Source organism: Dama dama, chromosome 10 (assembly GCF_033118175.1).
Source record: "Dama dama isolate Ldn47 chromosome 10, ASM3311817v1, whole genome shotgun sequence".
NCBI classification, from domain to species: Eukaryota; Metazoa; Chordata; class Mammalia; order Artiodactyla; family Cervidae; genus Dama; species Dama dama.
Window position 1 is genome coordinate 5,399,334 of NC_083690.1, and position 106,645 is coordinate 5,505,978.

General features: G+C 55.3%; 3 protein-coding genes across 6 annotated transcripts; 2 read left to right on the plus strand and 1 right to left on the minus strand.

The window, feature by feature from the left end:
* The first annotated feature begins 12,317 nt into the window (after window positions 1–12,317).
* On the plus strand, window positions 12,318–55,585 carry C10H16orf96 (chromosome 10 C16orf96 homolog). The gene is made up of 19 exons (XM_061153888.1): window positions 12,318–12,740; window positions 22,030–22,134; window positions 23,301–23,381; window positions 23,595–23,681; window positions 23,791–23,958; window positions 24,044–24,411; window positions 24,519–25,216; window positions 29,425–29,510; window positions 29,819–29,929; window positions 34,349–34,423; window positions 36,059–36,223; window positions 39,277–39,395; window positions 40,106–40,168; window positions 41,516–41,608; window positions 42,619–42,799; window positions 42,903–43,005; window positions 46,752–46,832; window positions 47,663–47,876; window positions 49,396–55,585. Exons 1-19 carry the CDS (start codon window positions 12,318–12,320, stop codon window positions 49,409–49,411), a joined length of 3,237 nt encoding a protein of 1,078 aa, XP_061009871.1. The 3' UTR covers window positions 49,412–55,585.
* A 123-nt stretch (window positions 55,586–55,708) lies between these two features.
* On the minus strand, window positions 55,709–60,593 carry UBALD1 (UBA like domain containing 1). The gene is made up of 3 exons (XM_061152752.1): window positions 60,366–60,593; window positions 57,039–57,101; window positions 55,709–56,761 (listed from the first exon to the last, which is right to left on the minus strand). The coding sequence occupies exons 1-3, from the start codon at window positions 60,483–60,485 to the stop codon at window positions 56,408–56,410; spliced, it is 537 nt and encodes a 178-aa protein (XP_061008735.1). The 5' UTR covers window positions 60,486–60,593; the 3' UTR covers window positions 55,709–56,407.
* A 5,407-nt stretch (window positions 60,594–66,000) lies between these two features.
* MGRN1 (mahogunin ring finger 1) lies at window positions 66,001–102,109 on the plus strand. Of its 4 annotated transcripts, XM_061152755.1 has the most exons (18): window positions 66,002–66,185; window positions 78,931–79,049; window positions 80,434–80,522; window positions 81,055–81,201; window positions 82,199–82,316; window positions 86,220–86,286; window positions 86,700–86,749; window positions 88,315–88,362; window positions 89,622–89,690; window positions 90,276–90,435; window positions 92,148–92,257; window positions 94,300–94,365; window positions 95,788–96,026; window positions 96,571–96,670; window positions 96,878–96,923; window positions 97,793–97,891; window positions 99,279–99,323; window positions 100,615–102,109. In XM_061152755.1, exons 1-17 carry the CDS (start codon window positions 66,098–66,100, stop codon window positions 99,317–99,319), a joined length of 1,656 nt encoding a protein of 551 aa, XP_061008738.1. In that variant the 5' UTR covers window positions 66,002–66,097; the 3' UTR covers window positions 99,320–99,323; window positions 100,615–102,109. The 4 variants fall into 4 exon arrangements, with proteins under 4 accessions (XP_061008739.1, XP_061008737.1, XP_061008738.1 ...); XM_061152756.1 differs by lacking the exon at window positions 94,300–94,365 and having other exon boundaries at window positions 66,001–66,185; XM_061152753.1 differs by lacking the exon at window positions 99,279–99,323.
* The last annotated feature ends 4,536 nt before the right edge of the window (window positions 102,110–106,645 follow it).

A 106,645-nucleotide genomic window follows, 5' to 3' on the forward strand; every position in this document is an offset into this window, starting at 1 on the left:
AGCCTGGTAGGCTACAGTCCATGGGGTCACAAAGAGTCGGATACAACTGAGCGACTTCACTTTATTTTTAGTCCTGATTTTACCCTAACTGGGGCAGCTGGGGTCCTAAAGGAAATCAGTCCTAAATATTCATCAGAAGGATGATTCGGAAGCTGAGACTCCAATACTTTGGCCACCTCTTGCAAATAACTGACTCATTTGAAAAGACCCTGATGCTGGGAAAGATTGAAGGCAGGAGGAAAAAGGGACAACAGAGGATGAGATGGTTGGATGGCATCACCGACTCGATGGACATGAGTTTGAGTAAGCTCCGGGAGTTGGTGATGGACAGGGAAGCCTGGCGTGCTGCAATCCATGGGGTTGCAAAGAGTTGGACACGACTGAGTGACTGAACTGAACTGAACTGGGGCAGCTGGAGTGCCTCAGGGCCAGCACGCCTTCGGCCACGGGTGCCTTTCAGCCCCTGCCATTAGGTCATCCTCCCTCTAGATGAACTGCTGTCGACCTTCAACTGGGCGGCCCATGGGATTCCAGATAACCTTCCTGTTTGCTTCCCAGGTTGTGCAGAAAAGAGCCCATAGTGGGGAAAATCAGAGCGCCTCCATCCTCTCTAAACTAGCGCCCTCTGCTGGCAGAACAATGACACACGTGGGGAAGTGGCTTCGTCTGTGGCCTGTCTTTCCTGACTTGGAGCCTGCATTATAGAACAAGGGGGCCAGGGTAGTGTTTGGCCTTCTTTGTTTAGTTTTCTTAGGCCAGAGCTAAAATTGGGCCCGATTCTGACATTGAGACCCAAAGGAAAGGTGCACATCTTAAGTATTGAGCTTGATGCATTTTCACAAACCTCACTCAAGACACAGAGCGTGACCTCTTCTCCCCAGCAGCCTTCCTGTGCCCTCGTCCACTCACTGTCACCCCGCAGGAGGAAGCCACCAGCCCAGCTTCTATGAATAAATTCATCTTGCCTGTTTTTTTATCTTCTGTTACAGGTTGGAGGCAACTGGAGTGAACTGAGTACAGCTGTGTAACGCTCCAGGTAACGAGAGGGTTTGGCTCGTTGGAGCAGAGCCTGAACCCCTGTGGGTGCCTCTCCCCTCCCACAGTCCTCAGCTTCCTCCTTACCACCCCGCCTCCACCCCCCAGGCTGATGCATGCTGGCTTGAAAGCCTCAAACACAGTCTTGTGATCATTTCGAGAGATGCAACGAACAGCACTGAGTATTTTCTTGGCGCCAGGTATCACGCTAAGCTCTTTTGGCCATAGCACACGGCTTGTGGGATCTTAGTTTCCTGACTAAGGATCAAACCTGGGCCCCCTGCCTTGGAAGCTCAGAGTCTTTTATTTTTTAAGACGTATTTATTTTTTTGGTAAATTTTTTGGCTGTGGTGGGTCTTCGTGCACAAAATTTCTCCACTTTTGGTGAATGGGGGCTACAGTTGGTTGTGGTGCTCAGGCTTCTCTTGTCATGGAGCATGGGCTCTAGGCGTGCAGGCTGCAGCTTCCAGGCTCTAGAGCGCTGGCTGAGTAGTTGTGGCCCACTGGTTTTGTTGCTCCAGGCTGTGTGGGTTCTTCCCAGACCAGGGATAGAACTGATGTCCCTTGCATTGCAAGGTGGATTCTTAGCCACCAGACCACCGGGGAAGTCCCCAGGCTAAGCTCTTTACGCACATTCCTCCCTCCATCCTCACAAGGATCCTGTGCGAGTTTACCTAAGTTGAGCAGAGAGGTGGTGTGCTCAGAGTTTTGGAGCCAGTGGCTCGTAGAGCCAGCTCCTATGGCTCTAGGCTGATTCCCCAGCACCCTTGCTGCCCTCCACAGGTAATGAGAGCCAGCACGAAGGGGCGAGAGAGGAAGCCGTCAGACGCAGGCCCACGCTTTGCACGGGACAGGAAGGGAACCCGCCACCCCTGTGGGATCCACACTGTTGGGTGATCGGTTTCTTTGAGTTGTTGCAGGTTCCCAGACCTTTGACACAGAAAAGAGCAGGGTGCGGTACAATGCGTTTCCACAAACTAAGCCCGCTAATGGGCCCTGCTTCCAGCGACCTGACTTGTGCTCCCTTCCAAGCACAAGGTCACCCTGGGGTCACCACGCTCCTGATTTCTAGCAGCAAAGATTAGCTTTCTTCCTTTCTGTAATTTTTATAGAAATGGATTCATGTAGTGTGAGCTCTTGACTATGGCTTCTGTGGCTCAGTCTTGCACCTGTGAGTCACACAGCTCTCAGTGTTCACTCTCACAGTCGTGTGATAGTCCATTGTGTGAATGGACCAAAGTTCGTTTTGCTGCTTGTGGGCGTCCAGGTAATTCCCAGGTGGGAATGTCTGGCTGTTCTGACAGTGCTGTCACAAGCTTTCTAGTGCATGGCATGAGTATAATTCTGTCAGGTGCCCAGTAAGGGGGTGGCTGGGCCATAGGGTGCCCCTTTGTTCAGCTTTGTAGATCCTGGGACAAGGTTTCCCAAAATTCTTCTGCTAACTTATATTCCACCAGAGCACCAGGATTCTGCTGGTCATATCCTTGAGAGTACTTGGTATTGCCAGACCTTCCAATCTAAATGATTCTAAATGGACACATGAATGATTTCAATGTTAATATCTATTTTGTTACATTTCTGTCATTTATATGGCCCATGAGAGTTAACAGATCTTTTTCACATGTCACCCCCTTTGCACCTGTCATCCAATTTAGCAAGCACCCACCTGTCTACTCTGGTTGTGGGTGTGCATGTGTGCAGAGTCGTGTCCGACTCTTTGCCACCCCGTGGACTATATCCCATCAGGCTCCTCTGTCCATGGAATTTTCCAGACAAGAATATAGAGCAAATTGCCATTTCCTCCTCCGGGGATCTTCCCGACCCAGGGATCAAACCCGTATCTCTTATGTCTCTTGAATTGGCAGGCAAACTCTTTACCACTAGTGCTTTGGGCCTCAGTTTCTTTATCTGTCGAATAGCTAGCTGGTCATTTGTCGAAAACCATGCCAACCATTTAATAAATACCATTTGATTCCTTTAGTAATCCTTCTTTTATATTGCCATTCCACTGCCCACCCCCAACCCCATCCACTGGACAGATGAAGAAACCAAGGCTCACACCCAGAGGGAAATTAAAGGCTTGCCCAAGTTCACCCGGCCATCTGACGCCATGCTTCATCCCCTGTGCTGATCCCAGGCTAGGACACAGAGCAGGCCCTGGTGCGAGGAAGTGACTGCTCATTTTTATGACTAAGGAAGCTCACAGGGCAGATCTAGAATTCAGTCCCCTGATTTCCAGTCTTCTGATCCAGTGGCTCCTCTATCAGACTGTGTTCCAGTCCCTCTCCTCAAGGGTTTGATCTCTGGCAATGCAGAGAATTGGGAGAGCAAGAATAGAAGCCTTAAGAAGATAGCAGCAAATTACTGATGCTTGATTAAACGGGACAGGAGCTGGTTTTACTAGAAGGAAGAAATGGCAACCCACTCCAGTACTCTTGCCTGGAGAATCCCATGGACGGAGGAGCCTGGTAGGCTACAGACTAAGCGGTCGCTAAGAGTCAGACGCGACTGAGCAACTTCAGTTTCTTTTCTTTTCTGGTTTCAGTTTCTTTTCAGTTTCAGTTTCTTTTCTGGTGTTTGGAGTCCGCCTGCCAATGCAGGGGACAAAGGTTTGATCCCTGGCCCAAGAAGATCCCACAGGCTGCAGAGCAACTAAGCCATGCGCCAAAGCTACTGAGCCCTCACGCCGGAACTAGAGAGTCTGCGCTGCTTGAAAGATCCTGCATGACACAACAAACAGCCCAAGTGCCCCAACTAAGACCCGCTGCAGCCAAATAAATAAATAAAATAAAATATAAAAGAAGACATACAGACGGCCAACATGTACGTGGAAAGATGCTCAACATCCCTAATTGTTGTTCAGTCGCCAAGTCCTGTCCGACTCTCTGCAACCCCATGAACAGCACGCCAAGCTTCCCTGTCCTTCACTATCTCCCTGAGTTTGCTCATTAGGGAAATACAAAGTCAAAACCCCAATGAGATATTACCTCTCATGTATTAGAATGGCTGGGCTTCCCAAGTGGCTCTAGTGGTTAAAAAAAAACAAAAAAAAAAAAACCCACCTGCCAATGCAGGAGACACAGGAGATGCAGTTTCGATCCCTGGGTTGGGAAGATCCCCTGGAGGGAGAGCGTGGCAACCCACTCCAGTATTCTTGCCCGGAGAATCCCATGGACAGAGGAGCCTGGCGGCCTGCAGTCCATGGGCTCGAAAAGAGTCAGGATGACTGAAGCGACTCAGCAGCAGCAGCATTAGAATGGTTATAATCAGAAAAGCAGAAAACGGCACGTTGTGGTGTGGATGCAGAGAAATCGGAACCTTTGTGAATTGCTGCTGGGGATGTAAGATGATGCAACACAGTATGGCAGTTCCTCAAAAAGCTAACCATGCAATTACTGTATGATTCAGCACCTTCATTTTTGGGTACATACCGAAGAGAACTGAAAGCAGAAACTTGAACAGGTATTTCAAATACACCTATGTTCACAGCAGCATTATTCACTATAGCCAAAATATGGAAACAGCCCAAGTGTCCATTGTCCATCAAGGGATGGGTGGATTAGCATCAAGGGCTGGGTGGCTTACACATACAGTGGAATATTATTCAGCCTTAAGAAGGAAGGAGGGTGTTCCCTAGTGGCTCCGTGGTAAAGAATCCACCTGCCAATGCAGGAGATACAGGTTTGATCCCTGATCCAAGAAGACCCCAAACGCCACAGAGCAGCTCAGCCTGTGTGCCACAACTATTGAGCCCGTGTTCTAGAGCCCTTGAGTCACAACTTCAGGGCCCATGTGCCTCAACTGCTGAAGCCTGCGGGTCCTAGAGCCCATGCTCCACAACAAGAGAAGCCACTCCAATGAGAAGCCTGCGTCCCACAGCGACAGAGAGCAGCCCCTGCTCACCGCAACTAGAGAAAAGCTTGTGAAGCAACGAAGACCCAGCACAGCCAGAAATTCATTCATTCATTCATTTTAAAAAAAGAAGGAAGGAAATTCTGACACATGCTACCGTCTGGATAAACCTTGAGGACTTTATGCTCAGTGAAATACGCCAGTGACAAAAGAACAAATACTGTATGAAGTACCTCGATTCCTCAAACTGACAGAGACAGAAAGTAAAAGGATAGTTGCCAGGGCCTGGAGGAGAAAGGATGAGGAGTTACTTGATTGTTTACTGGGGATAGAGTTACATTTGGGAGGACAAGAAAAGTTCTAGAGATGGATGATGGTAATGATGGTCACACGACAGTGTGAAGGTACTTAATGTCACTGAAAGTGAAAGTCGTTCAGTCGTGTTGGACTCTTTGCGACCCCATGGATGATACAGTCCATGGAATTCTCCAGGCAAGAATACTGGAGTGCATAGCCGTTCCCTTCTCCAGGGGGTCTTCCCAACCCAAGGATTGAACCCAGGTCTCCCACATTGCAGGCGGATTCTTTACCAGCTGAGCCACCAGGGAACTGTGCACTTAAAATGCTAAGTTTAATGTTGTATGTATTTTATCACAATTGAAAAAAAAAAGAAAAAATTAATGTGCTGTAATCAGAGAACAGAGAGAACTGCTATGTGTAGAGGCCAAAGAGGTGGGGGAGAATTCCCTGGTGGTTTAGTGATTAGGACTAACCACGCTTCTACTGCAGGGGGCACAGGTTCGATCCCTGGTGGGGGAACTGAGATCCCTCATGCCACATGGTGTGGCAAAAAAGCAAAGAGCCTTGAATCCAGCCTTGAACCCTGTAGACGAGTGGTCCCCAGCCTTTTTAGCACCAGGGACCAGTTTCATGGAAGACAATTTTTCCATTGAAGGGGTAGTAGGTCAGGGATGGTTTGGGGCTGATTCAAGCACATTACATTTATTTTACACTTTATTTCTGTCATTATTACTTCAGCTCCACCTCAGATCATCAGGAGTGAGATCCTGGAGGTCGAGGGGACCATGTCAAGTACTTTTGGTCTTTGTCATAAGCACAAGACCACAGGGCTGGCCATGGACAAGGAGGGAAGTGGATGGAATTGGGAGGTATTTAGGAAGGAAAGTCAGTAAGGTTGATGAAGGACATGATGTGGATGACTAGCGCGGTGTGGGGGGATGGCATCTAGAAGGTCTCTGGGCTTCTCCCTCAAGTCCCTGGAAACCTCTGTCTGAAGTCTTGTTAAGAGAGCTGGACAGTGCCTTATCCAAATCCCAGTGTACGAATGTACACTTATATTTTATGTTCCCCAAGAAGATATGTGGACCCTGCAGCCCCTACTCCCCGATGGACATGCTCTCCTGCATCAGGGGCATCATGAGACCCAGCAAGTATAGGCTCAGATTGGCTGTAGCCTCCCCTAGACACCCAGCTGCCCCTCCCCACCAAGTTCAATTTGAAGTTTTCTTATGTTCAGCCAGCCTCACAAATGAGCACTTCAGACCAGTTGGAGTTTCTTAGTTGCAAGCAACAGAAACTGACTCACATTACTTAAGCAGAAAAAGATTTGATTGTAAGGTCCCCATCACTTATGAACCTATGTTCCTGGCTGGGAACCCAGCTCAAATGAGAACCAGGAAGCTGGGCCTGGCCAAGATGCCACCCCAGACCGCCTGGCGAGGGAGCTTAGCCTGCCATTACCCGGTGACCCAGCCATGGGACCTTCACCTACAGTGCAGTGTCCCTAAACAAAACCCCTTTCCCTGTCCATTGGCCCTTCATCCTGGTGAGATAAGGAGGAGATGAGAAAGCTGAGGCTTGGGGAGGCAGGTGGCCTGCCTGAGATCAGGTATCCACCCAACATGGTTAGGAGGCGCGGAGTCACTGCAATCCCAGAGACCATCCCAGATCAGTGCTTAGCCTGCAGCTTCCTGTGGGTTAGGCCAGAGCCGATTTACATTGAAAGAGGTGTTTTAAAACATTGGGATCACGGACTTCCGTGGTGGTCCAGTGGGAAAGAATCTGCCTGCCAATGCAGGGGACATGGGTTCAATCCCTGGTCCAAGAAGATTCCACATGCTGAGGGGCAACTAAGCCCGTGCGCCGCAACTACTGAAGCCTCCAGCACCTACAGCCTGTGCTCCACAGGCAGTGAGAAGCCAAGGCATAGCAACTAGAGAAAGCCTGTGGGCCGCAATGAACACCCAGTGCAACAAAAAATAAAAAAATAAGTAAATATTAAATAAAATATTGGTCTCAAAATTCAGGACCAGAGACAGCAGTTGCCTTGTTGATTTTTCACATCTAACTACAAAGGAGACCTCCGTGGGTGGAGTGGAATCTCCAGTGCTTTTTTTTCTTTTGCTGCACCCTGCAACTTGCAGGATCTCAGTTCCTTTACCAGGGACTGGACCTGGGCCATGGCAGTGGAAACCCTGAATCCTATTCACTAGGCCACCAGGGAACTCCCAGACCTTCAGCTTCTGAGCAGGGGGCAACTCGTCTGCACCTGTCCTGAGATCCCCACCTTCCCCCCACCCCTAATAAGCAGAATGTCCAGATACCTGGCAGCCAGAAGGTGCAGACGTTCACCACAAGCTCCAATCCTCCACCAGTGACCCAAGTCTTTCCTCCTTTGGGTTCTTCCCAGAGCAAGAGCAGAAAGGACTGTTATAGATAAGACTAGTTACCATTATCTGTTTATCCAGTGAGAAAAATGGCTTGTCTGGGCGAAGCAGAAGAACGAAACTTTACAGAACTGATTTAATCATCGACCTCAATTTATTTGGGAGGAAAAAAAATGTTCCTGTTTGATTCCAATCATATTGATTGGCTTCTGGCTCCGACCAGCCACTCAGAGAATGTCTCAGCGACAAGTCTGAACCGAAATTGTCTGAGTTAGGGTTCTGCCACCAACTCTGAGTGGTGCCAGCTCAGAGCCGCTGTGCGCTGACCAAAGGGTAGTGTGCCTCTCGGGTAGGGTCCCTGGGGACCGCAGACCCTCCAGGAAGCTGAGCGCACCCTGTGAAGTGGCCTCTTCCCCACCAGCAGCCACGTCTTTGAGTCTCTCATTTTTTAAACAAAAGTTATATTTTCAGACCAAAAATGACATGATTTTTTAAAAAACTTTATTGACGTATAGTTGATGTACAGTGTTGTGTTGATTTCTGCAGTACAGCAAAGCGACTCAGTTACACATATGCACAGTGTTCTTTTCCATATTCTTTTCCGTTATGGTTTATCACAGGATATCGAATATAGTTCCCTGTGCTATACAGTAGGACTTGTTTATCCATCCTACACATAGTAGTTTGCATCTGCTAATCCCAAACGCCCAGTCCTCCCCTTCCCACCACCCCCTTTGACAGCCACCAGTCTGTTCTCTGTGTCTGTGAGTCTGTTTCTGTTTTGTCAGTAAATTCAGTTGTGTCATATTTTAGATTCCACAAATGAATGATATCATCTGGTATTTATCTTTAAGTCACTTCACTTAGTATGATAATCTCTAGGTCCAGCCATGTTGCTGCAAATGGCATTATTTCATTCTTTTTGGGCTGAGTAATATTCCATTGTATATATGTACCTCAACGTGTTCATCCATCCATCAATAGACATTTAGGCTGTTTCCTTGTCTTGACTATTGTGAATAGTGTTGCTATGAGCATAGGGGTGCATGTATCTTTTCAAATTATAGTTTTGTCCAGATATATGCCCAGGAGCGGGATTGCTGGATCATTTGGCAACTTTTATTTTTCATTTTTTGAGTAACCTCCGTACTGTTTGCCAAGTGGCTGTATCAGCTTACATTCCCACCAGCAGTGTTTGAGAGTTCTATTTTCTCCACACCCTTTTCGGCATTTATTATTTGTAGACTTTTTGATATTGGCCATTTTGACCAGTGTGGTACCTCATTGTGGTTTTAATTTACAATTTTCTAATAATTAGCAATGTTGAGCCTAGTTCATTGTGCCTAGTGGACATTTTATGTCTTATTTGGAAAAATGTCTATTTAGGTATTCTGCCCATTTTTCAACTGGTTTGTTTTTTTGTTCTTGAGTTGTGTGAGCTGTTTGTATATTTTGGAAATGAAGCCCTTGTTGGTTGCATCATTTGCAAATATTTTCTCCCAGTCCATAGGTTGTCTTTTCCTTCTGTTTATGGTTTCCTTTGCTGTGCAAAGTTTGTAAGTTTGATTAGCTCCCATTTGTATATTTTTGTTTTTATTTCTATTGCCTTGGGAGACTGACCTAAGAAAACATTGCTGTGATTTATGTCAGAGAATGTTTTGCCTGTGTTCTCTTCTAGGAATTTTATGGTGAATGACACGATTTTTATTTTATTTTTAACATTCATTATTTATTTGGCTGTGCCAGGTCTTAGTTGCAGCACGCAGGGTCTTTGATCTCCGCTGTGGCTTGCAGGATCTTTAGTTATAGTATGGGAGTTCTAATTATGGCAGGTGAACTCTTAGGTGGGCTTGTCTGGCAGGGAATTGAGGACCCTCAGATTGAGGGTGGGCTGGAGTGCAGCTGATCTGGCTCAAGGGGGATCTAGCAGGGTGAGGGGGTGCTTTCCTGCTGGGTGGGAGTACTTCTGATGAGAGCAGGGGAAACCAAGGAGCCTGTGAGACCAGGGATGTCAAGGTCGGTAGCACCTGAACTGTTAGTCTATGGGGAGTTCCCTGGCGGTCCAGTGGTTAGGAATCGGTGCTTTCACTGACATGGCCCAGGTTCCATCCCTGGTTGGAGGACTGAGATCCCATCAGCTGCACACATGGCCAAATTAAATAGAAATCTTGGTCTCACCTCATAGTGGGGACCCCTGGGGCATCTCACAGGAAGGCTAAGGCAGAAGGACTTGTTCTGGGACTCGCCCCTTGTCGGGCAATGTGGGGAGTCTTATCATGCGGTTGGGGTGGGCTGGTGCAGTTGGGAAGCAGGGAGTTCTGTGACTGGTGTTTTAACCAGTCTTATCTCGAAGGCTGGAGGAACGAAGCCAGTCTAATGGTCTAACTGGTCAAGAGGCGGTCACTCGGCTCAGCCAGGACAGGGGCCATGTAGTTGTTACTGAGCCCAAGCTCTTTCTGCTCACCACACAACAGGCCAGTAAATCAGGAGCTGAGTTGTTGGAACAAGGAATGGTGACTTAAATTGGAAACCTCGCAGACAGAGAGCCTTCCCAGGCGGTGCCAGTGGTATAGAACCTGCCTGCCAATGCAGGAGACATCAGAGACACGGGTTTGATCCCTGGGTTGCAAAGATGCTGGAGGAGGGCATGGCAACCCGCTCCAGTGTTCTTGCCTTAGAGAATCCCATGGACAGAGGAGCCTGATGGGCTACGGCCCCTAGGGTTGCAGTGTTGGACACAGCTGAGCAAATGAGCACATGCAGCAGACTGGTGTCTCAAAAACCCCGTCTTCCCTCAGTGGAAATCCGGCTCCTGTTATATATGGGAGGGAGCGGGGCCCACTGCGGCACCAACCAGTGGTGAGCAGGACCACTAATGGTTGCTGGTAAACCATATTGAGTGCTGAATATCGAGTAGCTTACTTGGGGGAGGGGCCCACTGCGGCACCAACCAATGGCTGAGCAGGGCTGCTGAGGTGGCTCGTGCCTGGTGGGTGTTACACCCTGAGCAGGAAGGTCCAGGTCTGAAGAAGTACCAGCCAGATACCGTGGTGGCCACTCGGAGGCAGCTGAACCCACCGTTCCTGGGACCTCCATCTGAGGCTGCAGGCGCCGTGGGCTCAGCCCGCTGCTGGCTTCAAGGGTCAGTTCTTGACTGATGAGGTGGCCTGGGAGCTGGAGTCCCCAGCGTGCAGCTCTTGCCTGCCTGCTTATGCAGTGGGTGCGTGGGGGGTCCGGTGGGCTGGGCGTGGCCGGCCCTGTGAGGAGAGGTTCAGTGGAGCGGCCCCTGGCTTAAGGGCATGTGGCCCCTGCCAGAGAGGGAGGAGGGAAGAGCCCATCACGCCTTGGGTTGGGACCGGGGAGGCTGCTGTTACACATGGTCATGTTTGTAGTTTGGATGACATTCAGTTCTTGGCTAAGTTCAGACACGACCGGGACTGGTCTTGTTAGGTCTTGAGCCCGTCACGGGGCACAGCAGCCTTGTCAGTCAGGGCTCCTGGGAAGTTACCGTCACAGGAGTGAACAGAGCCACCCCTCACTCCCCGTGGGGCCAGTTCCCTGTCCAGGCTGCCTCTCTCCACTTTTGCACCCCCTGTAGCCAAGGGTGGCTGGAGTCAACCCCAGGATGCTCATCTCGGTACCTAGAGAGAAGCATGCCGGGAAGGAGGTCATTAGCTGGACTGTGTGTGGTTAGACCTCCTGCTTTCGTACACGTGAGCTGCCTGGTCCTCTCACTGAGCAGACACTGCACTTCAGGCTTTGGACAGCAGACATCACACACCACAGTGCAAGTTGTTGTCAGAAACAGTATGGGCTGTTGGTTCTGGTGCCAGATCCTGAAGAGAGAGACCTTGATTGCCAAACCCAGACCATGAAAACCACCCCAGAGTCAGGCTGGTCCTTCCCTAGAGACCCCACTGACTTTTTTTTTTGGAGGCCCATCATGAGCTGCATACTTGACCGATGGTGTATGTGAAATTTACACTGGTGCTACAAAAAGTGTCTGCTCCAACATGAATTCTCTTCAGTTACACAAGGAGAAATTCAGGGCTTGCTTTGGTATCTGCTATTGAACTGACATTCACTCAGTTTGTTGGGCTCCCAGAGCAGGAACCTAGGGTTTCCTAACTCCGAGGAGGAGTCCTGATTCTAGAGGCTTCCGAGGAGTGAGGTGCTTCTCTGTCATCCGCCTGCCTGCTTCCCAGAAGGGGTCATCAGCTCTTACATAACTGAAGGACTTGAATTAAGTCACCCTGGGGACTTGCCTGGAGGTCCAGTGGTTAAGAATCTGCCTCCTAAAGCAGGGGACACAGGTTCCATCCCGGGTCAGGGAACCAAGATCCCACATGCCACAAGGGCAACGAAGCCCACCCGCCCCAACTACTGAACCTGCGCATCTCAACTGGAGAGATGCCCCTGCGACTTAGCACGCACAACGTATTTATCAAAGACGGCCCACGGGCCTGTCGGAACATTCCTCAGTGACTAACTGAGCAGCTACCCTGCCCACCCTAGGCTCTCGGAAGCTCACCCACTCGCCCACGTTCTCTGGTGTCCTAGCAACTGGAAAGTGATCTGAGCTCCAACCAGGGCAGAGGCCATTCTCTCCCTGACCACTGTGACTTGCAGGCCCCCCAGGAGCCTGAGGACCTGTCCGTGCCACCCGAGGGTCCACTGAAAGCCACCGCTTGTCCCCACGCATGCCCAGAAGGCCGGCCAGGGCCAGCCCATGACCCTGGCAAGATGAGCTTCTCACTCAAGTTCTCAGAGCTGGTCAACATCGCCATCCCGCAGTGCGGGGTGGTGAACTTCAAGGCCCTGCACTTCCTGCTCCATGGGATCCTGGAGCACATCCACATGGCGGAGCTCGAGAAGGACCTCTCGGGGGATGAGGACTTCCTCCAAGCCTCTGTGTCAGTCACGTTCCCGCCACGGGAAGGGGACACCCAACCCACCCTTAGCCCCCTGAAGAGGCTCGGCAACATCTTCGACCACCTGGTCAGCCGCGTGGACATGCTGGAGAGCCAGCTGGCCGCCCTGAGGGACGTGCCGTCCACCGCCCAGCTGCTGGAGAGCAGCCAGGGCACCAGGCAGCCCGCCCAGGAGCTGTGGAACCTGATCAGGCTCCGGAAGAAAGTGGAGGGCAACGAGGAGGCTGTGGCCAAGGTAAGCCACCCAGCCTCCAGACACGGCCCTTCCCCTTGACTCTCCTGCCCGGCGTTCACCCCTACCCCCCCCCCACCCCCGATGAGAGGCCCTTCCCTTAAACAGGGGGTGGGATTCAGCTTTGGACTCAGGTGGAACCTGACTTAGCAACCTGAGTGGCCAGGCTTGCATCCTTCATCAGCGTAGAGGAAAGAAGGCCACAGTGTCCGGAGGGGGCACATGCACAGAGACAGAAAGCTGATGAGTGGCTGCCAGCGGCTGGAGGGAGCAGGGGTGGGAGGGACTGCCTAGTGGCTACGGGGCTTCCTCTTGGGGGTGATGATGAGGTTTTGGAACCACAAAGAGCTGGCGATTGCACCGCATTGTGAATGCCCTAAATGCATTCTCTGAACAATACGCTTTCAAACGGTATATTATGTGAATCTCACCTCAGTGAAAAAAAAAATAATTGAAGACCTATAGGATCTGCAGGTGAGGAAACAGAAAGTGTTAGTTGCTCAGTCATATCTGACTCTTTGCGACCCCATGGACTGTAGCCCCCAGGCTCCTCTGTCTATGGGATTCTCCAGGCAAGAATACTGGAGTGGGTTGCCATTTCCTTCTCTGGGGATCTTCCCAACCCAAGGATCAAACCCTGGTCTCCTGAATCACGGGCGGATTCTTTACCGTCTGAGCCTCCTGGGAAGCATAGGACCTCCAGGCAAGGAAACTTGCCAGCCAGAAATGTTCATGGATTGGCTGAGGGTGCAGAGCCTGTGACGGTGGAACAGGCGGCGAGCCGAGGCCTCCTGTTTCAGGACCCACCTTGGACCACTCGCTCGCCTGCCTTCCACCCCCCACACAGTTATCCATCCGGAGCTGTAGCCTTGGGGAAGAGTTGGATCCTGGGGAATAATTACCCTGGCTCCTCTCTCCTCCCTTCCTCCCACTGGTCACACAATAGGGCCAGAAGTCAGAGCACCCCGGGGTGTGAAGGGCACAGTACCTGCTGGTCAGCTTCTGGGGGCCCTGAGTAGGGGCGGAGGATGGATTTGCCGGGGGCACCAGAGGACATCCGTCACACGGAGGGATCATTTCAGGATGTCTTAGGTTAACACTCTTGTGTTTACATTTATTTTTATTTGTTTGGCTGCTTGGGTCTTGGTTGCGGCATGTGGGATCTAGTCCCCTGACCCAGGGATGGAACCTGGGCCCCTTGCATAGAGAGCACAGAGTCTTAGCCACTGGACCACCAGGGAACTCCCCAACACTCTTCTTTTTTAAATTGAGGTGCAAGTCGCATAGCACACAGTGAACAACTGTGTGGCATTTTGGCTCACTGATAATGTAATACGACCACCACCCCGTCCCCTTCTAAACCGTTTCCATGGGTCCAAAAGGAGCCCTGTGTCCTCGTCACTCCCCACCCCACCCCCGACAAGACCCACCTGCTCTCCGGCTCTAAAGATTTACCAGGTCTGGGCATTTCGCATAAATGGAATCGTACAATATGTGGCCTTTTGTGTCTGGCTTCTCTGTCTGAGCACCAGATGTCCCAGGTTCACCCACATTGTAGCCTGGGTCTGTGCTTCACCCCCTTTTATGGCTGAATAGTATTCTGTTGTAGGGACAGACAACATTGGGTTTAACCACTCACCTGTTGATGGGCATTTGGGTTAAGACTCTTTTTAAACAAAGGAGTGTATTATTTGAAGGACGCAGGGGTTTCTCAGCAGCAGCAGCAAAAAAGGAAGAAGTAGGTGGGCGGGCCTGATAGGGTGAAAGCCTTCACAGACCTGCATCTTGAATATGACTTTAACCCGTCTCAAAAAAAAAAAAAAAACAAACCCGTCTCAGCTTCCAGCCGCCAGTCTCTAGGTTTTCTGATTATAATTTTGGGGTAAGAGAATGAGACAGCACACCTGGGGTCAGGCATCCACTCCTGGCCAGACAGGCAGGGTGGTGCTTAAGAATTAGAGCCCCTGGGGGCCTGTTCCCACTGCCTGGAGTAGCAGACACCCCAGACGGTATCCACACACAGGGGCCATCGGGCTTTATGTCTAAGCTGAGAAAGGTGGGAGCCCCAGTGCCAGCGTTTTGGAGAGAAGTCAGAAACAGACAAGCCTAACTCCCTTCCTAGAACCCAGAGTCGCTGGGCCACGAGAAGCACAGGCCAGAGTCCACCAGCCTGATTGCTGGGGCTCACGCCCCTTCTCCTCACTTCCCTTTCACCCTGGCTCCCCGACTGGCCCCATCCCCCGCGGGAATGAGCTTGCGAATAAGAGCTCGCCGCGTGCCAGGTGAGCCAGGCGCTACATCTGTTCCTCCGTCAATCTTCTTATTGACTCTAAGAGGCAGGTGCTGTCATTATCCTGAGCTTACAGATGAGGAAATGGAGGTGCAGGGAGCTCAGGGTTAGAAAACAGGGAGCCAGTGTCAGCCTGCGCCGAGTGGGCAAGCGGAAGGCATAGGAATGTGGACGCTGAGATTCCCTGCCACTTATCACCCGGAAGGGGTGAGGGGCGGCCGTGGCTTCCGCCTTCCAAGATTGTTACAACAATTAAGCAAGATAAAGCGTGGGAACTGCTCAGCACAGAGCTGGCTGTCTGTTCTGGCCAAGGTGGCCTGATGAGAGGAGGGGCAAAGTGGCACAGCGTGAACCATAAATCCCGTGCTCAGTGAGAGCCTCTGGGCACAGAAGGCCGCACCGTGCATGACTGTTCATAGGCAGTCTGCCCGGAATAGGCCAGTCTGTGGCGACAGAAAGTGGCGGTTGCCAGGGGCTGGGGGTTGAGTGCTGGTGGGAACGGGGTTTCTTTTAGGGGTGATGAAAATGTTCTGGAACACTAAACAGTGGTGATAGTCGTACACACTTGTGAATGTGCCAAATGCCGCCCAATTGTGCACTTTAGTATTGTTTTGTGTGTTTTACCATATGCGCAAAAAGCAGGGGTTGGCAGAATCAGTTAAAAGAAAGAAAGAAAAAAAACACATCATCTAACCCATATGCTGTCTCAAAGAGACACACTTTGATTCAAAGACAAACAGGTTGGAAATAAAAGGGTAGAAAAAGATATTGCATACAAGTAACAGCCAGAAGAGAGCCAGAGTGACTGTACTAACCACAGACAGATAGACCTTAAGATAAGAATTGTTACTAGACACACAGCAGGCTGCAGGGGTGACTGAGGGCAGGTTACGCAGGCCTCGGAGCTGGATGGTGTCTGAGGTGTCAGCCCCTCCAGAGCAGCCTGCCTTGATGATGAAGGCTTTTAGAAATCACGGTTACCCAGAATGTCTCAGCCAGCTCACACAGTGAACTGGTGGACAGGTTCGGAACTGGTCACGCCGCCCTCAGAGGACTGCTTGTGCACCTAGGAATATCCCCACCACCGTTACAGAATGTCACCAAGTCCCAGCCTGGCTGAGGGTGCTGGGGTTACCACGGTGACCCATTGTCAGGGTTGCCATGGTAGCAGGTTCTAGGGCAGTGCAGGCTGCTTAGCTAAGAGTCTGCAACCTACCCCCACCATCCTCCCCACCTCCGCCTGCATCAGTCAGTCTGGCAGACCAAATGCCACCCTTTATGGGGAAAGACAAGCCTGCCAGCCCCAGCATCCATCCCAGACAGGGTGAATGGCGCCCTGGAGACTAAGGCAGGCACCAAGGGGACGTCTGGAGAGACAGCTTGGGAGGGCCTACAGGCATGGCATGAGGGTGGGTGCTCCTGGTCAGCACACTGCCGGGTTTGGGGGCTCGGGGGCGGGACAGCAGGGCCTCACTAAGCAGGCTTAGATTGCAGTTTCTAACCCTCGGGGTTGTTGACATCTGGGGCCAAAGGATTCTCTGTGGTGGAGACTGTCCCATGCACTGAGGGACACTACGCAGCATCGTTGGCCTCCAACCACTAGAGGACAGGGGCACCCCTAAGTCATGACAATCAGAAATGTCTCCAGACTTGGCCAGATGCCTGCTGGGGGCCAGATTGCCCCATTGAGAACTGCTGAGTTAGAAAGCATGGGCTCCTGGCTCACTGTGCATCGTCTCCATAACTTCCATGGGGGTGCCGACCCAGACTTTGGGCACCAGGGAATCTTCCAGAATCGCAGGTTCCCAGGCCCCGCCCATACCTCCCAGGCAGCCCTGACCAGGAGCTTTAGAAAGTTGTTCAGAAGCCCCTGCCTGTCTCCTTGAGGTCTCGGTTATCTCATCTGTGATGATAACTCCTGCTGGCTGGCCACCTCTCACGGGGCCACCTCTCATTTTGAGGGGCCACTGTTTGTTATTTAATATTAAGATTGTTTGGGCTCACCCTGTTTCCATAAATACACTCGTGGGTCCTACTGTGCATGCTAAGTTGCTTCAGTCATTTCCAACTCTTTGTGACACTAAGAACTGTAGCCCACCAGGCTCCTCTGTCCCTGGGAGTCTCCAGGCAAGGATACTGGAGTCGGTTGCCATGCCCTCCTCTAGGGGATCTTCCCAACGCAAGGAACGAACCCACATCTCCTGAGTCTCCTGCATTGCAGGTGGATTCTTTACCGCTGAGCCTTTGAGACCAGCGCCTCTTGAGAAGTCTTCCTTCTCTCTGGTGCAGCCCTTGCCTGCAGGGCAGGCTGGCCATCTTTTCTGGGTTTGCCCTGCACTTCCCCATGGGAGGGAGGTTGATACTTGCTCAGGTAACTCGGTGCCCTTGGTTGCACCCGGAGAGACAAGGGGAGGGGGAGGAGTCCTACATGGATGGGGGACCTGGTCCTTGTAGATTTCTCTGAAAAACGTTTTTCCACCTACAGCAGATAAGGCCTTGGAAAACCGGTCTCTTCATACCATTATCACTCCCAGCAAAATTAACAATAACTCATGAATACTATCCAATAGACAGTGTTGACAGTTTCCCCCAGGTAAAACAAAAATGCTAATTTTTAAAGCTTTATTGAGATATATTCCACATAACAGAGAGTTCATCCATTTAAAGTGTATAGCAATGTTATATACCAATTGTACTCAATTTATTTAAGTTTTTTTTTTTAATGTGGACCATTTTTAAAGTCCTTACTGAAGTTGTTACCAAACTGCTTCCGTTTCATGTTTTGGTTTTTTGGCTGCGAGGCAGGTGGGTCTTAGCTCCCAGGACAGGGATCAGACCTGTACCTGCTGCACTGGAAGGCGAGGCCTTGAGCATGGGACTGCCAGGGAAGGAAGTCCTTATACCTCAATTTAAAAGGAAGTGTACAATGCAGTGGGCTTCCCAGGTGGTGCTTGATGTAAAGAACCTGCCTGCCAATGTAGGAGACACAAGAGGCATGGGTTCAGTCCCTGGGTTGGGAAGATCCCCTGAAGGAGGGCATGGCAACCCACTCCAGTATTCTTGCCTGGAGAACCCCGTGGACAGGGGAGCCCAGTGGGCTACAGTCCATGGGGTCTCAAAGAGTCAGACATGACTGAAACGACTTAGCATACGCACACGTACAATGCAGTGGTTTTAGTATACTCACACATGTGCAACTTTCACAGTCAGTTTTAGGACATTTCCAACAACCGGGAAAGAACCCCCTTAAACCATTAGCTGTCATTTTCCATTCCTGTGCCTCCTTGAGCCCCATTCCTCACTTACTATAATATCTTTAGGTTTATCTATAGCATGTATCAGTAATTTTTTTTTTTGCCAAATAATTGTATTTATCAATTGTATGGGCTGCAGTCCATGGGGTTGCAAAGAGTCAGACACGACTGAGCGACTATCACTAATGATGTTGAGCATCTTTTCGTGTGCTTATTGGTCATTTGTATATCATAGTTGGAGAAATGTCTGTTCAGATCTTTGCCCATTTTTAATTAGATTATTTGTCTTATATGTTTATGGGTTCAGTTTGCTAGCATTTTGTTGAGGAGTTTTGCATCCATATTGTAGTTTTCCTGTGGTGTCTTTGATTTTTATCAGTGCAATACTGGCCTCATAGAATAACTTTGGAATTCCTCTGTTTTTTGGAAAAGTTTGGGGTTGTTTTTTTTCTTACCAGATCTATTATTTACTTATTCATTTTTGGCTGCACTACATCTTGGCTGTGCACAGACCATCTGTAGTTGCAATGCGTGGGGGGCTACTCTTCGTTGTGGTGTGTGGGCTTCTCATTGCAGTGGCTTCTCTTGTTGCTGAGCACAGGCTCTAGGTGAGTGGTCTTCAGTAGTTGTGGCGTGTGGCCCGTAATAGTTGTGGCGCGTGGCCCATAATAGTTGTGGCGCATGGGCTTTGTCACTCTGTGGCATGTGGGGTCTTCCAGGACCAGGGATCAAACCTGCATGCCCTCCATTGGCAGGTGGATTCTTAACCACTGGAGCACCAACCACCAGGGAAGTCCCTGGAAAAGTTTGTTAACACATTACTGATCCAGGGATTTTTGTAGAAACTAACACCGGTAGTGTTAATACGTCTCTAGTCAATAATGTGTTAAGAGTTGGTATTAATTCTCCTTTAAAGGTTTGATAAAAGTCATTGGTGGAGCCACCAGGGCTTGGCCTTTTTTCATGTGTTGCTTTTGTTTTGATAATTAAATCATTTTACTTGTTTTAGGTCTATTCAGATTATCTATTTTTTTCTTGAGTCAGCTTTGGAAGTTTATGTCTTTCTAGGAATTTGTCCATTTTATCCAACTTATCTAATTTCTTGGCATACAACTGTTCATAGTATTCCTTTATAATTCTTTTTATTTCTGTAGGGTCAATAGCAATGTTCCCTATTTCATTTCTCATTCTAGTAATTGAAATCTTCTCTTTTTCTCTTCGTCAACCTAGCAAAAGGTTTATTGTTGACCTTTTCAAAGAACCAGCTTTTAGTTTCATTGATTTCCTGTGTTATTCTTCATTTTTTCTTTTATTAGTTTCCACTCCAATCTTTATCATTTCATTTTTCCTACCCCCTTTAGGTTTATTTTGATCTACTTTCCCCAGTGTCTTAAGGTTAATGGCTAGACTGTTGATTTGAGATCTTTCTTCTTTGTTAATATAGTCACTTCCAGCTAAACTTTCTCTTTAAACACTGTTTTAGCTACATCCCATAAGTTTTGGTGTGTTTGTGTTTTCATTTTATTTATTTTTTAAAAAGTTATTGATTAATTTATTTATTTAGCTGTGCTGGGTCTTGGGGCTTCCCTGGTGGCTCAGAGGGTTAAGCGTCTGCCTGCAATGCGGGAGACCGGGGTTCGATCCCTATGTCGGGAAGATCCCCTGGCGAAGGAAATGGCAACCCACTCCAGTATTCTTGCCTGAAAAATCCCATGGATGGAGGAGCCTGGTGGGCTACGGTCCACGGGGTTGCACAGAGTCGGACACTACTTCACTTTCACTTTCACTGGGTCTTAGTTGCTGCACTCAGGATCTTTAGTTGTGGTGTGCAGATTCATAGTTGCAGCATGTGGGCTCTAGTTCCAAGACCAGAGACCAAACCTAGGCCTCCTGCGTTGGGAGCAGGGAGTCTTAACACCTGGATCTCTAGGGAAGTCGTAGTATTTTCATTTTAATTCATCTCAAAGCGTTTCTAATTTCCTTTGCAATTTCTTCTTTGACCCATTGTTTAGTTAGGACAGGGCTGTTTATTTTCCATATATTTGTGAACTTTCAAATTCCAAATCAAATGCTACTGATTTCTAATTTAATTCCATTGTTATATATTTTTGTTATACAAAAATCACACATTTTGTGTGACTTCAATCCTTTTTAAATTTATTGAGTTTTGTTTTATGGCCTTAGTACAGGCTATCCTGTAGAATGTCCTGTGTGTATTCTGCCATTGTTGAGTGGAGTGTCCTGTAGATGTCTGTTATATCCAGTTGGTCTATAGTGATGTTCAAATCTCCTGTTTCCTTGATGATCTTCTGTCTAGCTGTTTTATCCATTATTGAAAATGGGATATTGAAGTCCTCGACTATTTCTCCTTTCCATTCTCTCAGATTTTGCCACATATATTTTTAGGGTTTCACTACTAGGTGCATATACGTTTATAATTATTATATCTTAGGACTTCGCTGATGTCCAGTGGCTGAGACTCTGCACTCCTGATGCACTACCCTACCTCGCCCAGGTTCAATCTCTGGTCAGGGAACTAGATCCCACATGGCACAACTAAGGATCCTGCACACCACAACTAAATGATCCCTAGTTGGAAACTGAGATCCCACATGCTGCACAACACAGCCTAAAATTAATAAATAGATAATAAAATGTGTCTCTTATAGATAGTATGAGGTTGGATCATATTTGCTTATCTATTCTGCCAATCTGTGCCTTTTAATGTTTACATTTACATTTAATGTAATTACCCATGGACAGAGGAGCCTGACAGGTTATAGTCCATGGGGTCGCAAGAATCAGACATGACTTAACAACTAGACCACCACCACTATCACCACAGATAAGAAGGACTTCTGCCATTTCACTGTTTGTTATTTTTGTTATCTGAATGCCTGACTATGCACTATACCCTCTATATACATTATCACATTTTTTCATACCCATTTAATGATTGCTGCTGCTGCTGCTGCTAAGTCACTGCAGTCATGTCAGACTCTGTGCGACCCCATAGACGGCAGCCCACCAGGCTCCCCCGTCCCTGGGATTCTCCAGGCAAGAACACTGGAGTGGGTTGCCATTTCCTTCTCCAGTACATGAAACTGAAAAGTGAAAGTGAGGTCGCCTCAGTCGTGTCCGACTCTTAGCAACCCCATGGACTGCAGCCTATCAGGCTCCTCCATCCATGGGATTTTCCAGGCAAGAGTACTGGAGTGGGTTGCCATTGCCTTCTCCGTTTAATGATTGAGGACTTCAAAATCTAGGAAAATGCAGTAACAGCCCCAGTCATTGGTGGAGCTGAACTATAAGATTAGTACTGCACCCATCAGCTCTTGCTTTGAAGTTTCCTCCCTCCTCCTCTGGCTTTTCCCTTTACCCTCCCAGGGTCAATCTACACATGCAGCCATAAGGACCCTTTAAAAATGTAAATCCAGTAACTGCCTTGTTGATCCTCCAATGGTTCTCATTAAAGGGCATGAGATGCTTCATGATGAATGACTCCTGCTTACTGAACACATTCAAACCCAGGGTTGCCCCCTTCCCACTTAGGGCCCCTGAGAGCTCAGAGCACGATTGACTTCAGTGTCATTTTATGACCTCTGAATATGTTTCAGCCTAGGCCTTGGAAGAGCCAAGAAGACTTCTAGAACCATGACCACCACCACCAGAGAGCTTCCACATTTAACTTGTCTTTTCCGCTAACTACACTCAACTTCACATTTTCCTTTCCTCTTCCCGTCTTCAGTCCATAAGAACCCTGCAGGATTTGCTCACGGACATTTATGCACTGAAGGTCTCCGTTGAAACCCTCAGGAATGAGGTGGCCATGCTGAAAGACGTGTTTGAGAAGGTAGACCCTCCCCAGCATCCCTCACAGTGGTCGTGCTGCTTGGACCTCTGGTGGTTGGGATGACCAGATAAACCCAAGAAGCCTATTCTTAGTCAAAGAATATAGCTACGGGGGCAAGAGAAGGGGACTGACATGGTCCAGCCACTTGGCCCATCCCACTGAACTCTCTGCAGTTTCCACCACGATCCTCCCCCTACTGTGAAAAGACATTTCTGAGTGACAAAAACCTAGTTCATTCTGCCTTAGGCAAAATAATTTATTGTCTCATTTACTAAAAATGTCAGGAATGCTGTCAGGTACAGCCCGATCAAGGTTCTCATACCACGGCAAGGTTTCTCCTTCAGTGGTACTTCCCTCTGGGTTGGCTTCGTTCTCAGGCAGGTACTCCTCAAGTTCTGGCAGCTCCAGACTTAAAGTCCATCAACTTAGCAGAAAGAGAATACTTATTCTTTGTCTGGAAATCTTTGTTCACACTGAAAAGTAGAGTAAACCTAGCATAGGCATATATTCTAGCTCCTTCTGTAGCCATAAGGATATCACCCCAGACATTGCCATGATGTGAAAGGATATAGAATCCCTGAAATGAAAGGTCACAGCTGGTGAGTCAGATCTGGGCTCAAAAGCTAGGCCTCCACACCCTCTAGCTAGTTTTTTGGCTGAGGTTTTACAACTTGCCCCCAGATAACATTATTTACCTTATCATCCCTAATGTACAGGTCAGTGTACACATTTGGTCATCATGGCAACTCTGAGAACTTCATTCTTGGGCTGGGTAGCTCCCCTCTGTAGCAGCAAGGGGACCGTCAGGAAACTGTATTATGAAACGCTAAATAGGATCCTTGGTCAAATCTGTTTGGCAACAATGCCTTCTCAGCCTGCTTCTTGGAGATTTTTTTTTTTCCTTGGAGATTCTTAATGTACTTTGGTCCACTGAAGGCTCCACAATGTCCTACAGTACAGAAACCCCTTACATGATTTTTAAGCCTAGCATTTCCCAGACTTATTTGCCCAAGGAACCTTTTCCCACTCCATGGGGAACACTTGTTTTGGAAACTGTTCTTCCCTCTCGGTTTCTCAGTCTAAGGTCTTGCATTTGCACTGGGGGAGAAACTTGGCCGGGACCAGACCCTGTACGCTCTGGCTCACAGGCTTGGCTCATTTGACAGATCAGTCCGCAAAGAATAGACGCCTTCTCAGAAGATTTGAGAGGGCAGAACCGGAAGATGAGTGTGCTGCAGCGGGAAGTGGTGAGGGCCCGGCCCCATCCTCCCACCCCAGATCCACGCCCTCCAGGCCCAGGGATGCACGGCGGTGGGGAGTGGGGAGGAGGAGAACAGTCTGGAAAGGCCCCTCTATTTGCAAGTGTGGAGGGCAGCTGTGGAGGAGGAAGCCACTGAGAGCACCGCACCCTCTGGGTTCACAACCCTTGTTCCCCACCTCCTTCCCCATCCCACCCGCAGACTTCTCTCCAGAGCAAGGTGACCGCCATCCCCAAACCTGAGGACCTGGTGCTCTGGAGCAGTCTCCACGAGGCCATGTTCATCCCGGTAAGTGAAGGACGTGGTGGAGGGGGACCGGGGTCGGAGAGGGACAGGTGACAGGGTGACCATGAGCTGGTCCGGAGCAGCCCCACCAGCCCAGCCCCACATCCCACAGGGAGCTGCTCCACAACTGCTGGGAGACTCCGACCTGTGGCGGATCTCGGAGCTCGCCTCAGAGACCACCGTTGCTCAAACAGCCTCGGACCATGGAGGAGGGGGTCTCAGGCACTTTTCAGAGGCCATCCAGCACCCCAGGTTCCTGGAGACCATCTGGCAGTACCAGGTGCCAGGGCAGAGGCTGGAGGAGGAGTCTGCCCAAGCAGCTCTGCTCCTTGGGGCCGAGGGGCCAGACCAGCCCCAAGTGCTAGAGCCTGGGCCTGGGCCTGGGCCTGGGCCTGGGTCTGCGCTGGGACCCAGGCCTGCGCCTGGACCTGGGCCTGGGCCTGCGTTCGGACCCAGGCCTGCACCTGGACCTGGGCCTTCATCCGAAGCTGGGCCTGCGTTCGGACCCGGGCGTGCTCCTGGGCCTGGGCTTTCATCCGAAGCTGGGCCTTCACCCGAACCTGGGCCTGAGTTCGGACCCGGGCCTGCTCCTGGGCCTGGGCCTGCGTTTGGACCCGGGCCTGCACCTGGACGTGGGCCTTCATCCGAACTTGGGCCTGCGTTCGGACCCGGGCCAGCCCCTGAACTGGAACCTGCCCCGGGCCTTCAACCCACACCATCAGGATCCTGGACTGTACCACCGCAAGGCTGGCCTCCTCCCAGAGGCTTTCCCGGGACCAGCCCTTGGCCTTTCTGGGGCTTCCAGCCTGGCCTAGGCCCAATGGGCTTCCCGCCTGCCAGGTTCCGGGGCCTCAGGGCTCCACCCCCAGCCATGGAGCTGGGCTCAGGTTGGCCTCGTTTGCAGCGGTCCATGTACCGCCAGGGAGACATGTCCAAGCTCTCAGCTCTCTCAGAAAAGGAGGAATACTCCTCCATGGAAAGGGGAGGCCCTCGGGACAGAGCCCTGAGAGCTGAGGTCCCCCCAGGAGGCCTCCCTAAGGGATTCCGGTCTGCCGTTCAGCAGATGAAACCCAGCGCTGCCCTCACAGCCGCGGCCGCTGCCTCCTACACCTCTGATGTGGCCGCATCGGCGGCCCGGGCAGCCAAGGCCGCGGCCAAGCTGACCAAGGACGCCCCCGCCACCAAACTGGCCACTGTAGCAACCGCCACAGCCTCAGCCGGGCCCTTAGGGGTCCTTGCAGAGTTTCTGGATGCGGGGCCCTCGCATGGGGCCTTCCCCGGGGACGAGATGGAAGACTTGCTGGAGGTGGAGTATGAGGACTTGCTCTCTCCTTCATTCTCTTCTGTCTTCGTCCCTCCCAACACGGCCCTGTCCCAGGCCATGCTGGCTGCCAAACATGCCACGACCCCCGAAGACAAGAAGAAGGCTGTCAGGTATTCCATGAGCCACATAGCCCAGATGCCCGTTAGACACGACACCCTGAAAGAAGAGTTTGCCCAGCTGTCATCTAACCTGCAGCAGCGTATGACTTATCTAGGTAAGCCCGGCCTGACTCCCGGAAGGGTAACGAGGGCTCAGGCCCTCCCTGTGGCCTTTGAGAAGCACCTCCTCTCCATTTAGCTACCCCAACAAAATGTAACCATTTGGCTAATACCACCATTAGCCATTCATTCCTTTGGCTTAAGCATTAACCTCTTACTAGTCTATTTTCTTACAATGAATGTACAGTGAGGTCTTATCTTAAGGGAGAGGGCTGGTTACAGTCTAAAGTTGGTGCTTAAGGGGGAAAAGCACAAGTCAGAATTACTCTTGGAAATTCCCTTTCAATTGTCCATAAAACAGTACTGCTGTACAGTGTTTTGATAAGTTCAGATCAACCAGAGTTTCTAGTAGCACTGAACAGACCCCAGATGATGTGGTCAACTTGGGATTAGGAAAAATAGCTGAGCAGACATATATTTCCTTAAAGGCCACAGTCATGTTCTAGGGGGCAGTAGGACCAATAGGGGGCTTCCTAGATGGTACTGGTGGTAAAGAACCTGCTTGCCAATACAGGAGGCGCAAGAGACACAGGTTCCATCCCTGGGTCAGAAAGATCATTTGGAATAGGAAATGGCAACCCACTCCAGTATTCTTACCTGGAGAATCCCCTGGACAGAAAAGCCTGGTGGGCTACAGGCCGTGGGGCTGCGAAGAGTTGGACAGGACTGAGCACACAAGACCAATAGACTTATACTCCCAGTTCATGCCCACTTTGAGCATATGTTCACTGTGGGAAATGGAGGGTGGGGAGTGGTCTACCCTAGAAGTTCTGAACTGTAAGCTTGCCTCAGTATCCCTGGGGGTCTTGGTAAGTCACAGACTGCCGGGCCCAGCCCCAGATCTGGCTTGTTGATCTGGGTAGGACCCCGGACTTTCTCTTTATAACCCATTCCAGGGGATGCTGCTTATGCTGCTGGTGACCCAGGGAACCCACTTTGAGATCCACTGTCCTCGCCTCTTTGAATCATTATCTTGCTTTTGTGCTCTTTGCCAAGTGTAATAGTTGAATTAGCCCAAGTTGAATCCATATGTGGCACCACCCTTGATGGGCAGGTGCGGTCCCACGGATCTTGAAAAAGTAGAACTTTGAGCAGCCAAAAAGATCCATGTCAATTTCTGAATCCTGGGGCACACCTCAGGTTATGATAGTCATGAATTTAAATATAAAATATAAAGTCATAGTAGCCCAAACTCTACTTCTGACCAGCTGCCACTTTTGTTAAGAAAACTAAAGGTAGCTTGTAAATATGTCTTGGCTGCAGTTTCTCATACCCTCCTAGCTGTGCCCTGGACATCACGTTTTGGCCTCTCCTCTGAAACTGGATATAGGGTACTTTTTGTCACCCCACTCTTTTGTTAAACCTGTCTTTGCATCTTGTTGTGGGATAATACATTTCATGAACTCCCACAAGTAAACACTCCATAGTTTTTCTCAGTACCATTTCTGGAAGGGCAATAAATCCCAGAGAGGTTTCCCTAGGCCTGAGCTGTCTAGTAGGATACCACAAGACTGTCAAATATCTGAAATGGGGCAAGTTCAAGTTCTCATGTGGTCCAAATACAAAGTGCACACCAGGGACTTCCCTGTGGTCCAGTGGTTAAGACTTGGCCTTCCAATGCAGGGGGCACGGGTTTGATCCCTGGTCAGGAAGCTAAGATCCCACATACTTCGTGGCCAAAAAAACAAAAACATAATACAGAAGCAACATTGTATGAAATTCAATGAAGGCTTTAAAAATGATCCACATTAAAAAAAAATCTAAAAGTGCATATTGGATATTGAGGGCTTACTATGAAAACAGGAATGTGAAATTATTGTTAATCATTTTGTTGATCACATGTTAAAATGATGCTTTTTTTTTTTTTTTTTTTTTGGCCCTGTGGCTCCTGGGACCTTCATTCCCCATCCAGGGATTGAACCCATGCCCTCAGCAATGAATGCATGGAATCCTAACCACTGGACTGCCAGGGAATTCCCAAAATGATACTATTTTGGATTTAGTTCAGTTCAGTTGCTCAGTCGTGTCCGACTCTTTGCTACCCCACGGACTGCAGCACACTAGGCTTCCCTGTCCATTATAAACTCCCAGAGTTTACTCAAACTCATGTCCATCGAGTCAATGATACCATCCAACCATCTCATCCTCTATCTTCCCCTTCTCCTCCTACCTTCAATCTTTCCCAGCATCAGGGTCTTTTCAGATGAGTCAGTTCTTCGAATCAGGTGGCCAGAGTATTGGAGCTTCAGCTTCAGCATCAATCCTTCCAATGAATATTCAGGACTGATTTCCTTTAGGATGGACTGGTTGGATCTCCTTGCAGTCCAAGGGACTCTCTAGAGTCTTCTCCAACACCACAGTTCAAAAGCATCAATTCTTCAGCACTTAGCTTTCTTTATAGTCCAACTCTCACATCCATACATGACTACTGGAAAAACCAAAGCTTTGACTAGACAGACCTTTGTTGGCAAAGTAATGTCTCTGCTTTTTAATATGCTGTCTAGATATGTCATAACTTTTCTTCCAAGGAGCAAGTATCTTTTAATTTCATGGCTGCAGTCACCATTGACAGTGATTTCGGAGCCCAAAAAAATTAAGTCTATCACTGTTTCCCCATCTATTTGCCATGAAGTGATGGGACTGGATGCCATGATCTTAGTTTTCTGAATGTTGAGTTTTAAGCCAACTTTTTCACTCTCCTCTTTCATTTTCATCAAGAGGCTCTTTAGTTCCTCTTCACCCTCCGTCATAAGTGTGGTGTCATCTGCATATCTGAGGTTATTGATATTTCTCCCAGCAATCTTGATTCCAGCTTGTGCTTCATCCAGCCCAGCATTTCTCATGATGTACTCTGCATATAAGTTAAATAAGCAGGGTGACAATATACAGCCTTGATATACTCCTTTCCCAATTTGGAACCAGTTTGTTGTTCCATGTCTGGTTCTAACTGTTGCTCCTTGACCTGCATACAGATTTCTCAGGAGGCAGGTCAGGTGGTCTGGTATTCCCATCTCTAAGAATTTCCCACAGTTTGTTGTGATCCACACAGTCAAAGGCTTTGGCATAGTCAATAAAGCAGAAGTAGATGTTTTTTCTGGAACTCTCTTGATTTTTCAATGATCCAACGGATGTTGGCAGTTTGATCTCTGGTTCCTCTGCCTTTTCTAAATCTAGCTTGAACATCTGGAAGTTTGCGGTTCACATACTGTTGAAGCCTGGCTTGGAGAATTTTGAGCATTACTTTGTTAGCGTGTAAGATGAGTGCAATTGTGCAGTAGTTTGAGCATTCTTTGGCATTTCCTTTCTTTGGGATTGGAATGAAAACTGACCTTTTCCAGTCCTGTGGCCACTGCTGAGTTTTCCACATTTGCCGGCATATTGAACACAGCACTTTCAAAGCATTATCTTTCAGGATTTGAAATGGCTCAACTGGAATTCCATCACCTCCACTAGCTTTGTTTGTAGTGATGCTCCTAAGGCCCACTTGACTTCGCATTCCAGGATGCCTGGCTCTAGGTGAGTGATCACACCATCGTGATTATCTGGGTCATGAAGATCTTTTTTGTATAGTTCTTCTGTGTATTCCTGCCACCTCTTCTCAATATCTTCTGCTTCTTTTAGGTCCATACCATTTCTGTCCTTTATTGTGTCCATCTTTGCATGAAATGTTCCCTTGGTGTCTCTAATTTTCTTGGTATTTCTAATTTTCTCTAATTTAGAGATCTCTGGTCTTTCCCATTCTGTTGTTTTCCTCTATTTCTTTGCATTGATCATTGAGGAAGGCTTTCTTATCTCTCCTTGCTATTCTTTGGAACTCTGCATTTAAATGGGTGTATCTTTCCTTTTCTCCTTTGCCTTTCACTTCTCTTCTTTTCACAGCTATTTGTAAGGTCTCCTCAGACAATCATTTTGCCTTTTTGCATTTGTTTTTCTTGGGGATGGTCTTGATCACTGCCTCCTGTACAATTTTGGATTAGAGTGGGTTAAAAAGATTTTTTTAAATTAATTTCATCTGCTTATTTTTAGATTTTTCTTTTAAAAGATGTCACCAGAAAATTTTAGATGACCTCAAAGGCCCCCAAGCTCACAGCTTCCTTCTATTGGAAGACATCATCTTAGATACTTCATAGCAGAAGCAGATAGAGCTCTAGAAGCATCTTTCCCCATCCCTGTCCCCGACAGCCACCCACTCCTTTGCTTTCAGCTAACATGGGAGCCTCTTCCAAGCTTGGGTCCACAGTGGACATCTTGCAAGAAAAGATTGGCAACCTCCAGAAATCCAGGATGAAGGTCAGTGTCCTGGGCAGAAAAAGCATTGAGAAGATGATGGCTTGAGGAGACAGCAGAGTCTATGGCCAGAGCCAGGGCAGATCCTGCCCTTCCAGATGAAGAAGCACCATCTGTCCTGTAGCCAAAAGGAGGCCGATCTGCTCTGGCTGGGGCGGGGCTGGGGTGGACGGCTGTACGGTTCCCCCGACAAGGGTTTAGGAGGCTGTGGGCTGGCAGGTACCCCGGGCTAGTACCCTCTTCAAGTCCCTTCCCGGCTGTGGCGACCTCAAGAGAAGAGGCCTCAGATGTCTGTGTCTCCTCCTGTGTAGGAGGAGGAACTTGAGAGAGTTTGGGGCCACCAGATCGAGATGATAAAGGACCATCACGTCGTGCTGGACAGGGCAGTGAACAGGCTCCAGATTCGCCTAGATGAGTTAAAGGTCTGGAGGTCTGGGAGGCCCAGAGTGGGGAGGATTCCTCATCGGGACGTTGAGACTCTTCCCAGAGGTTTCACAGATACCCCGAAGGCAGGGGAACCAGGGACGCTCTGCTGGCATTTCCCTGTGTGTGAAGTAGACAGCCACAAAAAGCAAACCAACCTGCCACCCCACCCCCACACATACACCTGGACAAGGTCTGTCTCGTTCACCACCGGGGTCCCCCACCTGGCGCCGAGTGAAGGCTCAATGTGTTGAACGAATCAGTGAATGAATAAGAGGACTTCTGGCACCAGCTGTGCATGTCTGTAACCTTTCCCTAAACTGGCTTTTCGTCTGAGCTCTCATGCCACAGGGACTGGATGGAACAGCGGCATCTGACATGAGAAATGTGAGGACCCTGAAAAGCACCTCCCAGGGGTCACTCGCCAGACTTTTCCTCCTGTGGGCTGGCTGGGCTGCCGTGACCACCCCAGCCTGATGGTCCTCGGGACCATTCCGGTCTGAGTCTTGTCCCGGAGGCATCCCAGATCCTCAGAGAAAAGATCACAGTCTTTCCCAGTGGGGAGGAGGTGACCTTTTCCCCCGGGGTGTAATGAGACAAAATCCCAAGCAGAGCCACCTGAAGTGGTTCCCGTGGAGGCTTTGGATTCCAAGTCAGGGGCTGTTGGTGGGACGCACTAGGATGTGGGGAGCAAGAGGGGAGGGCAGAGCTCCCCTCCCAAGGTCATCACATCGAGTGGCCAGGCCAGTGTGCACAGGGCAAGTTGGACAGGAGGAAAGCTTATCAAAGGCGAGCCGATGCCCAGCCCGAGCGGGAAGGGAGCGCCCGGGCTGTGTGTGGGCATAGGATACACAGTCTTGGGCTGAGACTCTTGCAAGTACCAGGATCAGGAAGTGCGCCATCTCCTGCCAACCCCGGCTCTTATTTAGCCACCGCTTTTCAGAGAGGCTGGGATGCCATGTCCTAGGGACCTATTGGAGCCCTTCCTGGTCGGAGACCAGGGCCAAGTCATCCGGCACGTCTGATGTGGGTCCAGCACCACGTCCCACTCAGCTTGGGGGAGGAGGAGGGGGGCACAGGATCTGCCTCCAGAAAGCCATCAGTGGTCCCTCGTTGAGAGAAGCTCAAGAGGAGTTTGGCCCAACAGACTGAATGGACCAAGTCAGCCTTTGTCTGGACTTCCTTCCTGCCCCTCATGCCAGCAAGAGCTAATTGCTTCTAAAAGTGGACCCCGGAAGGATCTGGAGCGGGGCTTTGTATACAGCACACTTCATCAAATAGTTCTTAAACGAACACGGGCTGCGAATCATCAGCAGCCCCATGGAGCCCTTCCAGCAGAGGGAGGAGGGAGGCAGACACCCGCCCCGTTCTGTTACAGCAGGGGGCTAGTGAAGAAACACCGCCGACACTGCCTTCTACCTGGAAAGCTGGAAGAAAACCTTCTGTACATAGCAGGTGGCACGAGAAGCCCCCATCACCCCTGCATCATTCGGCCCACGTGACTGAGCCTTCACTCCACACCAGGCGCCCTTCCAGGGCCCCGAGATACAGCAGTCAAGAGGAGAGACAACACCCAGGCCCTTCTGTGTTTCTCACGGGGGAATGATAGCATTTGTTTGTCTTTAATCGAAGCATGATTTACACACAGTAAAATGCCCAGGCTTGAAGCATAGACACTCAACTTATTTTTGCCTCTTTGTACAGCCATGTCAGCACCATCCAGATGGAAGCATTTCCATCGCCTCAGACTGCTTCTTTTGGAGTATTTCTCACAAAGAACGCAGCAGGAAAATGAATGAGGACAGAAGTCTTTCTTACTGACTCAGTGTGGAAATGTGAAAACACGATTTGCCCTTTGCAAATGGGCAGGTATCTTTTATAAGCTACAGGCTGCATTCCAGGACCTCTTTTTTTTTTTTTTTTCTTTTTTGATGTGGACCATTTTAAAAGTCTTTATTGAATTTGTTGCAGTATTACTTGTTTTATGTTGTGGGTTTTTTTGGCCAAAAAGCATGTGGGACCATTAGCTCCCCAACTAGGGATCAAACCACACTCCCCTGCGTTGGAAGGTGAAGTCTTCACCACGGGACCAACAGGGAAATCCCCAAAACCATTCTTTTTATTTTCTTTTTTTAAAATTCCTATTGGAGTATAGTTGATTTATAATATTGTGTTAGTTTCTGCCGTACAGCCAAGTGAATCAGTTATACATCCAGAGCCGTTCTTGGAACAAACAGCGATATCCAGGGCTCTGGCTCGGTGCAGGAGAGGACTGACACGAGAGCTGACGTGGTATCGAATGCTAACTCTTCTAGGAAGATGCCATTTCTAGTCCCCTCGGCTTCCTCGGGGCAGGAGTGATATTAATGCTATTTGAACGAGGAGGAAACAGATTCAGGCAGAGTAACCAGCTGGTTGGGAGGCGGCCTGCCATTGTGGTTAGATACGCCGGGGTTTCAATCCCGATTCTGCCACTTACTGGGCATTTCTGTGGCTGCTGGAACAGATAACCACACACCATGTGACTTAAAGCTAGAGACATGTACTCTTCCCAATTCTTGGAGGCTGAAAGCCCTGAATCAAGGTGCTGGCGGGCCCTCACGCTGTCTGAAGGCTTCAGGGGGATCCTTCCTGGCCTCTCCCAGCTTCTAGCAGCTCCAGGTGTTCTTGGCTTGTAGACGCATCGCTCTAGTCTCTGCCTCCGTTGTCACGTGACCTTCTTCTCTGTGTGTGTCTTTGTGTCTTCACATGGCCTCCTCATCCATGTGTTCCGCCCTAATCCAGTGTGACCACATCTTAACTGATTACACCTGCGAAGAGCCATTTTCAAATAAGGCCATGTTCACAGGTTCTGGGAAGGCGTGAATTCTGGGAAGGACCTTAGCCCCATGCACCCCATCACCCCTGTGTCATTCGGCCCACGTTACTGAGCCTTCACTCCATACCAGGCGCCCTTCCAGGTCAAGAAGACAGCGGTCAAGAAGACAGACAACGCCCAGGCCCTTCTGGCAGTGGAAGTTAGAGGGTCCCGGCTCCTCTGAATTTCTAGATTTTAATCGGGAACAGCCAAGTGGGGCTCTAAGTGTTCGTGTCGGGCCTGATGACTCCAAAAGGTCAGCTCCCCGCTAACGTGGGGTTGGAGGAAGCAGCCTGACTTGAGGCCGAAGCAGGAGCTCCTTTCCCCACCTCCACCGCCTATACTAGACCCTGAGACCTGTGGGCAAGGTGGATGTGAAGGAGCTTTGCATTAATTAGAATTGGGTTTGTCTTCAAATAACATAAAACCCCCAAATAGCTGACTTAAACAAGGCCTAAGTGTATTTCTCTTTTGTTTTTGTTCTTAGTCGCTCAGTCATGTCTGACTGTTTGTGACCCCATGGACTGTAGCCCACCAAGTTCCTCTGTTCATGGCATTTCCCAGACAAGAATTTTGGAGTGGATTGCCATTTCCTTCTCCAGGGGATCTTCCTGACCCAGGAATGGAGCCTGTGCCTCCTGCCTTGGCAGGCGGATTCTTTACTGTTGAACCACCAGGGAAACCCCGTATTTCTCTTTTACGTTCAAGAAACTCAGAGCTGGTATAGAGCTCCTTGGTGTGTGACTTCTGTTCACAAGGTCACCTCATGGTCCAAGCCAGCTGCTGGCGCTCCAACAATTTAACTCTGCGTCTAAGCCAGCAGTGAAGAGAACACCTACCCACTTCCATTTATACTTCAGTGGTCACATCAAGCTATAAAGGAGGCTGCGAAATACAGTTGTGATTCTGGGTGGCCAGATACCAGCTGAAAGATGGGGGTTCTGTTTCTCAGAGTGAAAGGGAGACCAGATATGAAGGTAGAAGTAGAAGCCTGTTTCCAGTTTTGGAGGGAGCGTGACCTCCCCCACTGCTGGAGACATGGCCCAGTAGATCGAGGCTCTTCCCAAGCAGGAAAGCTGGCTGCTCCTGTCATGGGGAGGGTCCAGTCAGTGGAGACAGGGCAGAACTGATGCAGGGAATTGGTTCTTTGTGGAGTCATGGGGGTGGGAAGTGAGGGTTTTCGCCTGACACAGGGCACAGTGTGTGCCGCACGTAAGTGCTAGGTTGATGTAGAGACTCCATTACAGATCAGAGGAGATGCGCTTGCCTCAAACATCTAGGGACACAGAGCTTCAGCACTGGTTTGTGAGTTCCTTCCTCCGGTCTTCCTTCCTTTCCTGTGTAGCAAAGTTCTATAATGCCACCCCCAAGGGGACAGCTTGTCCCGAGGCTCCCATTCCTTCCCTTCTGATCTGGAAACCTGGAGCCCAAGCCTTTCACTGTGCCACCCTGCCTGCTGTCCCCCCGGCCCCACTGGTCCCTTCCTAGGGTGGAGGCTGAAGGCAGAGGCTGTCCTCAGGACGTCCGAGGATGACTGACACCCCTCCGCCTCTGTTCTTAGGTTGTCTATGCTCAACTAAGAAACCTAGAAATGTACAAGGCAGACAGAAATGAGATGGAGCAGGAGTTGAAAGAGGTGAGTGATCAGAGACTCCTCTCCCCCACCCCATCCCCCACCCTGAGCCCGGCTCTCTCACTGAGGGAAACGGAATCATCCAGCCAAGACGAAACCAGGCAGACAGACTTCCCAACCTTCCTTCCACCTTTATCATATAGAAAGTCCAGGGGAAGTTCTCAAAAGTTGTCCCATCAGTTCTTATAGTCGGTGACTCAGGATTAGTGACAATTTTTTAAACTGAAGTATAGTTGTTTTACAATGTTAATTACTGCTGTACGGCAAAGTGATATACACAGTGAAAGTGTGAGTCACTCAGTCGTGTCTGTCTCTTTGTGACCCCGTGGACTGTCGCCCACCAGGCTCCTCTGTCCATGGGATTCGCCAGGCAAGAACACTGGAGTGGGTTGCCATACCCTTCTGCAAGGGATCCTCCCAACCCAGGGACTGAACCCAGACCTCCTGCATTGCAGGCAAATTCTTTAGCATCTAAGCCACCAGGGAAGCCCAATGTACACAGTATATATACATATATATGCATTCTTTTGTAAATATTCTTTCCCATTATGGTTTATCACAGGACATTGAGTATAGTTCTCTGTGCTATATGGTAGAACCTTGTTGTTTATCCATCGTATATATAAAAGCTTACATCTGTTAACTCCAACCTCCAACTCCATCTTTCTCCCAACCCCCTCCCCCCAGCAACCAACAGTCTTTTCCCTGTGTCTGTGATTCTGTTTCTGTTTCATAGACAGGTTCATTTGTGTCATGTTTTAGATTCCACATATGAATGATATCATATGGTACATGTCCTTCTCTTTCTGGCTTAATTCATTTAGTATGATGATCTCTAGCTGTATCCATGTTGCTGCAAATGACATTATTTTGTTCTTTATGGTCAAGTCATATTCCATGCCATACACACTATGTCTTTATCCATTCATCTGTCGATTTTGGTTGTTCATTTTAGTTGTTTCTATGTCTTGGCTATTGTGAATAGTGCTGCTATGAACACAGGCCGGCATATGTCTTTCTGAATTATAGTTTGTGTCAATTTGTTCAGTTCAGTTCAGTCGCTCAGTCATGTCCGACTCTTTGCAACCCCGTGAATCGCAGCATGCAAGGCCTCCCTGTCCATCACCAACTCCTGGAGTCTACCCAAACCCATGTCCATCGAGTCGGTGATGTCATCCAACGATCTCATCCTCTGTCAGCCCCTTCTCCTCCTGCCCCCAATCCCTCCCAGCATCAGGGTCTTTTCCAATGAGTCAACTCTTCGCATGAGGTGGCCAAAGTATTGGAGATTCAGCTTCAGCATCAGTCCTTCCAATGAACACCCGGGACTGATTTCCTTTAGGATGGACTGGTTGGATCTTCTTGCAGTCCAAGGGACTCTCAAGAGTCTTCTCCAACACCACAATTCAAAAGCATCAGTTCTGAACTTAAAACCATGCCTCAATTTCTCCATCACAGGAAAACCCTGGCTTTGATCTAATAGCTGTGTTTGAGCCGGACCCCAGGGTTGAATTTAAGCCAAGGCTGGGTATCCAGGGTCCCAAACTAGAACAACTGACCAAAGTGATCTTACCTCCCCAAGATCCCCTCTGCTCCCACCCCCACAGCCCTGCCTCCCTGAGTCCCATCTCTCCCCAGAAGGCCGACAAGAGCTCCCTGGCAGGCAAGGCAAGCCGGGCTGACCTGGACACAGTGGCCATGCAGCTGAATGAATTGATTCAGGGCATGCTCTTCAGGGTGGTTGCCAATGAGGATGACTGGAAGAAGGCTGTGGAGCAGCTGGACAAAGACGTACGTACCAAGGTGAGGAGCTCTGTATTAATCACCACCTTCTGCATAACAAACTACCCTGAAATTTAGTGCCTTAAGACAGCAAAGTTCACAGTTTCTGAGGGTCAAGAATTTGGAAGCAGCTTAGCTGGGTGGCTCAGGGCCTCCCACAAGGCTGCAGACAGGGTGTCGTCCAGGGCCTTTGTCATCCAGAGGCTTGACTGGGGCTAGAAGAGCCACTTCCAAGATAGCGCCCTCACGTGGCTGTGAGCAAGACTTGGCACTTCCTCATCACACGGTGGCCTCCTTAGGGCTGCTTGAGCAGCCTCACAACATGGCAACAAGTGTTCCCCCCCCAGGAGCACGTGATCCAAGAGAGCAAAACAGAAGCTGCAATGTCTTCTCTGACTTAGCCAGAAGTCACACTCCATTACTTCTGTAATATCCTGTTGGTTACACAGGTCAGCCCTGTTCAGTGTGATAGTCGGGGAGTGTCTGGGACGTTGACCACCGTAGTGCTCCTCTCTAGACAAGCAAAGGGACATGGCGGGCAGAGGGGGCATCCTGCTGGTCATTTATTTATCCATTTAATGGCCACCTGTGTTGAGCCAGACCCTGGGGAAACGTTGATAAGGAGTCATAGCCTTCATTTGCACTGTCCAATAGAGAGACAGGAACAGTCAGGCCAAGCCCTTGCATGCTGTGTGGTCCCTGCAGCTGGTGTGACTGGTGTGGATAAAAGCACTGGGGTTTAGAATCAGGCTCTCGGGGTCTGAGCCCCAACTCCACCGTGCTCAGCATTGTGCCCTGAGTTAGAGAACCTGTTCAAGTCTCTGTTTCCTCATCTGTAAAGTGAGGATTTATTCACTCATCCTCCACCTATTGGGTACCTCTGGTTAATGAGGATATGACGTTAAGCAAAACAGATCTGGGACACAATTGTCATAAAAATCATACAAATCAATGCAGAACTACAGCTGAAGTAACTCTATCTGCAGAACCACTGGCCTGTTTTTCTCCCATAATTCCATGGCAGAGTGAAAAAAAGTGGGACAGAAACTGTTCTAGATTAAAAGAGTCTCAGGAGTCACAACAACCGAATGCAATACACGAGGAGACTTCCCTTGTTTCAGTTGCTCCAACTCTGAAAATTAGCTGGAAATTAGATCGAATTCAGGAATGAGTGCTCATTATGTTAGATGGGATAATGGTATTGCAGTCATGTAAGAAAATCACTAAAATATTTGGGTAGAATGTTGTGATTTCTGTAACTTAAAAAAAAAAACAAACTGCATCAATTTCTTGGAGGTCCAGTGGTTAGGACTCTGTACTTCCACTGTAGGGATTCGATCCCTGGTCTGGGGACTAAGAGCCTGCAAGCTGCACAGCACAGCTGAAAAAAGAGAGAGAGAAAAAAAAGTCAGATGGAGCAATATGTTAATAATGATTAAATCTACATAGCAGGTATTTCAGGGTTCATGATTCTAGTCTTTTCTCCTCTCTATGTGTCTAAATTTTTTTCCTGTTTGAAAGCTTTTTTGTTGTTTGTTGGTTTAAATGATCCTGTCCTCATTGCTCTCCTTTTCTTTGTGTATTTTTCATTGTGGGGAAATTCACATGACATAAAATTAACCATTATCAATTTTAAGGTGATGAATTCAATGGCATTTGTTACATTCACAGTGTTGTGTTAGCACCACCTCTCTCTGGTTCTGGAGCATTTCCATCCCCCAAAAGGAGACCCCAGACCCATGAAGCAATCACCCCTCACTCCCGCTTCCCCCAGCCCCTGGCAACCACTAATCTACCCTCTGGATTGGCCAATTTTGGACACTTCATATAAATGAATCACACAGCATGTGACCTTTAGTGTCTGGTTTCTTGCACTAAGCATCATGTTTTCAAGGTTCATCCATGTTGTAACATGGGCTTCCCTGATGGCTTAGATGGTAAAGAATCTGCCTGCTATGCCAGAGACCCAGGTTTGATCCCAGGATCAGGAAGATCCCCTGGAGAAGGGAATGGCAACCCACTCCAACTCCATTCTTGCCTGGAGAATCCCATGAACAGAGGAGCCTTGCAGGCTACAGTCGATGGGGTCGCAAAGAGTTAGACGTGACTGAGTAACTAACACACACATGTTGTCACATAAATCAGAAGTTAATTTTTTTCCATGACTGAATAACATGGTCAGACAGATAGGCCACATTTTGTTTGTTCATCTGCTGACAAACACTTGGATTATTTCCACCTTTGGACTCTTGTGAATAATGCTGCTGTGAACATTCATGAGCAAGTTTTTGTTTGAAGACCTGTTTTCTGTGACTCTGGGTAGATACCCAGGAGTGGTCATTTATTTATCCATTCATCATTTAATGATCACCTGTGTTCATTTAGTGACCACCAGGAGTGGAATTGCTGGGTCGTATGGTAATTCCATGTTTAACTTTTTGTAGGGGTAATATATTGTGATGTCTGTGATTATTCTCAGATGATTCAGAAAACAAACACATACATACATATGGACAGATAAAGAAGACATTGTGAAATGTTAAGAATTGGTGAATTTAAGTGGATATAGGAGTGTCCTTTGGACTATTCTTGCAACTTGTGTGTAGTTTTGGTCTTTGTGTGTGTGTAGTTTTAAAAGACTGTAGTTGGTCTTGGTTGCAGCACTCAGCATCTTCATCACATCATATGAGATCTTTCATTGTGGTACACAGATTCCCTAGGTGTGGCTTGCAGGCTTGGTTGCTTAGCTGCCCCCTGGCATGCGGGATCTTAGTTCCCTGACCAGGGATCGAACCTGCATCTCCTGCATTGCAAGGTGGATTCTTAACCACTGGACCACCTCAGTTTTCTTGGTTAATCTTATTTGTTGTTTAGTTGCTGAGTCATGTCCAACTCTTTTGCAACCCTGTGGACTGTAGCCCTCCAGGCTCCTCTGTCCATGGGATTTCCCAGGTAGGAATACTGGAGTGGGTTGCCATCAATCTTGTTACTCTCTCTATAACTTTGCAGATTGCTGGAGGGAGGCAGAGTGTTTACTTACTTGACTAAACACTCTTCCCTTTGGCTTTTGGCAGCTGGTTCCCAGCGATTTGGATGATCTGAAGAAAGACATGGACGAGGTCTGGAAAGTTGTCAGGAAGCTGCTGACTGAGGGCCTCCACTTTGACCCCGACAATGCTGCCGGCTTTAGGAGGTGAGTCCCTCCGGGGGCGGGGTCCCCTGCAGCCCTTGCAGCTCCCAGAGGCTGCACGGCCCTCCCTCCAGAGAGGAAATGAAAGAGGTATCCCAGTGGATTCTGGACTCTGGGAGGAAGGACTCCAGACCTGTGGACCCGGGGAGGGGGACGTGGGGCCTCCCAGTGGAGGGGAAGATGAGGCAGAGAGCACCAGAGCTCAGAGGTGGGCCGCCCTGGCCTTGGCTCCACGTTCTTCCATGAGGAAACGGAGGCTCAGAGAGGGAGGGGGCCCCTGCGAGGCCACACAGGGAGCCTGGGCAGACCTGGAACTAGAGCCAGGCCCCCACCCCATCCAGACAGAGCCCCCAGCAGAGTGACCCGATCTTCCTGGGGGGCTCCTGTCCTCAGATCACCCCTTGTGCCCTCCACTGTCCACCATGAAGGGTAGCTCTTCCCGGTTATGAAGGCCTCCATTGTGTTTGGGGCGAGGAGAGGAACTACGCCCACTTTTAACCCCCACTGCTGCCCCAAGTGGCCCCATGTGGCGGTCAGCAGGGGCCAGAGGAGTTGAGCTGAGCCGGGCCGGGCCAGCAGGAGTGGGCTCTGGGGGGAAGCCCTGGCCCTGAGGCATGGATGGACCTGCAGCCTCCCCCAAGCACTGCCCGGGGCGGGGAGGGCCTCCTGGGGCCCAGCCAGGGCAGCGGCTGACAGAGTGGGGTGTCTTCCAGGAAACTGTTTGAGCGGGTGAAATGCATCTCCTGCGACCGGCCCGTGGAGATGATGACCAGCCCGTGAGTACTGCAGGGGTGGTCGGGGACAGGAACATCCGTATACACCGTTTTGTGCACACGATCCCGTTAGCTCCCGACCTGGGCAGCGCTGTGCCCCTCCCTTCCCTAGTCTCGTCTGCTGCCCGCTGTGTCTAGGAACAGGGTGGGCTCCAGAGGAAAAGGGTAAGAGGAAACTCGGGGAAAGCTGAACCCTGTGGGACTTCCCTGCACGTGTTTTTATAGTCTAATACTTTCTGTATGGAGGTGAAATTCACATACAAAATCCGTCATTTTAAAGTGGAAAACTCAGTGGCATTTAGTGCACGTATGTGCACGCTAAGTGGCTTCAGTCATGTCCGACTCTTTGCGACCCTGTGGACTGTAACCCGCCAAGGTCTTCTGTCCATGGGATTTCCCAGGCAAGAATACGGGAGTGGGTTACCTCCTCCAGCGGATCTTCCCAACCCAGGAATCTAACCTGATCTCATGTCTCCTGCATTGGCAGGCGGGTTCTTGACCACTAGTGCCACCTGGGAAATCCCAAATGAAAGTGTGAGTCTCTCAGTAGTTTCTGACTCTGTGACCACATGGACTGTAGCCCGCCAGGCTCCTCTGTCCATCGAATTCTCCAGGCAAGAAGACTGGAGTAGGTAGCCATTCCCTTCTCTAGGGAATCTTCCTGACCCAGGGATCAAACTGGGGTCTCCTGCATTGTAGGAGGATTCTTTACCATCTGAGCCACCAGGGATGCCCATTTACCTCAGATTCCAAAATATTTTCATCTCCCCACCACTCAGATCAAGATGTAGGGTAGTTCCAGCTCCTCAGAAGGCTGATGCTTTAATTTTTTGTAATGAGGTCAAATACACATAATATAAATTGACCGTTTTAAAGTGAACAGCTCAGGGACGTCCCTGGCTATCCAGTGGTTAAGATTCCTTGCTTCCATTACAGGGAAGGGTCACAAACTTGATCCCAGGTTGAGGAATTAAGATCCCACATGCTGGGTGGTGTGGCCTAAAAAGAAAGAAAGAAAGAAAGTGAGCAGTTCAGGGGCATTTAGTACATTGACAACATGGCCCAACCCCAAAAGGACACCCCGTGCCCATCAGCAGTCACTCTCCATTCTCCTTCGCCGAACCCATGGCACCCTCCAACCCATGTTCCATTTCTAGGACTCACCTGTTCTGGGTTTTCCTTTTGTCATCAGAACAGTTGTTCTCAATGACCTACGAAGAGGATGGTGGCCCCACACTGTGGATCTTTCTGGAAGAAAGGCCACGTTTGAGGGCGGGCTTCCAGGAGGAGGTGGGAGCCGGGCCCTCTGCTGGCCACGTGCACCCCCCACTTTGCTCTTGTCCTCCACAGGCAACTCATCACCGTTCGCAACACCCACCTGCTGCCAGGGCTGCGGCCGGCCAGCGCCAACAGCTACGAGTACCTGCAGCGCCAGCAGATGAGGTGAGCAGGTGTGGGATCCGGGCGCAAACTGCAGTCCCGAGACTCAAAGACTGCCCAGGGCGCCGCAGCCATCTGCGAGGGATGCTGTCCTGGGCGGTGGGGCTGCAGACGGGCACGTGAGGTGCTCATGGGGAGAGGAACGAACAGGTTATCAGGCATCTGTCATGGACCAAGAACTGTTAGGGGAGGGAGGGTCTCAAACCTCACACGCCCCTGTGAGCGAGGGTTGACAGACCAGCTTCCTGCTGAAAGAAGTAGTCATGACCCCTCGGGGTCCTCGAGGGGCTTGCTGTGGCCGGGCAGGCTCTGTGCCGAGTGCTCTGACAGCACTGACCTCGTTGAAACCTTACACCTTCCCTTTGAGGTCATTCTGCTATCATCCTAGCTGAAGAAACTGAGGCTCAGAGAGTTGCAGCAACTGGCCTGAGATCACAGCTAGTGTATGGCAGGCCTGGCGCCTCAGCCTTCGTGTTTCCCTGGCCCCCGGCCAGCACCCTAGGCCCCAGCCCTGCTCCTCAGCCCCTGACCCCCCCATGGCTTCATGGGTGCTTCCGACACCCAGGCCCCCAGGCTCGAGGGTGGGGAGTGATGGCTGAAGAGCAGCCACGGCCACGTGAAGGTGAGGGACCTGGGGCCTGGGCCTGATGCCCCCCTCCCTCGCCTGACTGTCTTTTGAGATGAGAGGTTAAGAGGGACGGGTGGTCCAGTGATTAAGACTTAGCCCTTCCAATGCCAGGGGCTTGGGTTTGATCCCTGGCCCAGGAACTAAGATCCCACCTGCCCCACGGTGTGATAAAAAATAAAGAGAGACAGAGGTTAAGCGCCTGCTCTTGGCAGGCCAGACCTGGGCCCCAAGTCTGGGGGAACATGGCTCTCAATTTCTGCTCTCTGCCCCAGACAGGTCTGTCCAGAGTTCCCCAGCTACTGGCCAGGCCCTGGGACCCAACCTGAGGCTCCTCTGGGGCGGAGGTGCTTCCAGGTGGCTGCTGACCCCCCTGTCCTGCCCCCAGGGAACAACAGCAGCTGCAGAAACTCCAGAACCTCGGAGCCCCTGAGGGGAGCCTGGACTCACTGGGCCCCCCGCAAGACTGGGGTGACGGCCCCAGAAATGACGCCAACCTCAAGTTCAAGCCATACGGCTTGTCGACACTCTACCCCTACGGGGACCCTGAGCTGTTGGACTATGACTCCGTGAGTCAGGCCAGGGCCCCTGGAGGTGGGTGACCCCGGGGGAGGCAGGCCCTGCTTCCTCTGTGGACAGTCCCTGACCTGGAGCCTGGGCTGCCTTAACCAGGCCGAGGTGGACCTCCTGGGAGTGGACGGGATCCTCTACAAGGGCCGAATGACAGGCAAGGACAGGGCGCGGCCGCTGACTGGCACAGAGAAGGAGGTGGCAGGTGAGGAGCGTCAGCCTGCCTGGGCCCCCTGCCCGGGGTCCTGCCTTGGCTGGGCAGCGTGCGGCCCCGTGTGAGGCAGGTGGGACCCAGAGCTGGCAGCACCTGTGACGGGGCTCCTCACACAGCCACTGGCAAATGTGGGCTCCTCCTGTGTGCCAGGCGCGGTACTGGGGAGCGGCTGGGAGGAGGGGGCGCCAGAGGGCCTCCCTGGAGTGCCGGGCGTGATGGGAGAGTTGTGACCAGAGACACTGGTCCTCAGGTGGTCCAAGGGAGAGGTCCGGGGCTGCTGGCCTGAGGCCTCTGGAAAGGGAAGAGGGCTTTGCTGGATGAAGGAGTCAGCTGGGAGAAGAGTGCTCTGGGGAGGGAGCACGGGCAATAGCAGGTGTAAAGGTGCTGTGCTGGGTGGGAGGCAGACCCGGCTGGGAACTTGGGAAGATGAGTCTACCTGTGCCGGGGTTGGGCGTGATGAGGAGGAGACAAGGACAGGCCGGGAGGGCTGGGCCCGAGGGAGGCGGGGGATGAGTCACTCTGGTTGCTGCACCATCGTGGCTCTGGCTCCAGCTGGCTCCGGCTGGGGACCCTGGGGACTCAGCTCCAGCACTGGGCTGGAAGCACCCAAAGAGGTGCCTTCTCTGCGCCTTTGAGGTCCCCCCATCTGGGAAGAGAGGCTCCACACACTGCCCTAGTGGGGTTGGTCCAGGAGCCACAGAGTCCCAGCGTGGTGTCCCCCATCACCCCCTTTGCCTCCACTGACTTGAGAACAAGCACCAGACGCCTAAGCACTGGTGTGCGGGGGAAGACAGCGACCTGCTCTAGTGCCCTGGGGCTGCGACAGATGACCACCAGCTGGGCGCCTGGAGATGGCAGCAATGAGCTCTCTCAGTTCAGGAGGCCAGAAATCCCAAATCAAGGCATGGGCAGGGCCGTGTGCCCTCCTAAGGCCCTAGTGGAGGGTCCCTCCTGCCTCTTCCAGCTTCTGGGGGCCCCAGGCATTCCTGGGCCTGTGGCTGCGCCACTCCCATCTCTGCCTCCGTCTCCGAGTGGCTTCTCCCCATGTCTCTTCCTCTTCTGTCTCTTAACTCAGATGGCCTCACCTCAAGAAGTAATGTGTGTGCTCAGGTGCTCAGTCATGTCCGTCCGACTCTTTGCAACCCTCTCCAGGCTCCTCTGTCCATGGGATTTTCTCCAGGCAAGAATACTGGAGCAGGTTGCCATTTCCTACCCCCATCTCAAGATCCTTCACTTATTTACATCTGCAGGCATCTTTTCTTTAAACAAGGTCACATTCTCAGGTTCCGGGGGACATGTCTTTTGGCGGACTGCCATTCAACCCACCACAGGCCCCTGCCCTGATCCAGTGGAGCAGGACACCATCTCAAGCCCTGTATTCCCCTGGAGCATGGATGTCACCCTTTGGTGTTAACAGCTCCACCTGGACGAGGTTTGGCCGCTCCAGGCCCCCCGGGAGGGATGCTGTTGGAAAGAGACTCAGGCCGGGCCTCTAGGACCACCAGGCAGGATGACAGCAATGGTGGCCAACACTGAATGAGCTCAACTTCTTTCTTTTTAAAAATATTTTTACTTATTCTTTTTGGCCATGCCACATGGCCTGCGGGATCTTAGTTCCCCGACCATGGATCAAACCCGCGGCTCCTGCAGTGGAAGCGCAGTCTTAACCACTGAACTGCCAGGGAAGTCTCTGATGAATCCAACTCCTTGCCACTCCCTGCACTGCCTCCTTTCACCCCGCAAGAGCCAGGGAAGCACTGCACGAACGAGCAGGTGAGGGCTGCTTGCCTGGAGGGCACCTTTGGTGGAGGGGCCAGAGGGACATACAGACCCCACTCTCGTCCCCCGTCATTGGCCAGACGGCAACCCCTCCACCCAGCTCCCCCAGGCTGTCACCTGGAGCAAGGGGCTTTTCTCCCCAGCATGTGTTCGTTCTCCAGTTCCATGCAAGAAAGCAGGACTGAACCAGGACGTCTCATTGCTTTATCCTGCTTGGGGGCCACAAAGTCTAACTGGCAATTGGGATCACTTTAAAACCTGCCTGTGGCCCAATTTTTTGACCAGTTTGTCTCATTGTTCATTTGTTACTCGAAAGAATATTTGGGCATGTTAAGTCGCTTCAGTCTTGTCTCACTGTGCGTCGCTATGGGCTGTAGCCCGCCAGGGTCCTCTGTCCATGGGACTCTACAGGCAGGAATACTGGAGTGGGTTGCTGTGCCCTCCTCCAGGGGATCTTCCTGACCTAGGATCAAATCCATGTCTCTTACATCTCCTGCATTGGCAGGGGGGTTCTTTACCACTAGCGCCACCTGGGAAGCTCAATCCAAGGCACACTCAGTATCTAAACTAGCTGATGCGAACCCTGCCCAGGTCCAGCCTGGTCTCATGCATCCATCTGTCCTTTGCCTGCAGGGCCACTGAGGGCCATCCCGCCAGCCTGTGCCCTCCCCTCCAATGCCCACACTGTGGCCTGGGTCTCAGGCGGGCCAGAGGAACCCCAGGTGCCTAGCGAACAGTGCCCCCAGCAGGAGGCTGGACTTCCAGAGGTCTCAGTGCAAGGAGGGCTGAGGCAGGCGGAGGCGTCCGGGTCCCGGATGGGGGCGGAGGCGCCTCACCAGTCCGGCTGCCGTCCTCAGCAGCCCTGGGTGAATGGCCGTTGGTGACCCTTCCCCTCATCCTTCCTGCACCTTCACTCTCACGGCCTCTTTTCCCTGCACGTTCCCACCTCATTCACTGGCCTCTGGTCTAGGTGGCCGGCCATGGAGATTCTTGGCTGGACCCCCGTCCAGAAAGAGTGACCCTGGGTTCAGAAGTGAAGGATCGAGCCAGACCCCAAAGGCCGTGTATTGTGCGACGTCCTCCTATGAAATGTCCAGAACAGGCAGATCGCGAGATGGAAAGTAGGTTCGTGGTCGCCAGGAGCTCGGGGGAGGGGAGAATGGGGGTGACTGGCTCGTGAGTACCAACCTCTTTTGGGGGTGATGAGATGTTCGAGAACTGGATGGGTATGGCGGTCACACAGCCTTGTGAATGAACTTGATGCTACCGAAGTGTTCACTTTGAATAATTAATTTTATGTGCATTTTACTTCAAAAAAAGGGCTTCCCAGGTAGCGCTAGTGGTAAAGAATCCACCTGCAATGCAGGAGACCTAAGAGACGTGGGTTTGATCCCTGGGTCTGAAAGATTCCCTGGAGGAGGAAACGGCATCCCACTCTAGTATTCTTGCCTGGAGAATCCCGTGGACAGAGGAGCCTGGCGGTCTATAGTCCATGGGGTCGCAAAGAGTTGGACACAACTGAAGTGACTTAGCAGGCACGTACCTTAAAAAAAAGAAGCACACACACAGAAGATAAAGGACAGGGAGGTGGAGTGGGGCACTGTGGTGGCCGGCCCTGCTGGGACTCGCTGAGAACTGGCAGGCCAACCAGCAGACCGCCTGTATCTTTCTGCGCTAGAATAAGGTCTCTCTCCTCCCTGGCCTTGAGTTACTTTTAGAAAGGGTTTTCCTAACACCTCCGCCTTGAGAAGGGGAGGCGGGGAGGGAGGAAGGGGCTTCCGTGCACGAGTCGGTGGGGGTTGGGTTTGTGAAGAGGTGGGGTGTGGGCAGCAGGGCAGCTCCTGCCGGAGTGAAGGGCCTTTGCGGGTGCCAGAGGGCAGGACGTGGGCCTCCAGGTGGGCAGAGCCCTGGGGGTGCCCCCACCCACACCTGTCTCTTCCCCTTTCTTCTCCGCTAAGCTGTGAAGGTCCCACATCCCCCGGCCCGAAGCTCGTATGAGGGTGCGCGCCCGAGCACCCTATTTGGTGCCATCTACTCCGGTGAGTAGCTGCCCCACAAGTCCCTGGCCCAGCTGGGGTTCCAGCAGCATGTCTGGGCCCCCAGTCCCAGCCAGAGGCTCTCTGGCCCCACCTCACCCATCTCTCCCCAGCCCAGCCCAGACCCGGAGGGCCAGAGACGGTCCCTCGAGTAACTGCTTCCTGGCACCCAGTGCCCTGAGCACGTGCTCCCAGCCATCCAGGGCTCCAGCTTCACCCTCCAGCCAGGCCTCCTGGTCCAGGCGCCATCCCTGGGGCCTAGGGCTGGTGTCTATATTCCCGGAGTCCAGCCGGCTGCAGGGGTGGGATAAGGGAGCCTGTTCATTCCTTCGGGCCTCTCCGCTGGGGGCCCGAGAGCCAAGTGTGGCGGGGGGGGCAGCTGAGGTCACGACTCCCCAGGTCTCATCACCAACCTGAGTGCGTTTTACAGCATACAGAGCACTTCCGTCCCCTCTCACCTTGCCCAATCCTCATCTCATACTGTCCCGGCTGGGGAGGCCCCTACAGCTGGGGAGATGAGGCACAGCGACCTTGAACTGGGGAATCCCGGGCTCCAAGCCCCGCTTTCTCTGGGCTGCCCTGCTCCACGTCCTTGTCCACCTCTGGTTTCATTGATCTTGGATGGATAGATGAAACTATCCATCTGCCAGGATGGATACTACCACTCCCACCCAGAAAGTGTCAGATGCCTGGGCTGGGTGATCGATCAGAAGTGAACACTTCCAGTCTTGGGGCTTTTCTTTTCCTTAGTGGGGATGGCCCCATTGGGCCAGCTTCTCTCCAGAATGTTCTTGGGACACATAGTAGGTCTCTCCTGCCCCCCGCCCCTGCAGCCCTGCCCCCCCGCGCCAGCATGGGCTCAGCCGCCTCGGGCCCTCTGCCGACGATGCCTGCTCGGCCTCCGTCTCCCCCGCCCGTGCTGCTGCTGCCACCGCTGACACCGTCTCTGCAGGACCCCCAGCCAGTCCCAGGGTCTGCCAGGCACCCACGGTTCCTGCGTCTGGAGTCCCGAGCCAGCCTGCAGTCCTCCAAGGAGCCCAGCAACCCGTGAGTCCTGCGCCCACCCGCTCCCCACCAGCATCTCCACCCTCCCCCCCAGAGACACTGCCCTGGGCTAGGTGTGGGCTTCCTGGGCTTAAGGGAGGGGTCTCCATAAGGGACTCATTTTGATCCAGTAGCTGCTTTTAACTTGCCTATGGACACACACAACACAGTCCAGCTCATGCTACGTTTCATGGAGAACACAGCTTTCTTGCTACACTGAATTTCCCACTAAATCAATTTAATTCCTTGACCCATTTTCAATACAGCACAGTTACAGTGGTTTTAAAAAACAATCACTTCCCTTTTTTATTTTGCTGAAATGATTTCATCAGAATGCGTTCCAATTACAGCCAATACTGCTGTCCATTTTCTTTAGCGAGCGTTATTTCTACCAGGACCTGTTTTCTCACGGGAACCAGATTTTACTGCATGCGTGCTTTTTTACTGTCTGTTGATTGTTTCCACCAGTAATCACTGTTATGAGTTGGGTATTTAAAGAATCTGATTGTTTGTATTTACTTCTGGCTAATCCACGAGGCACTTGGAGCAAAAGCCCTTGGAATCACCACTCCAGGACTGCTCCATCCTGTTTGGCATCTTGCTGGTTCTTTGGGTCATGTGCTCACTGTCTTTTGCTGACGGACCAGCAAAGCATGCTCATTTGGGGTTCCGTGACTGGCCCCGGGGCAAAGAGCGGAGCACTCATCCCTGCCTGGTGGGCCCCTCAGCCCGAGTGGTTTCTGCCCCTTGGATGGTTTTGTGAGTGTGTGACCACACCACAGGTCTTGGGAAGTCTTAGTTACCCGACCAGGGATCGAACCCCTGCCCCCTGCATTGGAAGCGCAGAGTCTTAACCACTGGACCACCAGGGAAGTCCCTGGATGGTTTATTGGTCCCCCTTCTCCCTCTCGGGCTTCCCTGGTGGTTCAGCGGTAAAGATTCCACCTGCAATGCAGGAGATGTACGAGACACAAGTTCGACCCCTGGGTAGGGAAGATTCCCTGGAGGAGGGCACAGCAACCCACTCCAGTATTCTTGCCTGGAGAATCCCACGGACAGAGGAGCCTGGCGGGCTACAGTCCAGAGGGTCGCAGAGTCGGACACGACTGAAGCGACTGAGCGCGCATGCTTCTTCCTCTCGGGCTGGCTGTTTCTCCCTTTCCACCCCTAGGCTGTCCAGTTGCACCCTCTACCCTTTGTATGCTTCCTGACACTTCTGTCACGTTCCACAAAGACTAAAAAAAAAACTTCCTTCTGCCTGGTTTTGGGGCACACCTCTCCCTATCATCCACCAGGGGCCCCTGGGATGGTAGAGAGAGGCAGGGAGTGGGGTGGGGGTGAGCTGCCCCGGGGATCCACCCCGGGGGCGTCAGGGTGCTGGCATGGCAGAGGGTCCTCTGGACCTGTGGCCAAAGGCGTCCTGGGTGCTGCGTGCCTACCCCCCCACCCCAGTGGCCCCCCAGCCCTGCCTCCCCTCCCACACACCCCCTCCTGGACCTGACCTCTCTTTTCTTTCTCCGAGGACTGCGTCCAAATGAAGCCGAACATTTCCTGAGCCCCCTGACCTACGCCGCCTTGGGGGATACCGGCCAGTGCAGCCCTGGCCCCACCCCCGTAGCAGAGATGAGTATTTTTATCAGCTTCTCCCCAGAATAAAACCTTTTACTTTTCGGACTGTGGATGAGGGTGACTGGCCCCATGCCCTCTGTGGTGGCTGGCCTTGCCCGTCCCTCGGGTGGGTGGGCCTGTCAGCCCCGCTCCGGCCACCACCCCGCTGGGGCGGACTCTCCACAGAGAGTCGTGGCAACCCTCCCCTGCCCCATCACACACGGCCCCGCGGCACAGTGCCCCATGCAGCCCCGGCCCTGAGTGGTGGGCAGAGCGGGGCCCCGGGCAGAGGCCGTGGTGTGACTTACCCAGGCTCACACGATAAGGCCGTGCTTCCTGGGTGCTGGACGCCAGTGTGAGGAGTCCAACTTCGAACACCTCTCACGTGTGGCCTGGGCTCAGGCCAGAGGAGAGGTGGGGGCCCCAGGGAAGCACCTGAGCCAGGCGCGGTCAGGCTTGTGTCCTGCCGCCTCGACCTGTGGGAACTCACAGCAGCCGAGCCCTGCTCTCTCAGCCCCCGGTAGCTGCCTTCCAGCCCGTTTTTCCAATTTACCAATGGAGTCAGTGCTTGAGTGGGCTCCTGCAGCCCACGGATGGAGGGGTGGGTCAGGTAGGGCCCTGAGTAACCGTGTGCCCCGGGATAGGTCTCCTGGGTGCTTGGGAAGGAGGGGGGCGGTGAGCCCCCCCTGCAGCCAGCCGGGAGCAGTCTTGAAGATGACAGTTCTGTCCCCTGTGGGGGCTGGTGGGGAAGCCAGCCTTTGGCCTGATCCCAGGCGGGAGTTGGAGGCAGAATCCTTGCCGAGGAGAAGGGCAGAAGCCCCCTCCCCTGTCCCAGCCCCGGAGGTGGGGGACCTGCTGGCCTTGGTGGCTGGGAGGGCGGTGCTGCACCTCTTCCTGGGACTGATGCTCAGCAGGGTGCCCACCCCAGCAGGAGAAGGTGCTTGGGGAGTGGGTGAGACCGGGGCTGGGGTCAGTAGAGGGGTCATTTTTGAAGGCCCCGGGTCCCACCTCCTCCTCTGCTGGGGGACCACAGTTCCTGGCTGGGCCAGGCTGCACAAGGAGTGGCGTGACCGGCTGTCCTTGTCTGCCTTCGAGTGAAGGGGGATCCCTGGAACTTTCTGTTTTAAGGCTCAGATGAGGGGATTCCCTGGCGGGCCAGTGGGTGGGACTCCAGGCTTTCACTGCCAAAAGCCCGGATTCAGTCCCTCCTTAGGGAACTTAAGATTCCACAAGCTGTGTGGCGCAGCAAAACAAACAAACAAATTTGCTAGGTTTCAATGTTTCAGGAATGCAAATTCCCCATAATGGCTATTTTGTTGGTGTTGTTGCTATTAAAAAAGCACATTAAAACTTGCCTCCCTGGAGGTCCAGTGGTTAGGACTCCAGGCTTTCACTGCCAAAGGTTCCAGGTTCAATCCCTGGTCGGGGAACTAAGATCTCCAAAGCCTTGAGGCGCGGCAAAAAAAAAAAACAGACTGAGATGAATCAGCCCTGTGGAGAGGGAGGTATGTGGGCTGGCCTGGCATGAGGGGCACAGATGAGATGGCTCTGGCCAAGCAGAGGGCCTTATGTCAGGGTGTTGCATGGTGACTGCTCTGCACCCTAAACCCAGCCCCACAACCCACCAAATGCAAATGAAAGGGTCACCGAACGTTTTCTTCCTTTCAAAGACCACAGACTCATTAACCCTAAGGTATGCACAACTGACGACAGCAAACGTGTGTCCTGAACAAGATGGTCTGCCTTGGAAAAGGCACCACCAGGACCGCCCCCCCCCTTGTGGCTCAGCTGGTAAAGACTCCGCCTGCAACGTGGGAGACCTGGATTCAATCCCTGGGTTGAGAAGATCCCCTGGAGAAGGGAAAGGCTACTCACTCCAGTATTCTGGCCTGGAGAATTCCATAAACTGTATAGTCCATGCGGTCACAAACAGTCAGACACGACTGAGGGATTTTCGCTTTCAGGACCCCAAAGCAGGCCGCCAGGGGGCACTGGAGGGAAGGCCTTCTGTGCAGGGATGTCTTAGGGGCACATGGGTCTCCCTGGCACCACTCCCTTGGCTGGCTTGAGCCCTGACTTTCCATGGATTCGAGAGCTCTAGACAGAGACCCTCCAAACACACACAACCTCCAGAGAAGGGCTTCTCTTCTCTCTCCCCTTCCTCTTGCTCTCAACTTTCCCTAGATCCATAGAAAATGAGCCCCCCACCAAACATCTGCACCTCATATTTCCCAGGAGATGAGAAATGGCCAGAAAGCCAAGCAGAACTCTGCCAGCAGGCTCCTGGTGCCTCATGCTGGGTTGCCGACAGGCCTCGGCCATCCAAGGATTGGGCCCTCCCTCACCCTCCCCAGCAGGACCCAGCACCCTTACACCCCTAAAAGAGCTGCGTTCTTCTAAGACTTACTTGAAATACTTATATTTCCCAAACATCAACTGTGGCTAAGCAACCGGAGACCTTTCCAAATGCAGGAACTGGAAATAGCCCTTGCCTCAAAAGATCTCCTTTTGGCCAACCCGGGCGGCCTCCCCAACACAGACACCAGGAGGAACTGGAGTCAAAGCCCTCATCTGTCCTCAGAGGAGTCCGGCTATGAAAAGACCCTCAGAGACCTCCAGGGCCACAGCGGCCCCGCCAGCTGCCGGGCTGGGGGGCAGTCTTGGGAGCTGCGTGGTTTTCTGCTTCGGCCACAGTGTGTTCTCAGGGGCCCTGAGTGTCTGCCTCCATCCAGGGGAGTCTCAGAACAAGCCCTTCTCTTCACAGCTCTGAAGGAGGCGCCCTGCCTGCCCGCAGAAAGCATTTCAGAGCCTCCATTCACCCCTCCGTTCCCCCCTGCCCCCACAGTGCAGGACATCTACTTTCACAGATGCTCCTGGGGAAGAGCAAACCTCCTTCAGAGACGCCAGCGGACTTGAGGTGCGAGGCGGATGCAGCCGCCATGGTGGCCAGAGGGGTGGCTGGCCAGCCAGGGCCAGGCTAGGAGGCGTCCCCGCCATGATGGGTCAACTTCAACCAGCTGTGGCCTTAAGGGAACTTGGGCCAGATGTGACAAACGTCCAAGGTAAGCCGGAAGTGGAGCTTTTCATGTAAACTGATTTTAGAGTGCTGGCAGACAAAGCCCAACGGCACACACCAGGGGCCTCCAAGTCTGCAAACCCCTAAGATGGCCGTGCCTGATCATTTAACAGGCTTCCCAGGAGGTGCTATTGATAAAGAACCCGCCTACCAATGCAGGAGACATGAGCGATGCGGGTTCAATCCCTGAGTCGGATGATCCCCTGGAGGAAGGCATGACAACCTACTCCAGTATTCTTGCCTGGAGAGTCCCACGGACAGAGGAGCCTGGTGGGCTAGAGTCCATAGGGTTGCAGAGTCGGACACGACTGAAGTGACTTTGCACGTGTGCACAATCATTGAACAACAGGGCCCACCCACATCAAGTCATATGGGGAGGCCAGGCCTCCATGCCCATCTGCAGTCGTGTCCCCTCTTCAGAAAGGAGAGCTCCAGTCACATTCTTCCCAGGAACCTCTGGGATGCAAATGGTGTTTTCAGAGTGGAATTTTTGGAAACAAAGTGATGGAGCTCAAGTCTGGTGGTCAGGTGGGTGGTGATGAAGCCCAGAGGCTGGTCTTCTCCATGTGTTGTTGAGGCGGCTCCCAAGAAGTGCTGAAAGGGACAGCTAAGAATGGCTGTAAATGTGACTCTGTTCCGTTTGTACCTCATCTTTGCATTTTAGCCAGTTTACACTTGAACGTGTGGTAAGAGGTGGTTACTGACTCCTCCGGTCTTGCTTCTGAGCCTCCAGGCTTGGGGAAGTTGAAGTTTCAGGTTCTGTGTTGCCCTTGAGTTCCATCCACGGTGCTTGACATCTACATGGGCCCACCTCTGCCTCCCCTCGCGTTTCCCACCCCCTTTTGCAGCCCTTTGCCTGTCTGGGAGATGCTCAGCTGCAGAGGAGGGAGGGTGTGCGTGGGGCTTCCAGCACACCTAGTAGGGCCCGGGCACTGCCTGAAAGCTCCAGCCCTGCCCTCTGCTCCCTCCTGCTCTGGTTTCCATTGTGTCCCGGGCCCTTGTTAGAAATCAGATTCCTTGCCCCAAGCATCCATGGGACACTTGTGCTCTACAGGCTGGAGGGTCACAAGTCTAGTGGGCTCCCAGTTGCCACAAGGGGCTTGTGTCCCATCAGTTATTTTCCATCAGTCACCTGGAAGCTGCTCAAGAACAGCTAGGACTAAGTGACGTGCTGTAATTTACCCTTTTAAAGTGTATGATTAAAAAAATAATGAAATGTATGACTGAGCGGCTTTTAGTACATTCACAAGTTGATCACTAATGCCCTAGGGAATGTTTAAAACTGCATTGTCAGGACCCCACCCCAGAGACCAATGCTGTGGGACCCCAGGGGCTGCGCAGAGGCCCTGCGGCTCTCTGCTGGGGCGACTCTGCCTGCAGACACTTCTGGTTGTCCTAACTGGGTGCTTCTACTGGTTCCAACTCGTGGAAAGGGGTCAGGGGTGCTGCACAGGATGCCCCAGTGTCCAGAATGCCCACGCTGGAAAAGCTGCATCTACAGGAAACTTAAGTCCTTCCAGGACCTCCTCCTGGGGCCTCCAGGCCCAGCCCCTAGTGGCCTCTGGAGACAGAAGTGGGCTTGGTCAGGTTGGGACATTCTCACCCTTGAATGTCCATGGGGCATGTGAGGATCCTCTTCGAAGCATATTCTGATTCAGGTCTGGGCTGGGGTTAGAGAGGAGGTCCCGCATCTCTGACAAGCTCCCATGGGACATGGCTGGTCTGATGACCACACTTTTGAGGAGTTGAGGGTGTGGTTCCCACAGGCCACTCTGAGGCCTGCCTGGGAGGGAGCCTGAGTGGACATTCTGGACTGTGCACCCTCTCACTTGGCTCCAGTGGGTATGGCCGCCTCAGTCGCCTACCCACTGGGGAGCTCACACTCACCCCCAGAAGCACTTCCTTGCCTCTACATGTGTTTCCTGCACTGGGAAGGGGGTGTGGCAGCTTCCTGAGAACTGTCTTCCCTCCAAAGGGATGAGGGAGCTGCAGTGAAGGCTCAGGAGCTCAGGACAGCCTCCTCCCTCTCCCCAGAGGCACCCCGGGCAGAGCCGCGCCCCCCGCCCCCCGGAGGCCGTTAGAAGGGTGGGCTTCACGGCGAGGACACGAGCAACAGCTGCAGTGGGGGTGCTGCAGTCAGTCATGTGACCAGTGGGGGCCTCCAGTGGTCCATAAAGGCTGTCCAGACCCCGACAGGGCAGCAGTCGGCTGCATGGTGACCCCAGGGAGCGGGAGCGGGGCTGCCGTTGGCAGGTTCTGAGGCGCCTGCCAGGCAGATCTTCCAGAACAGAACTCTCCACCCCAGGCACCATCCAGTGGGCCGAGTGGGGTAGGCCTCCTGACTAGGGAGTCAGGCCACTGGTGACCATCTGCAGGGGCCCACACCCCCTTGCTCCCCCAAGTTCTAGCTCCTCACCAAGGGGTGCAAGAGCTAGGCTGCCTTCTCCCAAAGCTGCCCCAGGGACGCTCGCCCTTCCCTGGTACAGGCTGTCCAAGGCAGTCGTGCCCGGCTTCTCCCTTAAGAGGAGTAGGTGCCTGCCCAGCCTGGTGTGGGAGCAGCTGGGGATCCACTGTCTGTTGCCCCTGAGTGGTTTGTCTCCTTGGCAACCAAAGGTTTGAGCTGCAGCTTGGACTCTGCCCAGCCTCATCCGGTCCCTGTTGCTGGCCCACGGGCTCTGCATCCATGCCTGCTATCTTACCACAGGGGATGTGGCCTGCACCTCCCCCAGGGAAGGGCCCTGCCCCACCCACTGTGACTGCCGGAGGTGGGGCTGAGGGTCCAGCCTGCAACTGACCACTGGGGCCCTAAAGACAGCGAGAAAAGTCCTTGTGTGAAACCCAGGCAGACCGGAAGGCAGCTGTTAGCCCTGGAGGTCGGGACCTGTCCAGTCCGACAGGGGGAAGGGTGAGCAGACAGAGGCAGGGGTTCTGGGAACACAGGGCAGGAACTAACTTCATGGGAAAAGCCTGGGGTGGGCAGGAAGATTCCGGAGCACGTTGTGGTTGAAAAGACAGCGACAGACAGGAGTGGTGTGGAGCCAGGCAGGACTGGGGGGGTGGCCTCTGCTCTGGGCTCGCTGGCACCCTCCCCCTCCACGTGGAGCCAGCTGGCAGCAAAGCTCAGGATACGAGGCACGACCACAGAGCCTGGTTGATGGTTTGGAACTTTCTTCTCCTTTGTTAAAAGAGGGAAAGGAATTGGGGATGGGGTACCCCCGGGCTCTGGGGAGGCATGCAGGCAGCCCCAGCAGGCAGGCGCTGGGGGATGGGTGGGAAGAGTCCTGGAGTTTCCCACAATCCTTTTCTCTGCAGGGAAGAGCAAGGCTGGCTGCCCAGGGAGCAGGGGAGAGGCGCAGGGCCCTGGGGGGAGGGGCGGCGGGCGAGGGGGGGCTCACTCTAACATGCAAAGTCCAGCTGCCCCATAAACTAGGTTGCTTCTTGAAGAGCGACATACGTATAAATACACAGACACAGCTACACGCACACATGCGGAGAAGGCTCTGCGTTCCCGAGGGTGGAGATCTAGGCCCACCGACCCCGGGGAGCTCCAAGGCAGGAGCCGGCCGAGGCAGGGCGGGCGAGTCCTCTGGGGAAGGCTGCTTGTTCTCCGAGCTTCTGTCCACCAGCACCCAGATGACTCGGAACCGAATCCACGGAGGCGGGGCGCCGCAGGCCTGCGCCGCCGGGCACGCGTGCAGGCAGCCTGTGGGCTGGCTTGAGGGTCCGGTCTCTCCCTTCCAGGGCTCCGGGGAAAGGGGGTGCAGACAGAGAAGGGTGAAGGGGGCCCGCAGAGACGTCCTCTCCCCCGCCCCACGGGGTCCTGGCCTCCGGGAGGGGGGAGGGGCCTCCCTTATCTCTCGGCCTCCATGGCGGGGTGGGCCCTGGGTTCCGAGGCGGCCTGTTGGGGGGCCAGTGGCGGCCAGTCTGACGCCGGGGAAGGGGGGGCCGGAGTCCACAGAGGCGGCTGCGGCGGCTGGTGGTGCTGTGCGCCCCCTGGGGGTGAGGCCGCGGCCGGCCAGCCGGGCGCCGCGAAGCTGCCGGTGGCGGTGAGCGGGAAGTGCGGCGGCGGCGACGTGGCCGTGGCGGCCATCGGGCTGCCGCTGCCTCCGCTGTGGAAGCTCTCGGAGGCCTTGAGGCGGGAGAACATGGTGAGGGCGTCGGGGAAGTTGGGGGGCGTGGCGGGGGTGTTGGCGGGAGTGCACATCTGTGGGGGGAAGAGGGAGGGGGGTGAGTGTCCCTGCAGAAGGGCCCCTTCCCCAGTGCACCCCACCCCCAGGCGGCCCACCAGCCCGGAGCTCACAGGGGAGCGGAGCGGTGCCCACGTGGGCTGGCCCATGCCACCTGCTGCCCGGCTCCCAGGAGTCCCTCCCAGCGGCTCCTTCCTCAGGTCTGGGCGGCTGCCGCCCGCTCCCCGCTCCCCGCTCCCCCCAACCTGGTAAGAGTCCCACACGGATGCCCCTGGGGCTGCAAGGAACACTTACCATCTGGTGGTGATGGTGGCTGTAGGGGATGTTGGTCTCTTGGAAAAAGGCGCTGAGGGCCGTCTGTAGGAACAGAGGACTGCGCTTACCCTCAGGACCCCAGTGGCCCTAGCCTGGCCTTGACTCTCGCCACCCCCCAGAGAGGTGCTGTGGAGCCCCGGGCAGCTGGGCAGGAAGGACCCTCAGGACAATGCCTGCAAGCTGGCTGCCAGGTGCTTGCACGAAACCTACCTGGTTTCGTCACCATGAGTGACCTGAGGGCCTCACGGGGAAAGGCCTCCAGGAGATTCTGGCCCTACGGTCACCAACTCCATGGGCAGTGGCAAGTCCCCACTCCTTCCTGAGTTTCAGTTTCCTTGTCTATGAGCCAGAGGATGGCAAAGGCACCCCAATGCTGAGAGCCTGTAACCCACCGCTCCTCTCCTGGACTAGCCAAGGGACGCTGCCCTGACTCAGTTTCTCTTTCTGCACCAAAGGGACATGGGACTAGGAGGCTGGCAGCCTCCCTCCCTGGCAGCAGTGGACCTGGCCGGGATTAAGTAGTGTGTTGTGGCTTTCACACTCCTATCCAGTCGTTACCCTCCTGCAAAGTGGTGGAGCAACAGGAAGGCTGCAGTGGGGTTCGCGCCCAGGACTGAGAAGTGGGTGGGAAAGGTGGCGGCGGCTCCGGGTCAAACCAGCTCCTCCAGTGGCCCTGGGGGGCTGGGGGGAGGGGCCCCCAGGGTGGTGGCCTCTGGTACTGGTGTGTCCTGGTTCGGCCCCTTGCAGGACAGGCGTCCAGGAAAATAAGGGAACCAGCTGCTCTTGCGAAAGTGCAGGATGAGGGAGCCCGTCAAGTATGTGAAGGGTCTGCGGGCAGCTCTGCCCTCCATGCCCCCCAACGCCTCACCCCATGCCTCGGGCTCCCCGCCCACCGTGGCCCAGCGCCGTCAGCCCCCTCCCCCACTCCCAACACACCCAGAAACCCAGCCTGGCTCCCAGGCTTACCCTAGGGGTTTTATTACTAGAGTAAATGCAAATGAATTATTCTGGGAATTTCCTGCTGGAGACGCCCTACCCCAAAGTCCCCAAACAGGGGTGTGAGAGCTGGGGGTGGGGGTTGGGGGGGTGAGAATGCCTCAGTCTCTAAGCACCTCCTTGTGACACCAGCCCATTCCTCCCCCAGCGGCAGCTCCACAGGCAGCTGCAGTGTGTGAGCATTCCAGGGAGAAGCGGCTGCCCTTTTCCTGCCTTCCTAGAGCACCCCCAAACTTAAAGCACACAGGTCCCCCTCCCCCATCAGCCTTCTGTCCCCATTAACACCTGAATCACAGAGAATATGACCCAAAAACAGGCCTCCTTCTGGGCCAGCCCTCAGCCCAAGTGGCTGCCAGCCGGGGGGTGGAGGGCACAGAGTGGGGGGTGGAGGTAAGGAACCCCACTCACTCCCAGGAAGACCTAAGAGTTGGATGTTCACACCCCATTTTTACCCTAAGTGAACCTCCCTACTAACCACGTCCCCATTTTACACATGGTGAAGCTGAGATTCGGGGAGCCCAGGACTTGTACCGTAGGGGCCATCAAAGCCCCGCCAGCCTGCAAGCTGTTCCTGCCCATCCTGAGATTAGAGTTTCTCCAGGCATGTTAATCTTCAAAGACACATTTTCAATTCCAGTTACCAGGAGACACCAACTCCGAGTGACTGCTGGCCTGTGCCAGGGTCTGTGGGCAGGGCCGCTTCCCAGCGGACACCTGCCTGCCCAGCCCAAGCCCGGCGGGGGGGTGGGGGGGACGGGACATGTATGCAGATGTGGGACTCCAGCAAACTACCATGAATGTGGTTTTGCAAGTTTTGCCACATCCAGCTCTAGATTAGGAAGCTTCCTGCAGGGTGGGGCTGCTGGGATGGGAAGGGGGGCTGCCCATGCACTCCTCAGAGGTCAGCTCATGGCCCCCAGGTACAGCGAAGGAAACTGAGGCCGCAGGGTGGGACCTGCCCAGAGAGAGCGAGCAGTGTCCCATCCTGTGATATGAGGACCACCCCAGGATTAGCTCTCAGGTCCCCGAGATCTCTGGTGGGAAAGTGAACAAGGATTCCTTTGAGCGGACAGGTCACTGCCTCCCCAGATGGTCTCAACCTTGGGGTAGGATTTACGATCTACGTCCCACCCCCCAGGAAGCTGAACTCCACAGCCCCCAGGCTCCCTATCCCTCCTCTGGCCGGAGTACCTTCCCTGAGCTGGCTTCCCATCTAGAAACCAGGCTTCCCAGCCCAGGCTGGGCATGGACTCTGCAGACTGTGACTGTGACCTTACACCTGTGAGGGGTGGAGCTCAAGGGGCTCTGGCCTCGTCCCTAGATGCCATCCCGGGTTATTTCTGGGGCAGCTGAGTTGGGAAGGCCAGGTGGCCTTTTGGCAGCACAAGCCCTGGGCACTAGTGCTCTATGGGTCAGGGAGGCCTGAGGAGGTGGGGGCCAGGCTGGGGCAGCCCCACCTCCCGCCCAGCTGGCCGAAAGCTACTGAACCGTGTACACCAAGCCGTGGGCTGTGCAGGCAGATTCGGCAGCCAGCACAGGAGGGCACCTAGATACGCCTCCGGAGCGGGGTACACAGATCACACCCTTAGTTGTCGTGTGGGGCTCTGCCACACCACCTGGACACCGTCTGCAAAACGGTGACCTATGTGTATACCGAGCGCACACAGCCCGCACCCGCGCCGCGGGGTGGACTGCGTGTTTACACACACAGACGCCAACATGCCCACACGTAGCGTGGCGCGTACGTAAATACAAATGCACAAGTACGTGGACACGCGCCGCCGAGCTGCCCACCGGGCACGCAGACCCTCAGACCCACACACACCGGACGGCTTCACCCGCGGGCACAGGGCTTCCAAGGCGGGGGCGGCGCGGGCCCAGTTCGGCCCAGGCCACGGGCGTCCTCCTTCCGGCTGCCCGGCCGACTGTCCGTCGGGGCCTCAGCGCCGCCCCGCCCTGGCCGTTACCGAACAAAAAAGGGGGTCCCCGAACCCGATCGCCCGGGTAATCTGGGGGGTGGGGGGCAGGGACTCCGGGCCCGGCGAGGGCAGGCCGCCCCTCCCGCCCACCACGCGCGGGCGGCGTTTCCGGGGGCCGCGTAATCGCGGCCGCGCCGCTGGGCCTGACCCGCACGCCGCGTGTGCGCGCCGGGGCCCGGCCGCCGGGGCGCGCGGCCGCCGGGACACCGGGGCCGAAAGCGCGAGCCCGGCCCCGGCGGAACGCGCCGCGGCACGTGTCCACACCCGCCCGCACAAGCCCCACAGCACGCGCCGCCACGCGGGACGGACACCCCGCGCCCCGGCCGCGCACCTCGAACTGCCAGTGGGCCGCCTGCAGCAACTGCTTCGCCTGGTCGGCCGCGCAGCCGGCCGTCAGCACGAACTGGTTGATCATAACCTGGTGCTTGAGTTCGTCCATGTTCACGGACATGGCGCCGCCGCCGCCTGCCCGCTCCAGCCTCCCGCCACGGCGCTCTCCTCCGCCTCACGCGTCCACCATTAGCGAGCCGGCTCCGGCTAATACAAATATTTACTGTGCGGCTCTGACTCACCCAGCCTCGCCTCGCTCCGGGCCGCGGGCGGCATGCTGGGAGATGTAGTCCCGCGCCGTTTCCGCCGCGCTCGGCTGGGCATGCGGGCCGGGCCGGGCCCGAGGGTGTGTCCTGAGTGTTAGGCGCCTACTTAGTGTGCAGAAGCTGGACGGGCGCGTGCCCAGGCCGTGACTGCACCGATTTGGGTGGCGGGGGTGGCGAGGAAGCGGGGGCTACAGACCGTGCACGGGCGCAAACGCTGGCCGCGGGTTGTTTGCCAAGAATCCAGGGTCCCGAACCCCAGTGTGGCTGGCATCCCCCGTGTTGACTAGGCGCCCTATTTTTGCACAAATTATCAACACGAAGGCCGTAGACCCCGAAAGCCTGGCACACTCAGTTCAGTCGCTCAGTCGTGTTCGACTCTTTGCGACCCCACGGACTGCAACATGCCAGGCCTCCCTGTCCATTAGGCGCCTACAAATACTTGTTAAGTGATGAATGAATCTGCCCTTTAGGGTTCTACTTCGAGTCACCGCCTCCAGGGAGCCTTCCAAGTCTTCCCCAACACCCGTGGACTGGAAGCCTGCATCTCCCACTTGTGACGCTGGTCCCTCCCTCCCTGGCCCGTCGGTGAGCCAGGCACAGGAGGCCTGAAGAACGCTGGAGGAAGGACTGAGGGCTGGGACTGACAGGGGAGGTCTGGAGCCCCGAGGTACCCCTCCGCGCAACACTCTCACTTTCCCACGCAAAATCTCGTGCTCTTGGCCGGCAATTTCGACTCTTAGTGTGCGGGCGCTAGGACCGCTCGGAGCCAGTTCCGGGGCGGCCCCCGAACTTCCATTCCCAGGATGCCCCGGTTTATTTGCATCTTTCAGTCCCGAGTGACGTAAAGTGAGTGAGGCCGCTCCTTGGCCAATGGATGGCCGCGAGGTGTTAGGACCTGGCCATATAAGGTAAACAAAGCTGACTGCCCAATGAGGCAGCGGCGGGGGCGGGCACTGGGTAGGGGCCGGCGGGGGCGCATCACGTGGAGGGCGGGGGCGGGGCTGAAGAGCGCGGGGGGTTGGGGGGGATGCGGGCTGTGTTTACAGCTCCACACACGCCGTTTCCGGTTGAGGTCGCGGGTTGTGGGGGGCGGGGTGTGCCCAGCATATTTGGAACTGGGGTAAGGGGCTAGGTCGCCCCGGCTCTGATTGACCTTATTCCGGTTCCCCGTGCTGCCTGGACCCCGGTTTCTTTAGTTGAGCAACTCCATTGGGCCCTTACTCTGTGTCTGGCTCTCAACTGGCCCCAAGCGTGCAGAGAACAAACTCTAGTAGAAGGATTGGATGGTGCCTAGGGTGGAGTGGGACGTGTGTCGAAAATCCCTAGGACTGGTGTAGAATTTGCAAGTGTGGAAAGTGCCTTCAGGAAGCAGGGACAGGCCCTGGAGATGGCGGGTTAAAGGCCATTGAAGGGTTTTGGTACATCTGATCCCTTGTCCGCGTTAGAATCACTGTGGCTGAACAGTATGGAGACCAAATGGTGGTAGACAGGTCCAGTATGGTTAGGTGATGTTCTGGGTGTTAATCTGGTTCCAGGGGAGCCCGCCCCTGCCCAGGGCCTTGTTGCAAAATTGGATTGAATGGAGGGCTCTGAGCTTGTTTCCTCATTTGTACAATCCTCATTGCTCTCCCAGGACTGCTCTGGGGCATCTGGACAACTGTAGGAAACCCAAGCCCCATTTTAGAGATAAGGAAACTGAGGCTGGGATCCAGACCTCCTTACACTTGACAGTATTCAGAGCCAGTGTAGAAGACCAGGCACCCAGTGGGCCAGCAAGGTGTGTTCTTGGCACAGGAGGGTGGGCGCTGTCCTGGCAGGGCCCACTGGGGACTTTTCTTGCTTAGAGAGGCAGGAAGTACCTCCCCGCACGTCCCTCACCCTCATTTGAGCACCATTCGGGTACATGCCCAGACTTGCCCAGCCCAGAAGGCACTTTTCCAGGCCAGCCCGCTGGCTGGGGTGGGGCAGGTGGGGACAGCAGGAGCAAAGATCACCCTTCTGCCCCCTGTGGCCCCTGCTTCTGCCTGCTGTGGCCCCCCAGCCAACTTGTTTTCCAAGGGACGGTGGGGAAGAGAAAAAAACAGCCTTGTTTTCAGCCAGGATCAGACTGGCTAGAGAGTGGACTTTGGATTTCTTAGCAGGCTCAGATGGGGCCTGACAGCTGGGGCCAGTAGATGGGGGAGGGCAGTATAAAGCGCATTTCCGGCAGTGCCTTCTTTTTACCTGAGGTCCAGGGAGGTTGAGGCTCTTGGCAAAGTTGGCATTGCTAGTTTATGGAAGGCCGGGGATTCCAGCCTCCTCTCCACAAGTTCATTCTTTCAGTCACCCCACAGATGTGTTTATCAGACATCCATAGGGTGCCTAGAATTAGTCAGGGATTGTGCACCCTCGGAAGGCTTGAGAAGTCTAGTGGCTTGAGGGACTTACACTCAGGCCATGAAGTGTGGCTGGGGTCTTTCTTTGTGTTTCAAAGGCCTGGGTGCTGCCTAACTGAAAGTGAAAGTGACTCAGTTGTGTCCAACTCTTTGTGAATGCTACAGTGGGTAGCCAGTTTCCTTCTTCAGGGGATCTTCCCAACCCAGGGATGAAACGCGGGCCTCCTGCATTGCAGGCGGATTCTTGAACCAGTTGAGCCACCAAGGAAGCCCAAGAATACTGGAGTGGGGGTAGCCTATCCCTTCTCCAATGGATCTTCCTGACCCAGGAATCAAACTGGGGTCTCCTGCATTGCAGGTGGATTCTTTACCAGCTGAGCCACCACGGACTCCCTGAATAACTGAAGGGCCTTGAGATGTGGCCACCGCCTGACCTCTGATCCCTGTCCCTGAACTCTCCTTGCTTACTAGATTCTAGTTGCACTGGACTTTGGGCTCATCCATCTTACTTAGCTTCTCAGGGCCTGCTGCCTCAGGGCTGTTGCACCGGTGGTTATCCTTGCCTGGAACCTGGGCTGACCCACTCCCTCAGAGTTTGCCCGGTTGGCTCTTCTGTGTATTTGAAGTCCTAGCTTAAATGTCACCTCCTCAGAGAAGCCTTCCCTGACTCCCCTAGCAATAGTAGGTCTCTCCTAGTATTTCACTGCACCTCAGGCCACTCCCCTATAGCACCCACTGCATTTTACTTATATACTTGCTCACCTTTAGTGTCTGTTTCCTCACTAGATGTTCCGTATCTGGTGGTTTCCACCATTTAATCTCTATTACCTGGCTCTTTGCCTGGCTCACTGCTTTTCATATAGTAGCTGCATGATAAGTATTTGTTGAGTAAATAAATGAATCAGCCAAGATGTTGATAGTAGAACCAGTATCAAATCAGAAAGTGCCTGTCTTCCACTGGGGCATGGATAAGCACAGAAAAGTATACCTAAAGTCCAAAGCTCTATTAAGAGGAGTGTTTTAATTGATCCAACACCAGCCCATGGAAATGACTGCCCTGGCCACGATCTGGAGGGAGGACTTTCTCTTAGAATTATTTGTCAGTGGGAACATCTAGAACCACAATATGCTCCTTCCCTCCCCACAGGCAGGGAGACTGATCAATTGAATGTTGTGTTGGTATTATCTGTTTGTGTATATATGACTCAACAGTGTTATGTGATTCAACAGAAAGAAATTTGAAGTGAAGGAAGAATGGTTGCATGGGGTGGGGGTATCCTCAGGCCCATCTGGGAGCAAGAGACAAGAAATCTGGTACTGGAGCATTCCTGTGTCTGGGTGATGGGGGTTGGGGGTGGCAGGGGAATGTGACATTAAAAAGAGTGGCCTGGTTCAAATTCCAGCTTTATTACCACTTATCTACTATGCAAACTGAGTGGGATACTTCACTTCTGCCAGCCTCTTTCCTGTTTCTGCTTATTGGGAATGAAAACAGAAACTACAGCAGAGAATTCATGGATAGTGTTCAACACCAATGTCTGGCACATAGTAGCTGCTCAGTAAATGGGGTTCTTGGTTGCACGGCAGAGAGGTTAGTTAGATCAGGCTCCCCCAAGACCTGCACTCTCCCTTACAATCACACAAGTCCTTCACTTCCTTTGACTTTTGGCTTCCCATGCCCCCTGAAAATAGGAAGGTTGGATTCCGGAGTCCTGAAAGGTGTTAAGACTCACTTTAATGTGGACAGTGGTGAATTTACCACCTAAGACTCCTAGCCAGCCTCTGCCCTCCCTAGCTGCTTTATACATATACATATATATATAATTTATTTGTTTGGCTGCGCAGGGCACAGCCCTTGTTGTTGGTTGTGGCACACGGGATCTTTCAGTCTACAGTGAGGCATGTGTAGTGTTTTAGTTGAGGCATGCAAACTGTTAGTTGCACTATGTGGGATCCAGTTTCCTGACCAGGGATGGAACCCAGGCCCCCTGCATTGGGACCACAGACCCCCAGAGAAGTCCTCCAGCTCCTTTCTTAATAGAACAGGCTTGTCTTGGAAAGCCACTTTCTTCTCAGAAGAGCCGTTTCTCACCTGAAAAGTTGGTAAAAACAGATCCTCACTTGCCTGCTTACAGAGTTTTGTGTGAATCAAAAGCCAGGAAAGTAGCTTGAGGAGGCTTTAACTCTAACCCTGATTCTCTTTATTTATAAATATTTATTCAAATGGAAAGTTGGGGAATTCCCTGGCGGTTCAGTTAGGGTCTAACCTGGATTCTTTGAACTTGGCTTAAGCACCCTTAAGCCCTCTCTTCTTTGTGCTTCCGTTTCCCTGTCTCTAAAATGGGGAGAGGTTTACTGCCTCTGCAGGGGATTTGATGTCTTTAAAATAATTGTTCTGGACGTGGAGACGGAGAGATGCCTTGAGTTCTGGAAAAGGTGCTTCGCTTCCCGTGTAGTCACTCCTCCAAGCAATCTTGGGTTCCACCCCCAGCTTTTCTTTGCCGGGTGGCAGGTGAGGGTCTGCCCTCTGCTGGCCGGGCCAGGAGATCAAACCCTAGGAAGTGGGGAGAACCATGGTAGCTCACAAAGGTATTTCAAAGAGGGAGTAAATGGAAGGCGTTGATTCCTCGAGAGGTATCTGTACGAACAAACTATTAAAAAGCCAAAGACTTACGATGTTAGTCTCATGCTCTGGAATGCAAAGGGATGGATAGTTTGCAGGGCGGTTGATGGTCACTCCCCTCTGGACTCAGGTTCATTTGGTTTATCCCAGAGCGTTTGCCAATAACCTCGGCGAGCCTGGACGCGGAGCTTTCTGGGAAGTGTAGTTTCCAGTCGGGCTACCCACGCCGCCGCTCGGCCCCCACAGCGACGAGGGGACTCCATTTCCCGAGGTGCTTCGCGCTCCGGGGGGCGGAGGGCTGCCGTGGCGTCGGGCCCCGGGCCGAGCCGGGGGTGGGGGCTCGGGGAGGCCGTGCGCCCGCGGCCGTGGGCGAGCGTCCGTGCGGCCTGGTCCGGGCCGTGTCCGCGTGAGGACGCCGCCGCCGCCGCCGCCGCCGCCCCCCCATCCTCGGCCTGGCCCGCCGTGCACCATGGGCTCCATCCTGAGCCGCCGCATCGCGGGCGTGGAGGACATCGACATCCAAGCGAACTCGGCCTATCGCTACCCCCCAAAGTCCGGTGAGTGGCCGCCCTGACTCGGGCCTCGATCCCGGGCCCCTGCCCCGGGCGCGGACGGCGAGGTGCGCGGGCTGGAGCGCGCGGGGCGGGCAGCGGGCGGCGGGGCCGGGGCGCGGGCCCCTCGGCGGAAGGTGGGCTGGGGGCTCTGCTCGGCCCCGCGGCCCTCCCTGCAGTTTCACTGTCTGGGGCTCCACGCGCCCTCCACCCAGACCCTGGGGCGAGGGTCGGCCCGGCGCTGACTGCCGCGGCCCGACTGGGTGACCTTGGGTCAGTCAGTTCGCCCCTGCGCGCTGCACACTCACACGGCTGCACACCCGGGAGACACTCGATAGGAAACCTCCGCAAGGACCGGGGTGAGGTTCTGGGGCTCGCATCTGGCAAGGATTTAACCCCATGCCCGGCGCTTTGCTTGCGCTTACAAAGTGGTCATTGTCAAAGGGATCGACATCACTCCATTGCCGGTTTTCTCCTTCTTTGGTGCTCGGTGTGGAGACTCGTCCAGGGTTCTGTTCAGTCTCCCGTCCCGTCTGGACAGAGGCTTAGATCTCCCGTGACCTGGCGCGTGTGTTTAGTGGGTGGGTGGGAAGGCGCTGGGGAGTGGGCCTGGGCCCAAGGAGGCATTACTTTCCTTGGGAGAAGAGCTGGGAGTCCTTGCTGGAGAACCAAGGGATAGTTGGAGGGGACCTACCAGATTCTCCAGCCTCCCGTTTTTGTGCCTGAGAGATGTGGGCCACCAGGAAGGAAGTGACTTTCCCAGGGTCTCAGAACTGGACCAGGAGTCGGACTCCCAGGCCAGCTGTCCCCCTCCCATCCCCCCCCCCACCCCCGCCCCTCCCCACACACACTGCTCTCCTTCCTCTCTCTGATGGTGAGAGTGGCCTGACCTGGAGGTTTAGCTCGGGTTCCTCATGCCCCATCTCATCTGGTCGTTTGCCCGGGAGGACAGGGCATTTGGGCCTAGTGGGGACTTTCAGACTGGGGCCTTTGATTCTGACTTCTGAAGCATTGCAGCCCGTTGGTGGTTTCTTGGCCTCTCGGTTGGCCCGCGGGCATCCCCCAGGCCACATTTCCCCTGAGTATGGTCCAGGACCATGGGGAAGCTTGTTTAAGGTGTGTTCCCTGGGCCCTGCCTGACACTTCCTGGGGGTCTGCTGGAGGCCCAAGAACCTGCATCTAAAACCCATTTCCAGGGTGAGCTGACTGTCGACTCAAATTTGAAAACTGCTTTGCTCTCATTTTGGAAGGGGAAAGAAGGCAAGTGTCTGGGACCACCAGAAATAAACTGGGTGGGGACTAGCACAGTTGGGGCCAGTCAGAGCTGGGCAGAGGGCCATGTTCCCTGATAGGCATGGGAGACCTCCATGCCTTCTTGATCCCTGGCACAAGGACAGGGCAGCCCAGGCTGGTGTGGGGATCCCCTGGAGGCTGACATCCCAGAGCTGATGGAGCAGTCAGTTGTTTGAAGTCATCCTCTTCTGTCTCTGATGTTCTTCCTGGTAGCCTTTGGCTGAGTCTTCCTAGTCTTAGGCAAGCCACCCAGCCCGCTGGGTCACAGTTTCCTCATCTGTAAAATGGGCTGCTCCTGTACAGTGCTTAGCACCTAAGACGTCTTCACAAGTCAGCTGCTATGTTGGCTTATAGAGGAAACTAGATGATCCATTCAGACTCTGATAGCAGTTAGCTGTGGCTTGGCAGGGACAGCAGTAAGTTTAAGGTGGTCACCTGGGACCAGAGCAAGTCCCTTCAGTGGGGCATTTGGAAAATAAATCACATATGCAAGGCACTTAGAGCACTGCTTTTGGATTCTGCGTGGCTGACCTTGTTAATCAGTCCAGACACCTGTACCGATCCTGGATGCCCGAGTCAGGCACAACTAATCGACTGGGGCTGGCACCCAAGTGAATGCCATGCGCACCTCGGTTTTGCTGCCAGCGAGGTTAGTGCCCTCCTGGGCCTGTCCAGTCCGAAGGCTGTCCTTTCTGCTTCCTTATCCCTCGGGCCACCTTGTTCTGGGAGGCAGTTGGGGACCTGAGCAGGACTTGAGTATGTTTCCTCAAGAGTGGGCTGTGGATGGAAGGGGGGTTGAGATGATTTTAGGGACCCATGGACTGTACAATCAGTTTATGAGAAGGTTGTTTTCTTTTCAGGTCTCTGCCAATTTTGTTGATTGTGTTATGGACAAAGAATCAGTGGAAGCTAGAATTTGCTTGAGATCTTTCTAAAAAATTTTATTTATTAATTTATTTTTGGCTGAGCTGGGTCTTTGTTGCCGCATGGGCTTTTCTCTAGTTGCAGCGAGCGGGGGATGCTCTCAAGTTGGGGGACTCGGGCTTCTCATTGCAGTGGTTCTCTTGTTGCAGAGCACCGATTCTAGCTCAGGCTTCAGTAGTTGTGGTTCCCAGGCTCCAGAGCACAGGCTCAGTAGTTGTGGCGTATGGGCTCATTTGGGCTTCCCTGGTGCCTCAGCTGTAAAGAAGCAGCCTGCAAATGCAGGAGACAGCAGGGATGTGGGTTCGATCCCTGGGTTGGGAAGATCCCCTGGAGGAGGACACAGCAACCCACTTCAGTGTTCTTGCCTGGATAATCCTATGGACAGAGGAGCCTGGTGGGCTACAGTCCACGGCTTGAACCTATGTCTCCTGCATTGGCAGATGGATTCTTTACTACTGAGCCATCCAAGAAGCCCTGCTAATATTTATTTTTAACACCTCTGTAACATTGTCCAATTTTTTTCTGACTTTATTGAGATATAATTGACACATAACACTGTATAAGTTTTAAGTATATAGTCTAATGATTTGATATGGGTATATATCTGGGAAATGATTATTGCAATAAGGTTACCTGTGTGTGTTTGGGGGGGGGGTGGGGAGAGGACTTTAAAAAATCTCCTGTCCAATTTTCTTTTGCTTCAAAACTTTCAGCATGCACTGTAACAGTACGTAGCTTGAATTTAACAGCGTTCACTTTGTTTTCATTGTATTTATTTATTTTACTCATAACAGCTTTATTGCGGCATCAGTCCTGTGCAGTACAACTCATTCTTTGTAAACCTCTGATCTGGTGACTTTTTGTAAGCTTACAGAATCGTAAAGTCGTCAGCACAGTCAGTTTCAGACCTTTCCATCACCCCTTAACGTCTCCTTGCCTTGAGCCTGTTCACAGGCGCTCTCCGCCGTCACCCCCACCCCTGCCCCATCCCTGATCTGTGTTCTGTCTTTACAGTTCGCCCTTCCTGGACATTTTGGATGCTGGAATCAGCCTTTTTGTGTGTGTGTCTGGCTTCTCCCTCTTAGCATGACGTTTCTGAGGCTCACCCACGTTGTGCTTTGCTGTGTGGTTGGAGTGCGTTTTGTCTGTCTGTTCACCAGTTAATGTACACTTGCCGTGTTTTCACCTTGTGGCTCTTAGGAGTCATGCCGCTCTCAACATTGTGGACGCTTGTGTGGTGTGTTCAGTTCTGTTTGGTATACACCTGGGAGTGGAAGTGTTGGGTCATCTGGTTAACCTTTAGAGGAACTGCCAGACTGTTTTCCATAATGTAATGGTTGCTTTATTTATTCCCATCAGCAGTGTGTGAGGGTTCCAAATTCCCAGCATTCTTGTCAACCCTTATTATTGTCTACCTTTTTAATTATAGTTGTCTTAGTGGGTGTAAAGTGGTATCTCGTGGTTTTGATTTGCATTTTCCTGATGACTAATGCTGTTGAGGTCTTTTCATGTGCTTGTTGGCCTTTGTGTATCCTTTGTGTGCTGGGTGGGGGGCAGGTTAGGGATGGGGTGGGCGTGGCTCTATTAGGCTTGTTCACTTTTTAAAAGTTGAATTGTCTTATTTCTGAGTGGTGAGAGCTCTTTATGGGTTCCGGAGACGGTGATACAATTCATGTATCGGCTCTGTGATTTGTAAATGTCTGGCAGCCTGCGGTTGTCTTTTTCATTTTCTTAATGGTGTGTTTTGAGGAGCAGTTTTAATTTTGGTGAAGTCCAGTTTATCATGTTTCTTTTTTTTTTTTTTGGCCACACCCTGTGGCTTGTGGGATCTTAGTTCCCCAAGGAAGGATTCAATCTGGGCCCTTGGCAGTGAGAATGTGGAGTCCTAACCACTGTACTGCCAAGGAATTCCCCAATTGTTTTAATGTTTAATGTTTTTGGAATTATACCTTAAAGATCTTTGCCTAGCTCAAGGCCACAGAGATTTTTTTCTCGTATCTTTTTTTTTTTCTTAAAATTTTATAGTTTTAGCTGAAACATTAAGGTTTGTGGTCCAGTTTGAGTTAATTCTTTTAATGTATAGTTTGAGGTCAAGATGTAGGTTTTTGTGTTTTTACTTCCAGCATGTGGATATTCAGTTACTTCAGCATCATTTGTTGAAAAGACTTCTCTTTTCCCATCACATTGCCTCTGTACCTTCATCGGCGATCAGGTCACACAGGTGGCCGGTCCCCAGCCGAGGGCTGGAGCAAGCGTCGGGACACCTGGCTGGAGCCCTGCAGGAGAAGGGTGCCTCTGCCAGGGGAAGCCTGGGTGCACAGGGTCCCCTCGGGAGCGCCTGGCCGTGGGCTGCTGCTCCTGGGGGACTCGAGTGTCTTTCTGGCCCTGTGTGTCTTTGCGGCCCCGCCCTGGTGTGTGAGGGAGGTCACGGTAGGGATGGGTCGCCCAGGAGGAGTGTCAGGAGGGGCCGCCAGCCACCCGACCCACCAGCCCCTCACTTGGATGTGAAATGCGCCCTGGACCTGAACCTTTTGTGTATCAGGTTCGTGTCCTTTCAGACCATTTTCTCCTCCTGTATCTCATTGGAGGGACTTCCCTAGTAGCTCAGACGGTAAGGAATCTGTAACACCGGAGACCCGGGTTTGATCCCTGGGTCCGGAAGATCCCCTGGAAAAGGGAATGGCTACCTACTCCAGTATTCTTGGCTGGAGAATTTCAGGGACAGAGTAGCCTGGCGGGCTACGGCCCATGGGGTCACAGAGAGTCAGACACGACTGAGCGACTGGCACTTTCACTATCTCATTGGAACTTTGCCATGTCCTCGTGACACTAGACTTTTGTTCTCTTTGGCAAAGGAGCTAGAAATCAGACTGTGCCCTTTGTCTCCCAGCACCCGGGCCTGCACACGGTTGGTGTTTAATAAATGCTTGTGCAGCCGGCCTTGTAGAAAACACCCCCCTTCTCTAGTGTGCAGGCTGCTCGGACTGGGCTGCACCTTTTTTTCTTTTTTCAAGATTTATGTGACTGTCCTGGGTCTTAGTTGTGGCATGTGGGATCTAGTTTCCCGATCAGGGATTGAACCCAGGCCCCAGGCATTGGGAGCTCGGAGACTTAGCCACTGGACCACCAGAGAAGTCGCTGGGCTGCATCTTATTCCCTGGGGTGGCAGCCGGGGGTCCATGGACTTCTGGGCCCGCCACCACGCAATGAGGGGCCCGCTGTGCATGCCAGGAGACTTTGGGTGTGTGCTTCTATGTTGGTGGCATCTAGAGGTGTCTGCTCGTGACCGCTGCTGCCTGGGTTTGCCCTTTCTGGGTGGGGCCTTGCTGACTCTGGTTAGTTTGGTGTCTAAAGGAAAGAACCAAGGCAAGCGTTCCAGACGAGGGAGGACTCTCTCTGCCCCCAGGGGACCCTCTGGGTCCCTGGGCCCCATCATTGTCCCGGGGCAGTGAGCCTCTGTGCAGAGCCCCGAGGTTGGTGGTGGAGGGGCAGGGCTGGGGAAGAGGCGCACCCGCCCTCGGTGGCCTCACCTTCCTGCTCAGAGCCCCGTGCCATCGCTGCTGGCATCGTGCCCCCTGCACCGTTCATAAGGCAGAGCCAGTTCTGAGCTTCAGCTCACGTGAACTCGGTTTGGATTCTGTCATTGAAAGAGCTGTGTAAAGAAGCTGTATTTTCCGAACTTCGGTTGTTAACATTTTTTGTTAAAGAGCAACAATGAACCTTTCTGCTTTAGGTAAAAGCGGAAACAAAAACCCTTGCAGGTGGCAGTGGGCATCCAAGGGCCTATCTCCCTGAAGGAGAAGCCGTGGGTCGCTTGGGTTTGGAAGCCTGCGGTGGATGCTTGTGCCCTCTGCCCGTTGCGGTTCGCTGTGTTGCCTGCCCTCGGGGTTCTGGGGGCCTGGGGGTCTGCGCATCCTTTACGTGGCTCCTGGGCTCCGCTGTGCTGCCCCCCCAGCTGGCACCAGGGGAGGAAGCCTGGGCTTGTGCTGGGCAGGCTGGCTGACTGGTGGGCTTTTCGTCCCGTGCCTGGAGCTTGGCCGTGGCGTGGAGGGCCCGGCTACCCAGGGTCGAAGGGGCACGGGTGTGTACTTCCTCACGGTTGGGGTGGCCTTGCTATGGTGACCACACACACAGGGTGGGCACAGGCGGAGCTCGGCCCAGCCTTGGGAGAGGGAGTCGCCTCCTGCCTGTGGAGCCGTGGCAGGAGGGGCCCTGGATTTGGGGTCCAGAGGCCTTGCGCCCTGAGCTGCCCCGTGACCATGGCCCGGTTGGTCGCCTGCTCTGAGGCCCCACTTCCGCGCCTCTAGGGTTAAGTTAACCTCTGGTGCCCGGGCCCCTCAGTCCAGACTCCGCAAGTCCATGGGAGCTGGTGGGTGGGACCCGGCCTTGGCCCGAGTGTTCCCAGGCCTGGCAGCTTCCTGGGAAAGTCCTGCACTTCCTGGATGACCTGCCGGGCAGTGACCACCGCCGCCTGCCTCACCCCCCAGCTGGGGGCCGGTGGCCAGACACCGGCTCGGAGCCCCGTCCAGTGGGCCGTTCCCGTGTGTTTCCGTGTGGTCTGGTACAGGCGTCGAGCCTCACGTTTCTGTGTTATTTTGTGAAACGAGGGGCAGTGGGCCTTGCGTGCTGCCCCCGCACGTTGGGTGCGGGCTCAGTGAACAGCAGTGGAATCGCTCAGTTCTGCCAGCTGCCCCGGCGTCTGCCCGGCTTCTGGGAGCTGGGGGAGCCCAGCCCACCCCTGCCTGGCCCGCACCCCAGCCGTCTACAGACGAGTCGATGGCGTGGAGCAGAGTGGGGGTCCCTCGCTGTCTAGAAATCACAGGCTGACTGTCCCTGAGCTGGGAGCCGGGCACGGCTGCGGAACAGTAGTTTCTCATCTGTTCATCCCATGCGGTGTCGGCTTGGTCCTGGGTGCCCAGTGCCTGAGATGTTGGCCCCCAGAGAGGGTGCTGGCTCCCCCCGTCAGCCCTGGGGTCCACTGTTCAGATAGTCTCCACTTTCTGTTACCCGGGGGTCCCGTCCCTGCAATTCTGCGATGGCCCTGAGTGACCGGATGCCCTCGGTGCTTTAGGAGGACCCGAAAGGAGGAACTGTGTTCAGTGCTGCGGAAACTTGCGGTGTGTGCACACATGTCCGCGCTCAGTGTCACATACGAGCAGCCGCAGACCCTGAAGCCCCGGTGCCCCCCCCCCCCCAGTCTCTGCCCCGCTCCCTGGGAGGCCCGCTCGGGCTCCAGCGGAGGTGAGTCGTGCCTGCTCCTGAACTTGGTACAAAGGGAAGCGGGCGCTCTTGGCTCACGTCGGGCGACGCGAAGGCTGAGGCTGTGAGCGGGGCGGCAGCCAGTTTCCTGTCGCTGCCACGTGACGCCCCGGCATCTGTGGGTTCAGCCGTGAGCTCGCATGGGGGGCGCTGGGGGGGCTCCAGTTCGGGCTCGTGAATGATGCCGCTGAGGACACTCTTGTCACTGGCTTCTGTGCCCACCAGTCTGATTTCCTTGGGAGCCCTTGGCTTTTTCACTTTTTAAAATAATTGCAGTGAATTCCACGTGACGGTTGCCATCCTCCCCAGTGTAAGTGTGTAGTTCAGAGGCATTCAGCACGCACCCACGGCCGTGTGGCCAGCCCCACCGTCGTCCTCCTGTGGAGCTGAAACTCCGTCCCGTCGCTGCCTCCCCCAGCCCCCGGCAGCCACCACGCTGTTTGCTGTGTCCGGTCCTGACGACCCCGAGTGCCCGTCCCTCTGGGGCTGTTTCCATTCCTGGCCGTGGGTCTGGCCCCCTCAGGTGGCGTGTGTGCGGAGTCCGAAGCTTTTGCAGTGTGGTGGGAGCCTGTTCACACCCCCACCAGAGCTGCAGGGATTCTGCTTCCTCACCGTGCGTGTGTGTGCACGCGTGCACGCGTGCGTGCGTGTGTGTCCTGTTCTGTCGCTTTTCCTTTTAGTATTAACCATGGATATCTTGTGGCAGTTTTAATTTATTTATTTTTACTTAGACTGGGTATGTTTTTGTATATAGATTACCATTCATTTGTCTTCCTCTTTTTGTGGGATCTTTTGCATATTTAAAAAAAATAATACTGGATTTGCTCTCTCCTCACTCAGTGGCAGGAGCGTGTTCCTGAATGCTGTTTATTTCGTTGTGAGTTCTCTGGAGACTGACTGGCGTTTACACCAGCTCTGCCAAGGGGAACACGCACTGACAGCCGGGGCGGGGGCGGTCTCCGGAACCCAGGATGGGGATCCCAGCCCGGGAGGCCAGGAGGAGGAGACAACGGAGCCCCGTCTGCCCTGGCCTCCGTGTCGCCAGGCACAGAGTCGGCTTCACCCCCAGGGGCCCTCAGGGACCAAGTCCTGCGGTCCTGGGCCAGCTCCCATGGGTGGGGGCTGAATCTGAGGACGGCCCGGCACAGTCAGGTGACCGCGGCAGCCCCCAGCTGTGTCAGCGGCTGGGACTTGCGTGTGCTGGTGCCCGCCGGGGCCCAGCTCCGCATGCGGAGGCCGTGTCCAGAAAAGAGGTGTGTGTGTGAGCTGGAGAGGACGCCTCCCCCCGAAAGAGGTGGGGATTCAGCAAAGCGGAGGCTTTGCTCGGTCAGAACCCTTCTCACTCACTGTTCTTCCCTCCATGGAGGGCGGGTACGAGCTTTTCACTTACCTTGTCCACTCTGGTACGGCTTTGGTGTGGCAGGGAGGCCAGGAAGTACCGCTGTTTATCCGGTGTCTACTCACCCACGTGAAGCTTCTTTGCACGATCGGCTCCTTCTGTTGTCAGGGTGTTCCCAGCGGCCCTCCATCCGCAGCCGGTGTTGTTGACCGAGGCCTCCTATTACCCGCAGTGGGGACGCCGAGCCGCAGGAGGTTGGGCTGCACCGAGTCCCCCAGCCCGAGCGTGGGGAGCAGAGGAGCTGTTCCGTGCATGCGTGTGACCGCGACTCTGGGGAATCCTTGAGCAGGCCACCACGGCGGGTGGGCCCAGGGTTCCGGCTCCTCTGAGTTTTGCGGCAGAGGTTCGAAGTCCGAGGGGCTGTCCCTCACCTGGCGGGTGATCTCATGGGCCTGGAGAGGCTTTCCGCGGTCAGCCCTTTCTGCAGACGGTGCCGTCCTGACCCCTGGGGGGCAGGCCCGGCTGGGGGGGTGTCAGCAGCGGGTGTCAGCAAACCAGGAACTTCTGTGCGGTGGTACAGCGAAAAGGATTTTCGGCCGGTGGAACGGATGGACTGTTCCTGGCCTTCTTGCCTTTCCTGCTCCCCTCTGTCCGAGTGGGACAGACTCCCGGGCAGCTCAGTGAAGCCCCCATCTGGCCTCCCAGGTTCCAGGGCAGTTGCGTTTCTTAACAGGGCCCCCGGGTGTCTCAGTCCATATCACAGTTTCTCTGGCAGGGGCGTCGTGATTTATAATAAGAAATATATATTTGGTCTTCATCTGTTTCTGGCACAGAATTCCTCAAATCCTTGGAACTTCCTTGGGGAAGAGTGATACCATGTAATGGGTGTCTTTTAATCTTCTAAACAGACCCTTTGCAACCACAGCTGAGTTTATATTAATGAAGTGACCTTTGTAAAGTGTGACTGAGCGCCTGAGCATGTGTGCACACACGTGGGTCCAGGGGTCTGTCCTCATCCCCTGGGGCTGCTGGAACGCAGAGTGCTAGCAAATTCCTTGTCTGGGGGGCCCTCTTCCGGGTTTTCAGACAACCGCCTTCTGTGTCCCCACGTGGCGGGGGGGGGGGTGCTGCTCTGTGGGGCCTCGTTTACAAGGGCACTGACCCTGTTCATCAGCGCTCCGTCCTCATGACACGATCACCTCCCGAAGGCCCCACGTCCTGACACCATCACGTTGGGGCTTGGGTTTCAACATGTGAATTTGGGGGGGGTGGACACAAACATTCACTCTGCAGTGGGGTCTCAGACTCTGGTCTCTTGATAAACTCAGGTTTTGATAGCACTCTGGGTGCATAGCCAATGTTTTGGGGAGAACATAGAGGGTGGTGGTTTACGTTCCCACTCTCTCTGCACCTCGTCAAAGATGCCTGACTGTTTGGTGTGGATCCTGCCCAACCCTTTCATTCACTTGAGTCCGGCTCACTCTCCACGTTGACCAGCACTTTGCCTTTTGACTCTGATCCCAAGGAGATTTTTGCATGTCCTGGCACCTAGCTCCTTAGCAGGGTTAGTTCCTTTAAGAAACTAGAATGTTTCCAATTTTCATTTGTAAATGATGGTCACACACACGTGCACAGCCAGACGTGTGAAAGTGAACACACAACACAGAAAGGAACCCCAGAAGTCTGCTGCCCGCCTCCACGGGTTGTCATGGAAACAGCCATGATTTTCCTCATCCTGGAAGACGGTGAACATGGGTAGGCTTCACACCTGCCCTGTCCTTCCACGGCTGACGTGTGTCAAGGAAAATGGTGGAGTGCAGGGGTCCCGGGAGCCTCCCGGGAAGGGCTCTCATGGTCTCTCTCTGTCATCCAGGTCACTGGGACGCCTGTAAGTAGGGCAGAGTCTGAGTCCCTTGGGCAGAGGTGGGGTGAGCCGTCTGAGGCCGAGTGTGTCTCGGCCCCACAGCAGAGAGGGGACAGAGGCGTGGATTTGTTTTAGCCATAATTTTAAAAACTACAGTTGATACTCTGTAGTTGGTATAGTTGAATTCCATGAACTATACAGTCCATGGGGTCGCAAAGAGTCGGACACGACTGAGCAACTTTCACACACAGTTGATATAACAGCAAAGGCTGGAAATGGTGTGGAGAAGAGGGAGCCTTCTTACATTGCGGGTGGGAATGTAGCAGACCTGGGTTCTGTCCCTGGGTCGGGAAGATCTCCTGGAGAAGGAGATGGCAACTCAGTCCAATATTCTTGCCTGGAGACTTCTGTGGACAGAGGAGCCTGGTGAGCTAGAGTCCACGGGGTCACAAAGAGTTGGACATGACGAGTGAGCACATACATATGATGTTCCGTAAAACCAGGGGTGTTATGTTTATTTAACTTGTCACCACTGTATTCCTTTTCTCTCACTGCGGTTTACTCTGGTTCCTGGTCCACACATGGGCTGTGAGTACACCGTGGCCTCATACATCCTGTCTGGGTTCTCTCCCGGCGGAGCCACTAGGCTGGACTCCTGGTTCTGAGCCTTCCGGCCTAGGCAGCCTTGGCTGTGTCCCCTGTAACCAAGGCTGCGTTTCTTAGGAGGGACACTGGGATCCACGCAGGGCACCCAGCAGAGCTCGAGGGCCCAGAATTCCCTCTGGCTCACAGAATCCACAGGGCCCTGTGGTCACCCTGCCTTTCTCTGTGCCAGAGAGAAAAGGGAGACAGTGGGCAGGTATCAGATTGGAGAGCTTGGGAGAGGTGGGACTTCCAGCCTTTCCCCAGCGAGGCTGTGAGCTCAGTCCTTTGAAGCTGACCCGTGTCCGAGGCCCTGTATCCATCTATTTTTATAAGAAATGTGGATTTAGTGCTTAGGTATTCACGGCAACCCACTCCAGTATTCTTGCCTGGAGAATCCCAGGGACAGAGGAGCCTGGTGGGCTGCCGTCATTGGGGTCGCACAGAGTCGGACATGACTGAAGCGACTTAGCGTGCATGTGTGCATTCTGGGGATATTTAGCCTCAGGTCTCCTGCGGGGAGTTGGGCAGGAAGGAGATAACTCAGATCCACACGGTTTAGACTGTGGTCAGTGCTGAAGTGAAAAAGGTCCTTGGAGTTCAGATTTGAGGTGGAGCAGGGTGCTGACTTAGTGTGGGGGTCAGAGAAGGTGTACTCGTTTCCGGGGTGTGTGTGTGTGTCTTAGTCGCTTAGTCAGGTCCGACTCTGTGACCCAATGGGCTGCAGTCCGCCTGGCTCCTCTGCCCACCAGATTCTCCTGGCAAGAACACTGGAGCAGGTTGCCGTTTCCTTCTCCAGGGGATCTTCCTGGCCCAGGGATCGAACCCTGGTCTCCTGCATTGCAGGCAGATTCTTTACCGTCTGAGCCTCCAGGGAAGCCCACTTGTTTCCTGTGGCTGCTGTAGTGAGGTGCCTCAGACCCGGTGATTTAAGGCAGCAGAATTTATGCTCACTGCTCTGGAGGCCAGAGATCCAAAACCGAGTGTCCACAGGGTTGTTTTTTCTGAAGGCTCTGCAAAAGGCTCCTTCCTTCCCCCCAGCTTCCGGCAGCTCTGGGCTCCCTCGCCTTCTGGCTGCCTCACTCCAGTGTCTGCTCCGCTCTATGTGTCTGTGTCCACCTCGCCCTCTTTCTCTTAGAGGCCGGTGTCTCTGGCTTTAGGACCTGCGTCCTGTCCGACCTCTGAACTTAACTTACACCTGCACGTATCTCTATACAAGGTCAGGCACACAGGTGCCGGGGTTGGGGCCAGGACATGTCTTTGCCGGGCGCAGAGCTCAACCTGCTGCAGAAGGAAGCGGTGTCGGAGCGGGATGAGTCCCTGAGCGGGGAGGGGGCGCCCGGGCCGGTGGAGGGGCTGCTGGGCCGAGAGGTGCTCCCAGGGGCCCGTGCTGGGCCTCGTCGTCTCCAGCCGCATCTGCTTTTCCCCAGGAAACTACTTCGCATCACACTTTTTCATGGGAGGTGAGAAATTCGACACCCCCCACCCCGAAGGTTACCTCTTTGGAGAGAACATGGACCTGAACTTCCTGGGCAATCGCCCAGTCCAGGTAGGTCTCGGTGGGCTGGGCATGTGGGTGGCGTGGCGAGGCTGCCAACTGCCAGTGGTCACCAGGTCTCCTCCCCGTGGGACAGAGGTGCCATCCAGACGCGTGCGGGAGGCCTGGGCTGAGGGCGGGTACCTGGGGACAGAGCAGTCATCCCTGAACCTGGCATGTCCAGTCTCTGGATTTCATCCCAGGCCCCACGGGTGACTGTCTTTAAAGAGAGAAAAGGTCGTCCACATTCCATGGACCAGTGGGCGAGAGATGAGATCCAAACAGAAACGCAGAAAAATGGCCAGCGCCATTTCTGCAAGTTTGCCCCCATGAGTCCCCAGAGAAGTGACTTCTTGCGCTGTTTTTCCTTCATTCTCAGCCCTTGTGGCACCTGCCTTGTGCCCAGGACTCTCCCAGGGGCTGGAGGCAGGGGTTTAGCAGGAGGGGTGCAGATGATAAGAGAGCATCCGATGGATGGAGAGCAGAAAGCGAGAGAACGAGGGTCTGGGGGGTTGCTGAGCAGGGACCTACCTGCCCTGGGTTTTGCGTCCTGAGATGATGGTGCCCGGCACCAGGAGGGGGTCAGGCGGGGGACCCTCTCTCAGGAGTCATGACTCGGCCCCTAAGGCTGCTGAGTTGTGGGCTGTCGTAGCCGTGGAGCTGCCTTGTGGTTGACACAAAGTCTTGATTCTTTTAAGTGATGGGGGCGAGGGCCCGGGACCCAGAGCGCCGGCCCCGCACTCGCAGAGCTGGCGGGGCCTCCACGCCCCGCTGAGCTGCCCACCCTCCCGCGTCCACGGCAGCAGGCAGGACCTGCCTCTGTGTCCTGCAGCCTCGGCGCTGACGCGGGGCCTGGCCCGCAGGCCTCCTGCAGACCTGTTGTCCCATGTGACTTGCGTTTTGAGACCACCGTAGCATCACCTGCATTGATGCAGACATGCTGGGTGCCCGTTACCTGGCTTCCCAGTGACAGCGTTTCCCAAGACTGTGTTGTCACCAAGACTGACCTCACTCCCACGCCTTCCAGAGACTTTTGTGTGTGTGTGTGTGTGTGTGTGTGTGAGAGAGAGAGAGAGACAGCACGCGCGCGCGCGCACGTGTCCCCACCTGAATCTGTACTGACCGTTGTCCTGGCCCAGCCCTAACCTCTGCCCCAGGGACTCCGCAGAGGGTCCTTCCCAGAACTGGGGACCCAGACAGCTCGGGGCGGTTCTGGTCACAGCCGTGCCCCGTGCTGGCTGCATCACCTGTGGTTCCTCGGATGCGGATGAGGGTGGTGCTGTCCTGTGGTTGGTGTGAGGGCCCCGGGGTGACCTGGCAGGGCTGTGACCGTCGCCTCGATGAATCCCTGTTTTCTTCCTCCGCTGAGCGGGATGCAATTCTCTTTCCCTCCTAGTTCCCTTATGTCACGCCCGCACCCCACGAGCCCGTGAAGACGCTGAGAAGCCTGGTGAACATCCGCAAAGACTCCCTCCGGCTCGTGAGGTGGGCCCCCCCGCCCCAGGGGTGCCCTGCACTTGGGAGAGAGTGGTTCCTGGCCCGCCTGCCCATGTGCAGAATCAGGCATGGAATCAGAGCTGCCCCGGCTGAGGGCGGGGCGCTGCAGCCTGTAACCCAGGGTCTCAGCCGGCGACTGTGCCCCTGGGCCGTGGGCCAGGTCTGGGCACAGTCTTGGTTGTCACAACTGGGGGTGGCGGGGGCAGTCCCTCTGGCCCCTGGCAAGCAGGAATCAGGGTGCTGCTCAGCACCCCACAGCTCACAGGACGCCCCCACCACGCTGGGTGATGCAGTCCAGACCTTGGGGGGCTGAGAAACCGCCTCCAACCTGGGAGACCAGAGGCGCCTGGGCTGTCCCCAAACCATGAGGACGCGTCAGCCTCCCTTCCTGGGGCAGGAGGCAAGGGAAGGGGGACCCTGCAACGTTGGGCCTCGTTGTCCAAGCGCGGCATGGCCTCCACGTTCCCCGAAAGGTGGGGCATGGCCCCTCACCTGCCCTGTCCCTCTGTGTCCCCCGCAGGTACAAGGACGGTGCCGACAGCCCCACTGAGGACGGCGAGAAGCCCCGCGTCCTCTACAGCCTGGAGTTCACCTTCGACGCCGACGCCCGGGTGGCCATCACCGTCTACTGCCAGGCAGTGGAGGAGTTCCTGAACGGGACTGCAGCGTGAGTCCCCCTGCGGCTCCGGGCCCAGGCGCCCTGCTGTGTCTGTGTCCTGTCCTTGAGCTGTCGGAGGTTTTATTTGAAATAAGGGTCCTGCTGGCCCCAAGAGTCCGAAGTCTGCAACTTCAGCAAGACTGTGGCGGGGCTGCCTCCAGGCTGCAGGGCCAGACCCCTGGCGGGGCCCGCAGACACGTACCCACCCCAGTCCTGCTGGAGGAGTCCCCTCGGAGGCCAGATTTGGTCGGGGGCGGAGTGGTCAGTGCTCTGAGATCTCAGGCTTTGAGTCCCTGATCATGTAACAGCCCCTGCCCCCGCCCCCATCCCCGGGGCCAGTCTCACAGCAGACCCTCAAGAGTGTCCTTTGTCCTGGAGACGGAGTGAGGCCCCAGGGACAGCAGGTGTGGGTGGGGCGGAGGGAGACAGGTGAGGGTTGTGTGTGGGACCCCTGCGGAGGGGGAAGCCCGGGTTTTATTAGGATGAGAAGTGTGTATGCTGCCTGACCCGGTTGTTCCTTTTCTGGGAGTTTTTCTGGGGGACGTGCTCGCATACATGGTCAAGATGTTGGAATAGTAAGATGCTGGTGACCTCCCGGTGTCCGCCAGTGGGGGTCTGATCCCATCAGTCAGTGTAAAACTGCGGTGGAGCCCACGCAGGGTCCTGAGAACACGGCATCTGATTCTGTGATGTCTGTGGGACAGCTTCGGGCACGTGAGCAGAGTGCAGGTGGACTGCAGCCTGGGCATTAAAAAATAACTCTGCACCTGCAGGTGTGATTATGCCTTGACTTCCGGGGTTGCAGACGGGGCAGAGAAGCAGGTGGCTGGGAGCAAGCATGAGGCAGGGGACGGGGGTCACTGTGCATTTTTTGTCCCCCATTCATTCAGAAAAGCGCACAAACCATGAAAGCTGCAGGCAGAGGGGCAGCCCAGCTTGGGAAGGGGGTGGGTGCCGGCTCGGGTCGGCAGCGCGTCTCACCATCCTTTCTCATGCGGCCCCTTAGGTACAGCCCCAAGAGCCCAGCCCTGCAGTCCGAGACCGTCCACTACAAGCGCGGCGTGAGCCAGCAGTTCTCCCTGCCCTCCTTCAAGATCGACTTCTCGGAGTGGAAGGATGACGAGGTAACGAGCCTCAGGGCTGGGCCCCATGTTCCTGCCCGGGACGGGGTCCAGTGCAGTGGCCTGTTGCTCAGATTCCTCGGCGGTTGGTGAGCGTCAGCTGTGGCTGCTGACCGGGGTCTGGACCCCGCCAGCCCCTGGACTGTGGAGCGCGGTCCATCTGGGCGTTGTCTGGACGGGATGATTGCCGCCGTTAGAGGCTCCCTGTCAAGCTGGCCTTGAGTGCTCCCCGGGGGCGCCCCCTTTTCCTCCCTTGGGGCGTCAGGGAACCACATCCCTGACTTGTCAGCATGTGGCCTGGTGGGTCCAGGGCGTGGACACTCGACCTGTCCAGCGCTGTTATCCTGGGACCCTGTCCTCATCTCTCCTTTTCTGATTATTAACTCAGCTGACACGTTCTTGGAATCTGCTCAGTTTTTCTCACATGTGGTTTTTTGTCTGTTTTCGTCGCACTGTGCAGCATGTGGGATCTTCCTTCCCTGACCAGGGATCGAACCTGTGCCCCCTTCATTGGAAGTGCAGAGTCTTAACCACTGGACTGCCAGGCAGGGCCCCTTGCACGTATTTTTTCTGTGATAAAATACACACAGCATAGGCTTACGTCAGCGACAGACGGTTCACAGGGCGTGACCGTCAGGCAGTTCTGGGACATTCTCATCACCCGGAGGGAAGCCCTGCTCCCACTCACAGTCACGCCCATGACTCCCTCTGTTACGTGTATTGTTTTTAAGTGGAAACTTCATCAGTCATCACTGTAGCTGGGAAACGGCTCAGCTCTGCTGCAGACAGAAGGTTCCGGAAGTTAGGCTGTATGGGGGACAGGGCCAGGCTGTCACGTCCTGGCGTGACGTCCTTGCCTGCTGAGGGCTTGGAAGGGGGCGTTGGCAGGTGTTAGAGACGTGACAGATACTCTGGCACCAAACCCGGGCTTCTCCTTTGTGCCGGGGTTTCTCAGCCTCGGTGCTGTTGACGTTTGGGTCAGGTGGGGACACCGTTCCTGGCCCCCACTCGCCAGGTGTCAGGAGCATCTCTTGCTGCAGTAGTGACACTGAAAGCGCCTCCAGACACAGCCAGACATCCCCTCGGCTGCGAGCATCGTAGCATCAGAGACCTGGCCATCCTCCCTTTTTTAAGCTGTTTTTCCCCAGATTTGCTTATTTAAAGATAATAACAATATTCATGTGTGCTAAGTTGCTTCAGTTGTGTTCGACTCTTTGCGACCCCATGGACTGTAACCCGCCAGGCTCCTCTGACCATGGGATTCTCCAGACAAGAATACTGGAGTGGGTTGCCATGCCCTCCTCCAGGGGATCTTCCCGACCCAGGGATTGAACCCACATCTCTTTACATCTCCTGCATTGGCAGGCGAGTTCTTTACCTCTAGCACCACCTGGGAAACCTGTGTACAGTTGGGTGGAATTGACTGTTTTCACAGACTTGTGTGGCTGTCATCACTGCCTTATTAGCTCCAGAACATGATCGTCACCCCCAAGAGAAACCCTCTGCCCATTAGCAGTCCCGCCTCCTTCCTCCTCCAGCCCCTGGTATCCACTCATCCGCTTCCTGTCTCTTCTGATTTGTCTGTCCTGGGCATTTCTCATGAAGGCATTTGTACACAGTGTGACGTTTCGTGTCTGGCTTCTGTCACTCAGCATCGTGTCTTCAAGGCTTGTCCACATTGTATCCATATTGTAGCACGTATTGGTACTTCATCCCTTTGTGTGATCGAATAACGTCCCGCTGGATGGACGTGACCGTATTTTGTTTGTCCGTTCACCGGCTGACTGATGTTTGGGTTGTTTCCACCTTTTGACTGTCATGAATGATGCTGTCGTGAACGTTTGCATGCAAGTCTTTGGAAGTGTGTTTTCATTTATCTTTGTTTTAGTTTGCTTTTTAAAGGCTTTTTTAGAGTGATTTTAGGTTCACAACAAAATTAAGAGGAAGGTATAGAGATTTCCCCCGTGGCCCCCTGCCACGTACATGCATTGTTTTATTTTATTCCTGGACCACATTGTGGTCTTTCCAAGTCAGTTACAGGTCTCCTTGTGGCTGGTGGGGCTTCTTCAAAGTTTCCCCACCAGCTCCTCATGGGCCTCTGTTTATTTCAGTCACAGCCGCATCCCCTCCTCCCCTACCCCCTTGCTTTCCCCGTTTCCCGGTGTCCGTCTGGCCTGGGGCTTGCAGACCCTTGTCCAGTGGCTCCTCTGTGACAGCAGAGTCTAGCGGGATTCCCTCTGGCCTTCATTGCTGCTCCAGCTCCTCACCTGGCCCCCGTTTTCCCTAAGAAAGCCTTGCCCCCTGCATTAAAAATCCACATCTCCCGGGACTTCCCTGGTGGTCCAGTGGTTAAGACTCCATGCTTCCACCACAGGGGGTGTGGGTTCCATCCCTGGTCAGGGAACTAAGATCCCACATGCCGTTTGGCACGATAGAAAAAAAAATTTTAAGAAAAGAACCATCTCCTGCAGATCCTCTGGGTGGGCGGATGTCTGTCCTCTCCCCGCGGGCCTGGCTCTGGCTGGTGACTCGTGCTGAGCTCTGGGGAGCAGGAGTTTCAGGGGAGGTGGTCCTTGCTCTCTGGGTGCCGACACTCCCTGGGTCCCCCCCGCCAGGTCCTGGTGTCTGGGGGGCGGGGCGTCGAGGTGCCCTGTCGTCGTCACCCCAGTCCCCGGCTCAGCCCCGGGCCAGCCAGTGTAGTCACCCTCGGGGTTTGCAGAGCCCGTTTGTTGGCCAGATGTCCCGTGTTGGGTGCTGAGTGCTCGCGGGAGCACCAGGGAGGCCGCGGGGCCTTCAGAGCCGGGTCTCTGTCGGGACTCCTTTGTTCAGAAGTGGCAGAAGCACCTCAGTCTGGCTTATGAAAACCAGGAACTTACTGGCATCGATCATGAAAAGCTGGATGGCTGCGTGCCGGGTCCCATGTTGGTAGGACGGGTGTGCCCTGCTGAGCTGACCATGCTCTCAGCTGGCGCCTGAGACCAGGGGAGACGTGCGGTCCCGGCCTGCGTCCCAGGGTGCTTGGGGGACGTGCCATCCTTCGGCCGTGGCCCGCATGCCCTCCCAGCTCACAGTCTTTGGGTCAGGACCGGGACCAGAGGCTCACGGTGCAGAGCCAGACCTGAACCCAGCTGTGTTGTCCGCCCCGTCCCAGCACTGGCTCCCCCCGTCCCCCACCGCAGCTGGGGACCCGCCAGGCACCTGCCCTGAGTGCCTCTGCCCCGCGGGCTCCATGTGACACCCCGCCAGCGCGCAGACACGGGGCCACACTGGGTGGACACGTGGGTGGAGCGTGGCCGGCAGTGGGAGGGCAGTGGGGGTCGCAGGCGGGTTTAAGCTGGAGGGGAGGGAAGGCGAGAGGCGCCTCCTGTGCGAGCCCAGACGGCCACGCAGGCTCCTCCATGCTGTGTCCGTCTCTGCTGGGGCCAGGCGGGGCGCTGTTCTTCCCAAGCTTAGACGCGGGGTCACCCCGGCCCCCGGTGCCTGGAGGTGCACCGAGCAGCGTCAGACAGGCCGCCCCACGCAGGTGGGGGAGACGGCGGACCTGGCTGGGCCTCATCGGGGGCCGCCGCGCTGTGAAGACACTGCTGTGTGGGGGGCGCCCACCGCGGGGGGCCGGCGCCAGCGCTTGTGTTTCCAGGACCGTCCAGGGTCCCAGGTCGGGGGGCCGCGTGGGCAGCGGTGAGGTCCCAGGGCTGGGAGGGCAGGTGAGGACGTTCCAGAAAAGGTGGCGCAGATGTCCCTGGCGGCCCCGAGTTACACGCAGAACACAATGTGCCCTTTTACACCGTTTCCCGCAGAGAAGAACGGGCGTCTGCGCCTGCTTGGCCCCGCCGCCTCGACACCCCTGCTGACGGCACCCGCTCCGTCCAGCTCGCTCTGACCACTGTCCCCTCCTTCTCTCCTCAGCTGAACTTTGACCTGGACCGGGGCGTGTTTCCAGTGGTCATCCAGGCCATGGTGGACGAGGGGGACGGTGAGTGGCAACTCCCCCTCAACACCCCTTCCAGGCCCAAGGACCTTCCCACCCCATCCGTCAGGGGCGGGAGGGGGGTTCAGTCCAGAGATAGCGCCCATGTGGCTTAGCAGGCTGAGGGTTCCAGGTGCCCCGCTGCCCACGGGTGGTGACGACCCCGCTCCCCCGGGGCGGAGCCCAGGGCAGACAGGCTGGCAGCGCTGGTGTCCACCCCGCGGGGGAGCTGCGAAGGCCGTCAGCACCTTGACAGCGCCGACTCCTGCCTCCCGCTGCTGTGGGCGTGGGGCCCCCGGTGGGGTGGGCTCCGTGTGCAGGCTGCGAGCTGGGGAAGCACCGTCTTGGAGAGAAGAAGCCCAGGGCTGGGGCTGGGGCGGCGGAGGCCGGCTCTGACCATCCTTCTCTCTCCCGGGCAGTCGTGGAAGTGACTGGCCACGCCCACGTGCTCTTGGCCGCCTTTGAAAAGGTAAGTCCCGTCCCACCCCTTACTGCCCTGCTGACCTTCCGTTTACTGTCGTGTCCTGCACACAGTAGGCGCCCAGTGAATGCCGGTGGGGTGGCCGAAGGTCTATATTCTGCCTGGCATGGCCCTAGATGTGAGGCTCATGCCCTCTTGGGGGCCCCGAGTTGGGTTGCCCCATGTAGAAAGAGACTATTTGCATGTAAGGATTCGCTTATTAGCGTTACACTTGTTTGAGCTTAGGCGTTTGCTCCTTTCTTCTCACCCAGACCCGAGTCCAGGCCCTGGCTGTTCATGTGTTCAGTGTGTGGTGGGGGTACTTAAGGTCAGCCTCACCACCGACTCTGCACGAGGGAGTCTCAGGGTCTTGGGATGGTCCTCTCGCCGGCCCTGTTGTTCCTGGGGGCCAGGCAGTTCTGTGTACCTGTGCACGCAGTGAGCGAGGGCCTGGCGGCTTTGGGACAGGGTGCCTGCTCGCTGAGAGCTCTGCTGGAAGTTGTGGGGCGTGGCCCCTGTTTGCAGAGGCCACGGCCGACCCCCGCCTCCCGTGGGCATTGGCCAGCAGCGGGCAGGTTTCAGCATCAGCCTGTGGCCCAGGTGGCCGAGGGGGGGCCCCACGAGGACACCGGCTCAGACCTGTGCGTCCCGCGGGACCCAGCTCCTTCAGCCTGTGTGTCCAGCCCTGAGAGCCTCCCATGCGAACCCATCTCCTCCCTGTGATCCGGGCCTTTTCTGGTGCCCCTGGGGGTCAGCCAGCCAGCCTGAGGCCCTTCTGGTGGGGGGCAGGGGCGGCCCTCTCCCTCTCTGGGCCCCCCGGCTGTGCTCCCAGGCTGGCCTGGTTGGAGGGGATGGTGACTGTTTACCCATAGGTGTGCTCTGGCTGCTGATGGGCCGTCGCTGGCAGACGTTCGGTTCTGTGCTGTGCATTTAGAGCCCCGTGAGAAACGGCCTCATTTTTGGGGTGCAGTATACTAGGAACTCCGCTCAGAACCTACCAGGCTTATGGAAAAGGCCGGTGCCGATCTCGGGGGACTCAGAAGGGGTGTTTGGGGAGCAGGAGCTCTGATCAGGTTCTGTGATTGATTAACTGTGGGCTTGGAGCAGTGTGCCTCCCCCGATCCCACCCGACCTGCTGTCCTCACGGTTCTGAGCTTCGGGCTTCCTTGCGGACGTGGGCACGTGATGTCCTCGTGCCGTCTTTGCAATTAGACCAGGTTTTCTGAGGGCTGGTGCCACCTGTCTTAGTTCTTGCTGTCCAAGTGCTGCTGCTTGCTCTAGGGAGGCACCTGTCCATCATCAGGACTAGGCTGATGGTGGTGAACTTGAGCCTTCTTGAGCACCAACTACCCAGGGAGAGTTGGGTTTTGTAGATCAAGGTGGAACCCAGGTGGCGGTATATTTAGAAGATTCTCTGGGTAGTTTCGAAGCGAGGTCAGAGGCCTGCTTTGAGAATCCCTGGCCTGACTCTCGAATCTTCATGGGGTCTGTCCTTTTTTCAGCCGGGGATGTGGGTTGACCAAGGGTGGGCCTGAGCATGGCTGAGTTAACGTCTGGGTCTTTCTCCCCCTCAGCACATGGACGGCAGCTTCTCCGTGAAGCCTTTAAAGCAGAAGCAAATCGTAAGTCCGTCAGAGGGAACACCGGGAGCCCTTTTGAGACACGTGCACACACGTGACCCTCTGGTCTCTGTGGGTTATTCTGCAAGGCCACCATGGCTGCTGCGGAATTAGCTGCTGACACCACTGCAGTGGGCCCTGGGCTTCAGAAGTCAGGTTAGGGTCACCGGGTTTGTCTGTGTGTACTGCATACCCACCCGGTACCTGTGTTGACCACTATAGTCCTGAGTCCTGTCCAGCTTGAACTTAGCGTTGCGTAAACGTTAGCTGAATGTGTGAATGGACAGAAGGAGAGAGGGGAGGGAGGGAAGGAAGGAAGAAATTAAGAAAGAAACACTGCAGTCTCCCTCCTTTCTCCTTACAACTTCCTGAAACGACGTCCGTGTTGAATAAAGGCTTGAATCGACTTGATCCACATTTAAGGGAAAGATGGAATCTCTTGGCATCCATAGGAGCTGTAGACCAGTGCAGCCTTTCTTTGGAGTTGGTAGCCCCCTGTTCCAGCCCCAGGAAGAGCTACCCATGGTGGCCTCCCGCTTCGGTGTGCTCTGTGAGGACTTAGAGGCCAGGGCCCCCTGAGCTGAGCCTGGAGGTTGGTTTAACCGGGGCCCCGATGGGGTCTTTCTCCAGAGCCGTGATGATCAGGTTGCCCTTGGGTGCCGCTGCTCAGGCATGTTAGCCACAGCCCGGGGCTGGCAGTGGTCAGTTTTTTAAGAGAGGGCTCGAGAGAACCCTGGCAGGGCCAATGCCTGGAGGTGTCCAGAGGGCAGGAGACCCCGTGGTGGTCTAGGCGTGGGTTTCAGGAGAGCTGACCGGCACACCATGGCTCTCAGGAGGGTCTTTGTGGTCTGTGAGTGCTGGGCAATGCAGCAACTCAGACCACTTTGAAACGTAGTCAGCTCAAGGCCTGACTCGGTCAGTGTGGTGGGGGCCAGGGGGTTGACGGGAGGGTCCGGAGTCGTTCTCCTGTGGGGTTGGGCCTGATAAGGTGAGCAGAAGGTGCGGTCACCGGGCCCAGTAGAGCTTGGCTTCACGCCCTCTGGGCCGGGCGGGACCTGGCCGAGCCGTGTCCATGGTTCCTCTGGGCACTTCGCCCTCCCATCTCCAGCAGTGCCTGCTCCCTGGGCGTGGGCGGTTGGACAGAGTAGACGCCCACGCCTGCCCCCAGGAACTGAGCCCGGCCCCTGGGAGGGGGTGTCGGGCTGGGGGTTGCAGCGGAGCCCTTGGTGGGGCGGGTGCCCAGAGGCTGCTCTGCCCTGCAGGTGGACCGGGTTAGCTACTTGCTGCAGGAGATCTATGGCATCGAGAACAAGAACAACCAGGAGACCAAGGTGCGTGCTCACGGCCCCGCGGGTGGGCCAGGCCGGCATGCCCCCTGTGCTCCCCTGGCTGTTTGGGGGTGGTGACCTGCCTGGGGCTACCATCCTGGCCAGGGCCCTGCTGTGCCTTCCCCTGGAGGCCCCAGGACCCCAGGCTCCATCGCTTTTCCTTCATTCTTGAGTTAGCAGAGTCTGTGGGACGTTTTGTCCTTTTTCCAGCAAACGTGCTGTCTCCTTCCCATCACTGGGCTCTGGCTGTCAGGGCAGCCTGGGACGCCGGGCCCGCTCCTGCCCCCAGACCTCGCCCAGGCATCCCTGGCCTTTCCCCACTCACAGCTGCAGCTCAGCTTGTAGTGCGACACCCGTGAGGGGAGCCTGGCGGCCCACAGAGCCCGGGGGTGGGGGCACCGCGCCCCTCAATTGTGGGGAACAGGAGCCCCGAGTCCTCTCTATCTGGGGGGTGGATGGGGGGCGCCCTGCCCCTCGGTGACCTTCCTCTGCCCCGGGGGCTTCCCTGGGCCCCCCGCAGCCCCCGGGGGGGAAGGCCCCCGGCCCCTGGCCTCGGGAGCCAGCGACCTGGGCGCCCACGTCCCGCAGCCCTCGGACGAGGAGAACAGTGACAACAGCAGCGAGTGCGTGGTGTGCCTGTCCGACCTGCGGGACACGCTCATCCTGCCCTGCCGCCACCTGTGCCTCTGCAACTCCTGCGCCGACACGCTGCGCTACCAGGCCAGCAACTGCCCCATCTGCCGGCTGCGTGAGTGGGGCGGCGGGGCGTGCAGGCAGGGCCCCCCGCGGCCACGGCGGCACCTCCGGGAGGTCGGGCCGGGTCCGGGGGGGTTGGCGGCAGATGTGAGCCGGGAGCTGCATGGAGGCCATCAGCGACGCAAAGCTTCTCTTCAGGGAGTGCGTGGGACAGACTGGGAGCAGTTCAGTCCAGTTCAGTCGCTCGGTCATGTCCGACTCTGCGTCCCCATGGACCGCAGCGCGCCAGGCCTCCCTGTCCATCACCAAGTCCTGGAGCTTATTCAAACTCATGTCCCTTGAGTCGGTGATGCCACCCAACCATCTCATCCTCTGTCGTCCGCTTCTCCTTTCTCCTTCAATCTTTCCCAGCATCAGGGTCTTTTCAAATGAGTCTGATAAGACATGACAAGAAAGTGGAAAGTGTGCTGAGTGTAAATGATCACGGAGTTAAATTTCGTTTCCTGGAGCATCTGGAAAAAGTTGTCACGTCAGGCCTAATTCTGAGTGAAACATCCATTCTCCGGCAGAGAATGAACGTCTTCAGGGCGTGGGTCCTGCTGGTGGCTCCAGGGTCCTGGCTCCGTCCCAGTGGGTGCTGGGTGTGGGCATCGAGGGCGCCCTCCTGTGGCCACTGCAGGACATTTTCTCTGAATAAATAAAGGATGGCTTTTTTTTTTCCCCCAGTCATAGACGGCTGTCAGGTGTATTGCTGCTTTCAGAAGCAATGCATCAGTAGATTTGAAATTCGGGTCGTAAAAATATGTCTTTGTTGTTGCGTTTAGTTCTTTGGTCAGTGACTGTTCACCGTAAAGCTCTTCTGTTGGGTTGTTTATAGCTATGTTAAAATCACGCTTCAGAGCAGTTAATCAATATTCATGGCCTTGGGAAACCCTGGCAGAGAAAAAGAAAGTGTGATTTACAAATAGCAAAGCTCAGGGAGTTCCCTGGTGGCGTAGTGGTTAGAGCTGCAGGCTTTCACTGCTGTGACCCAGGTTTAATCCCTGGTGGAGACCGAGGTCCCTCAAGCTGGTGCCATGAGGCCTGGTAAAAAAAATAAAGTCTAGGGTTTTTGTGTTTTTTAAAATAATGGAAATTGATCTTTGTAACTAAGTGCTCTTTGCCCTATGAAAGCATTTAGCATATTCAAAAACCTAACTCAAATTCAGTAAGTCCGTAGTAATAACATGTCATTTTACTGTGTTTCCCAATTGGATTTACTTTTGTTTTTAGTGAACTGCGTTCCAGCTTAAAGGCATTCGTTGTTTGTATATACAGTCAGTGGAGACCAAGGCAAGGCATTTTGAAGGCCTTTGTTGTGATTAAATCATTTGTTTCATTTTTGATAACAAGTATTATTTCATGACTACCGTACTTTTCACAAAACAAATTCTTCATCCACCTGAAAACTAAAATAGAATGGTGGTCATCTGTTTCATTGGCTGTATTGGACTGACTGAAATTTCTCATGTCTGAGAATCATGGTCTTTAGGAAGTCATTCTTATATTCGATTCCAAGGAGCTGGCATGTTTCCCTTGAGCCTCTGGCTTTCTACCGGGAGGAATCTACTTATATTCTTTCCCATCTTTTTTTTTTCCCCCTCCTTTAACCTCAACCCGGGCCTCTCTTCGGATCACTGCGGGGTGGGTGGTCGTCAGGGTCTCGAAACTCAGCAGGGTCTCAGGGTGCCGCTCCCACCACCTGAATCCACCCCTCCCCCGCAGCGTTCCGGGCTCTTCTGCAGATCCGGGCGGTGCGCAAGAAGCCGGGGGCCCTGTCCCCCATCTCCTTCAGCCCCGTTTTGGCCCAGAGCATGGACCACGACGAGCATTCTGTGAGTGCTGCTTCCTTCTGTGTCGGGGCTGGAGAGGGCGGGGCTGGAGAGGGCGGGGGTGGGGCCTGGAAGAAGCCCCGCCCACTGCACAGGCCCCGCCCTCACGGACAGCGAGGGCTCCCGGTGGGGCTGGTGGGTCAGCAGGGGGTTACCCAGGCTCTGCCCTTAGGGCCGTGCCCTGCCAGCTCTCAGGGCCCCTGGCTCACCTGCCTGGTCCCGGGGGCAGCGGTGAGGCTGAGTGGGGGGGTCGGCCCAGGCCCCGTGAGAGCCGGCTGCCACGAGGAGGTTGCTTCTGCCAATGATGAGGTTCTGAGACGCAGGTGACCTTTGGCTGAGTCTGAGTCGTGGTGTCGGTCACCTCTTCACCACACCAGACAGCCAGGGGCGTTGTGTGCTCTTAGGAAGGGAATTCCCCTCCTAAGCGTGGCAGTGGTGGTCCTCTCCTGCTCCCTGCTCTCCCAGCCCCTGCCCAGGCACACGGGAGGGCACCCACAGCCGTCCCCCACACCTGCTCCTGAGGAACCGGGGATCAGACCTTGCTGCAGCGGATGAGGGGAGGCAGATCAGGCTTCAGGGACCTCGAGAGAGACGGGAGGGAGACATAGGCGGGTGGAGATGGAGGTGGACAGGGAGGTGCTGAGAGAAGGGCAGGCAGAGGAGCAGAAGGGACATGGAGAGACCCACGGATGGGGCAGTGGTCCGGGGGTCGCCAAGGGGGGCAGAGGGGCAGAAGGAAGGAGAACGGACATGGGGCAGGCCCGGCTCTCGGGTCCCCTCTGGCTTCGGGCGTTGTCGGCCTGTGAGCCTGTTTTCTTGGCTCTCGACTGAGTTGTTTGGATCCCGTGATTCTCAGAGGCCCTGCTGACGCTGTGAAAGGGTACGAGCCAGTGCTGTGCGGCTTGATGTCCCCACAGACGATGCCAGCCCCCGGCCCCAGGTGTGACTGGTTCTGCCCCAGTGTTTGAGAACCGGGCCAGTGTGTAAGTCTGAGAATCCTTCCGGAGACTCAGCTTTCTGGCTTCTCTTTCAATATCTGAAGGTGCTGTGTGCCCCTGAATGAGGGGCAGGGATGCCCCTTGGGGGGTGCCTGTCTCCCCACTTTTCCCGGGACAGCCACATTGTTTATTCTGCGAGGCCCATGACCACCAGGGCTTCCAGCTCTGAAACCAGGCACTCGGCCGTTTAACGGTGGACTTGATTTCAGAGCAGTCAGCATTTTCTCCAGCACGGCCCGTGTTTCTGGTGGAGAGAACGGTGCTGAGGTTCCCACCCCGAGGAAGGAGTCTGGCTGCTCCATGGAGGGTGGGCTTGGGCAGTGGGTTCTCAACTGCAGCTGCTCCCGGTTTCTGCCCTGGTGTCCGAGGGTCAGGTGGGACCCTCCTGTATTTGTCCCTCTTGTCTGGAGGGCCGAGGCACCTCCCACAGTGCAGGGCAGCCTGGTTGGTTAACCTCACACGCTCTCAAGGGCCAGCACCACGCTCTTTGGAGGTTATGATCCCATGTAAGTGGCCCTCGTTCTCCACCACCTTCCCTGCACGAGCAGTTTCCATGAAGCACCAGAGCCCACGTGAGCCATTTTCTGCAGTGAGTCTTCAGATCAGCACCGAGTGGGAGCGATCGGGGGCTTGAACTCCATCTTTAGGAGTCAGGCTTGGCAGTGAGTCGACCTGGCTGTGTTGGGGCCTGCAGGCCCCTTCTCTGTGCCCAGCTGGGCCCCCTCGTGGGGAGTGCGTGGCCACTGTCATGCTCCCCCCTGCCAGGACCTGTTGCTCGAAGCAGGGTCGGGGGACCCAGACCAGAAGTGGCCGCTGGTGAAGGGACCAGCTCCTCCAGTGCCAAGAGCACACGCAGGCCCAGCCTACCCAGGTCCCGAGGTAGAACCTGTGCTCGGCCAGATCTCCGTGGCCCAGAGGCTGGTGGAGTTTGCAAGGCGCTGGTGCCCGGCCTGCCTGGAGGCCTGCAGGCCAGGGAGACCCCGTCCAGCCCGCTCGGTGCCGCACGGGGGGTGGCAGCGGTTAAACCTATGATTTTTATCTTGACAGTGTCCCTTTAAAAAATCAAAGTCGCACCCCGCCTCACTGGCCAGCAAGAAACCTAAAAGGGAAACAGTAAGTGTGTCTGGCCCCGTGGCTTCGTCTCTGCCCCGTGCCCTGATGACTGCACAGTGACAGGAACGGGGAAGCACTTTCATCCCAGGCCAATGTGTCCAGTTCCTTTAACCTGTCAGACCCACTCTCCCCAGTCCCGGCGTGCCCGCCCAGGAAGGGAGTTTTGTGGAACAAGCAGAACACAAGGTCTGTCGGCACGAAGCCCCGGGCACCCCTCTCGCCAGCTCTGCTTCCTCCCGAATGCCCTGTTTCCCTTTTTTTTCTTGCTGGCAGTGGAATGACGTCAGAGGTGGAACTAAGGCTGCCGCTCTTGTTGTGAATGCCCCTCACGCTTGCTCACCCTGCACCCCCGCTCTGCGGGCTGACACTTGTATTTGTCTCGTTTTCCCTACATCTCGGGGCGGGGGCAGGCGGGGGCTAGCTAGTGAGTAGCCACCGGCCCAGGCCTTTGCCTGGTCCACCCCGCCTTGGTAAAAGGCAGAGAGTCGGGTTACCCAAGCAAGGGTCAGCTTAGACACAGAGATTTCCTTTTCTTCTCCCTATTCCGAGGGGCTAGGGAGATCAGTGTAATAACTTGAACCTGCAGGCGGCCTGGGAGCAGATGCAGGCGCCATGGTCCCAGGTGGCCCAGAGGCGCCTGCTGAGGTCAGGAAGCCCCAGCCGGCTCCTCTGCCCGCCCAGCCCCCAGGGTCACCCTGTCACCTCCCGCAGGTCAGCAGGGCAGGCAGGGCTTCGAGCAGAGCGCGTTGCCCTTCACCTTGCTCACAAGCTGACGGCAGACGGCCATCCCACCCGCGGCCCCGGCAGCCCAACTAACATCCCTGGCGCCTGGCCTCCTGCTCCCTTCTCCTCTAGCCCTGAACTTAGCCCATTGGTTGGATCCTCCCAGCACGGGCAGTACCCGTCTTGGGCTTTATTAGACTCCCGGGAGCCCGTGTCGGCCCAGCAGCACTTGTGCAGCCCCGGAGGGTCTCCGGGCCCGACCGCTGTGTCGGGCGGGTCCTCGTGGCCTTGACCGCACGCTCCCAGCGGCTTCTCCCACAGCTTCGCTGCCCTCCTGCTCCGGCCCTTCCTCTTACTAACCGCGCCCCCTCCCCCCACTCTCTGCGCCCACCGGGCAGGAGCAGAAAGCCAGGCAGGGGCTGGCCGAGGCCGGGGCCGGGGCGGGCGGCCTTCTGGACGTCTTCTCTGCCTCCATCCTGGGCGTCACTTGGACACTTGGGACGTCCAGGGCCGCGGCTGATGGCCGAGGCCTCCCTGGGCAGGGGTGCCTCCCCGAGGGCGGGGGCCAAGACCCTGGAAGGTGGAGTGGACGGGGGATGGTCAGAGAGCAGGCTCTGGGGAGCAGACCGTCTCAGGGGCTCCATGGGCAGTGGGCGGGCGCCTGGCCGGCTGGCCCCTCACCCCCACCTCCCTCCGCAGAGTGCCGACAGCATCCCGCCCGGCTATGAGCCCATCTCCTTGCTTGAGGCACTCAATGGCCTTCGGGCGGTGCCCCCGGCTGGCCCCCCGGCCGTCCCCACGGCTCCCCTCTACGAGGAGATCACTTACTCAGGCGTCTCGGACGGCTTGTCACAGGCCAGCTGCCCACTTGCCGGGATCGATCGGAGGGTTGAAAGCAGCCTGCAGAAGGGCAAACCCCGGAGCAAGTCCCCCGACAGGTGAGCCCGGCACCGGCAGCCCCCTGCAGCAGGCGTGCGGGCCTGCCAGCTTCACCTCCCCACCCCGCCCGGCCCCCACGAGCCGGCCCGGCCCACTAAGCAAGCACAGGGTCGTCATCGCCGATGGGGGCCACGTGCCCAGGGTCCAGCCACGGGTCAGTCATGGGTCCTCCAGGCCACCCTTGGAGATGCTGGTGACCAGCCCTGCTGGGCGCAGTTTTTCTCAGACAAATCACTGGTTTTCTAGAGAAGTATGAAGGAGGCACAGGTTCTGTAGAACTCCCACGGCCCCAGCGCCTTCTGCATGTCACAGAGTGGCTCCAAGGATAGCGGAGGCCCCTGGGCCTGTCCTGTTGCCACCCAGCGCTCCCTGCGGCCTCTGCCGTCGCGGTTCCCTTCCCCTCTGCAAACGGGCGTGTGTGGGCCCTGGGGGGCCTCCTGCGACGCACACCCCGGGCCTGGTGCACCGGTGCTGGCCCCCTGGGTGTCGGCGGCCCCCCGGGGCTGGTTTGGTTGAGCTCACCCACCTGTCCTCTGTCCCCAGCACCCTCCGGTCCCCATCGTCCCCCATCCACGAGGAGGACGACTCGGAGGCTCTGCCCCCTCCTGGTGGGGCGGGGCTGGCGCTCAGCAGCTCCCCTGAGGTGAGGCCCCCGCCTTGTCCGTCTGTCCCTGCTGCCCACCTGTTGGCCTCCCAGCCCCGCTGTTCCCTCACTCAGCGACCGTGACCTTCCCCGGCCTCAGTTTCGTCTGTGGGGTGGGCACTGGTGGGTGAAGGCCGTGGGGGCCCCTGTATCCGGGGCCCGGCTGTCAGCACCAGGGTCCACAATCATCTCCTCTCTGTGTCTTAGAGCTTTGTGACGGAGACGGTGGATGAGACTTCGTCGGTGAAGCAGGGTGAGTGCTCCTGGCCTGAGCCCTGCCGTGCTCCCTGCCTGCTCCTCTGAGGGTTCTCGGAGCCGTGCTGGCCGACCACACACCACGGGTCCTGCACAGTCTCCCGGAGGACAGCCCTCGGCCACCCTGGTTTCCCTCCCTGCCTGTCCTTTAGTGGCAGCAGCAGTTTTTTCTCTTCTGCCTGGACGGTTCTGCCGTGGTGGGTGCCCTACACTCTTGGCCTGGGGCTCTGCCTGTCCCACCGGGGCAGGGCCCCCCCAGGGCCTCTGGGACTCGGGCCTGGTGTGGCCGATGGCCGGGGGGTGTGCACAGCTCAGCCAGCCCCTCCCCTGCGTGTCCCCCATGTCCCCGTGGGAGTCCAGTGCTGTCGCTTCCTGCCCACCGCTTAGGCAGGCCCCTCTGCCCCTCAGGCCTCAGCTTCACCCCCCAGTGGCGGCAGCTCCTTCCTGCCTGCATACCACGCCGGGACCAGGGGCCTCCAGGGCCCTGTTGTGGGATCCAGGCGCCTCTGAGGGCCCCGCAAGCACAGGGCAGGTCCCAGCTGAGGTCTGCCGTGTAAGGAGGAGGATCCAGCCCCCCGCGTGAACGCCCCGCTGTGCGCCTGGAGCTGTGTGCCCCCCTGCCCATCCTGGAAGATAGCAGACGGTCTTTTTAATGTGGGCATGGGATGTTTTTCTAATAAAAACAAAACAGAGCTCCACGCTATGTGGGGGGTGGGCAGGAGAAAAGGAAAAAGAAAGAAAGCATAATAGACGATCTCCTTCTGGGTCCCGGGAGAGCAGGGGGGAGTTGGGGTTGGGTCTGGGCTCCGGGGGATGGCTGGACCACCTCCTGCCTGCAGGCCCCCCAACCTGCCCCGTCCCCCGCAGGGAGCCGCGTGCCGTCCATCGAGAACGTCCTGCAGGATGGCAGCCCTGAGCCCTGCGGCCGCAGCCAGCCCGGCGCACCTGCCGACGTCTACCTGCCAGGTAAGGGCGCTGCGCCCGAGGCCAGGCGGGGGCGCCACACCTGAGGTTCTGGAGTCAAGATGAGCGAGCAGCCTCGCTCCTTCCTGGGGGTGGGGAAGGCCTTCCTCTCTGCCCCCACCTGCCCCTGGAGCTGCACTGCCTGGAGCCACACCTTGGGCATCAGGGGAGCTGAGACGGGCTTCGGTGTAGAAGGGCCTCTTGTCCTGGGGCTTCCGGCCGAGCGGCAGCCTGTGCAGACAGAGGGGGCCTGGAGGTCGGGGTCCTGGTGTGAGGAAGCAGGGCAGCAGGTGGCTCACCGACACACACAGGCCTCCCAGAGGAGCCCGTGGGCGAAGCTCTGTTAGAGTGACTCCCGAAGACCTGGTGTTTCACCAGGACGAAAACCTGGTCGGGCGGGGTGGGGAGGGAGGAGTCAGGAGAGACTCCGCTTCCGGGAGCCTTGAGCGAATCCTGATCCTGCCGACGACCTCTCACCCTGGCCCCTGGGTCCCGCTGGGGGACACCTCAAGCACACTTAGCCAGTGCAGGGCCGCCCCCCTCTTCTGCCCCCTTGAGTGGCCCACAGAGCTTCCAGGCGTCTGCTGGGCTGGCCAGGCCCATAGTGGGCCCGGGACCTCTGGCGGTCAGGACTCCCAGCGTGTCTCAGACCTCCTGTGGACCTGGGCCAGCTGCGGGGTGGGGAGAGCGGCAGAGGCCACCGGCTGGATGGCAGGGTGGGCTTGGTTCTCGACGCCAGAGCAGAGCGGGGCCCACACTGGTCTGTCCTGCTCCTGCTGCCCCCCAGCTTGGCTGCCTGCTCCTAGGGGCGGGCCGGGGCCCTTGGGGACCCACCGCCTCTGTGACCGCCCGCCCCCATGCCGCTGCCTGTCCCGCGGGCTGCTTCCCTCAGCAGAGACCCTGAGCGTCTCCCATGGCGCTGTGTGGCTTTAGGAATAAGAGCCCCCACATGTGGGAGGTGCCTTCTTTTCAGCAACTGCATGGCGTCCTCTGGGTGGAGGGAGCGTGGTTTAGTGGATCTTAGTGTAACCTGCCAGATGGAACAAAGGGAGGGGCGGGCAAATCCGTAAAACGGAGAGACCCGCGACACCCGGCACCCTAGCAGCCCTGCAGGCTGGAGGCCCTTCCTGGGCCCCGCTGCGCCCAGCCCTTCGTCCCTGCCGGCTGCCCGCGTCTTTCCCCGGTCTGGCATCCTCTGCCTTAGCACCAGGCCCGGGCACGCTCTCAGGAAAGGCACTTTGCACCTCTCATCACGCGTGTGTGGCATTTGTTCCTATCACACCCCACCCCCATGCCTGCACCTCCTCCCCCACCGGCGCCTCTGCCTGGAGCGTGTGGCCCCCGCGAGCACCCTGCTAACTGAGCTTCCGTCTCTCTCCTCCTCTGGCAGCCCTGGGGCCCGGCTCCTGCTCCGCTGGTTTAGAGGAGTAAGCCGGTACGTGATGCCTTCGCACGTGGGGCGGGGGGCTCCTTCCTGTCCTCCAGGCTGCTTCCACATCCATGTCTTCTCTGGGGCCCTGGATTCTGAATCCAGAGGCTTCCGAAGGCCACAGCAGGGGTGCTCCAGAGAGGTGGTCCTGCAGGGGGAGGGTCCTACCAGCCTTTGGAACCAGAGGACTTTCCCTCTGGACCTGGCAGCCCAGTCAGGCTCTTGTAGCCTTGAGGGTCCCAGGATCAGTGACTCAGCGCTGGCCAGGACCCCGCTGTTGCTGACAACTGGCCTGTCCCTGCCCTCACCTCTGGACTCTCCTAGAACACAAGCATGGTCTGGGGTCAGCCTGTGAGCAGTCTCCCCACCTCCCTCTCCCCGGACAGCCCAAACGGACATTTTACTGAAAGCCATTCCGAGAGCAGCCCCAAAGGGGGACACACTGGGGGACCCCTGCCCCTCCTCCAGGTGACATCAGCCCGCTGGGAAGTCTGGAGAGAGAGAACCTGGCGCCTTCAATGGCCCAGGGTTTCTAGATGAGTGTGGTGGGGTCACACCCCAGGTTGTCGGCCTTGGAGGACTTGGCGCCCCTCCCGGTCAGCCCTGCTGCCCCAGACTGCGGGGTCCGCCTCTGACGACATTCCTCCCAAAGACCTCTCTTCACCTTTGTTGGTCGCTTTTTGTGACAGCACTTAGCCTCAACTGAAATAGGACCTGGCATTTATATGACATTGGCCCCAGCCTCATCCTTGGGAGATAGTGTTGCCATTTGGGTAAGACTTCCAGAAGCGGGAAACGGGTCAGACTCGGCTGCAGAGAACCGTGTTTGTCCTCTGGGCTGCATGGCAGAGCTGGCTTCCCATGTGCAGCCACGGCTCCTAAGAAGACAGTCCCCTCGCCGGGTCCCCAAGGGTCTGTCGCTGGCCCTGGGGGCAGCTGGGTTTGCCCCTGAAGCCGCCAGGGGCCTGCGAGGTGTGCTGACCCCCAGGCACCAGCACCCGAGGTGGTCTGAGCACGTGGCGGGGCTCACAGCACCCTGGGGGTGCCTCCCGGGGCCCTCTTCGTGTGCCCCACCGCTGGAGGCGGGGGCTGAGTTCTGGCCAAACCCAGTGGTGACGGGATGGTGGCCTGGCAGAAGCAGGAAGCTCAGCGCCGGCGTGGGCAGGGTCCAGCGGCAGGTACCCCTTGGCTGGCCGAGGTTGCCGGGCCCGCCGTGTGCCCCGCTGCGGACACTGGGTGGCTGCGGGAGCCCAGAACCTGTGGGCCGCCCGCTGACCCTCACCCTCTCGCCCCGCAGGATGGTCCACCTCCATGGAGACGCCCCGCAGCCTCCACGCCACTGGGCACCCCCGGCCACCGCTTGGCGGCCCCAGCCCCGACCCCAGGGCCGCTGAGCTGACCCCGCTCTGAGAGTTGGGCCCGCCTGGCAGCATGGAGCCCCCAGCTCCGCTGAGACCCCAGCGCGACCCTGGCTCCTCCAATCTGCACGGCGGTGTGGTTCCTGGCTCCCAGGGGCCGTGTGACTGTCGCCTCCACCAACCCCCCTTTTCTGTGGTCGACGTGTTTGCCGATGGTGCACAATGAAGGACGGCGGCTTTCTGCTCCGGGCGCCGAGCTCCGGGGCACCCCTCACACACCCTGGGGGGCTGGTCGCCCACGAGAAGCCTGGATGGGCCTCCACAGCCCCCAAGCCCTTGAGGGGCCCGTCAGCGCCAGTGAACGCGGCACAGGGGAGAATTCGGTGGCGGACCAAGCACAGCTGCGACAGGAAATGCCACAGGACTCTGGGAGGGAAGGAAGCGGGATCCGAGTCTCAGCCAATGAAGGAAACAGTGCCTGTTCCGCCACCGTGCGTGTGGCCTCCCCCTCCCCACTGGCCCCGTGGGCACCTCCCTCAGCTCGGCCGGCCGGGCAGCCAGACCCGCCATGGGCCCGGCCACTGGCAGTGGTTCTGTCCGGGCCCTTCTCTGAGCCTGGCGCCTTCTCAGAGGCAGCCTCGCCCACCTTACTGGGCCCTCCAGGTGGGGGCTGCATGTGCCAGGGGCACTGCTGCTCCCCTGTCCCCCCGGGGGGGCGTGACAGGCCTCTGGGCTTCTCTGCTCGCTCTGCCATGTAGACCTGACTCACCGTCCCTCCTTGATTTCTTCAGTTTGGGGCTCCTGTGGTGGGACCTGCCTGGGGGTTGTGGGTCCCATCTGAGGTGACCTCATCTTTTAAAGATACGTTTTCTGGGCAGCGGAAAGGCCGAGGGGGCGCTTGGCCTTGGTGCCCCGGACCAGCTGCCCATGCAGGGCCTTGAGCCTGGCGGGTGGGTCTCAGCACCCAGGAGCTGACCCTCAGCCAGCAAGAGAGGGCCCGGCTCCCTTCAGAGCTGCCCCAGGGAGCACGGTCCTGGGGCAGCTGGCAGCCCCGCCTGGGGCCCTCGGGGTGGACGCCCCCTTTTCTCTCCGGTCCAGCCTGTGAGCAGAGGCCACGGCTGGGGCAGCCTGCCCCAGCCCCTTGGCTCCCTGCGTGCCCTCCCCTCTCAGCCACCGTGTGCTCCTGGGCGCACACGCGGCGATGCACACACACGCACACCTGCACACAGGCGGGGAGGCCGTGTCCCGCTGCCCACTCCTCTCGCGGTCAGCACCCCAACCTCGCACCATCTGTGTTGGTGTCCGTGATTCTGCAGGACAGGGTGCAGACTGGCCTGTCTTGGACTCACACGTGCTGTCACTTGACGTACTCTGATTGGCTAGTTTTTGTCCATTTTTACTGTATATTTATAGTAATAAAACCACGCAGCAGTGGCCCGCCTGCTCCCTCTGTGCCCAGCCCCGCCGTGCTCGGTTCCCCTCCTGGGAGGCTGGGTGGCGGCCGGCAGCTGCCGCCCCCGCGGTGGCGTGGGAGCCCGCTCGTGGCTGCAGCCCCGGTTCCCTCATGTCTAAGATGCCAGCGACCTCCAGCTTCCAGGAGGCCGTGAGGACAGCTGCTGTTCCTCTTCTGGCCATCACTGTGCTGACTGTGGGCCTGGAGCAAAGCGGGGAGGGACCCTCAGACCTCAGCCCTGCCTCCTGAGCGGCTGGCGGAGTCCTGGGCCCCGAGGTGTTCGATGGCGTCAGCGTACCCGTCGCCAGTTCATCCCCCTGCTGTGAACCAGTGCCTGCTCTGCCAGCAGAGGGCGAAACGGGCAAGGCCCCCGGAACCTGTCTTCTGTCAGTGAGATGCCGCACGAGTCATCCAAGTCTTTCCCATGTCTGGGGACCGTTAGGAAGCGAGGTGGCAGGTCATGAGATGGAGCAGGTTTAACCCGTGGCTGGGGAGGGCTTCACCGAGGAGACATTCAAGCTGAGCCCTGAAGGCTGCCCCGCCGGCAATCAGCCCAGCAGGGACATGGGCCCGGAGAGTGGGCTTGGCTTGTCTGCTTTGAGTGGCCAAAGCGTCAGAGTTGGGGGTGTGGGGTGCAGTTTCAGTCTTGGAGCGACCAGAGGCTTCTCAGCAAGGGAGAGGGTTTCTCCAGCCGTCCTGTGGGAGCGGATTTCTCCAGCGTCCTGTGGGGAGAGGGGCAGGTTTGGCTGCCAGGCTGCTGGCACCCAGCCGGAACCCCCTGCCTGGTCTCGGCGAGCCTCCCAGTAGGGGAAGGCTGGGCCGCAGCATACCCACCGCTGGCACCACCGCCGCCAGCCTGGTCCTGGCTCCCCTGGGCCCTCTGACTCTGGCAGCCTGTCCCTGCTCCAGGCAAGGGTGCCACCCTCGGTCATGCCTGGTTGGGTGTGATCCCAGCGTGGGAGGACGCTCGGTGTCACATGGGTTCCTGCATGGGCTACACTGACCCCGGACGATCCCACCTCCTTTGTTAATCTGTGTGCAGACTTGGAGGCAGCGTCCTCTCTGAATGGGCCCCTCCTCATGATGAGCTCTCCCTTCGAACCCAGTAAGCTGCCCCATCCGGGCCCTGACCCCGGCAGAGGGCCTCGGTGGGGGAGAGCCTCTCTTGCTGTTCAGTCGCTTAAGTCACGCCTGGCTCTGTGACCCCATGGACTGCAATGCGCCAGGCCTCCCTGTCCCTCGCTGTCTCCCGAAGCCTCTCTCTCGGGTCCCCACCCCTGACATCTCCCGACGGAAGCCCACTGTGGACCCAATGCAAGTGAGTTTCTGGTGGGTCCTGCCAACCCTCGCCTGCCCTCTGGCCCTCTCCTGCTCAGCCCCGCCCAGGGCAGCCTTCGCTGTGCCCGGGGCTTGCCCTCACCGCATGGCTCTCCCGAGTGCAGGCTGCGGTGCAAATCGGTGTTCACCGCGGGAGAGAAATGAAGCTGGGGCCAGCTGGTGGAGTGCGTGACCCCACAAGCTCCAGGGGAGCCCCACTGATGCTGCTGAGCCCTAGCGACGACCTCCTCCAGTACTGACACCAGGTCAGCAACTTGGGCCCCCTTCTGCAGGCTTCTGTTTTGTACGCTGGGTGGGAGACGGTGGGAGTCTAGTCGGCGGGATCCTGGCTCTCACTGACTGCTGGGTGCCCTCAGACAAACCCCCTTCATTGGAGCCCCAGGTCCCCCCTTGTTGAATGGGGGAGACCTTGTTTCCTCAACAGTACTTGGCATTGTGGTGTCTGACTTGGAGGGTGCTTGGTATGCTGGGCTTGTTGGAGGAAGGGGTACCTCTTCCAGGGCCCAAAAGTGGGCTCTTGTGTAACACGCGGAAATGAATTGTCAGGGGAGACTCTTGCTGACAGAGCAAGAGATGTTACTGGGAAGGGGTGCCTGGGCGGAGAGCGGGAGGGTGAGGGAAGCCAGGAGGACTGCTCTGCCTTGGGGCTCACAGTCTCCAGTTTTACGGTGATGGGATTAGTTTCCACGTTGTCTTTGGCCGATCGTTCTGATTCAGAGTCCTTCCTGGTGGTGCACACGTCGTTCAGCCAAGACGGATGCCTAAATTACCACAGCCTGGTGTTATCCATCCCATAATTGTGGGAGATTTTTTTCCTTTGATGAAACTTTGCTTGTTGCTCTGATTGAGCAACAATAAACTCAACATTTATGTTGAGCAACGTAAACTTATGGCCAGGGTCAGAGCAGGCATTATTAATTGGCCAGATGAGGGGATCCCATCTAGTAATTGTCAATAGTGACCTGGATCTGACTATAGTTTTTCTTTTCTTTTAAAGTAAGTTTTCTCAGGGTCAACCAGTTAGCACCTTGGAGTAGAGAAATTCACCAGGGTAACCCAGAACTAGACACAGGTAATTGGCCACAAACCCAACAACTGGATTGTTTCTAAAACTAGCATAGGGTCAGGCCTATGATAGAAAAGCATTTGATTTATATGCAAAGGTCTAAGAAGTCAAGAAAACATTTTAAATGATCATACTAGTCAGGTCCAGCATCTTGGGCAAGCTGTCTTATCTCTGATGTCACCTTCTCGTCCTAGGTAGTGCAGTTTCTCCTCTGTTTGAGCGTCATTTTAAGGTGAGATCAGATCAGCTGTCCTCTCTATAGATCAGTGCACTGTAGGGGTCTTTGGAAGTGGGAATTAGTCTGAGTCAATTTCCCTGTGCATGAGCTAGTTAAAAGTACCTGATAAAAAGGTCCTTCCATCCAGGTTGGAGACAGTCCCTTAAACTAGGCCCTTCTTCAGTCCTGGTTGCAACTCATGAGGCATATGATCTTTATCCAAAGAGATTACTGAGATAAGCTTCAGAAACAAACTTAGGGTGTTCTTTAGGAATTCAATTAAATTTTACATTAATATCACATAACAGCAAAGAACTATCCAGGAAATGAGTCTTATTAGATACAGACCTCTATTAACAAACTGGGATTTAACATTTATCGAAACATCTTTTTCTCCCTAAAGTAACCCTCATTTTTATCAAATATAACCAAATTAAGGCTAGTTTGTTTGCAAAATACTTATGCTCTAAAAAATTTGGCCTAACTTGGTTTATATGACCAATTGAGCATAGACTTTTTGCTTTGTTGTTAAAGTCTCAGACTGAGCTTTTAAAATAAAACCTTTCAGGACTGGGAAAGTCATGCCAAAAGCTTACTATCGATTTCACCTAACAAATCTAGGCGAATTCTTCCCTTTTCAAGGTCTTAAAAATTCCTTGAGATTTCTGTACCTGTTAGTGAGGTAACTTTCCTAACTCATCTGATAAAGTTACTAGAAACCAAGAGTGTCCAATCTCTGGAGGAGTCAGATAGAAAATATAATTATTGGTTTGTAACATCTCATTTTACCAAATTATTGTCATTTGAGGGGAAGGTTTCCCCTACTGCCCCAAAACACAGATTCAAACCTTTGATTTTTTCAGATAGAAACCATAAAAGTTAAATGCATATTCGCTGGCTCATTCAGTCCTTTTGTTAACTTCTGTGAAGCCATTAGGCTTCTCATTAGAATGCTAGGACATGTCAGAATGTTAGGAACTCCATGTAATATCTAGGATATCTATATTAGTAATATTTTCCATATATTAATATCCTGCGAGGATTTATTATTTGATAATTCCCATGTAATTTAACCAACCAAATAAACACAATTAGTTTAATATCTCTCTATAGGATGTTTCAGGGGTGCTCTGAAGCACCCCAAAGTTAACTAGAGATCAAAAGAACTTCAACAGAATTTGATTTAGGAAGTTTTGTCAAATCAATCAAAAGGGTTTAGAACATTTGGTCAGATTCAGTCAATGCTGATGGGTGTATCATTTAGCTTGCTGATAATGTCACAATGGGTGTGTATACCAAGGCTCAAGGTCTAGTGAAAGTGGGCTCCGTCGTATTGGACCTAGTTGGCTCTAACCAGTTTTCCTATAGCTCTGTCATTCCTAACAAAATCCATTTATCCAACTAATTGTGATCCAATTTTAGAAAATCCTGATCATGCATAACTCTTTTCAGTATCTTCATACCTTCTACTGAAAACACATCTGAGGTTCCCTAAAGTATTTTCCACAATGAGCTCCATTTCTTGTTGACAAATTTTTATCAGAATACAGTCGTCTTTGACCTCTAGTAAACCTATAGGAAGCTCCAATACTTTGGCCACCTGATGCAAAGAGCTGACTCATTGGAAAAGACCCTGATGCTGGGAAAGATTGAAGGCAGGAGGAGAAGGGGACGACAGAGGATGAGCCAGTTGGATGGCATCATGGACTCGATGGACGTGGGTTTGAGCAAGCTCTGGGAGTTGGTGATGGACAGGGAAGCCTGGCATGCTGCAGTCCATGGGGTCACAAAGGTTTGGACACGACTGAGCAGCTGAGCTGACTGAAACCTAGGCACAGCAGAAGTATTATACTTGCTGATAGGTGTCTGTGTTACCAGGTATTAATACTGGATATT

Bases quoted from the DNA above. Each gene is read 5' to 3' on its own strand.
- C10H16orf96 (XM_061153888.1), top strand. From the start codon at position 12,318: ATGAGCTTCTCACTCAAGTTCTCAGAGCTGGTCAACATCGCCATCCCG. The intron at 23,382-23,594 runs GTGAGGGCCCGG...TCCCACCCGCAG, and splicing joins GTGTGCTGCAGCGGGAAGTG to ACTTCTCTCCAGAGCAAGGT. The intron at 39,396-40,105 runs GTGAGTCCCTCC...GGTGTCTTCCAG, and splicing joins AATGCTGCCGGCTTTAGGAG to GAAACTGTTTGAGCGGGTGA.
- MGRN1 (XM_061152753.1), top strand. From the start codon at position 66,098: ATGGGCTCCATCCTGAGCCGCCGCATCGCGGGCGTGGAGGACATCGAC. The intron at 86,287-86,699 runs GTGAGTGGCAAC...TCTCCCGGGCAG, and splicing joins CATGGTGGACGAGGGGGACG to TCGTGGAAGTGACTGGCCAC. The intron at 94,366-95,787 runs GTAAGTGTGTCT...CTCCCTCCGCAG, and splicing joins AGAAACCTAAAAGGGAAACA to AGTGCCGACAGCATCCCGCC.
- UBALD1 (XM_061152752.1), bottom strand. From the start codon at position 60,485: ATGTCCGTGAACATGGACGAACTCAAGCACCAGGTTATGATCAACCAG. The intron at 57,102-60,365 runs GTGCGCGGCCGG...CTGTTCCTACAG, and splicing joins CGGCCCACTGGCAGTTCGAG to ACGGCCCTCAGCGCCTTTTT. The intron at 56,762-57,038 runs GTAAGTGTTCCT...TTCCCCCCACAG, and splicing joins GCCACCATCACCACCAGATG to ATGTGCACTCCCGCCAACAC.